The sequence below is a fragment of the Schistocerca serialis genome, chromosome 7 (assembly GCF_023864345.2).
Source record: "Schistocerca serialis cubense isolate TAMUIC-IGC-003099 chromosome 7, iqSchSeri2.2, whole genome shotgun sequence".
In the NCBI taxonomy this organism is placed as follows: domain Eukaryota; kingdom Metazoa; phylum Arthropoda; class Insecta; order Orthoptera; family Acrididae; genus Schistocerca; species Schistocerca serialis.
Window position 1 is genome coordinate 448,119,755 of NC_064644.1, and position 144,179 is coordinate 448,263,933.

The following is a 144,179-nucleotide window of genomic DNA, read 5'->3' on the forward strand; positions in this document are numbered from 1 at the left end:
CGGCCAATGACGCCAAACGCTCATTTCCACCATACTAAAGACTGCCAGATAAACTTACAGACACGCACGATGTATATGAGTTGAAGCTAAGAAACACCTACGAAATTTAATGCAGGGAGATTCTTATGAGAAGCTGCATCATCTCACGCGACTCTGATGTTCTGCCGCTGATATGAGACATATCATGGAACTGGGGGATCTAACTACTACAAGAGGCTCTTGAAACAGAGAAACAAATACTTGGCACGACACCAAGAGCGGCTTACGCACTACACCGTCAACTCGGAACTGTTATTGATTTCACAACTATACATACACTATTCTTATTTGACATCACGTCAGTGTACACCCACATGTCAACTAAAGAAACTATGAAAACGACTGAAAGTCAACAAAGACAAACAAACATTATCCCACAACCGCAGACACAAGAAGTCTCAACTATTTTGTAATTAAGTGCAGGATAAAATTATTTCAGATTTAACGATGAACTCTATATCCAACTGGAAGGGCTCCACATGGGGACATTCATAAACGACCTTCTCATCAACGTCTTCTTTAATCATCTTGACAACAAAATCGTTGAAGAAATCTTAAAACCGAAACAGTAACAAAGGAATGTATGGTTACAGCTGTGTTAATGACGTGACTTGCTTCATAGATAAAACACATGACTGGATACTACAGATAGACAGAGAAGTGAATACTGTCGACCCAAAATACACTTCACCCTTGAAACTGAAAGAGACAAAGTAAATGAATTTTGTAGACATCACAGTTACTCACAACAGGGTAAACCTCCAGAAAGCCACAAACAGGAGAGCTTCAGATAGCTCCTACACATAATAAACAGCATTGCAGTGGACGAAGAAAGCTACACTAAAGAACGAAACAATATCCGACAGATTCCCACTGAAAATAGCATTAAAGTAAATACTGTTGCAAAATAAACCTTGAAATAAAAGCACAACTGACATGGAACGCACACGACAGCATCATAACACAACACACCAACAATAACCGTACAACAGAGTACACACAAGGCGCAAAGGATGAAGAAAAAACAAGCAACAAGAAAAACCTGGCACATCCTGACATTTGACAACAAAATAACACACAGAATTGGAAAAATCATGAGAAAACAAGGTAATCATCTGGCATACATTCTTCAGAGAAGATTAAAAATACCCAGTAACATCATGGGTAAATTAAAATACGCAGGAATATACTGTCTAAACAGGAAAGACGGTGATTCATTATACATTCGACAAACATGTAGAAACTTCAGGATGAGTGACGCAGAATATTTAAGAGCAGAGAAAAGCGGTAGCATCCACTCCACGTCTGGAGACCACCTCATCAAACCAATTAGCACCTCACAGGAGTAGAAACAGACCTCCAAATCCTAAAACACAGTAACCATCTGTAGCAATTTATATGAACAGAAGGGAAATGCTATATTCTAAAAGTTATCGCACAGGGCAAAGAAGTTATCAAAGACCCAACAGTATATGCAACTAAACACCATTCAACACCCCGAACAAATTATCGGGCAACACGAAATAAAACACGTAAAACACACAAACGCAGGAAGCAATCTGAGGTATTAAATTCAAAATTCATTGACACACACTAACTGAATGAAATCAAACGAAATAAATTCAAAGATCACCGAAGTCAAACTAAACCGAATCACTAAACAAACGACTGTCAGTCGCAAATTTGTACAGTGAGACGAGTGTCCAAATCACGGCAGCATAACAAGACGCAATACTCACAAAAGAGCAGCAGAAAACGTGAGTAAATACAGTCAAGTTACGAAACATAATCCAAGAATAACGAACTGCACGAAATTGTTCTCATACCTAAACTTCACGAAAGTTTCACCGATGTCCAGATGTAAGTCCCACTACATATCATCACGTTGGGCACACAAAAACGAATTTGTCACTGCTCAGGAATAGCCGGATACTACGATGGTGAGGTCAAAGCCACGCATACGTCATGATTTTTCAATGAGCATACTTTTTAAAGATAGGATTATAAATAAAATTCAATGCAGACAATGTCCTTGCATCACTCATATTTTCAGATGGCATGGTCTACTAATATAGACCTGTGTTTAATTTCCGTTGGCAGCCACACGACACACACAGAGTAAAATAAAAGATATAGTGCTTATCTAAATAAGTAACAACACAATCCGATGTCACATGTTTCCTAATCTAAACATAAACTTTATGTATATATATAAAGAAGGTAAAGTAAATACCCACTGTAGATATCAAAACTTGGATTAAACGTGTTCGGTTGTTAAAACAAAACAATAATTTTCTGTACTGCAAAAGGCGGAACCGTCCTTAATGCATTACTGTTAAAGCAGCGCGGATACGCCTAGACACGATCCCCAGGGTTATTCCCCAAATATACATCAAAGACCTCCTCTTCACTGATGTCTGTACTACAAAATTTATTACACGTAGATCATAATACGCTCTAACTACTAACAAATGTATGCTGACACTAGTAACGTTAAAATAACCAGGTCATTGACATGATATACAAAATGATACTTCCATGGCAACAGTCGTAATAAGAATAGCTTTCTGATGGTATCCAACCAGCACCTGGCCGGAGTAAACTGACTGAATCTGCAGCCTGGTGTGCCCGTCTTTGGAGGACAGAGTATTTCCGTGGTGGCACTGCCTGGCCCACAGTATGTAATACAGGTGGAGAGCTGGGCCGCTATCCACGATCGCAGCTGCACGGCTAATGAAGACTCGTGACTGCATCGGCATCGAAACTGATCAAATCAGAGGCGACCACACAACTTTATTTCATTTCCTAAGATGACGTTTAGAGACTGACTGCAGTAGGTGGTGGTTCCACACCATACTGAATTCAGACAAGAGTATCCAAATCACAGCAATATAACAAGACGCAATGTTCACAAATTAGCAGGAGAGAACGTGAGTTAACATTGTCAAAATACGTAACATGTGGCGTTCGTTTTTCTAAGGTAAGAATTTTGGCTTCAAATAATCTATTGAGCTAAAGCGATGTGTGCGCGATACACTACATAAATTCCTTTTGCGTAGAACCTTCAAGCACCAGGTGGATTTAATGACACAATTTTGTAAAAAATTAAAGCTAAATTAATCTATTTTAAGGTTCTAACCTTAGAGTAGAGTAAGAACTGAATACGTAGATGCCACTGTCAATCTAAGTGTACACGTAAAATTTATGAACATTCGGAAAAATTTTCTTACTTCCAGTTTTACAGCCACTAACTTTAATGACCTACGTGTGACCTATCGCATCGTTTCAGCATAGGGACGCTCTAATAGCCATGTGCGAAAGCCAGCGCAGTCTCTACTCTCATCTCTACTAACGGCAGGACGCACTCCTCCCTCCAGCTTCTTCTCTACTTTTGAACTTTTGTCTACATTTGGTCGACCACAATGGCCCCTCCTATAGACTGGTGGCTAATACACCACCTCTAGGTCGCGCACATTGCATCTCGTATGAAAAAATATGAGTTTACCTATTGAAGCATATGTTTCAGTTTCACTGGGATCCAACTCTCAGATACCTGCGTATTGTATTTATCATCACAGGGCCCATTCGACACCGCTGATGAATCAAAGAACTGATTTTAGAGAACTATAGCTTGAATTGTTTGAGTCTTGAATCTGAATGTGAATCTCGTGTCAATGACGTAACTGAGAGACTGCTAAATTTACTATAATAGAGGGTATTATAGAAGTATAAAGTACAAACATAAGAAACGGTAACGTACATCAAGAAAAGTCACTAAAAATAGTGAAGGGTGTAAGAATATCATTAGAAACAAAACTATATTTGTCCTTTGATTCACAACAGGAATTGCTCATATCATTGGATTCCTGGTCTTTTGTTTAGTTTTCTGCTTATACACATTTGCTTATTTCAGTTAAAATATAGGAAAAGTGAACTCACTTGCGAGACTGGGAAGATCGGAAACAGTAAAAGATTTCCTCAGCGTTATAAAAATTATAGTGTGGACAAAGTGCGTGTTTGGGCAAGGACTTGATGCGACAGTAACAACCATTCCGCCACTATGATTAAAAGCTTTTCCATGAGATTATATTTACAACACTGTATGTTTTCATATTTTATATTATGGTAGTGATCAGAAAACACCCGGTTTAAATGTTAATGGTTCATGTTAACGTAAACATTAACTGTAACTTTCTTTCACGGAATTAGCGAAATGCAAAAGATGGTTCTAGAATGAGATTTTCACTCTACAGTGGAGTGTGCCCTGATATGAAACTTCCTGGCAGATTAAAACTGTGTGCCAGACCAAGACTCGAACTCTGGACCTTTGCCTTTCGCAGGCAAGTGCTAAATCTGCAAGGTCCGCAGGAGAGCTTCTGTAAAGTTTGGAGCCCGCATCTCGTGGTCGTGCGGTAGCGTTCTCGCTTCCCACGTCCGGGTTCCCGGGTTCCATTCCCGGCGGGGTCGGGGATTTTCTCTGCCTCGTGATGGCTGGGTGTTTTGTGATGTCCTTAGGTTAGTTAGGTTTAAGTAGTTCTAAGTTCAAGGGGACTGATGACCTAAGATGTTAAGTCCCATAGTGCTCAGAGCCATTTGAACTATTTTTTTTTTTTTTTATTTTAAGTTTGGAAGGTAGGAGACGAGATATTGGAAGAAGTAAAGCTTTGAGGACGCGGAGTGAGTCGTGCTTGGGTTGCTCAGATGGAGAGCACTTGCCCGCGAAAGGCAAAGGTCCCAAGTTCTAGTCTTGGTCTGGCACACAGTTTTCATCTGCCAAGATGTTTCAAAATATGGTTGTTTCTTTGTCATACATCTACTGAGCGTTCAGTGTCCCGGTTTTAGCGATACTAATGTGCTTATAAATCGACTTTATTAGCACATGAAAGGCTCATGCAATGCAGTCTCACTCATGCCATGTCTAAAATTAAACGGCTTTCCCTGTTCAGTTTTTTGTTTGGTTGTTCTCTTACACTTTGGGAAGAGTGGCTGAAAGCTAGCGAAGGAAGTATACGTCTGTGGCGAGGAATAGAACAAAACAGCATCCAAATACACTGTCTGACAAAAATGTGAAGCGCGAAATAGGAGACAAGGAAATGAAATAAAGCGTCAACGGGTGAGATTGTGTATAATGTTATTTCAGAAATAACCAAATCTAGTCAAATTGGGAAAGAACTGTGGAGTGTGAACCACGTGATCAGTATGAGGCACACCGACTCTCCTGCCTGGATGCAAGCACTGGTTTAGTTAGCAAGGCTTTTATAAATCGTTCCATCCTATGCTGGCGCGAAATGGCCGACAACTGTTGTAACTAGCCTTTGGTATGCTAGACGTTGCCAAAGGGATGGAGATGGCGTCAAAGCTGATTCCCTGTATGTTCTGTCTGGGGAGAGATCTCTCTGAATATTACTGGCGACACGAGAATCTCAGCATCACAAAGACAGTTCTGAAAGATACGTGACATGTTCGACTGAGCATTATCCTGTTGAAAAATGACAGCATGATGCTATCTTACGGAAGGATGCACGACCTTTTTGGCATATTTCTGTGACGACTGAGTTCCCTGAACCACCACGAGCTATGACCTGAAATGATACCCAATTGCTCCCCACGCCGTGGAGCTAGAAGTATCAACGCTATGCTATTCCAAAGCATCTGATGTGGGATCTCTGCCAAGTCCTGATCGTATTCGGCGATGATGGTCATCAGGGGTGGAACAGGATAGTGACAAGATAGTGACTGATTGCTGAACACCGTGCGACAGCTATTCATAAGCAGCGCATACATCCCGGTCAGTGTACCACTCCAGACACAGCCGTTTGTTTCGCGATGCTAGTGAACAGCAGCCTACGCCAGGGACAGCAATTTCCTGGTCCTGCTGCAGCTTTTCACCGACAAATGGTGTGAGACGACACAGTGAGGTGGTTACAATAAGCTTCGTTCGCAGTACATCTGTCTTTCCTAGTGACGGTTGGACATAGTTGACCAAAACGTTGACAACGAGTATACGTACTCTCACGTTTCCATGCATCGCAACATCGGGCTACTACATCTAAAAGCAACACAAATTTGCATATTGCACGATTCGACCAGCATGCCAAACGATGGGGATGTTAGTTCTGAAGCGGCACTCATTAACTGAACGTACTGGATTAGATCAGAGATTTGCAGCATTGTAAGTAGGCTATTTAGGTTTTCTTATTGGTAAAGCCACAAAATAATAACACAGGGCATTTCGGAAATTATGAAAGAAATTGGCAAGGTGCATCGAATTTTGAGATGGAACCACCGACACGACGTAACAATGACCGATATGCTACTCGCCGACACGATGATTTTGACTATAAGCTGTTCATTACTACACGTAAATTCAAAACATTTAAGAATTCTGGCAACGACATTAATCCATAAGCGTGGCTCCATCAATTCTCTCATTGTTTTCCTCCTAACTGGTCATTACAGCACAGATTAGAATTTATGTGTTGCTACTTAGAGAATGAACCAGCTGAAAGAATGCGATCGGTCATTCACGATTGTCACAGTGAACGAGAATTTTATCATGCCTTCTTCTCAGCATATTGGTCTCAAGCTACACAAGACCGAGTAAAACGTAGCATCATAATGATGAAGCATTTCGAACAATCTGAATTTTCCAGTCTTGTGAAATATTTAGAAATCATGTTGCACAAGAATCCGTACCTGTCAAACCTATACAGCCCCTCAGAACTCATCCGCATTTGCTTAATCAAATTACCTGAACATTGACGACATATTATTTTGGCAGGACTTTTCAAAGACGACACTGAAGCTTTTCAGGGACTCTTACAAGAATTAGAAATTGACACTGACAATCGCGGAACGCGAAAACAGGAACACAACAATTACAGGTCACATCCGTCACAATTTCGCGATGACAGAAATAATAAATGGACACGACAAGGCTACTCTTACAACGTAAATCGTGACCAAAACAGACACCACCCATATGACAACCGTTGGCAAAGTAGTAATAATTACAGGTAAAGAGGACCTCTCCGCAGTAGTGACTATCACAGAGACAATCAGAGAAACAGACAATATGGGAACCAAAATAATTATTGTCAAGGGAGACAGAGTAACTTCAGACGCCACGGTCCAGCGCGCAGTTACGACTCCGGGAGAAATTCTCCACCACGTGACCGACAAGAAAGAAACTATTGAATCTACCGACATGACGACAGACGATATGATAGTAACGACAGACCTGAACTGCATCAGAACTGGCGGGATTTAAACAGGGCAGGGCCCTCTCGACAAGGTGAATTTGTAGAAGTTAGGTCTCCAAATCCCAATAAGGATGCGTCCCAACAAAGAGACAATAGACATTGACTCATACCGCTGGCAGCCACAAAACGTACTTATGAAACTGACGACGCAGCTGCGCAGCTGCCGTAGCTAGTAATTACGTAAAAATGGAAGACATTAGGGACATCTTACTCCAGGAACATGATGTAAAACATAACAACATTGCATATCCTGTGATTCACATTACAGTAAATGACGTAAAATTTACGGCAGTACTTGACTCTGGCAGTCCCATTCCAGTAATTAGTGAAACAGCCTTTAGCAAATGCAACAAATGGAACGATTGCCCTACACTTCCGTTACGTAAGATTAAATTACAAGGTGCAATCTTTGGAAAAAGTGTAGATGTACGCCAACAAACCAACTTAGAATTTTTTTGTCAAAGCCACAGCTTCTCTATGAACTCTCCTATTCTTCCATTATTGTCGACGGAAATTATATTTGGAGTAGACTTTTTGAATGATAACAAAGCAATCTGAAATAAGTTTAGAGAAAGAAGGTAAGCCAATAGCTTTGAAATTTGGAGATTGGTTCTCAAACCATGAAGAAGAAATTAATCGACTTTACCTCCTGTTAGACAACAGTTCGGAATTTTCGACGAAACTTGACACTAACAATCACTCTGCAAGTACTGACAGGGATGATATCGACGGCGCATTTGATACTAATGAGTTAATTCAGAATAAAATTCAAACAATTGAGAATTGTAATGATACTGATAGGCAAGACCTTTTTGAGATTTTACAAGCACATTCCACAGTTTTTTCTCACAAAACAGGAACAATCAAGGGATTTCAATACCAATTTCGTGTTCGTGAGCATACTAAATTTTGTGTTAGACCATACGTAATTCTGGCGCATTGTAGGGACCTTGTTAGAACAGAAATATAATCTATGCTTGACGAGGGCATTATTGATCCTGCAGTAAGCTCATACAACAATCCATTACATGTTGTTGAGAAGAAAAATGGATCGATCAGGCTTGTGTTAGATTCGAGACAAATCAGTACTATCATCTTTCCTGAAACAGACAGGCCGCAAACGTTGAAAGAACTTCTTCAAAATTTTAATGGTGTAAAAGTGTTGTCTTCTATTGATCTCAGATCCAGCTTTTGTCAGATCGAACTTCATCCAGAATGTAGAAAATACACAGCTTTCCTTTGTTTCGGCGTTTGTTATCGGTTTCGGAAACTTCCTTTTGGTTTGAACATTTCTTCGGCAGCATTCATTTGCGGGCTAAATTCGATATTACCTGAGTTCTTAAAACGTCACATCACCTTATATGTGCACGATATTCTGATAGCAGAAGCCTCATGGGAACAACACAATCGCATCCTCAATAGCGTGTTACATATTTTTGCAGAATCTGGAATTACAGTTAACTTGGAAAAGTCTGAATTCGGTAGGACAAAGGTGAAGTTTTGAGACATATTATTTCTTCTGAAGGCATTCAGCCGGGTCCTGAAAAGTTAGAAGCAATCAGAGCCATTCCAGTTCCATCCACAAAAAAACAAGTCCGCAGTTTTCTAGATCTCGTAAATTTTTACCGTCGTTTTCTGAATATGCAAATTCTAGTTCCACAAAACTATGTTCTCTCACTGGAAAAAATACTACTTGGAACTGGGACGAACAAGCACAGTTGGAATTCAATTCTTTGAAAAAAGCGTTACTTAACGCGCGAATACTAGCTCATCCAGATCTGTCACAGGATTTCTGCCTTAGTACGGATTCTTCTAAATTCGATCTTGGAGCTCATTTATTTCAAGAAGCCATAGAAAATGACAGAACTGTTCAGAAAACCATTGCTTTTGCTAGCCGAGTGCTAACATAATCTGAAAAAAATTATTCCGTTACTGAATTAGAAGCTTTAGCTATCGTTTGGGCATTTAACAAATTCCGTTTCTTTCTTTCTTTCTGGTAAGCACGTGAAAGTATACAGTGGTCATCGTGCATTACAATTTCTTATGTCTTCAAAATTAAATCATGACAAGTTAAAACGTTGGGCATTGTTTCTGCAAGAATTTCACTTCACAATAGTCTACATTCTCGGCAAGGAGATCATTTTTGCGGACGCACTGTCACGCGCACCGGCTGGGCTTGAGAAAGGTAACGCAGATGGCAACCTTGAGAAAAATTTCAGTATTCTTTATATTCAGAAAGTCGCCATTGAAAACGTCATCAGCACATCTGTAAAAGACATTGCTCATGAACAAGATAAAGATACGATTTGGAAAGACATCAAAAGTAAATGGCATGAAACGACACACACACAGATTCGGCATTATTATCTGGTTATTTTATTTATTTATCTTATCCAAGACATCACCATTTTACAAAAAAATTATATTACAATGCTAGAGAAGCAGTTATAATACAATAATACATGGTTATAAGGTAAATTAACTGCAATAATGTAGAAAAGTATGTAACATATAATGATAAGCGCTAAGGATGCGAAACAGAGCGATTTTCATATCCCGCGTGGAGCCCAATACACTGCAGCTTGAATAGCCTTGTCATTTGCTTCAAATAGGTCTTGAGTCGAACACGGGTTGTTTGGTTTCCTGCAGACCAGTAGGTGTTGTGGGTCTTGCTGTTCTCCACATTCGCAGGACTCGTCTGCACTGATGTAGCCCCATTTTTCCAAGTTTGCTCTGCATCTTGATACGCCTGTTCGTAGTCTATTCAGGGCTTTCCAGGTCGTATATGGGAGTTCAGAGCCAACAGTGGGTTCTTCCCTGGGGCTATTCCCTGGTCTTCCTGGGTCCACATTGTACCACAGCTCTTCTCGTCGTGCTCTAGGCGATAAAAGAGTTGCTTCAGTTGTTTGTAGGAAACTCTTCCTTGATTTAAGTCGGCGAGGTTGAAGATTGTATCCGAACATCGGATGCCTGGGATCTGTCTCCTGTTTATGTTTCTCGATTTCTGCGGCAGTCCTTCTTCTGATGTCTGGCGGGGCTATGCCCATGAGGTGGTACAGCTGCTTTGTGGGAGTTGGGCGGAGGCATCCTGTCACGATGCGACCAGTCTCATTCAGTGCTATATTTACTTGTTCAGCGTGGGTGGAATTTTGCCAAACGGGTGCCGAGTACACCGCAGCGAAGAAACATAAAGCTAAAGCTGACGTGCGGAGAACTGTAGGTTGCGCTCCCCATCTGCTATTTGTTAGCTTGCAGACGATGTTGTTCCTGGCACTCACTTTCATCTTTTGGCCAAACAGTGCTCCTTGTCGGTGAGAGCACGGTCAACTTTAATCCCAAGATATTTTAGTGTGTCGCAGTGAGATAGATGTTGTCCCTTCCCGCTTATGTTGAGTTTCCTTCTTGCTTCCTTATTACGAAGGTGAACAGCACAGACCAGGATTTTCGCTGGGTTTGGCTTCAGGTGGTTATTATCATAATAGTCACCCAGCTTTTCAATCGCTAAAGTTAGTTTACTTTCTACCTCTTCAAAGGTTTTTCCCTGGGTGCCAACGACTGTATCGTCTGCATAGATGAAGGAGCGAGCGTCCAGCGTCTGGTTAGAAACAATATACTGTTCAAACGCTGCACTGTTGATAACAAGCTATGGGTACTTTGCATTCCTGACGATTTTGTTAATTAGCTCATTTGGTACATTCATTTCAGCTATGCATATTTTGGCCCACGAAAATGTTATCATATTCTTCGGACGACTTGTTATTTTAACAATATGGAAAAGAGAATTCGAACAGTCTTGTCTATTTGTAAACTTTGTCAAAAGGGTATACCATCTACCGTCTCACATCGTGCTCCATTGTTTCCTATCATTCCTTCTAAATAAAACAATTTGCTGCTGTTGATCTCTTGGGACCCCTTGTCAGAACATCTAATGGATTTTCGTACATTCTAGTCGCTGTTGAACTTGCATCAAAGTTTGTTTCTTTCACTCCGTTACGTAAAGGCACTGAACTGTCCTTATCCAACGCCTTTGTTAAAAATTTCTTACGTGAAGTTGGACACGTTAGTAAAGTCATTTCAGATAACGGACCACAATTCAGATCTGCTGTTTGATCACGCGTGGTTCGGAACCATAAATTCAAACCGGTTTTTATTTCATTGTACTCACCACATTGTAACCCATCTGAACGGATTATGAAAGAAATCAATAACCTTTGCAGACTTTATTGTCACAGAAGGCAACAGTATCGGGACAGATATTTACACTTATTTCAAAACGTGCTGAATGAAATACCTCATGACTACACTGCTTTACCACCTATTCTTGTACTGAAGAATGAAGAACCACCGAACAGAATCAGAGAGCTTGTACCTTTTTCCGAATACACGTAAACTTCGACACAAAGACATAATTCATTTTGCTATTTAAAATGTAAAATCTGCAGCAGGCAAAAGGAGAAAACTACACGTTAAAGCAAATGCAAAGAAATTATATATTGGTCAAATAGTTCTCATTAAAGCTCATTCATTGTTACATATGAAGAAACACTTGAGTCACAAATTCTTTCTAGTTTACAATGGTCCTTACAAAATCCGACATATACCACATGATAATTGTGTTGAAGTTGAAACTCTGCGTACTAGGAAGAGCAAAGGTTTACACCACATTTCACATGTAAAACCGTTTATTGAAAGATAATCTGTTTTTTAACTTAGTCTTTGCCATAAAACTTTTCACTTCACGCAACTAGTACAATTTGTCACATTGACATACTATTAACATGCAACAATGTTTAGAAGTTAACTATCCAGCCTAGAACCTAGGGAACAATTTTAAACAGAAATTACGAATGCATTGTTATAGTGAACAGACGACACAGTGTTGTTATTTGTACATTCTTGCTTGTTAGTTGCACAATTACGTAACGACTATAAGGCTTACATATTTAGAACATACGATGGCGGTTCAGAAAGTAACCTCCGATTGGTCACAGTGTGGGTTGTGGGGGGAGTAGCGACGCCATCTGTGCGTTCACGCACTCAACAGGTCAGTCGGCATCAAGCCGTGGTCGGGTGAACGTCGTACCTGAGCTAGTTTAGTTTTTGTGGCAGTTAGAAATGTGTGCTGCAATAGAAAACCCCGCCAAATGTGAAGTGCGTGCTGTCATAAGGTTTTTTACAGCCAAAGGATATTCTGCAGCAGCTATTCATCGTGAGCTTTGTGCCGTGTACGGACCAAGAGTTATGAGTGAAGGAGTTGTCCGTGAATGGGTACGTTTATTTAAAAGTGGACGAGAAAACGTTCATGATGAAGAGAGGAGTGGTAGACCATCATTGGTGACTGACGAACTCGTTCAGACAGTTGATGCAAAAGTTCGTGAAAATCGACGTTTCTCAATGTTGGAGTTGTCTACTGGTTTTCCACAGATTTCTAAGACTCTCTTGTACGAGATAGTGACAGCAAGATTGGGTTACCGTAAGTTCTGTGCACGACCACCACAAAACTCAAAGATTGGCCTCTGCATTAGACTTTCTGTCACGTTATGAGGACGAAGGAGAACCATTGTTAAACAGAATCGTGACCGGTGACGAAAACTGGATTAAGTACGTGAACCCTGAGACAAAAGAACAATCAAAGATGTGGGCACATTCAAATTCGCCTACCAAACCAAGAAAAGCCTCGCAAGATTTTTCTGCCAGAAAACTGATGGCAACAGTGTTTTGGGATGCCAAAGGGGTGTTGTTGGTTGAATTCATGGAACGTGGTACGACCATTAATCAAGACGTGTACTGTGAAACAATAAAAAAGTTACGACGGGCTATACAGAACAAACGCCGTGGTATGCTGACTTCCGGTATCGTTTTTTTTGCACGATAACGCCCATCCTCACTCTGCTCGCAGAACAACGGCCCTTCTTGAGTCCTTCAAGTGGGACCTTATCAACCATCCACCTTACAGCCCAGACCTGGCGCCAAGTGATTATCACCTCTTCACGCATTTGAAGAAATGGCTCGGGTCACAGCGGTTTGATGACGACGAAGAGCTCAAAGATGCGGTCACAGGCTGGCTCCAGGCACAAGCGGGTGATTTTTATGCAGAAGGAATTTCAAAGCTTGTGAAGAGATACGATATGTGCCTCAATCGCTATGGAGACTATGTAGAAAAATAGTGCAAAGATGTAGTTGTAAGATGTATATATTAAAATATTTTTATTTAACTTGGTATATTTTTTTAAATCAACCGGAGGTTACTTTCTGAACGGCCCTCGTATATTGGCACTGCTAATGAGATTTTAATGGAACATTTTGGTTTACTGGAAAAAAAAATTCTGGATTTAAAGTACTTTCTGTGAGATACCAGATGACACAATGGTTAGTTTATGTGACAGCTACACGATTTTATCGCGACGCTACTAATGAGTGACCATTTACAATGTTGCTTTTGCGGTGGTTCTGTTTAATATCTGCACAGTTTTTCTGAATTCTTCTGGAAAGTAAAGCATGTAATAGTATTAACTTTTGATGGTATAACTACAATGAGACAACCTTTTTCGTAGCACAACAATACGTCACATTATAGTACTTTCTTCATCACGGTAAGGTGCGTAATAACTACGATATCTATACGCAAAGCATTTCACTTTCGTTTATGATGAGGTAAGTACTTTGATTTCAGCAGAACTTTGCTTACAGAGGGCGATAACTACGACATTTACACAGAGATTATCTTACAACAAGACGCACAGCTTAGCGCTACAGTACACGTATTTGAGTGATTAATTTTCTACTTAAAACATTTATTTTTAAAGATTTTTGAATTACAAAGGTACAAAGGTTTTCTGTGATACATTTCATTCCTTTGCTGTAATCTGTAACACCTGAGGGTATAGTTACATTAATCCTCAGGGGGGGTACACGCTTACTTTGTGTACCATCTATTTGGCAAGCATAAGGAGCCCTAGCTAATATGGTATTTGCTTATACAACTTTGCACATCGGTACCATATTTCTCTTACACATAAATTACACAGCTATTTCATCATTTAACTGAGAGAGATAAACTTTTTTTACTACATCAGTGAAAGATGTTTATGTAATTACACACATGGATAACTTCACACTTATGAAATTGCATATTGTCTGTACTTTGTGAACATTTCATAATTTTTTCAGAACCATTGTGATACTATGTGAGCTCTGAATGATGTATTTGATATGGGATAATTAACTTTGAAGAACGTTTGAAGTAGATGACACTATTTAAATGAGCAGAGAATTTTCTTTAGGTTTTCATATTACTGGAGGAAGCTACAACGATTTTGAGATTTGACTGAGGTGTTATGATATTGTTATTACGACGACCATGTGTATTTTGCTGTTGAGGAATGTTTATGATCATTAAGCTGATGCTATATGAGGAATCCCCCCATGAACCATGAACCACCGTAGGTGCAACCACAACGGAGGGGTATCTGTTGAGAGGCCAGACAAACATGTACTTCCTGAAGAGGGGCAGCAGCCTTTTCAGTACTTGCAGGGGCAACAGTCTGGATGATTGACTGATCTGGCCTTGTAACATTAACCAAAACGGCCTTGCTGTGCTGCTACTGTGAACGGCTGAAAGCAAGGGGAAACTACAGCCGTAATTTCTCCCGAGGACATGCAGCTTTACTGTATGATTAAATGATGATGGCGTCCTCTTGGGTAAAATATTCCGGAGGTAAAATAGTCCCCCATTCGGATCTCTGGGTGGGGACTACTCAAGAGGACATCGTTATCAGGAGAAAGAAAACTGGCATTCTACGGATCGGAGCGTGGAATGTCAGATCCCTTAATCGGGCAGGAAGGTTAGAAAATTTAAAAAGGGGTATGGATAGGTTAAAGTTAGATATAGTGGGAATTAGTGAAGTTCGGTGGCAGGAGGAACAAGACTTTTGGTCAGGTGATTACAGGGTTATAAATACAAAATCAAATAGGGGTAATGCAGGAGTCGGTTTAATAATGAATAAAAAAATAGGAGTACGGGTTAGCTACTACAAACAGCACAGTGAACGCATTATTGTGGCCAAGATAGACACAAAGCCCATGCCTACTACAGTAGTACAAGTTTATATGCCAACTAGGTCTGCAGATGATGAAGAAATTGATGAAATGTATGACGAGATAAAAGAAATTATTCAGGTAGTGAAGGGAGACGAAAATTTAATAGTCATGGGTGACTGGAATTCGTCAGTAGGAAAAGGGAGAGAAGGAAACATAGTAGGTGAATATGGATTGGGAGGAAGAAATGTAAGAGGAAGCCGCCTTGTAGAATTTTGCACAGAGCATAACTTAATCATAGCTAACACTTGGTTCAAGAATCATGAAAGGAGGTTGTATACCTGGAAGAATCCGGGAGATACTAAAAGGTATCAGACAGATTACATAATGGTAAGACAGAGATTTAGGAACCAGGTTTTATATTGTAAGACATTTCCAGGGCAGATGTGAATTCTGACCACAATCTATTGGTTATGAACTGCAGATTTAAACTGAAGAAACTGCAAAAAGGTGGGAATTTAAGGAGATGGGACCTGGATAAACTGAAAGAACCAGAGGTTGTACAGAGTTTCAGGGAGAGCATAAGAGAACAATTGACAGGAATGGGGGAAAGAAGTACAGTAGAAGAAGAATGGGTAGATCTGAGGGATGAAGTAGTGAAGGCAGCAGAGGATCAAGTAGGTAAAAAGATGAGGGCTAATAGAAATCCTTGGGTAACAGAAGAAATATTGCATTTAATTGATGAAAGGAGAAAATATAAAAATGCAGTAAATGAAGCAGGCAAAAAGGAATACAAACGTCTCAAAAATGATATCGACAGGAAGTGCAAAATTGCTAAGCAGGGATGGCTAGAGGACAAATGTAAGGATGTAGAGGCTTGTCTCACTAGGGGTAAGATAGATACTGCCTACAGGAAAATTAAAGAGACCTTTGGAGAGAAGAGGACCACTTGTATGAATATAAAGAGCTCAGATGGCAACCCAGTTCTAAGCAAAGAAGGGAAGGCAGAAAGGTGGAAGGAGTATATAGAGGGTTTATACAAGGGCGATGTACTTGAGGACAATATTATGGAAATGTAAGAGAATGTAGATGAAGATGAAATGGGAGATACGATACTGCCTGAAGAGTTTGACAGAGCACTGAAAGACCCGAGTCGAAACAAAGCCCTGGGAGTAGACAACATTCCATTAGAACTACTGATGGCCTTGGGATAGCCAGTCATGACAAAATTCTACCATCTGGTAAGCAAGATGTATGAGACAGGCGAAATACCTACAGACTTCAAGAAGAATATAATAATTCCAATCACAAAGAAAGCAGGCGTTGACAGATGTGAAAATTATCGAACTATCAGTTTAATAAGTCACAGCCACAAAATACTAACGCGAATTCTTTACGGATGAATGGAAAAACTGGTAGAAGCGGACCTCGGTGAAGATCAGTTTGGATTCCGTAGAAATGTTGGAACACGTGAGGCAATACTAACCTTACGACTTATCTTAGAAGAAAGATTAAGAAAAGGCAAACCTACGTTTCTAGCATTTGTAGACTTAGAGAAAGCTTTTGACAACGTTAACTGGAATACTCTCTTTCAAATTCTGAAGGTGGCAGGGGTAAAATACAGGGAGCGAAAGGCTATTTACAATTTGTACAGAAACCAGATGGCAGTTATAAGAGTCGAGGGGCATGAAAGGGAAGCAGTGGTTGGGAAAGGAGTAAGACAGGGTTGTAGCCTCTCCCCGATGTTGTTCAATCTGTATATTGAGCAAGCAGTAAAGGAAACAAAAGAAAAATTCCGAGTAGGTATTAAAATTCATGGAGAAGAAGTAAAAACTTTGAGGTTCGCCGATGACATTGTAATTCTGTCAGAGACAGCAAAGGACTTGGAAGAGCAGTTGAACGGAATGGACAGTGTCTTGAAAGGAGGATATAAGATGAACATCAACAAAAGCAAAACGAGGATAATGGAAAGTAGTCAAATTAAATCGGGTGATGCTGAGGGGATTAGATTAGGAAATGAGACACTTAAAGTAGTAAAGGAGTTTTGCTATTTAGGGAGTAAAATAACTGATGATGGTCGAAGTAGAGAGGATATAAAATGTACACTGGCAATGGCAACGAAAGCGTTTCTCAAGAAGAGAAATTAGTTAACTTCTAGTATAGATTTAAGTGTCAGGAAGTCGCTTCTGAAGGTACTTGTATGGAGCGTAGCCATGTATGGAAGTGAAACATGGACGATAACCAGTTTGGACAAGAAGAGAATAGAAGCTTTCGAAATGTGGTGCTACAGAAGAATGCTGAAGATAAGGTGGGTAGATCACGTAAGTAATGTGGAGGTATTGAATAGGATTGCGGAGAAGAGAAGTTTGTGGCACAACTTGACTAGAAGAAGGGATCAGTGGGTAGGACATGTTTTGAGGCATCAAGGGATCACAAATTTAGCATTGGAGGGCAGCGTGGAGGGTAAAAATCGTAGGGGGAGACCAAGAGATCAATACACTAAGCAGATTCAGAAGGATGTAGTTTGCAGTAGGTACTGGGAGATGAAGAAGCTTGCACAGGATAGAGTAGCATGGAGAGCTGCATCAAACCAGTCTCAGGACTGAAGACCACAACAACAACAACACATGAGGAATTTGATTATGCTATGTATTTATTATGATGAAATATTGAACAAGTGTCTACGAATATGTATATGTGTTACAAGGTAAGGAATAATGAGTAGTGATTAGGGACTCTGACTTGTGAAAAAGGATGTTGGAAACCATGAATCGTACTTTAAGATTTATGAAATGTGTGTAAATGCGTGAATGTATCACAATGCCGGCGATAATTTTTTAGACTCTGTTATATTTATAGGATTTTGTTTCTACAGATTTGTAACGCAAATATTACGACCGGAGAAAATTTATTTGTATCAAACTGTCACTGTAGCAGAAACTGATGTCGTAAATATTTCGGTAAGGAAGGTAGTTCACTGTAAGCACACAGCTGCGCAACAGTCGCCTGGAAAAAAAAAGGCCATTAGTGTGTGCCTTTTAGAGCCACAGGTGGAAAAAAAGAGCCATTATCCCCGCTATTGACATTCCTTTGTAGAAAGCATCGCAAATACGACACGCTCATTACTTGGAAACATATGATTACTCGTACTTTGTGCTACTTACTGAAATGCTTATGAATTGATGGTAAAAATTCGTACATCTGCACACCTGATTAGGACAAGTGTCTTTCTACGATAATTGAGAGAATTTCTACTAACATATGAAATGCCTCATGACTACTGAATGATATTTTTATGCTTCGCTTTAGATAGTTGATTATTTCATTTGATATCTGGTCTCCAGCTGTGTTACAGCATTGGTTTTACAAAATAAATTGAAATGCATTTGCTAATGTGAAAACATTCTGACAACAAATTTGTTAAATTATAATTTTATGATCCACATTCTTCAAAAAGGGAGCACTTGGAAAGGAAAGATTAATATGAAGGGACTAATAACAGTAACTGCACACATAAATTTCTTTTCAACTGCTTGGTAAATTTCTTGGTAGAGTAACTTGTTGTGGTGCACGACTTTAGTGACATAGATATTAAGCTGTGAATAGACATTTCCCTTATCTGCATTGTTGTCGTTAGTATACTATCGTTTCTCATTGAGCTTTGTCATGTTTAGATATAAGTTATTGCATCTGCTCCTGCTGTTTGCCAGGCATAGTGCTACTGAATTTCAGTTTGTATTACTCTATTAAGCCAGATTTACTACTGATTTATTTTTCTTGTTGCTGCAGATTGGCTCATATTAGTGATAATGTTGCATTTGCTATGCTAACTTATATATATAAATATAAATATAAATATATATATATATATATATATATATATATATATATATATATATATATATCTGCTTGCTTTGCCAATTTGCATTTTATGTCATTGCTGTTTGTGTTAATTGTTTTGTGCTGCTGCATTGCCTCGTCCTTTAGTTTAGCATCTGAGCTCAGTAGATTTAAGTTAGCTTAAGTTGGTGTAGGCTATATAAGAGAACGAGTTGTGATGAATTGGAAGAATTGCATTGAGAAGCTATAAGAAAATGGTTTGGCCAAAAAGTATTTTGAAAGAGGATATGAACAAAAAAAGTAGGGTTTAGGGACAACAGGTTTAGGTAGGATTTTCTTGGAAATAAATGATGAGGTAAGACAATGGAAAATAAATAATGAGGTAAGAAATATGTGAACATATAAATACAGAAAGCAAATTTGGATTGATTTTTTTTTTTTTGTGAAAAGAAATGTTGAAATAAGACAAAAGATCTATGGAATAAAGTTTTGGGTTGGACTGCAGTATCAAATGTTACCCTAAAAAGGAACCCTGTCTTTCCTTTTGTATTATTCCACTATGTGTTTATGTATCCTTGTGTATTTGTCTTTTTCCTGTCTTTATGTGTTTACCTAATAAGATTTATGTTGTAGAATTTTTCAAATACTATGTTATTTTCTTTGTAAAGATGTTTAGACATTATTTATTTTGTTCTGTTTTAATGCTCATGTGTGAAATTAATGTTTCGAAAACTATTCTCATTAATTTATGTATTCATTTATGTCATAATTCCTGTAACACTGATGTATCTGTTTATTTCTATTCTTTTCTAAAGGCTGTACTACTACAAATTTATCTGTATTGTTATGTTCTTTAATAATGTATTTTATATCTTTGTTATTGTATTCTCATGTTATAAAATTGTAATTCACACCAGTGCATTAAATTTATGATGGTCATAGTATATGCAAAATATGTGAGAGGTTGGGACTGTTAGTGTTTGGACGTGTGTTAATAATTCAGCAAGGGACTGATTAATAGCACTCCTGGTTGTAAGGAGAATTCCAAAAACTTTGTGAGTGCACAAGTGGTGGTTTATTGGCTTGCTATATTGTCCGCAAGACTCTTCGATGGTGATTGTGCACATGCACAGTCGCAGCAGATGGCTGCTGGCCATATCTACAAGGACTACAGTGGGTGTACACCTTTGATGACTCACCAATACCACTATTTCTACAAGGACTGCAGTGGGTATGCACCTCTGGTGGCCCACCAATACCATAACCTCTACCAGGACTACTGTGGGTCTGCTCTGTGATGACATACCTACCAATATTCTTCAAAACTTCGGCTGACTCCGCTGTGGGTTGCTCTGTTGTGGTCCGTTACCTGTCTGCATGTCGAGAGTCAGCACTGTCTTTCCGTCGGAAAGACAACACTACTTCTCCAAGACTGCATGGAAATCCACTACTTCCGTGTGCATTCTCTTTTACTGCTCAGACTTTGAGAAAAACACTGCTGTTTTACTGTGATGAACGATCAGGACTGTCTTTATGGACTGTGAGAAAATTTTAGCTTTTGACCAACATTTTATCAATAAGTGTGTGCATTTGATTTCTTTGTTATCTTAATTGTGAAAAAATTTTAACAAATATGTATTGGCCAGTGCCCAAAACAGTTTGTAATTTTTTTTGTGGGGAGCATTGGGGGTATGTAAGTGGGCTATTTAGGTTTTCTTATTGGTAACGCCACGTAGCGCTCTGTATGAAAATCACTGGCTGTGCTGTGTGCAGTCTGTGGCTAGTTTGCATTGTTGTCTGCCACTGTAGTGTTGGGCAGCTGGATAATCTGGAGGTGTGTCCATCAGAAATAGTACATTTGTAAGAATGGATGTCATGAACTGCTATATATATATATTGACTATTAAGGTAAATACATTGTTTGTTCTCTATTTAAATCTTTCATTTGCTAACTATGCCTATCAGTAGCTAGTGCCTTCCGTAGTTTGAATCTTTTATTTAGCTGGCAGTAGTTGCGCTCGCTGTATTGCAGTAATTCGAGTAACGAAGATTTTTGTGAGGTAAGTGATTTGTGAAACGTATAGGTTAATTTAGTCAGGGCCATCCTCTTGTAGGGATTACTGAAAGTCAGGTTGCGTTGCGCGAAAAAAGTATTGTGTGTCAGTTTAAGCACAGTCATGTACAATTTTTCTAAGGGGACTTTTGAGCATCAATCTGGTTACATTTTTACTAGGCGTCGCACACGATATTTTCCTATGGTACGCATGAACTTGTCTCTTGCGAACGACTTGTCTTCCGCCAATGAGTTAATAGAATTTAATGAAATGTGATAAACTGGAAGGAATGGTGAGAATGCCCAGCGCCAATACGCCACAGTACAGTTTCAAGTATGGCAAGATTTCTGGAGATGCAATATAGCCTAAACGGTACAAATATTTCACGTATTTTAAGAGTTGAGTAACTGTGATTGTTGTTGTTCCGCTTTCCTGTTTTCGACAAGAATATTCAAAATGGTGCACTCCTTGTTTCTCAGAGAAAAATTAGTTTCGTGCTCAAATTTCCCGTTATTTGCTTCGAAACGCATCAATTAGCGTACATGTGTTTAACACACTCCTTGTTTCTCAGAGAAAAATTAGGTTCGTGCTCAAATTTCCCGTTATTTGGTTCGAAACGCATCAATTAGCGTACATGTGTTTAACACTCAGATATCTTTGTGAGATAACTAATCATTTGTTACTGGATATACATTGCTCCGTATGTTGTAGTAATGATATACAGTTTTGTTCTACACCTACATCTACATTTATACTCCGCAAGCCACCCAACGGTGTGTGGCGGAGGGCACTTTACTTGCCACTGTCATTACCTCCCTTTCCTGTTCCAGTCGCGTATGGTTCGCGGGAAGAACGACTGTCTGAAAGCCTCCGTGCGCGCTCTAATCTCTCTAATTTTACATTCGTGATCTCCTCGGGAGGTATAAGTAGGGGGAAGCAATATATTCGATACCTCATCCAGAAACGCACCCTCTCGAAACCTGGCGAGCAATCTAACCGCGATGCAGAGCGCCTCTCTTGCAGAGTCGGCCACTTGAGTTTATTAAACATCTCCGTAACGCTATCACGGTTACCAAATATTCCTGTGACGAAACGCGCCGCTCTTCTTTGGATCTTCTCTATCTCCTCCGTCAAACCGATCTGGTACGGATCCCACACTGATGAGCAATACTCAAGTATAGGTCGAACGAGAGTTTTGTAAGCCACCTCCTTTGTTGATGGACTACATTTTCTAAGCACTCTCCCAATGAATCTCAACCTGGTACCCGCCTTACCAACAATTAATTTTAATTTTAACTTTAATTTCATGTAGTTAGTGTATCACTTCCTGATTATCATTTACTTCTCCCTGGCTATTGATATTCTATAGACCAGTTTCTCCAAGAAGAATCTAAGTGCTCACTTCGAGACGGGATGGCATGACATGATAGTAACGATGTGTGTTATTAAAGGCATTACGTCGCTTATTTGTACACAAAGTAATTCAGCTAAGTTGTTCGTGTCAAATACACTATTTCGCTGGCTATCGGGGCTATGTTAAAACCTTGGCTAATTACCGAATACAACATGTCTCCTGCCACTGAAATTCCAGGCCGGAGACGTATCTGGAGACGCCTTGGACACTGGTGGAATGCCAGCCTGACTATGGCCTGCCGTACCACCCTATAACCAAGGTACCATTTATTTTCGTAGCAGGGTTCCCCTGGTTGTCATCCGCGGCAGCTTTACAATAACACAGCAGTATGTCGACGATGTCCTACGCCCATTTCGTTGCCTTTCACGGAAAGACACCCTGGCCTCACATATCAAGAAAATAATGCCCCTTACTCACGGCGAAAGTTTCTCCTCGTTGCCTTCGTGCTTACCAAACACTACCTTGGCTTGCAAGGTCGTCGGATCTCTCTCCAATTGAGACCATTTGGAGAATTATAGACAGGACTCTCCAACCAACTTGGGATTTTGACGATCTAATCCTCCAATTTAACTCAATTTGGCTTGATATCCCTCACGATGATCTCCAACAGATCTGCCAACCAATGACGAGCCTATTAAATGGTTGTGTAGGGAGCACAGGTGGTTTAACACTTCATTTACTTGTAAGCCTGCTACATCTGCTACATCGGCTGCAATACTCAGTATTGACTTCAGAAGAGTGCTAGCTACACATCCCCGAAGGTATTCTTTATTTCACAAAGATGTTCATAATGTGTATTCATATTGCCTTGAGCATCTTGGGAGATTGTACATCTCGAACTTCGAGCATTATTTTGCATTGTGCATGACTATCGTAAAAGAAGAGTAACTCCTCTCCGTTACGGTCTACCACACAAAACAGTTCTGTAGGTTTCAAGTCCATAAATGAGGCGCCAAGCGGGTAACCGCGCGGTGAGGGGTGCCTTGTCACGGACCCCGTGGCTTCTCCTCCCCCCCCCCCCTCCCCCCTCACCTAAGGCATGGGTGGCATGGGTGTGTGTGTTGTCCTTACCGTAACTTAGTTGAAGTTAGTTTAATTAGTGTCTAAGCCTAGGGACCCATGACCTCTACAGTTTGGTCCCATATTTCTAATTTCATATATGAGGCCTCACGGCCAACAAACAAAGTGTGGACGCATAGACCCTTTAAAGCATCAGGAATTAATTTCACAGGACCTATGTTATCCAAACCAGGAAGCGTTCCTAACAAATGCTACATTGTTCCATTTACCTGTGCAGTAACCAGAGTCAGCCAACCCGTGCTCATTACCTCCGACACAGAAGATACATTCTTGAAAGCCAGGTTGTTGAAAGACAAGGGGCCCGCATATTATTTACACTCACAACGCTAAGACCGTTCACAGATACCGCCAAGGAATATCGGAACTTACGACAATCCTTAGATCTCACTGAACCCACCAATATGTGGCCAAATGGGGTCTTACTTGGAGTTCATTGTTTCACGTGCTGCTTGGAGAGATGGTTAGTGGGGAAGAATAGTTGGTACAGTCGGACGATGCTTTCGTGGGCCAAAGGTTCATGACGTTACTTGTAAGCAACGAAGCTGCACCCAGTTTCGACACCAATCTTCAATAAGTGAGCACAGCAGCGGATTTCTTCGCAGTGGGAAGCTTACTGCATAACGTAACGGAATCGAGCCTTCAGAGCCACGTAAATTAAAGCTCCAGCAAAGTCTGCTTACTGCTACTCACAAACATACATAAATTTTAGGAGATCAGATTCGGTGACGTAGTCCTATTGCAAAATGTCTTGACTAGACGTATGTGGAAAAAGTAGAAGGTATTGCTAGTCGGTTTCTATTAATTCTCAAAGTTATAAAACCTTTATATGGTCCCGGTACTACAAGGCCCACAGAAGGAAAATAATAAATTGATTCTTAGAAACACAACAATGAAATTTCTTAAATAAATAACGTTAGCTAAATTAACATCTTATCTTTCTGAGGCAGTATAATCAGAACTGCTTAAATTTTAAAGACGGCTTCTGCTGTAAGAGCTAATCAGTGGTTGGCACGATTTCTCTTATCGAATACCTAAAGCGAATTCTTCACCTGATTGGGAGAAAAGGAGCTCTCTACGTACCTAATATGTTAGACGTTCATTAGTAGGATGGAGGGCCTCCTCACGTAATTCTTCAGTGACACAATAAATCCCAAAGTATTAGAGAAACCTAAGCGTCGCAATCACTGGAGTTTTTCTTGTACGTTCCTAATGCTTTGATTTATATGGCTCTCACGCTGATACAGTTAACACAAACCCCTATATGTGAGTCTCATCCGGATCACACAAACCATACTTAACTTCACGACAGTGTGTCTATCGGCTCCAACTTAATATCGTCTTCGCTTTGCAGATCGCTACATCATATTATTGTAAAGTTGACGCATCGGCTCACAGTTATTGTTCTTTTCCTTGTACTGAATTATGTACCCTTGTTTCTATTGATGTACAGCATTTTAAATGGCGTGACCTTCGCTAATGGGATATCAGTTACTGTATTCGAGGATGTGTGCCGCAACAGCTCAGATCGAATAGTTTTGAGTACTTACTCACCTTATAAATCTGTGCTGGTACTATAGATGCAGCATATATTTTCAATCTATAATTCTTCTAAGAAGTCCTGTAAGCATAATTTATCTGTAAGTACACAGTTACTAATCGTTGTATTGCAATTAAAATTTGAGACGAATTCCAAACTATCACATTTCATTTCGCATTTTGTATACAGCTTAACACGTACGCTGCGGTCATCAGTGCTCGCCACTAACGCTCTAGGCGTACGTTTGTAAGTGCACGTGATCTGAGAGCTGCGAAACCTGTGACCTCATGCTGTGCACGTACGTAATATTGACAGCGAATATAACGTCCGCTCAAGAGATGATGCTAGATATGGAAACACAAGTACACTTTAGCTGAATGCCGATCATGTGATAAATGCTGCATGCTGTCTCACGCTTATAAGGGTCATACGCATTTATTGCTAACAATTCTAACAACGCCTCTCATCTATTGGTTTTATTGCAAACTGAAACGAAAATTAAATTCAAACAAGCGATAAATCCGCTCCATTGAGAAAGAATAACACTCTGAAAACACCACAAGATTTATCAAAAGGAGAAAAAGAAACAGGACTTATCTGCTATGTGGTGCTATGGAAACCCAGTCCCATATAACAAATAAGTTTGCAAGGTGTAGAGTTGATGTTTTTATAGCAAACCACAAATAAGTCCACATACAGTACAGAAACCTTATGTCATGAGCAATCAATGTAGCACCATTTTACTTGGATATAAAATAAAAAAAATACAAACACTTTAAAAATCAAGTTCTTCCTCTGAAGAAACGACACCCTATTTCATTACGGATGTGTAATTGTGCAGTAGTTCAAACAGAATCCAGGTTTGTTTGGACACGTTACGCACACGTAATGTGTATCCGTACGCTTGCCCCGTTCCACGCACGTTGTACATCGATTTCTCATAACTTGCTTCTTCCTTACAGTTGCGTCCAGCTTTTGCACAACGTATCTGTCTTTACGGTGTCTGTTACGCATTTTTGTAACGTTCTTGGTAGAAGTACTCCCTTTATTATTTGTATTCTGCTATCATAAAACGTCATTTTATGCCCCGAGCATTTATTACACACGTAATGTGAATTGTACATTATCATGTTAGCTATATGGAAGAGCAGTTAAGAGCAGTTTCTTTGGTCAGAGGAAAGTCTTTCGTTCACATAAATAATACGACAACTTACACACTGGTCCCGCCTATTGGTCCCAGACATATATGATAATTGGCAGTGGTTTCGAGACAATTTGCTAACGTGCATTGGGCTCACGTCCCACTGTATTACCATATTCTGTGGAACTATAGGACACCTCTCGCCTATCCTTCATTTTGCCGATCATGACGCCGTCCGAATATCGCGCAATAGTGTCTCCTTTCCCCAGTTTTGCGCATACCACGTCTTTATGGGTAATTCTCCTATTTACATTTATTGTCCTGGTGCAATGTGTTTTTGCAATGAATGGGGATTTAGCTAAAGCAAAGCTGTTGTAAAAATTGACAATGTAAACGTGTGGGCCAACATGCAGCTTCTCTTGCAACAAATGTAATACTATGTTTTCAGCATGCTTTTTCTCTCCATATCACCACGCTTACCCGTGTACACAGCACATTTATTTACGAAACCGTCTGGATTATTTATCATGCACAATTTGATGCCTTATTTATTCCTTTTGTTCTTTATGTCTACATCTACATCTACGTGCTTACTCTGCTATTCACAATAAACTGCCAGGCAGAGGGTTCAATGAACCACCGTCAAGCTGTCTCTCTACTGTTCCACTCTCGCGGGAGAAACGAGAGTATACATTTTTCTCTTTGAGCCCTGATTTCTCTTATTTTACCGTGATGATAATTTCTCCCGATGTAGGCGGGTGGAAACAGAATGTTTTTGCTATCGGAGGAGAAAACTGGTGATTGAAATTTCATGTGAAGATCCCGTCCTGACGAAACGCCTTTGTTTTAATGATTGCCACTCCAATTCACGTATAATGTCTGTGACACTATCTCCCCTACTTCGCGATAACACAAAACCAGCTGCAATTTCTTGCACTTTTTCGTTTTCACCCGTCAGTCCCACCTAATGCGTATCGCACACCGCACTGCAATACTCCAGAATATGGCGGACAAGCGTGGTGTAAGCAGTCTGTTTAGTAGACCTGTTGCACCTTCTAAGAGTTCTGCCAAAGAATCGCAGTCTTTGATCTACCCACAATATGAACTAAATGATCATTCCAATTTAGGTTATTTGTTATTGTAATCCCTAAGTATTTAGCTAAATGTACAGCATTCAGATTTGTGTGAATTATCGCGTAATCAAAATTTAGCTTATTTCTTTTAGTACTAATTTGAATAACTTTACACTATTCCATATTCATGGTCAATTGACACTCTTCGCACCATACAGATACCTTATGTAAGTTATTTTTCAAGTCCTTTCGATCATCTGATGACTTTACAACACGGTAAATGATAGCATCATCTGCAAACAATCTAAGACGGCTACTGAGATTGTCTCCTATTTCTTTCATATAGATCAGGAACAATAGAGGGCCCATAACACTCACTTGGGGTACGCCAGATATTACTTCTGTTTTACTCCTTGACTTTCCGTCTATTGCTACTAACTGTGACCTTTCTGGCAGGAAATCACGAATCCAATCGCACAACTGTGGCGACCCTCCGTAGACACGCAGTTTGGTTAGAAGACGCTTGTGAGGAACGGTGTCGAAAGCCTTCTGCAAATCTAAGAATATGGAATCAATTTGACATCCCCTGTCGATAGCACTCATTACTTCATGAGTATTAAGAGCTAGTTGTGTTTCACAAGAACGATATTTTGTGAAACTGTGCTATGTGTCAATAAATCGTTTTCTTCGAGGTACTTCATAATGTTCGAATATAGTATATGTTCTAAAACCGTACTGCAAATCGACGTTAGTGATATAGGCCTGTAATTCAGCGGATTACTCCTACTTCCCTTTTTGGGTATTGGTGTCTTTAGGTACGGATCTTTCTGTTAGCGACTGGTTGTATATAACTGCTAAATATGGAGCCATTTTATCAGCATACTCTGGGAGGAATCTGACTGCTATACAATCTGGACCGTAGGCCTTGCCTTTATTGATTTAGGCTGCTTTGTTTCACCGAGGATATCTACTTCTACGAGTCTCATCTTGGCAGTTGTTCTCGATTGGAATTCAGGAATATTTACTTGGTGTTCTTTGGTGAAGGAGTTTCGGAAAACCGTGTTTAATAACTCTAATTTTGTGGCAATGTCATCAGTGCCTTCACCGTTGTTATCGCGCAGTCAAGATATTGATTGCGTCTTGCCACTGGTGTGCTTTATGTATGACCAGAATCTCTTTGGGTTTTCTGCCAGAGCCGGCCGCGGTGGCCAAGCGGCTCTAGGCGCTTCAGTCCGGAACCGCGCGACTGCTACGGTAACAGGTTCGAATCCTGCCTCGGGCATTGATGTGTGTGATGTCCTTAGGTTAGTTAGGTTTAAGTAGTTCTATGTTCTAGGGGACTGATGACCACAGATATTAAGTCACATAGTGCTCAGAGCCATTTGAACCATTTTTGAACCCATAGTGCTCAGAGCCATGTGAACCATTTTTTCTGCCAGATTTCGAGACGGAATTTCGATGTGGAAATTATTAAAAGCACCACTCATTGAAGTATGCATTATATTTCGAAGTTCTGTAAAACTTTGCCAATCTTGGGGATTTTGCGTTCTTTCAAATTTGGCATGCTTTTTCGTTGCTTCTGGAACAACAATCTGACCAGTTTTGCGTACCATAGGGTATCAGTACCAACACCTATCAATTTATGTGGTACGTATCTTTCAATTGCTGTCGATACTATCTCTTTGAAAACATTAGACAACATTTCTACACTTATGATCAGATCTGAAGGAGTGAGGACTGTCTCTTAAAAAGTCGTTAAGAGCATTATCAGCTTTTTTAAATAGATATGCTTTGCGTTTCTTTTTGGTGGTTGTAGGTGTTACGGTATTCAGCGCAGCAGAAACTGCCCTGTGGTCACTAATCCCTGTATTCGTCACATTACTCACTACTTGTCCAGGGTTATTTGTTGCTAAAAGGTCAAGTATGCTTTCGCAACCATCTACGCTTCGAGTGGGCTCATGAACTAATTGTTCAAAATAATTTTCTGAGAAAGCATTAAGTACAATTTCGGATGACATTTTATGACTGCTTCCGGCTTTAAACGTATCATTTTTCCAGCATGTCGAGCGTAGACTGAAGTCGCCACCGACTATATGTGTGAGTGGGGTACTTACTTGAAATAAGACTCAAGTTTTTTTTGAACTGTTCAGCAACTATATTTTATGAGCCGGGGGTCGGTAAAACGATCCAATTAGTAGTTTAGCCCGATTATCAGGTATAACCTGTACCCATACAATTTCACACGAAATATTTACTTCAATTAAGCTACAAGACAAACTGCCTCTGACAGCAATAAATACTCCACCACCAACTATATTTAATCTATCCTTTCTCAACACTGTTAGATCGTTTGAAAAAATTTCTGCTCAACTTACTTCCGGCTTTAGCCAGCTCTCTGTACCTACAACCATTTGAGTTTCAGTGCTTTCTATTAGCGCTTGGAGCTCTGGTTCTTTCCCAAAACAGCTACAACAATTTACGACTACAATACCAATCGTTTCTACAAGTACCTTACTGTGTTTTACCTGCCCACCTTTAGACGGACGCCCCTTCTGTGGTTCCCTGAGACCCTCTAACCTAAAAAACCGCCCATTCCCTTCCACACAGCCCCAGATACCCGTGTAGCCGTCTCCTATATGTAGTCGACTCCTGACCTATTAAGCGGAACATGAAACCCACCACCCGATGGCGGAAGTCAAGGAATCCGCGGCCTACACTGTCACAGAACCGCATGAGCCTCTGATTCAGACCCTGACGAAGCTGCAGATGGTGATCTCCGCCTTAATATCGGAAGCAAGACTAGCAGTCTTTACCATTTCCGCTAGCCGCCAAAGCCAGACAGAATCTGCTCCAATCCAAAGCGACACACGTCACTGGTACCGACATGAGCCACCACCGGCAGTTGGGTGCACCCTGTACTCTTCATGGAATCCGGAAGCACCATTTCCACATCCGGAATGACTCCCTCTCGGAATGCACACAGAGTGCACACTGGCTTCCTTCCCCCTCTAGGCAGCCATGTTCCTAAGGGGTGCCATGACACGCCTAACGTTGGAGCTCCCAATTACCAGCAAACCCAACCTCAATGAATGCCCAGACCTCGAGGGTCGAGAAGGTTCCTCTGGAACTGGGTGGACGATTGCATCCGGCTCAGAGACATTGTCAGCCATAGGTAGCTCCTGAAACCTGTTTGTTAAACGAACTGGGGAGGCCCTACGATCGGCCCCTCTTAAAGTTTTTCGCTGCCTGCCAGACTGGAATGATCTCCCATTTCACCACGGGTGAGGGGTCAATCTCAGTGCACGTAGTACCCAGGACAATCACAGCAGTGGACCTATCAGAGGAAACGTGGGATGTGCTCGACGTCCCTCGAATCTCCGCATCCGACCCCCACAGTGACGTCCCTTGGCAGCAGCCTCAAGCTGTGTGACCGAAGCCGATGCACACTTCAGCTGTGAGCGAAGGGTCGCCAACTCATCTCCCATCTGTACAAAACAATCACACTTCATATCCATTATGCAGCCACTCCTGTTTTAAGCTCTTAAAAATATGCAACAAACGAACGGTGTACTCACCTTATTAGCAGTGTGAAATCGAAGTGCTCTCTCACTGACAGTCTAACTGACACTGAGCTGTTCTAAACAAACAAACAAAAGCCTGTATGATACGAGAGTCGGTAGAAAGGTCGACAGCAACGGCGGTACTGTACACTACACTGTTATTGGAATAAATGTTTGGGCCTAGTAAGCACTCAAATATGCAAGAAATTACAAAAATTAACTAGTAACTAAACAGGTAACTGAAAATAAATATGTAACAAGCGACCAGTGTACTCGCCTTATTAGTAGCAGGAACCAGCAGTGCGCTCTCGCTGACCGTCTAACCGACACCTTATATATTGTCTAAATGACAATCGCCACCTCCAAAGAATCATTGATTCATCTAAAGATACATTCCTACCTGAATAATACACCTGAGACATTCTGTTGTTAAAATAATTCAGTATAAGGCGTATCTTATATAGTCGACCATCTCGTTTAGGAGCTCCTGACTCAGGATTATTAGCAAAACACAGTCAGCGTAAGATGACGAAGTATCTCTCTCTGGCCATCCACATCGCTATTCCTCTATTTTCGAACAGCGGTTCATTCCTCCAGTAGTCTTGTGATAGGGCATATTTGACATAACATATATGTAATGAAATATCCAGGAAGACTAGTATTTCTCCTATACTTCAGGTTTCCAATTACTCGTCCTAGAGCCTTCTTTCCTATTTTCAATCGCAAATTTTCTAAGTGTTCTGCCACATATCACCGTCTCTGGTTTGCTTTCCCCACAACATTATCTATGTTAGGTTTCCAATTTAGGTTTTTCGTAATTGTAATCGCTAAGTACTAAGGAGAGTCTAAATTTAGCACATTCCACATTCCATTTATTACTCATGTGGATGACTTCACACTTTTGGAGTCAACAGCCACTTTTTACATTATAGAGATATCGTGTCTAAATGATTTAGCAATTTCTTTTGATTACCTAATGACTTTACAAGACAGTGGATGATGGTGTCATCTGCTAATAATGTAAGGAATCTGCTTATTTGGTCACATAAAACATTTATATGGATCAGGAACAAAAGAGAGCCTATAACTCTTCCTCAGGGAATGCCAGATATTTCTCCTGTTTTACTCGAAGTCTTTCTTTCGAGTATTACAAACTGTAACGTTTCTGACAGGTAATAACGAATCCTGTCTCTCATGAAGTTTAATTTAGATGTGGTTTGAGAGGGACGGTGTCAAAATCCTGGAAATCTGAAAATATGTAACCAGTTTGACATCTCCTGCTAACCGCACCCACTACTTTGTGACAATAAAGCGGTAGTAATGTCATGTTAACAGAATCTTCCATCGGTTCTTGATAGAGAAACATTATAATAAATGAAAACACCACTTTGCTTTTGTTCTACAATATTACTTTTATTGTGTGAACCGGTTTTCGGCTTTCAAGACCATCATCAGACATTTACTGAGTACTGTCACCAAAGAAGTTACAATGTTAGCCAACAACATTGGAAGAGAATTAACATGTCAAGACTGAAGCAGAAACATACAGTACGTAATATCTTTGATATTGTGGTGGTCGCGCAATGAAAAAGGAAAAACTAAACTGCAAATAAATAAAAATGGGGTATACAGGAAAAACTTTAGCACAAAATATAAACAGCATGCCTATATAACAGGTTCTATTAATAAACACAACTAATAAAAAAAAAGTTTGTACTTGACCAGCCTACATCAGGAGGCATAAAACATGGAGAGTGATACATAAACCAATTTAAAGAAGAAACAATTATCAATATAACTAAAGAATACGTTTGGAATTCAAGCAATATCAAAAAGATAAGCAGATATAAATAAATGAAGGAAAATGGAGGAGTTTGAGGGCACATACAATAAATGCAATTTTTGGGAGTGTGATGGTACTGCATTTTAACATTAACATTATTTTCAAAACTGTGGCTATGTAGCAGTTTGCATTAAATAAATCAACCAAGCAGAATACAAATAATATCTGATGAAACAACTACAAGATGTGTTAAACATAGACATCAATACAAGTACCAGTCAAAAGAAAGCCTTAAAAATTGAAAGTACAGTCTATATGGAATACACAGACAACTTCAATAAACCAAATGAACTTAATGAATACAAGAATATGGATATATGAAGGAACAGACAGTGTGGGAAATTATTAACTATAGACATGGTTGTATGAAGTTTAGAAGAGGGGAAGTTTTGAGCTGTGTTTGATTGTTTAGGATTGTATCTGGATGGTTAACAAGATGTATGTTAATTTTCAGGGCTTCATACGGGTTGAATATATGGACATCGTTTGCTAAGTGAGTTACACAGGACACTGGCTGGTAGTTGTGGCCCTCACTCAGTACATTCCCAGCAGATGCAAAGTCAGAATTCTGCTACTTCCAACGGTGTTTATGTTCAGCTTATTTTAGTTGCTATGTCTCTGCCTGACTGACCGACGAAAAATTTGCCACCATCAGAGCAGGTGTATTTTTATACCCCACTGCTGCCTAATAACTGGAACTTATCTTTGTTATTAAAGATACTCTGGGCTGTCATGTTCTTAAGATAGTAGGAAAGCCTATACTTACGGGCTTTCAGTGCTTTGGCTACAATCTGTGATACCTCACCTAGATATGGTAGTGTACACCACTTCTTGCAGACAGTGGATAGGGAAGTGGGTGGGTCATAGAGGAGGAGTATTATTTTCCGTTTTTGTTTCCTGTCCAAGATGTGGTCAATAAGAACTGAACTGTAGCCATTGGCTGTCGCAATAAATATTATTGTATTTAACTCTGGTTTAAAATCATCTCTGGACATGGGGATGGGTAAGACATGGTGTACCATTGAGTGGAAAGCCGCATGTTTGTGTGCTGTGGGGTGTTGTGAAGTACTACTGTGTCTATAGTAGTAGTTTTTCTTTTATAATTTGAAGTAATGTGTTAGTGTACTGATATCAATGGTGAGATCTGTGGAGTTTATGGATTTGTTGCCAATCTCCATTGTGAAATGTATATTTTTGTCTTGACTCTTTAGGTTTTTCTAAAATGTGTTGAGTTGTCTTGAAGTACCAGTCCACATACACAGGACATCATCTACATAGCTTTACCAGTATTTGATATTTGCACTCAAAGATTATGTTTTTAGAAAATTTTGTTCAATATAGTCCATAAGTATTTCAGCCAACAGTGGACTAAGAGGGGAACACATAGCTAAGCCATCTAATTGTTTGTAAAGGGTCCCTTGGAACTGAAAATATTTCTGTTTCAAGCATGTCTGAGTGGCCAGTCTCAAGTCACTTAATTCCACAGGATTGGCACTAGACTTGTGCATCTGCTCTGTCAGAATATCAATGCTTTCCACCATTACACACATTTCTGGTAAGCCTAAACAGTCAGAAAAAAATACATATCACAGTGGAGATCAACAAATCCGTAATCTTCTTAGATCTCACGACTGACATCAGTACACTCACACATTATTTCAAAATTTATAGAAAAATTTCTACTACAGACACAGTAATACCTTCTTGCTCACTACACCCTATAGCTCACAAACATGCAGCATTCCACTCATTGGTACACCATGTCATATCCATCACCACGTCCAGAGATGATTTCAAAGCAGAGTTAAATACAATAAAATTTATTGCCACAGCCAATGGCTATAGTTCAGTTCTTACTGACCATTTCTTGGATGGAAACAAAATCGTAAAATTATACCCCTCCTCTATGTCCTACCTGCTTCCACATCCACTGTCTGCAAGAAGTAGTGTACACTACCATATCTTGGTGAGGTATTACAAATTGCAGCCAAAGCACTGAAAGCCCTTAAGTATAGGCTTTCCTACTAACTTAAGAACACGACAGCCCAGAGTATCTTTAATAGCAGAGATTAGATCCAGTTATTAGACAACAGTGGGGTATACAAATACACCTGTTCTGATTGTGACAAAATTTTCATCGGTCAGTCAGGCAGAGACATAGCAACTACAATAGGCTGAACATTCACACAGTTGGAAATAGCAGAATTCTGACTCAGCATTTGCTGAGCATGTACTGAGTGAGGGTCACAACTACCAGCCAGTTTCTCGTGTACCTCACTCAGAAAACGAAGTTCATCAACTCAACCTGCTGGAAGCCCTGGAAATTAACAAACATGTTGCTCACAGTCCAGATCCAATCCTAAATGACAAGCCACAGCTCAACACCTCCCCCTCTCCTAAACTTTCAATAATCATCCCTGTTGTTCATTACTTCTCACACAGTCTGTTCTTACATATTCCCATTTTCCTGTACTCATTAAGTTCTTTTGTTTTATTGAAGTTGTCTGTGCAATCCATATAGATTGTAGTTTCAATTTTTAAGGCATTGTTTTGACTGGTAATTGTAGTACTGTCCATCTGTCCATGTTTAACACCTCTTACCAAATATTGTTTACATTTTACTTGGTTGGTGTATTTAATGCAAACTGTTACACAGCCACAATTTTGAATATAGTTTTAATGTTAAAACACAGTACCATTACACTCTCAAACATTGAATTTTCTGTATGTTCCCTCAAAATCCTCCATTTTCCTTCAATTATTTATTTATGCTTATCTTGCTGATATTTTTTTAATTCCTTACGTATTCAGAAGTTACACTGATAATTATTTCTTTTTTAAATTGGTTGATATATCACTTTCCATGTTTTATACCTCCTGATGTAGGCTGGTCAAGTACTAACTTTATTTTATTTTATTTGTAGTGTTTATTAATAGAAACTGTTATGTAGGCATGCAGTTTATATTTTGTGCTAAGGTTTTTCCTGTATACACCATTTTTATTTGTTTACTGTTCAATTTTCCTTTTTCATTGCATTGACACCGCACTGATAGAGATATTACTTAATGAATGATTCTGCTTCAGTCTTGACATGTTAATTCTCTTCCAATGTTGCTGGCAAACATTGTGACTTAATTGGTAACAATACTCAGTAAATATCTGATGATGGCCTTGTAAGTCGAAAACGGTACACACAATAAATGTAATATTGTAGAACAAAAGCAAGCTGGTGCTTTTCTTGTATTAGGTAGTGATGTTTCATATGAAGACTATTCTCCGAATACGTTTGGCTATCTGTCAATAAATCGTTTTCTTCGTGATAAATCATAATGTTGTAGCACAGTATATATTCCATAATGCCCGCAAGGTTCGCGGTGCGGTCTAACGCACAGCTTTCCGGATTGGGAAGGAACACCTGGTCCCCGGTACTAATCCGTCCGGCGGACTTGTGTCGATATCTGGTGAGCCAGCCAGTTTGTGGATGGTTTTTAAGCCGTTTTCCATCTGCCTCGGCGAATGCAGGCTGGTTTCCCTTATTGCGCCTAAGCGACAGATTTCGGCGATTGCTGTGCAAACAAGTTCTACATGTACGCGTACACCACCATTACCACACATACATAGGTGTTACTCTCGTCTAGTGTGAGATGTTACCTGGGGTGGGGAGGGGGGGGGGATCCACCAGGGGCCGAACCGCACAACAATCCTGAAAGAGTGGTTCAATGTGGGGCGACGGATTGGTGAAGTGGACTATAGTAGTCGTAGTGGGGTTGTGGACCACTGCAGCTGCGGTGAGGATGGAACTTCTCGGCTGTTTTCTACGCCCACGGTTAACATACAATACAATACAATAAATTCCATAATTCTAATGGAAGTCGACGTTAATTATATGGGTCTGTAATTCGCTTGATTCCTCGTATTTACTTTCTTCCGTGTGACATGTGCAATTTTCTAGCTGCAGATCTTTCAACGAGGGACCGGTTGTATATGACTGCTAAGTACGGATATAATGTATCAGTAGACTCTAAAAGGAAGCTGACTGGTACACCATCTATGTCGGAGGTCTTGCCTTCCTCAAGTGTTTTAAGCTGCTTCACAACGTCGAGGATATAAGTTACTCATGTTGGTATCTATTCTTGATTCGAATTGTGGAATACTTACTTCATCTTTTTTGAGAAGGAATTTTGGAAAACCGAGTTTAGTAACTCTCCTAGTTATCGTGCAGTGAAGGTATTTAATGCTTCTGGCCACTGGTGTACTTTATGTACGACCAAAATCTCGTTGGGTTTTCCGCCGGATTTCGAGACGGGGTTTAGTTGCCGCAACTATTAAAAGCATCTCGCATTGAAGTTCGCACTAAATTCCAAGCTTTAGTACAACTTTGGCAATCTTGGAGTTATAAATTTCGTATGCTTTCTTTTTTGCTTCTGCAACAGCGCTCTGACTTATTTTTTGTACCATGGTGGATCAGTACCATCCCTTATTAATGTAATTGCTGTATTTCTCTGAAATGCCGCCGATACTCCTCTGAATATAAACCACATCTTTTCTACTATTACACAGATTCGATTGAGTGGAAAGTATCTCTTAGGAAGTTATCAAGCGAATTTTAATCTTCTTTTTCAAGCAGATATATTTGTCATTTATTTTGGTGTTACGGTATTCAGGCTAGCTACAACAACATTGTCGCTACTAATCCCTTGTATCTGCCATTAAGCTCCCTATTTCGTCAGGCTTATTTGTTACTGAAGTGTCCAGTATATTTTCTCTGTCATTTACACTGCGAGTGGGCTCCTGAAGTAATTCTCTAATATAATTTTCTCAGAAGGCATTCAGTACGAATTCGGACGATGATTTATGTCTACAGTGGAATTTAAACATGTATTTTCACCAACATACCGCGGGCAGACTGAATGGACCACCAACTATAATTATACGAACGGGGTACTTTTTCAAACGGAACTTGTGTTTTCGTTGAACTACTTAGCAGCTGTATCATGTGAGCCGGGGAATCGATGAAAGGAACCAATTATTGATTAAACAGGTGGTCGAGTACAACTTCCAACTATACTAACGCAAAGGAACAATCTACTTCCATTTCACTACATGGTACTCTACTTTTCGCAGCAATGAACACTGTATCATCTACTGAATTTGATTTATGCTTTCTGAATGTGTTTTGGTTCATTGTAAAAATTTCTGTTGAACTTATTTCAGGCTTTAGTCAGCTTCTGTACGTAAAATGATTTGAGATTCAGTGCTTTTTACTAGCGCTAGGAGCTCTGGTTCTTTTCCAACACAGATACGAGTGTTTCCAACTACCTCATCTCGCGAACTCAAGACTGGCAATCTTAATTATTTCAGCTCTCCGCTCGAAACCAGAGAGAGTCTCTCCCGATCAAAAGCAACACACATCGTTAGTACAAAAATGAACCACCACCTGCAGTTCACTGACAATCTTAATTATTTCAGCTCTCCGCTCGAAACCAGAGAGAGTCTCTCCCGATCCAAAGCAACACACATCGTTAGTACCAAAATGAACCACCACCGGCAGTTGGTTGCAGCCTGTCCTCTTCATGGTATCTGGAAGCACCCGTTCCACATCTGAAATAACTCTTCCAGAGTGCACAGTAGATGCTTTTCCCTCCTTTATCGGAACGGTTCCTCTGAAAGGGCACGGCCGACTTCCTCTCCCGGTTTTCGTCCTGTAACTGAAGCACTTTCTGCACGTTCCCGAGACCCTGTAACGTAAAACACGGCCCAGTCTCCTCCACACAGCCCCGCTGCCCGTGTAGCCGCTTTCTGTGTGAACTGGACTCCGCACACATTTAGAGGAACCCAGGCGCAAGTCGAAAAATCTGCAACCTAAACAGTCGCAGAACGGTATGAGATATTGATTGAGACACTCCGCTAGGCTCTGTTCCAAAGGGCCACAGTCGGCTCTGTCGACGATGCCACAGATGGAGAACTCTGTCTTCATCTCGCTAACTCAAGACTGGCAATCTTTACTATTTCAGCTCTCCGCTCGCAACCAGAGAGAGTCTCTCCCGATCCAAAGCAACACACATCGTTAGTACCAAAATGACCCACCACCTGCAGTTGGTTGCAGCCTGTCCTCTTCATGGTATCTCGAAGCACCCGTTCCACATCTGAAATAACTCCTCCAGAGTGCACAGTAGATGCTTTTCCCTCCTTTATCGGAATGGTTCCTCTGAAAGGGCACGGCCGACTTCCCTCTCCGCCCTCCCCTAATCCAATGAGACCGACGGCCTTGCTATCTCGTCTCCTCCCTCAGAACAACAACCTTTCATTTGTATGCACATCCCCAACGGGCCCCATTATGCACCTAGCACTGGTGCTCCAAACTACCAGTAATCCCACTCTTTGTGAATGCCCAGACCTCGCTGGCCGAGAGGCTTTCTCAGGAACGGAGTTACCAACTTCATGTGGCGCAGGAACATCGTCAGGCACAGACAGCACCGGAAATTTGTTCTTCAGACGAACCGAGGAGGCTATCGAATCAGCCCCTGAAAGTCACCTTGGTACCACCTCACACTCGACTACTAGTGAGCGGTCAGTGTAGGCAGCACATGGGGCGACTATGTTAGTAGACCGATCGCGTGACACGTGAGTCGTGCTGGACGTCTCTCAGTTCGACCAGTCCCGACGCCCATAATGATTCCCATTGGCAACAGCCTCAAGCTGCGTAACCGAAGCCCATACTGCCTGAAGTAGTAAGCGAAGGGTTACCAACTGGGCTCGCATCTCAACACAGCAATCACATTTCTTAACCATACTAAAGACTGCCAGATAAACTTACAGACACGCACGATGTATATGAGTTGAAGCTAAGAAACACCGACGAAATTTAATGCAGGGAGATTCTTATGAGAAGCTGCATCATCTCACGCGACTCTGATGTTCTGCCGCCGATATGAGACATATCATGGAACTGGGGGATCTAACTACTACAAGAGGCTCTTGAAACACAGAAACAAATACTTGGCACGACACCAAGAGCGGCTTACGCACTACACCGTCAACTCGGAACTGTTATTGATTTCACAACTATACATACACCATTCTTATTTGACATCACGTCAGTGTACACCCACATGTCAACTAAAGAAACTATGAAAACGACTGAAAGTCAACAAAGACAAACAAACATTATCCCACAACCGCAGACACAAGAAGTCTCAACTATTTTGTAATTAAGTGCAGGATAAAATTATTTCAGATTTAACGATGAACTCTATATCCAACTGGAAGGGCTCCACATGGGGACATTCATAAACGACCTTCTCATCAACGTCTTCTTTAATCATCTTGACAACAAAATCGTTGAAGAAATCTTAAAACCGAAACAGTAACAAAGGAATGTATGGTTACAGCTGTGTTAATGACGTGACTTGCTTCATAGATAAAACACATGACTGGATACTACAGATAGACAGAGAAGTGAATACTGTCGACCCAAAATACACTTCACCCTTGAAACTGAAAGAGACAAAGTAAATGAATTTTGTAGACATCACAGTTACTCACAACAGGGTAAACCTCCAGAAAGCCACAAACAGGAGAGCTTCAGATAGCTCCTACACATAATAAACAGCATTGCAGTGGACGAAGAAAGCTACACTAAAGAACGAAACAATATCCGACAGATTCCCACTGAAAATAGCATTAAAGTAAATACTGTTGCAAAATAAACCTTGAAATAAAAGCACAACTGACATGGAACGCACACGACAGCATCATAACACAACACACCAACAATAACCGTACAACAGAGTACACACAAGGCGCAAAGGATGAAGAAAAAACAAGCAACAAGAAAAACCTGGCACATCCTGACATTTGACAACAAAATAACACACAGAATTGGAAAAATCATGAGAAAACAAGGTAATCATCTGGCATACATTCTTCAGAGAAGATTAAAAATACCCAGTAACATCATGGGTAAATTAAAATACGCAGGAATATACTGTCTAAACAGGAAAGACGGTGATTCATTATACATTCGACAAACATGTAGAAACTTCAGGATGAGTGACGCAGAATATTTAAGAGCACAGAAAAGCGGTAGCATCCACTCCACGTCTGGAGACCACCTCATCAAACCAATTAGCACCTCACAGGAGTAGAAACAGACCTCCAAATCCTAAAACACAGTAACCATCTGTAGCAATTTATATGAACAGAAGGGAAATGCTATATTCTAAAAGTTATCGCACAGGGCAAAGAAGTTATCAAAGACCCAACAGTATATGCAACTAAACACCATTCAACACTCCGAACAAATTATCGGGCAACACGAAATAAAACACGTAAAACACACAAACGCAGGAAGCAATCTGAGGTATTAAATTCAAAATTCATTGACACACACTAACTGAATGAAATCAAACGAAATAAATTCAAAGATCACCGAAGTCAAACTAAACCGAAGCACTAAACAAACGACTGTCAGTCGCAAATTTGTACAGTGAGACGAGTGTCCAAATCACGGCAGCATAACAAGACGCAATACTCACAAAAGAGCAGCAGAAAACGTGAGTAAATACAGTCAAGTTACGAAACATAATCCAAGAATAACGAACTACACGAAATTGTTCTCATACCTAAACTTCAGGAAAGTTTCACCGATGTCCAGATGTAAGTCCCACTACATATCATCACGTTGGGCACACAAAAACGAATTTGTCACTGCTCAGGAATAGCCGGATACTACGATGGTGAGGTCAAAGCCACGCATACGTCATGATTTTTCAATGAGCATACTTTTTAAAGATAGGATTATAAATAAAATTCAATGCAGACAATGTCCTTGCATCACTCATATTTTCAGATGGCATGGTCTACTAATTTAGACCTGTGTTTAATTTCCGTTGGCAGCCACACGACACACACAGAGTAAAATAAAAGATATAGTGCTTATCTAAATAAGTAACAACACAATCCGATGTCACATGTTTCCTAATCTAAACATAAACTTTATGTATATATATAAAGAAGGTAAAGTAAATACCCACTGTAGATATCAAAACTTGGATTAAACGTGTTCGGTTGTTAAAACAAAACAATAATTTTCTGTACTGCAAAAGGCGGAACCGTCCTTAATGCATTACTGTTAAAGCAGCGCGGATACGCCTAGAAACGATCCCCAGGGTTATTCCCCAAATAAACATCAAAGACCTCCTCTTCACTGATGTCTGTACTACAAAATTTATTACACGTAGATCATAATACGCTCTAACTACTAACAAATGTATGCTGACACTAGTAACATTAGAATAACCAGGTCATTGACATGATATACAAAATGATACTTCCATGGCAACAGTCGTAATAAGAATAGCTTTCTGATGGTATCCAACCAGCACCTGGCCGGAGTAAACTGACTGAATCTGCAGCCTGGTGTGCCCGTCTTTGGAGGACAGAGTATTTCCGTGGTGGCACTGCCTGGCCCACAGTATGTAATACAGGTGGAGAGCTGGGCCGCTATCCACGATCGCAGCTGCACGGCTAATGAAGACTCGTGACTGCATCGGCATCGAAACTGATCAAATCAGAGGCGACCACACAACTTTATTTCATTTCCTAAGATGACGTTTAGAGACTGACTGCAGTAGGTGGTGGTTCCACACCATACTGAATTCAGACAAGAGTATCCAAATCACAGCAATATAACAAGACGCAATGTTCACAAATTAGCAGGAGAGAACGTGAGTTAACATTGTCAAAATACGTAACATGTGGCGTTCGTTTTTCTAAGGTAAGAATTTTGGCTTCAAATAATCTATTGGGCTACAGCGATGTGTGCGCGATACACTACATAAATTCCTTTTGCGTAGAACCTTCAAGCACCAGGTGGATTTAATGACACAATTTTGTAAAAAATTAAAGCTAAATTAATCTATTTTAAGGTTCTAACCTTAGAGTAGAGTAAGAACTGAATACGTAGATGCCACTGTCAATCTAAGTGTACACGTAAAATTTATGAACATTCGGAAAAATTTTCTTACTTCCAGTTTTACAGCCACTAACTTTAATGACCTACGTGTGACCTATCGCATCGTTTCAGCATAGGGACGCTCTAATAGCCATGTGCGAAAGCCAGCGCAGTCTCTACTCTCATCTCTACTAACGGCAGGACGCACTCCTCCCTCCAGCTTCTTCTCTACTTTTGAACTTTTGTCTACATTTGGTCGACCACAATGGCCCCTCCTATAGACTGGTGGCTAATACACCACCTCTAGGTCGCGCACATTGCATCTCGTATGAAAAAATATGAGTTTACCTATTGAAGCATATGTTTCAGTTTCACTGGGATCCGACTCTCAGATACCTGCGTATTGTATTTATCATCACAGGGCCCATTCGACACCGCTGATGAATCAAAGAACTGATTTTAGAGAACTATAGCTTGAATTGTTTGAGTCTTGAATCTGAATGTGAATCTCGTGTCAATGACATAACTGAGAGACTGCTAAATTTACTATAATAGAGGGTATCATAGAAGTATAAAGTACAAACATAAGAAACAGTAACGTACATCAAGAAAAGTCACTAAAAATAGTGAAGGGTGTAAGAATATCATTAGAAACAAAACTATATTTGTCCTTTGATTCACAACAGGAATTGCTCATATCATTGGATTCCTGGTCTTTTGTTTAGTTTTCTGCTTATACACATCTGCTTATTTCAGTTAAAATATAGGAAAAGTGAACTCACTTGCGAGACTGGGAAGATCGGAAACAGTAAAAGATTTCCTCAGCGTTATAAAAATTATAGTGTGGACAAAGTGCGTGTTTGGGCAAGGACTTGATGCGACAGTAACAACCATTCCGCCACTATGATTAAAAGCTTTTCCATGAGATTATATTTACAACACTGTATGTTTTCATATTTTATATTATGGTAGTGATCAGAAAACACCCGGTTTAAATGTTAATGGTTCATGTTAACGTAAACATTAACTGTAAATTTCTTTCACGGAATTAGCGAAATGCAAAAGATGGTTCTAGAATGAGATTTTCACTCTACAGTGGAGTGTGCCCTGATATGAAACTTCCTGGCAGATTAAAACTGTGTGCCAGACCAAGACTCGAACTCTGGACCTTTGCCTTTCGCAGGCAAGTGCTAAATCTGCAAGGTCCGCAGGAGAGCTTCTGTAAAGTTTGGAGCCCGCATCTCGTGGTCGTGCGGTAGCGTTCTCGCTTCCCACGTCCGGGTTCCCGGGTTCGATTCCCGGCGGGGTCAGGGATTTTCTCTGCCTCGTGATGGCTGGGTGTTTTGTGATGTCCTTAGGTTAGTTAGGTTTAAGTAGTTCTAAGTTCAAGGGGACTGATGACCTAAGATGTTAAGTCCCATAGTGCTCAGAGCCATTTGAACAATTTTTTTTTTTTTTTTTTTTTTTTTAAGTTTGGAAGGTAGGAGACGAGATATTGGAAGAAGTAAAGCTTTGAGGACGCGGAGTGAGTCGTGCTTGGGTTGCTCAGATGGAGAGCACTTGCCCGCGAAAGGCAAAGGTCCCAAGTTCTAGTCTTGGTCTGGCACACAGTTTTCATCTGCCAAGATGTTTCAAAATATGGTTGTTTCTTTGTCATAGATCTACTGAGCGTTCAGTGTCCCGGTTTTAGCGATACTAATGTGCTTATAAATCGACTTTATTAGCACATGAAAGGCTCATGCAATGCAGTCTCACTCATGCCATGTCTAAAATTAAACGGCTTTCCCTGTTCAGTTTTTTGTTTGGTTGTTCTCTTACACTTTGGGAAGAGTGGCTGAAAGCTAGCGAAGGAAGTATACGTCTGTGGCGAGGAATAGAACAAAACAGCATCCAAATACACTGTCTGACAAAAATGTGAAGCGCGAAATAGGAGACAAGGAAATGAAATAAAGCGTCAACGGGTGAGATTGTGTATAATGTTATTTCAGAAATAACCAAATCTAGTCAAATTGGGAAAGAACTGTGGAGTATGAACCACGTGATCAGTATGAGGCACACCGACTCTCCTGCTTGGATGCAAGCACTGGTTTAGTTAGCAAGGCTTTTATAAATCGTTCCATCCTATGCTGGCGCGAAATGGCCGACAACTGTTGTAACTAGCCTTTGGTATGCTAGACGTTGCCAAAGGGATGGAGATGGCGTCAAAGCTGATTCCCTGTATGTTCTGTCTGGGGAGAGATCTCTCTGAATATTACTGGCGACACGAGAATCTCAGCATCACAAAGACAGTTCTGAAAGATACGTGACATGTTCGACTGAGCATTATCCTGTTGAAAAATGACAGCATGGTGCTATCTTACGGAAGGATGCACGACCTTTTTGGCATATTTCTGTGACGACTGAGTTCCCTGAACCACCACGAGCTATGACCTGAAATGATACCCAATTGCTCCCCACGCCGTGGAGCTAGAAGTATCAACGCTATGCTATTCCAAAGCATCTGATGTGGGATCTCTGCCAAGTCCTGATCGTATTCGGCGATGATGGTCATCAGGGGTGGAACAGGATAGTGACAAGATAGTGACTGATTGCTGAACACCGTGCGACAGCTATTCATAAGCAGCGCATACATCCCGGTCAGTGTACCACTCCAGACACAGCCGTTTGTTTCGCGATGCTAGTGAACAGCAGCCTACGCCAGGGACAGCAATTTCCTGGTCCTGCTGCAGCTTTTCACCGACAAATGGTGTGAGACGACACAGTGAGGTGGTTACAATAAGCTTCGTTCGCAGTACATCTGTCTTTCCTAGTGACGGTTGGACATAGTTGACCAAAACCTTGACAACGAGTATACGTACTCTCACGTTTCCATGCATCGCTACATCGGGCTACTACATCTAAAAGCAACACAAATTTGCATATTGCACGATTCGACCAGCATGCCAAACGATGGGGATGTTAGTTCTGAAGCGGCACTCATTAACTGAACGTACTGGATTAGATCAGAGATTTGCAGCATTGTAAGTAGGCTATTTAGGTTTTCTTATTGGTAAAGCCACAAAATAATAACACAGGGCATTTCGGAAATTATGAAAGAAATTGGCAAGGTGCATCGAATTTTGAGATGGAACCACCGACACGATGTAACAATGACCGATATGCTACTCGCCGACACGATGATTTTGACTATAAGCTGTTCATTACTACACGTAAATTCAAAACATTTAAGAATTCTGGCAACGACATTCATCCACAAGCGTGGCTCCATCAATTCTCTCATTGTTTTCCTCCTAACTGGTCATTACAGCACAGATTAGAATTTATGTGTGGCTACTTAGAGAATGAACCAGCTGAAAGAATGCGATCGGTCATTCACGATTGTCTCAGTGAACGAGAATTTTATCATGCCTTCGTCTCAGCATATTGGTCTCAAGCTACACAAGACCGAGTAAAACATAGCATCATAATGATGAAACATTTCGAACAATCTGAATTTTCCAGTCTTGTGAAATATTTAGAAGTCATGTTGCACAAGAATCCGTACCTGTCAAACCTATACAGCCCCTCAGAACTCATCCGCATTTGCTTAATCAAATTACCTGAACATTGACGACATATTATTTTGGCAGGACTTTTCAAAGACGACACTGAAGCTTTTCAGGGACTCTTACAAGAATTAGAAATTGACACTGACAATCGCGGAACGCGAAAACAGGAACACAACAATTACAGGTCACATCCGTCACAATTTCGCGATGACAGAAATAATAAATGGACACGACAAGGCTACTCTTACAACGTAAATCGTGACCAAAACAGACACCACCCATATGACAACCGTTGGCAAAGTAGTAATAATTACAGGTAAAGAGGACCTCTCCGCAGTAGTGACTATCACAGAGACAATCAGAGAAACAGACAATATGGGAACCAAAATAATTATTGTCAAGGGAGACAGAGTAACTTCAGACGCCACGGTCCAGCGCGCAGTTACGACTCCGGGAGAAATTCTCCACCACGTGACTGACAAGAAAGAAACTATTGAATCTACCGACATGACGACAGACGATATGATAGTAACGACAGACCTGAACTGCATCAGAACTGGCGGGATTTAAACAGGGCAGGGCCCTCTCGACAAGGTGAATTTGTAGAAGTTAGGTCTCCAAATCCCAATAAGGATGCGTCCCAACAAAGAGACAATAGACATTGACTCATACCGCTGGCAGCCACAAAACGTACTTATGAAACTGACGACGCAGCTGCGCAGCTGCCGTAGCTAGTAATTACGTAAAAATGGAAGACATTAGGGACATCTTACTCCAGGAACATGATGTAAAACATAACAACATTGCATATCCTGTGATTCACATTACAGTAAATGACGTAAAATTTACGGCAGTACTTGACTCTGGCAGTCCCATTCCAGTAATTAGTGAAACAGCCTTTAGCAAATGCAACAAATGGAACGATTGCCCTACACTTCCGTTACGTAAGATTAAATTACAAGGTGCAATCTTTGGAAAAAGTGTAGATGTACGCCAACAAACCAACTTAGAATTTTTTTGTCAAAGCCACAGCTTCTCTATGAACTCTCCTATTCTTCCATTATTGTCGACGGAAATTATATTTGGAGTAGACTTTTTGAACGATAACAAAGCAATCTGAAATAAGTTTAGAGAAAGAAGGTAAGCCAATAGCTTTGAAATTTGGAGATTGGTTCTCAAACCATGAAGAAGAAATTAATCGACTTTACCTCCTGTTAGACAACAGTTCGGAATTTTCGACGAAACTTGACACTAACAATCACTCTGCAAGTACTGACAGGGATGATATCGACGGCGCATTTGATACTAATGAGTTAATTCAGAATAAAATTCAAACAATTGAGAATTGTAATGATACTGATAGGCAAGACCTTTTTGAGATTTTACAAGCACATTCCACAGTTTTTTCTCACAAAACAGGAACAATCAAGGGATTTCAATACCAATTTCGTGTTCGTGAGCATACTAAATTTTGTGTTAGACCATACGTAATTCTGGCGCATTGTAGGGACCTTGTTAGAACAGAAATATAATCTATGCTTGACGAGGGCATTATTGATCCTGCAGTAAGCTCATACAACAATCCATTACATGTTGTTGAGAAGAAAAATGGATCGATCAGGCTTGTGTTAGATTCGAGACAAATCAGTACTATCATCTTTCCTGAAACAGACAGGCCGCAAACGTTGAAAGAACTTCTTCAAAATTTTAATGGTGTAAAAGTGTTGTCTTCTATTGATCTCAGATCCAGCTTTTGTCAGATCGAACTTCCTCCAGAATGTAGAAAATACACAGCTTTCCTTTGTTTCGGCGTTTGTTATCGGTTTCGGAAACTTCCTTTTGGTTTGAACATTTCTTCGGCAGCATTCATTTGCGGGCTGAATTCGATATTACTTGAGTTCTTAAAACGTCACATCACCTTATATGTGCACGATATTCTGATAGCAGAAGCCTCATGGGAACAACACAATCGCATCCTCAATAGCGTGTTACATATTTTTGCAGAATCTGGAATTACAGTTAACTTGGAAAAGTCTGAATTCGGTAGGACAAAGGTGAAGTTTTGAGACATATTATTTCTTCTGAAGGCATTCAGCCGGGTCCTGAAAAGTTAGAAGCAATCAGAGCCATTCCAGTTCCATCCACAAAAAAACAAGTCCGCAGTTTTCTAGATCTCGTAAATTTTTACCGTCGTTTTCTGAATATGCAAATTCTAGTTCCACAAAACTATGTTCTCTCACTGGAAAAAATACTACTTGGAACTGGGACGAACAAGCACAGTTGGAATTCAATTCTTTGAAAAAAGCGTTACTTAACGCGCGAATACTAGCTCATCCAGATCTGTCACAGGATTTCTGCCTTAGTACGGATTCTTCTAAATTCGATCTTGGAGCTCATTTATTTCAAGAAGCCATAGAAAATGACAGAACTGTTCAGAAAACCATTGCTTTTGCTAGCCGAGTGCTAACATAATCTGAAAAAAATTATTCCGTTACTGAATTAGAAGCTTTAGCTATCGTTTGGGCATTTAACAAATTCCGTTTCTTTCTTTCTTTCTGGTAAGCACGTGAAAGTATACAGTGGTCATCGTGCATTACAATTTCTTATGTCTTCAAAATTAAATCATGACAAGTTAAAACGTTGGGCATTGTTTCTGCAAGAATTTCACTTCACAATAGTCTACATTCTCGGCAAGGAGATCATTTTTGCGGACGCACTGTCACGCGCACCGGCTGGGCTTGAGAAAGGTAACGCAGATGGCAACCTTGAGAAAAATTTCAGTATTCTTTATATTCAGAAAGTCGCCATTGAAAACGTCATCAACACATCTGTAAAAGACATTGCTCATGAACAAGATAAAGATACGATTTGGAAAGACATCAAAAGTAAATGGCATGAAACGACACACACACAGATTCGGCATTATTATCTGGTTATTTTATTTATTTATCTTATCCAAGACATCACCATTTTACAAAAAAATTATATTACAATGCTAGAGAAGCAGTTATAATACAATAATACATGGTTATAAGGTAAATTAACTGCAATAATGTAGAAAAGTATGTAACATATAATGATAAGCGCTAAGGATGCGAAACAGAGCGATTTTCATATCCCGCGTGGAGCCCAATACACTGCAGCTTGAATAGCCTTGTCATTTGCTTCAAATAGGTCTTGAGTCGAACACGGGTTGTTTGGTTTCCTGCAGACCAGTAGGTGTTGTGGGTCTTGCTGTTCTCCACATTCGCAGGACTCGTCTGCACTGATGTAGCCCCATTTTTCCAAGTTTGCTCTGCATCTTGATACGCCTGTTCGTAGTCTATTCAGGGCTTTCCAGGTCGTATATGGGAGTTCAGAGCCAACAGTGGGTTCTTCCCTGGGGCTATTCCCTGGTCTTCCTGGGTCCACATTGTACCACAGCTCTTCTCGTCGTGCTCTAGGCGATAAAAGAGTTGCTTCAGTTGTTTGTAGGAAACTCTTCCTTGATTTAAGTCGGCGAGGTTGAAGATTGTATCCGAACATCGGATGCCTGGGATCTGTCTCCTGTTTATGTTTCTCGATTTCTGCGGCAGTCCTTCTTCTGATGTCTGGCGGGGCTATGCCCATGAGGTGGTACAGCTGCTTTGTGGGAGTTGGGCGGAGGCATCCTGTCACGATGCGACCAGTCTCATTCAGTGCTATATTTACTTGTTCAGCGTGGGTGGAATTTTGCCAAACGGGTGCCGAGTACACCGCAGCGAAGAAACATAAAGCTAAAGCTGACGTGCGGAGAACTGTAGGTTGCGCTCCCCATCTGCTATTTGTTAGCTTGCAGACGATGTTGTTCCTGGCACTCACTTTCATCTTTTGGCCAAACAGTGCTCCTTGTCGGTGAGAGCACGGTCAACTTTAATCCCAAGATATTTTAGTGTGTCGCAGTGAGATAGATGTTGTCCCTTCCCGCTTATGTTGAGTTTCCTTCTTGCTTCCTTATTACGAAGGTGAACAGCACAGACCAGGATTTTCGCTGGGTTTGGCTTCAGGTGGTTATTATCATAATAGTCACCCAGCTTTTCAATCGCTAAAGTTAGTTTACTTTCTACCTCTTCAAAGGTTTTTCCCTGGGTGCCAACGACTGTATCGTCTGCATAGATGAAGGAGCGAGCGTCCAGCGTCTGGTTAGAAACAATATACTGTTCAAACGCTGCACTGTTGATAACAAGCTATGGGTACTTTGCATTCCTGACGATTTTGTTAATTAGCTCATTTGGTACATTCATTTCAGCTATGCATATTTTGGCCCACGAAAATGTTATCATATTCTTCGGACGACTTGTTATTTTAACAATATGGAAAAGAGAATTCGAACAGTCTTGTCTATTTGTAAACTTTGTCAAAAGGGTATACCATCTACCGTCTCACATCGTGCTCCGTTGTTTCCTATCATTCCTTCTAAATAAAACAATTTGCTGCTGTTGATCTCTTGGGACCCCTTGTCAGAACATCTAATGGATTTTCGTACATTCTAGTCGCTGTTGAACTTGCATCAAAGTTTGTTTCTTTCACTCCGTTACGTAAAGGCACTGAACGGTCCGTATCCAACGCCTTTGTTAAAAATTTCTTACGTGAAGTTGGACACGTTAGTAAAGTCATTTCAGATAACGGACCACAATTCAGATCTGCTGTTTGATCACGCGTGGTTCGGAACCATAAATTCAAACCGGTTTTTATTTCATTGTACTCACCACATTGTAACCCATCTGAACGGATTATGAAAGAAATCAATAACCTTTGCAGACTTTATTGTCACAGAAGGCAACAGTATCGGGACAGATATTTACACTTATTTCAAAACGTGCTGAATGAAATACCTCATGACTACACTGCTTTACCACCTATTCTTGTACTGAAGAATGAAGAACCACCGAACAGAATCAGAGAGCTTGTACCTTTTTCCGAATACACGTAAACTTCGACACAAAGACATAATTCATTTGGCTATTTAAAATGTAAAATCTGCAGCAGGCAAAAGGAGAAAACTACACGTTAAAGCAAATGCAAAGAAATTATATATTGGTCAAATAGTTCTCATTAAAGCTCATTCATTGTTACATATGAAGAAACACTTGAGTCACAAATTCTTTCTAGTTTACAATGGTCCTTACAAAATCCGACATATACCACATGATAATTGTGTTGAAGTTGAAACTCTGCGTACTAGGAAGAGCAAAGGTTTACACCACATTTCACATGTAAAACCGTTTATTGAAAGATAATCTGTTTTTTAACTTAGTCTTTGCCATAAAACTTTTCACTTCACGCAACTAGTACAATTTGTCACATTGACATACTATTAACATGCAACAATGTTTAGAAGTTAACTATCCAGCCTAGAACCTAGGGAACAATTTTAAACAGAAATTACGAATGCATTGTTATAGTGAACAGACGACACAGTGTTGTTATTTGTACATTCTTGCTTGTTAGTTGCACAATTACGTAACGACTATAAGGCTTACATATTTAGAACATACGATGGCGGTTCAGAAAGTAACCTCCGATTGGTCACAGTGTGGGTTGTGGGGGGAGTAGCGACGCCATCTGTGCGTTCACGCACTCAACAGGTCAGTCGGCATCAAGCCGTGGTCGGGTGAACGTCGTACCTGAGCTAGTTTAGTTTTTGTGGCAGTTAGAAATGTGTGCTGCAATAGAAAACCCCGCCAAATGTGAAGTGCGTGCTGTCATAAGGTTTTTTACAGCCAAAGGATATTCTGCAGCAGCTATTCATCGTGAGCTTTGTGCCGTGTACGGACCAAGAGTTATGAGTGAAGGAGTTGTCCGTGAATGGGTACGTTTATTTAAAAGTGGACGAGAAAACGTTCATGATGAAGAGAGGAGTGGTAGACCATCATTGGTGACTGACGAACTCGTTCAGACAGTTGATGCAAAAGTTCGTGAAAATCGACGTTTCTCAATGTTGGAGTTGTCTACTGGTTTTCCACAGATTTCTAAGACTCTCTTGTACGAGATAGTGACAGCAAGATTGGGTTACCGTAAGTTCTGTGCACGACCACCACAAAACTCAAAGATTGGCCTCTGCATTAGACTTTCTGTCACGTTATGAGGACGAAGGAGAACCATTGTTAAACAGAATCGTGACCGGTGACGAAACCTGGATTAAGTACGTGAACCCTGAGACAAAAGAACAATCAAAGATGTGGGCACATTCAAATTCGCCTACCAAACCAAGAAAAGCCTCGCAAGATTTTTCTGCCAGAAAACTGATGGCAACAGTGTTTTGGGATGCCAAAGGGGTGTTGTTGGTTGAATTCATGGAACGTGGTACGACCATTAATCAAGACGTGTACTGTGAAACAATAAAAAAGTTACGACGGGCTATACAGAACAAACGCCGTGGTATGCTGACTTCCGGTATCGTTTTTTTTGCACGATAACGCCCATCCTCACTCTGCTCGCAGAACAACGGCCCTTCTTGAGTCCTTCAAGTGGGACCTTATCAACCATCCACCTTACAGCCCAGACCTGGCGCCAAGTGATTATCACCTCTTCACGCATTTGAAGAAATGGCTCGGGTCACAGCGGTTTGATGACGACGAAGAGCTCAAAGATGCGGTCACAGGCTGGCTCCAGGCACAAGCGGGTGATTTTTATGCAGAAGGAATTTCAAAGCTTGTGAAGAGATACGATATGTGCCTCAATCGCTATGGAGACTATGTAGAAAAATAGTGCAAAGATGTAGTTGTAAGATGTATATATTAAAATATTTTTATTTAACTTGGTATATTTTTTTAAATCAACCGGAGGTTACTTTCTGAACGGCCCTCGTATATTGGCACTGCTAATGAGATTTTAATGGAACATTTTGGTTTACTGGAAAAAAAAATTCTGGATTTAAAGTACTTTCTGTGAGATACCAGATGACACAATGGTTAGTTTATGTGACAGCTACACGATTTTATCGCGACGCTATTAATGAGTGACCATTTACAATGTTGCTTTTGCGGTGGTTCTGTTTAATATCTGCACAGTTTTTCTGAATTCTTCTGGAAAGTAAAGCATGTAATAGTATTAACTTTTGATGGTATAACTACAATGAGACAACCTTTTTCGTAGCACAACAATACGTCACATTATAGTACTTTCTTCATCACGGTAAGGTGCGTAATAACTACGATATCTATACGCAAAGCATTTCACTTTCGTTTATGATGAGGTAAGTACTTTGATTTCAGCAGAACTTTGCTTACAGAGGGCGATAACTACGACATTTACACAGAGATTATCTTACAACAAGACGCACAGCTTAGCGCTACAGTACACGTATTTGAGTGATTAACTTTCTACTTAAAACATTTATTTTTAAAGATGTTTGAATTACAAAGGTACAAAGGTTTTCTGTGATACATTTCATTCCTTTGCTGTAATCTGTAACACCTGAGGGTATAGTTACATTAATCCTCAGGGGGGGTACATGCTTACTTTGTGTACCATCTATTTGGCAAGCATAAGGAGCCCTAGCTAATATGGTATTTGCTTATACAACTTTGCACATCGGTACCATATTTCTCTTACACATAAATTACACAGCTATTTCATCATTTAACTGAGAGAGACAAACTTTTTTTACTACATCAGTGAAAGATGTTTATGTAATTACACACATGGATAACTTCACACTTATGAAATTGCATATTGTCTGTACTTTGTGAACATTTCATAATTTTTTCAGAACCATTGTGATACTATGTGAGCTCTGAATGATGTATTTGATATGGGATAATTAACTTTGAAGTACGTTTGAAGTAGATGACACTATTTAAATGAGCAGAGAATTTTCTTTAGGTTTTCATATTACTGGAGGAAGCTACAACGATTTTGAGATTTGACTGAGGTGTTATGATATTGTTATTACGACGACCATGTGTATTTTGCTGTTGAGGAATGTTTATGATCATTAAGCTGATGCTATATGAGGAATCCCCCCATCAACCATGAACCACCGTAGGTGCAACCACAACGGAGGGGTATCTGTTGAGAGGCCAGACAAACATGTACTTCCTGAAGAGGGGCAGCAGCCTTTTCAGTACTTGCAGGGGCAACAGTCTGGATGATTGACTGATCTGGCCTTGTAACATTAACCAAAACGGCCTTGCTGTGCTGCTACTGTGAACGGCTGAAAGCAAGGGGAAACTACAGCCGTAATTTCTCCCGAGGACATGCAGCTTTACTGTATGATTAAATGATGATGGCGTCCTCTTGGGTAAAATATTACGGAGGTAAAATAGTCCCCCATTCGGATCTCCGGGTGGGGACTACTCAAGAGGACATCGTTATCAGGAGAAAGAAAACTGGCATTCTACGGATCGGAGCGTGGAATGTCAGATCCCTTAATTGGGCAGGAAGGTTAGAAAATTTAAAAAGGGGTATGGATAGGTTAAAGTTAGATATAGTGGGAATTAGTGAAGTTCGGTGGCAGGAGAAACAAGACTTTTGGTCAGGTGATTACAGGGTTATAAATACAAAATCAAATAGGGGTAATGCAGGAGTCGGTTTAATAATGAATAAAAAAATAGGAGTACGGGTTAGCTACTACAAACAGCACAGTGAACGCATTATTGTGGCCAAGATAGACACAAAGCCCATGCCTACTACAGTAGTACAAGTTTATATGCCAACTAGGTCTGCAGATGATGAAGAAATTGATGAAATGTATGACGAGATAAAAGAAATTATTCAGGTAGTGAAGGGAGACGAAAATTTAATAGTCATGGGTGACTGGAATTCGTCAGTAGGAAAAGGGAGAGAAGGAAACATAGTAGGTGAACATGGATTGGGAGGAAGAAATGTAAGAGGAAGCCGCCTTGTAGAATTTTGCACAGAGCATAACTTAATCATAGCTAACCCTTGGTTCAAGAATCATGAAAGGAGGTTGTATACCTGGAAGAATCCTGGAGATACTAAAAGGTATCAGACAGATTACATAATGGTAAGACAGAGATTTAGGAACAAGGTTTTATATTGTAAGACATTTCCAGGGCAGATGTGAATTCTGACCACAATCTATTGGTTATGAACTGCAGATTGAAACTGAAGAAACTGCAAAAAGGTGGGAATTTAAGGAGATGGGACCTGGATAAACTGAAAGAACCAGAGGTTGTACAGAGTTTCAGGGAGAGCATAAGAGAACAATTGACAGGAATGGGGGAAAGAAGTACAGTAGAAGAAGAATGGGTAGATCTGAGGGATGAAGTAGTGAAGGCAGCAGAGGATCAAGTAGGTAAAAAGATGAGGGCTAATAGAAATCCTTGGGTAACAGAAGAAATATTGCATTTAATTGATGAAAGGAGAAAATATAAAAATGCAGTAAATGAAGCAGGCAAAAAGGAATACAAACGTCTCAAAAATGATATCGACAGGAAGTGCAAAATTGCTAAGCAGGGATGGCTAGAGGACAAATGTAAGGATGTAGAGGCTTGTCTCACTAGGGGTAAGATAGATACTGCCTACAGGAAAATTAAAGAGACCTTTGGAGAGAAGAGGACCACTTGTATGAATATAAAGAGCTCAGATGGCAACCCAGTTCTAAGCAAAGAAGGGAAGGCAGAAAGGTGGAAGGAGTATATAGAGGGTTTATACAAGGGCGATGTACTTGAGGACAATATTATGGAAATGTAAGAGAATGTAGATGAAGATGAAATGGGAGATACGATACTGCCTGAAGAGTTTGACAGAGCACTGAAAGACCTGAGTCGAAACAAAGCCCTGGGAGTAGACAACATTCCATTAGAACTACTGATGGCCTTGGGATAGCCAGTCATGACAAAATTCTACCATCTGGTGAGCAAGATGTATGAGACAGGCGAAATACCTACAGACTTCAAGAAGAATATAATAATTCCAATCACAAAGAAAGCAGGCGTTGACAGATGTGAAAATTATCGAACTATCAGTTTAATAAGTCACAGCCGCAAAATACTAACGCGAATTCTTTACAGATGAATGGAAAAACTGGTAGAAGCGGACCTCGGGGAAGATCAGTTCGGATTCCGTAGAAATGTTGGAACACGTGAGGCAATACTAACCTTACGACTTATCTTAGAAGAAAGATTAAGAAAAGGCAAACCTACGTTTCTAGCATTTGTAGACTTAGAGAAAGCTTTTGACAACGTTAACTGGAATACTCTCTTTCAAATTCTGAAGGTGGCAGGGGTAAAATACAGGGAGCGAAAGGCTATTTACAATTTGTACAGAAACCAGATGGTAGTTATAAGAGTCGAGGGGCATGAAAGGGAAGCAGTGGTTGGGAAAGGAGTAAGACAGGGTTGTAGCCTCTCCCCGATGTTGTTCAATCTGTATATTGAGCAAGCAGTAAAGGAAACAAAAGAAAAATTCCGAGTAGGTATTAAAATTCATGGAGAAGAAGTAAAAACTTTGAGGTTCGCCGATGACATTGTAATTCTGTCAGAGACAGCAAAGGACTTGGAAGAGCAGTTGAACGGAATGGACAGTGTCTTGAAAGGAGGATATAAGATGAACATCAACAAAAGCAAAACGAGGATAATGGAATGTAGTCAAATTAAATCGGATGATGCTGAGGGGATTAGATTAGGAAATGAGACACTTAAAGTAGTAAAGGAGTTTTGCTATTTAGGGAGTAAAATAACTGATGATGGTCGAAGTAGAGAGGATATAAAATGTAGACTGGCAATGGCAACGAAAGCGTTTCTCAAGAAGAGAAATTAGTTAACATCTAGTATAGATTTAAGTGTCAGGAAGTCGCTTCTGAAGGTATTTGTATGGAGCGTAGCCATGTATGGAAGTGAAACATGGACGATAACCAGTTTGGACAAGAAGAGAATAGAAGCTTTCGAAATGTGGTGCTACAGAAGAATGCTGAAGATAAGGTGGGTAGATCACGTAACTAATGTGGAGGTATTGAATAGGATTGCGGAGAAGAGAAGTTTGTGGCACAACTTGACTAGAAGAAGGGATCAGTGGGTAGGACATGTTTTGAGGCATCAAGGGATCACAAATTTAGCATTGGAGGGCAGCGTGGAGGGTAAAAATCGTAGGGGGAGACCAAGAGATCAATACACTAAGCAGATTCAGAAGGATGTAGTTTGCAGTAGGTACTGGGAGATGAAGAAGCTTGCACAGGATAGAGTAGCATGGAGAGCTGCATCAAACCAGTCTCAGGACTGAAGACCACAACAACAACAACACATGAGGAATTTGATTATGCTATGTATTTATTATGATGAAATATTGAACAAGTGTCTACGAATATGTATATGTGTTACAAGGTAAGGAATAATGAGTAGTGATTAGGGACTCTGACTTGTGAAAAAGGATGTTGGAAACCATGAATCGTACTTTAAGATTTATAAAATGTGTGTAAATGCGTGGATGTATCACAATGCCAGCGATAATTTTTTAGACTCTGTTATATTTATAGGATTTTGTTTCTACAGATTTGTAACGCAAATATTACGACCGGAGAAAATTTATTTGTATCAAACTGTCACTGTAGCAGAAACTGATGTCGTAAATATTTCGGTAAGGAAGGTAGTTCACTGTAAGCACCCAGCTGCGCGACAGTCGCCTGGAAAAAAAAGGCCATTAGTGTGTGCCTTTTAGAGCCACAGGTGGAAAAAAAGAGCCATTATCCCCGTTATTGACATTCCTTTGTAGAAAGCATCGCAAATACGACACGCTCATTACTTGGAAACATATGATTACTCGTACTTTGTGCTACTTACTGAAATGCTTATGAATTGATGGTAAATATTCGTACATCTGCACACCTGATTAGGACAAGTGTCTTTCTACGATAATTGAGAGAATTTCTACTAACATATGAAATGCCTCATGACTACTGAATGATATTTTTATGCTTCGCTTTAGATAGTTGATTATTTCATTTGATATCTGGTCTCCAGCTGTGTTACAGCATTGGTATTACAAAATAAATTGAAATGCATTTGCTAATGTGAAAACATTCTGACAACAAATTTGTTAAATTATAATTTTATGATCCACATTCTTCAAAAAGGGAGCACTTGGAAAGGAAAGATTAATATGAAGGGACTAATAACAGTAACTGCACACATAAATTTCTTTTCAACTGCTTGGTAAATTTCTTGGTAGAATAACTTGTTGTGGTGCACGACTTTAGTGACATAGATATTAAGCTGTGAATAGACATTTCCCTTATCTGCATTGTTGTCGTTAGTATACTATCGTTTCTCATTGAGCTTTGTCATATTTAGATATAAGTTATTGCACCTGCTCCTGCTGTTTGCCAGGCATAGTGCTACTGAATTTCAGTTTGTATTACTCTATTAAGCCAGATTTACTACTGATTTATTTTTCTTGTTGCTGCAGATTGGCTCATATTAGTGATAATGTTGCATTTGCTATGCTAACTTATATATATATATATATATATATATATATATATATATATATATATCTGCTTGCTTTGCCAATTTGCATTTTATGTCATTGCTGTTTGTGTTAATTGTTTTGTGCTGCTGCATTGCCTCGTCCTTTAGTTTAGCATCTGAGCTCAGTAGATTTAAGTTAGCTTAAGTTGGTGTAGGCTATATAAGAGAACGAGTTGTGTTGAATTGGAAGAATTGCATTGAGAAGCTATAAGAAAATGGTTTGGCCAAAAAGTATTTTGAAAGAGGATATGAACAAAAAAAGTAGGGTTTAGGGACAACAGGTTTAGGTAGGATTTTCTTGGAAATAAATGATGAGGTAAGACAATGGAAAATAAATAATGAGGTAAGAAATATGTGAACATATAAATACAGAAAGCAAATTTGGATTGATTTTTTTTTTTTTTGTGAAAAGAAATGTTGAAATAAGACAAAAGATCTATGGAATAAAGTTTTGGGTTGGACTGCAGTATCAAATGTTACCCTAAAAAGGAACCCTGTCTTTCCTTTTGTATTATTCCACTATGTGTTTATGTATCCTTGTGTATTTGTCTTTTTCCTGTCTTTATGTGTTTACCTAATAAGATTTATGTTGTAGAATTTTTCAAATACTATGTTATTTTCTTTGTAAAGATGTTTAGACATTATTTATTTTGTTCTGTTTTAATGCTCATGTGTGAAATTAATGTTTCGAAAACTATTCTCATTAATTTATGTATTCATTTATGTCATAATTCCTGTAACACTGATGTATCTGTTTATTTCTATTCTTTTCTAAAGGCTGTACTACTACAAATTTATCTGTATTGTTATGTTCTTTAATAATGTATTTTATATCTTTGTTATTGTATTCTCATGTTATAAAATTGTAATTCACACCAGTGCATTAAATTTATGATGGTCATAGTATATGCAAAATATGTGAGAGGTTGGGACTGTTAGTGTTTGGACGTGTGTTAATAATTCAGCAAAGGACTGATTAATAGCACTCCTGGTTCTAAGGAGAATTCCAAAAACTTTGTGAGTGCACAAGTGGTGGTTTATTGGCTTGCTATATTGTCCGCAAGACTCTTCGATGGTGATTGTGCACATGCACAGTCGCAGCAGATGGCTGCTGGCCATATCTACAAGGACTACAGTGGGTCTACACCTTTGATGACTCACCAATACCACTATTTCTACAAGGACTGCAGTGGGTCTGCACCTCTGGTGGCCCACCAATACCATAACCTCTACCAGGACTACTGTGGGTCTGCTCTGTGATGACATACCTACCAATATTCTTCAAAACTTCGGCTGACTCCGCTGTGGGTTGCTCTGTTGTGGTCCGTTACCTGTCTGCATGTCGAGAGTCAGCACTGTCTTTCCGTCGGAAAGACAACACTACTTCTCCAAGACTGCATGGAAATCCACTACTTCCGTGTGCATTCTCTTTTACTGCTCAGACTTTGAGAAAAACACTGCTGTTTTACTGTGATGAACGATCAGGACTGTCTATATGGACTGTGAGAAAATTTTAGCTTTTGACCAACATTTTATCAATAAGTGTGTGCATTTGATTTCTTTGTTATCTTAATTGTGAAAAAATTTTAACAAATATGTATTGGCCAGTGCCCAATACAGTTTGTAATTTTTTTTGTGGGGAGCATTGGGGGTATGTAAGTGGGCTATTTAGGTTTTCTTATTGGTAACGCCACGTAGCGCTCTGTATGAAAATCACTGGCTGTGCTGTGTGCAGTCTGTGGCTAGTTTGCATTGTTGCCTGCCACTGTAGTGTTGGGCAGCTGGATAATCTGGAGGTGTGTCCATCAGAAATAGTACATTTGTAAGAATGGATGTCATGAACTGCTATATATATATATTGACTATTAAGGTAAATACATTGTTTGTTCTCTATTTAAATCTTTCATTTGCTAACTATGCCTATCAGTAGCTAGTGCCTTCCGTAGTTTGAATCTTTTATTTAGCTGGCAGTAGTTGCGCTCGCTGTATTGCAGTAATTCGAGTAACGAAGATTTTTGTGAGGTAAGTGATTTGTGAAACGTATAGGTTAATTTAGTCAGGGCCATCCTCTTGTAGGGATTACTGAAAGTCAGGTTGCGTTGCGCGAAAAAAGTATTGTGTGTCAGTTTAAGCACAGTCATGTACAATTTTTCTAAGGGGACGTTTGAGCATCAATCTGGTTACATTTTTACTAGGCGTCGCACACGATATTTTCCTACGGTACGCATGAACTTGTCTCTTGCGAACGACTTGTCTTCCGCCAATGAGTTAATAGAATTTAATGAAATGTGATAAACTGGAAGGAATGGTGAGAATGCCCAGCGCCAATACGCCACAGTACAGTTTCAAGTATGGCAAGATTTCTGGAGATGCAATATAGCCTAAGCGGTACAAATATTTCACATATTTTAAGAGTTGAGTAACTGTGATTGTTGTTTTACCGCTTTCGTGTTTTCGACAAGAATATTCAAAATGGTGCACTCCTTGTTTCTCAGAGAAAAATTAGTTTCGTGCTCAAATTTCCCGTTATTTGGTTCGAAACGCATCAATTAGCGTACATGTGTTTAACACACTCCTTGTTTCTCAGAGAAAAATTAGGTTCGTGCTCAAATTTCCCGTTATTTGGTTCGAAACGCATCAATTAGCGTACATGTGCTTAACACTCAGATATCTTTGTGAGATAACTAATCATTTGTTACTGGATATACATTGCTCCGTATGTTGTAGTAATGATATACAGTTTTGTTCTACACCTACATCTACATTTATACTCCGCAAGCCACCCAACGGTGTGTGGCGGAGGGCACTTTACTTGCCACTGTCATTACCTCCCTTTCCTGTTCCAGTCGCGTATGGTTCGCGGGTAGAACGACTGTCTGAAAGCCTCCGTGCGCGCTCTAATCTCTCTAATTTTACATTCGTGATCTCCTCGGGAGGTATAAGTAGGGGGAAGCAATATATTCGATACCTCATCCAGAAACGCACCCTCTCGAAACCTGGCGAGCAATCTAACCGCGATGCAGAGCGCCTCTCTTGCAGAGTCGGCCACTTGAGTTCATTAAACATCTCCGTAACGCTATCACGGTTACCAAATATTCCTGTGACGAAACGCGCCGCTCTTCTTTGGATCTTCTCTATCTCCTCCGTCAAACCGATCTGGTATGGATCCCACACTGATGAGCAATACTCAAGTATAGGTCGAACGAGAGTTTTGTAAGCCACCTCCTTTGTTGATGGACTACATTTTCTAAGCACTCTCCCAATGAATCTCAACCTGGTACCCGCCTTACCAACAATTAATTTTAATTTTAACTTTAATTTCATGTAGTTAGTGTATCACTTCCTGATTATCATTTACTTCTCCCTGGCTATTGATATTCTATAGACCAGTTTCACCAAGAAGAATCTAAGTGCTCACTTCGAGACGGGATGGCATGATATGATAGTAACGATGTGTGTTATTAAAGGCATTACGTCGCTTATTTGTACACAAAGTAATTCAGCTAAGTTGTTCGTGTCAAATACACTATTTCGCTGGCTATCGGGGCTACGTTCAAACCTTGGCTAATTACCGAATACAACATGTCTCCTGCCACTGAAATTCCAGGCCGGAGACGTATCTGGAGACGCCTTGGACACTGGTGGAATGCCAGCCTGACTATGGCCTGCCGTACCACCCTATAACCAAGGTACCATTTCTTTTCGTAGCAGGGTTCCCCTGGTTGCCATCCGCGGCAGCTTTACAATAACACAGCAGTATGTCGACGATGTTCTACGCCCATTTCGTTGCCTTTCACGGAAAGACACCCTGGCCTCACATATCAAGAAGATAATGCCCCTTACTCACGGCGAAAGTTTCTCCTCGTTGCCTTCGTGCTTACCAAACACTACCTTGGCTTGCAAGGTCGTCGGATCTCTCTCCAATTGAGACCATTTGGAGAATTATAGACAGGACCCTCCAACCAACTTGGGATTTTGACGATCTAATCCTCCAATTTAACTCAATTTGGCTTGATATCCCTCACGATGATCTCCAACAGATCTGCCAACCAATGACGAGCCTATTAAATGGTTGTGTAGGGAGCACAGGTGGTTTAACACTTCATTAAATTGCTCAATTTGTGATGCTTTCCTTCTTGAATAAATACTCCAATTTTTCTGAAATTGTGATTGTTTCTTTCTCTGTACATTTACATCACATATACCCATATCCGTCCCATTCGGATAATTCCTTTGCGGTGGATCCTTTTTTTGCCGTAGTGTACTACAATTTGAGGGATCGTTTAGGATATCTTAACTCTGTTTCCAGTCAAATTAATGGTGAGAACGTCCTCATTCAATGACGTATGGTATCTTTTTATAGCTATACTAATTACACAAGTTTGACCGTCCCTTTCTCAAACAGAACAATACTAATGTCTACTGTTCATATCGTAGTTCCAAAGAAAACCGATGCAGGGTCGTTTCCCATTGCTAGTTACGCATTAAATGGAAGCGTTCGAGCCTAGGTTTTACATGTTACGAACATTAAACCGGTTGGTGTCTTAGGCGAATATTTGTAATATCATGCCCAAATAACGAAAGATATCATGGTGGATAAGGAGGAAATAATGTGTTGCATCGTTGCTCTACCGTCATATAGCTTTCATTATGTCTCTGTCTTTCACGCATACCGAGTGTGTGTCAGTCCAGAAAAATTAAATATATGTGTATCACAACAAAAGAGACACCGTATATGCTGCTATTCAATGTGTAAACAGCATTTGAGTTGTACGTACAAGGGTATCCTGACAGGTGGTGTCCAACATGAATGATAATTCAGCGAATGTGCTGGTTAATATAAGGACATTGGAATGCTACACGGAAGGTAAGGAGCAAAACTGCAACGAGCGGAGCGAAAGAAATATAATGTACCGACAGCTGTTACTGATGGTCCACATGGAGGTTACAGACAAATTTCGTGAACTTGTGGAGTAAGACAGCCCATGATTGTTCGAATTTTACTCATAAATAGCTTCTATCCGTTTCACACGTAACTTCACCAGCAAAATAACCTGCAGGATTACAGGAAACGCACAGAATACTGTCGATCCGTGTTGATGTGACTTCAGTAATAAGTTATTTCATTAAAGATTTGTAATTACTGATAAAACTATCTTTACCATTAACATATAGCGTAATATAAGAAATAATGGATTATTGCTGCTGAGAATCCGCACTGGATGACTCTAGTCTCACATTACAGGTCGTGTATAGCTAATGATTGGTACGGGATTATTGGTGACTACATGACTACTCCTTATTTCGTTGAAGAAATCTTAACGTTAAAGATACGTATAGTTTATTAATGAAGTGCTACCGACTCTCCTGGAGAAAACACCACTTGAAATACGCAGACGTGCGTGGTACCTGGACGACGGGTGCCCGCCTCAATACCACTATTCGTTTGTGGCTAGAAATGTCCTCACCCGGCTCTTTCCTGACCACTGGACACCACGTGAAGGCGCTGTCAGTTGGCAGGCACATTCCCCCCGATTTGGCGTCACTGGAACTTGCTCTCCGGTGTAAACTCTAAGATGAAGTCTATACACAACTTCCGATGACCCGAGAGAATTTAAGACTAATATATGAGAGCGTGGCGCCTGTCCTTCGCACATGTGCGAAAGAACAGACACTACACAGAATACACAAATGTACATAGTGTTTATTACGTATTATACCGGTCCGGGTTGAAATGGGACTTAACTTCTGAGGTCATCAGTCCCTTTGAACTTAGAACTACTTAAACCTAACTAATCTAAGGACTTCACACACACATCCATGCCCGAGGCAGGATTCGAACCTGCGACTGTAACGGTCGCGCGGTTCCAGGCTAAAGCACCTAGAACCGCTCGGCTACCCCGGCCGGCTATGTCAGTCCGGCAGGCATTTTCACTAGTGCAATGGTATCGAAGGAATCACTTCAGTCCTTCCAGAAGTTTGTCCACCAGAGTCTGCAAACACGTATTGCAGTGTACGGCAGGTATTTGGACGGAAATTAAATTTTAATGAAGTGTTCATCATGACGTTTCTTCTGATTTCCTTTTTGTTGCTGTTGCTGATGTAATATTGCATTGTAAGTGTGTATCTTGACATGAAACTCATGACACGAAGATACTGTTTAACAGTCTACCAGTTCCTGCTTTGTATATATCAGATTCTTAAGGCCATCATCACGTTTGATACAAGTGCCTTGTACGAAGAACTTTTACCGCTTTCATTACACCAAACGTTATCCAGGGTGCACTATCTTTTAAAAGTTGCCATTGAAGAGAATACAACTAAATCCTATACCATAAAGAACGGCATCCCACAGGGCTCTTTTATGGACCTGCTTTTACGTAACACCAGCGACATAGTGACCACTGATTTTGTAATGTTTAGTTACACCGACGAGATAGCGACTACAGCTCAGAGCAACACATTCGGAGAACGTGAACAGACACTAACTTTCTAGCAAAGCTCTACCGTTATTACAAAAAGTGGAGACTTTGCGAAACAGTAATAAAACAGAAGTGACCTCATTGTATCTAACTAACATAATTAGAAACAGAAATTTGAATGGAACTTTTCGTGACGAAAATTTCTACATTGTTGACACCCAAAATATTTGAGCATGACTCTCGACAGATATCTGACATTTATAAAACACATAAAACTAACAGAACAGAAGCTAAAATCGAGAAAAAAGCATGTTAAGGATACTGGCTGTTGCTAGCAGTGGATCTAATGCAAACGCCTAATAACTACAGCACAAGCACTTTTGTACCCTGTCGCCGAATAATCTTCTCCTTTTTGGAGTAGAGGTGCCCACATCAACCAAACAGGCATCCACTTGAGCGATGCGATGAGGATCTTCTCAGAGACTCATAAATCAACACCAACACTATGGCTGTAAGGTGGTCAGTAATAACGAATATTTGCACTCTAACTCTCGACGACAACAAGCAATAACACATGAATAGATGAACCTCACAAGATCCGGAGACTTACCTAAACACGTAACATTGAACAACTTACCAGGCAGTAGATTAAATTTTAGTGATTCAGTCGGAGTAAACACGGGCCAGCTAACCCCAGAAAACTATACTCTAAGAGAAAAATAGTGAAATCAGTGGACGTCCTTCCATGTTTAGAAGAAATTAGGCAACAAAGATCGGACCATCCTACTCGCGCGTGCGAACCAAGCAAGAAAAATATGGAGCTCACTCAACAGTACCAGATTTGGCCACTCTGTGACAAAACGAGGGCCACATAAGTGGGGAATAACCGATGTTGACCAACGGTATTGCAGAATGTATGAAGACCTTCTAGTCACAAAATACCTAATCCCTGCAGCAGTTAACTTGTTGGAGCCTTTACATATGCATCTACTGTGGAAGATTGATCCCTCAACTTCTTTTACCTACTGCCTGCACTTTAGATTTCTATACATATGTAGACGTGAATGGTGAGGTACTGATGTGAATCAGTACAAGCGCGTATATATATATATATATATATATATATATATATATATATATATATATATATTAGGAAATTTGATATAATTTTGTGCATGGCGTGTGGAATTACATTTTAAGAGTACATGTAATTGAGTTTATATATATATATATATATATATATATATATATATATATAGGGAAAGAGAGAGAGAGAGAGAGAGAGACAGAGAGAGAGAGAGACTGCAATTAAGTTTTTATATATATATATATATATATATATATATATTAACTTAATAGCATTTACTCTGAAAATGTAATTAAAATTAATCTTAAAATGTAATTAAAATGTAACTAAAATTACATTTTAAGATGACATGCAATTATATATATATATATAAACTTAATTGCATTTAATCTTAAAATGTGATTCTGTACGCCATGCGCAGAATAATGTCAAATTTCCTAATATAAAAAACCGCTACATTTTTGATTTTCACAATTAATTCAGTACTCTGCAGACAAAAGGCCAGAACTCACTGCAGTAAACTGCAGAGTCATCCTTACAGCTTCCTATGCACCTATTATACTAGCAGCAGAATTCTTTACACTACTATTCGAACAACTGAAGCTGATTCCAATATCTCTCTTATTAATGTAACTTTAAAAATAGAGTATGCAAAATTTGGTGACCAAATTCTCATAATCAGTTTAGGTGAGAATATATTTACGGTATCTGAAACGGTTCAGGAAATATGAAAAGTGAATAGCCTTAGTTAATCATCTTGCATAAATTACAACATTGTGTGTTCTCTATTTTAGGGAAAAATACTTTTTACATTTTCATTTAGCCTTCGTTGCTGATGCAGCACAAAGCCAGAAACATATTTTGGACAGATACACATTTCAGCACAACGCAGAGTTGTTTCTAAAACGCAGTCCAGCCCAAGTCTTATGGTCAGATGAGAGACACAGCCCTCGATAACTGACGATAGAGTGCCGATCTGATGATCAGATTTTTAATTCCTTAGTTAAAATTCCTGACATCAGATTAAATGATTTTAATGTAGTAAAAATGTAATTATAACACACACAACAGCTTTGAGTGACCGATCGAGCGGAACCAAGCAGGTATGTATTAATATTTCGTCTGGTGCAAAGAAAATTGTTAATAATCATTTTTCCATGAATGACGTCATTGTGGAAATTTGCACACCGTTCTAACCAGTTCTGGGAAAATTAAATATCTCTGTTATATGACAGAAACATTTTAGAATAGTGTGCTATAAAGTGACCAACGTGTTTTAATTATTTGTGAACATAAAAGAGGCTTGGAATTGGTTTCTGCGGCAAATACTCTGCTTTTTATATCCTCATAACTTTTTGAAGGAAGAGAAACACCATAAAACCGTAAAAGTCAAACAAGACTAAGAGAATGATACTCATTTCACCTGACAATGGGCAAAATATAGATGACGGTCTTTCTTCACTTATATTAAGTACAATTTAGTTCCAAATTGCGTATGAAATTATTTTCATACATGTTTTAGTTCAGCTGTCCTATGAAAGATTCCTTTAAAACCAATATAATGGCTTTTTAATGAGTACGAAGCAATTTCCGCTTTCACACCGCTCCACGCAGCAAAACCAATTACAGTTCTTTAAGGTATACAAATGAAACGTGTGTTACCAGTTTTCTCTCTTCTTTAGAACGGGCACCTAAATTATTGTTTCACGTGGAACTTTATTTTGCCGTCATAATCAGGTTATTTTTGTAACAGGCGTGTGAGGTGAGAAGCACGTGGACACATTCGCTAAATGATCAATTGTGGAGCGGGCATCGAGCGTCAAGGATTCTTTTTTACTACAACATATAAACTGCTATCAAATCTCTGCTTTCCTTCGCGCTTCCATTTCGTTAAAGCACAGTTGCGTTACTCGAAGCGTCTCTGCCCAAGCGAGAGATGTTACTGTTGGGAATAAATGCACTCGACAATCCTTTAAATTTCATGATTAATTGCACGTACGCTATTTGAACCATATTTCGAAGCTGAATTTACTTTCATCACTCGACACTAAAACAGTTGACTCTCTTCACCGAAGAGTGGTTATCACGCACAGAAATTGCATGCCTCTGAGTCGCACAACGTTAGATACTGTCCCAGTTATTGGTCCCAGACCGTCGTAACATCACATGCCCAAAAACTGGGATTATCACTATTGACCCCGTCAGGAAAACACCGTGATCACAACGAGAAAAAGAAATAAAACTGTCGCAGTCAAGATAAACTTCTGTGATCAAAAATACATGCACGAGATATTTTAGCAACATCTGCCTACGAAAATAGAAGCTCGGAGACAGGTTACAGTCTAACAAGTCTACCATTCGTTCAGTGTTGTATCAACCATAATTCAGTGCCGTATCAACCATAGTTAAGGTCTCACATTTGCCATGGAAGCCAAATCACTTGTAAAGCCTCGACCGTGCTTGTATCGCATGCAAAGGTACCGTATATTAAAAATAACTTTGCAGCTACATATGTTAAAATTGTTTGCTTTGTCAGAATAAATATTCTCATTCCATTCATAAATCATTTGGTTTCTGAGACCAGTCATATTACACCGTGATTTAACCAATGTCTTGAAGTCATCTGAAGTAGTCTGACCAGTCAGGTGCTCTTACCCTCATCCCCTGCCCTAATCATAATCATCATCTGAGTCTTCTGGTTGGCATTTCCCAGTTGGTGTCTCCAATAGGAGCCTATAATACAGTTAGTCATCTAATTAAAATCCCTTAGTTCAGTCACTCCATGCCAGGAGCGGCAGCAAGCGATATTGTTAAGGATTATTAAAGGTCTAATGCGTTTTTGGGTTTCTGCCACTGGAGACTTTGGGTTTCATCAGTGGTACGTAACAGGGTATTACAGAGATCGAAACAATCAACTCTTCTGCAGTGACTGGGATTACAGGCTCATAAGCGACCTCGAACCGTATGTCAATGAGAAAGAGAGACAGTGACTCACCTGTTGAAGTACTCTAGTTGACCGAATTGGCTATCTAATTCTTCTTCTACTGGCAGTAGGTGTTGCTGTCTAGATGATAAGTGGTACTAATTGATAGTTGATAGGGGAAAGCTACAGTAATGGAGACGCCGTTTTAGACGTTAATTCGAAAATATAGTGCTACCAAAGTACACATTTTGAGGTAGCCCTGTTAGAGAAGTTAAGGAAGAATCATCGCAAGTATTGGCATTAATGAAGAGCATCCATCCTACTCTTGGCGGGGGAATGTGTAAGACCAACTGTTACCCTGGCTACGCTCCCATATCCGTAGCGTTCCAATGATGAGTCATCGCTAGAACGTACGCTATTATACGTGCAGTGGTGTCGTGCCTGTCTGTTCGAGTGAGTATACCTTTTAATATAAATCCTCCCCTGTCACTTAGTCTGCCCCACCACACGACAACCCGGCAATCGGAGAGTCGTTTACGAACAATGTGTATCGAAGGTTGTGGACGTTAAACATTATACAACGTGTACATTATGCAACATATTTAATATATTTTAACACGATTTGTGTTCACTGATATTAAAACATGTTCAATTCCCCACTTTCCCTCTTAATAGTCGCTCTTTATTTTTTTTCTTTCGAAAACAGATCATATTCTTCCTTAGGATTGCCGCTATCACGGAAGTCTGTTGAGCGGCATAGCCTTGAAAGCGTTACCGACAGTGTTGCTTTCGCAGTAGTAGTAGCAGAATGGAAGTATAAGTTAAACACGTTGAGCGCTGCACACTTAAGAACCAAAGAAACTGGTACACCTAATATCATGCGGGGTCCCTCGCGAGTAAGCAGAAATGTCTCAACACGCAGTGGCATAGACTAGATTATAGTCTGAAGTGGTGCTGGGGGGAAATGACACCGTGAATCCTACAGGGCTGTTCATAAATGCGTAGGACTTCCCGGGGGTGGAGATCTCTACTGAACAGCAAGTTGCAAGGCATTGCCGATATGCTCAATAATGTTCATGTTCGGAGAGTTTGGACGACAGCGGAAGTGATTCAACTCACAAGAGTGTTCCTGGAGCCACTCTGTAGAAATTCTGGACTTATGGGGTGTCGCATTGTCCTGTTGGAATTGCCCACGTCCGTCGGAATGCACAATGGACATGAATGGTTGGGGGTGATTAGACAGGATGCTAATGTACGCGTCACCTGTCAAATTCGTATCTACATATTTCAGGGTCACATATCACTCCAATGTACACGCCTCTCGCATTACGAGCCCTCCACCAGCTTCAAAAGATCCCTGCTGACATGCAGGTACCTTGGATTCATGAGGTTTTCTCCGTACTTGTAAACGTCCATCCGCTCAAAACAATTTGAAACGAGTCTCGTCCGGCCAGGCAACATGTTTCCACTCATCAACAATCCAATGTCGGCGATGACGGCCCCGGGCGAGGTGTAAAGCTTTGTGACGTGCAGTCGTCCTGAGCACACAAGTGGGCCTTCGGCTCCGAAAGCCCATATCGATGATGTATCGTTAAATGGTTCGCTCTCTTGTTGGCCGTGAGACTGAATTGGGGTATTCGGCTGGCTGGCTCAAGTCTTTTATGTGATGCTACTTTGGTGACTTGATCGTCATGATGATTAAATGATGATGAGAGGTAAAGTTATTGAAAAGGCTGTGCATGTAAGGATAATTGATCATTTTATATCACACGATTTGCTATCAAATGTACAGTTCGTCTTTAGAAGTCGTTCAACAATTGGAGGTGCTATATTCTATTTTCTCTGTGAAGTACTGGATAGTTTAAACAAAATGTTTCCAACGCCAGGCATATTTTTTGAGTTAACTAAGGCGTTTGATTGTGATGATCACCAAATATTGCTCCAGAAGTTGGACCATTACGGAAGACGGGGAGTAGTTCACAATTGGTTCACTTCTAACTTTAGAACAGACAGCAAAAGGTCATTATTTACAGTGCTGAGAATGGCTGTGATGTTGGGTCTCAGTGGGGTATGCTCAAGTGGGGTGTGCGCCAGGAATCAGTGCTGGGGTCACTCCTGTTCCTTATTTATATAAGTGACATGCACTCTAGTATTATGGGTAACTTTAAAATATTTCTGTTTGCCGATGACACTAGCTCGGTAGTAAACGATGTCCTGTACTACATTGGCTCGGTTTCAGAGAGTGCAGTTCATGACATAAGTTCATGGCTTGTAGAAATTAAACTAACGCTAAATCACAGTAAGACACACTTTCTAACACGCTATTCAACGAAACCTGACGTGTCAATTTCACAGAATGGGCACATGATTAGTGAAACTGAACAGTTTAAATTTCTAGGTGTTCAGATAGATAGTAAACTGTCGTGGAAAGCCCACGTTCAGGATCTTGTTCAAAGACCTAAGGTTGCCATTTTTACTATTCAAACGGTATCTGAAGTGACTGATGGTTCGACATGGAAATTGGTCAACTTCGCTTGATGTTATATTTTGGGGCAAGGTTATTTTTTGCTCAGAAACAGGTGGTTCGGGCAATAAGTAGTGCAAGTTCGTGAACCTCATGTCGACCCCTGTTCATGAGTCTGGGTATTTTGACATTGGCCTCTCAATATATATATCCCTTACTGTCATTTCTTGTTAACAATATTAGCTTATTCCCAAGAATAAGCAGCATTCTCTCAGTTAACACTTTGCAGAAATCTAACCTGCATTTGGATCAGACTTCCTTAACTCTTGTGCAGAAAGGTGTGCAGTGCACTGCTGCATCCATTTTCAATAAGCTACCACTCGTTTTCAAAAGTATTTGCAGTTTCAATTCTAAACTGAAGAGTTTCCTCATGGGTCACTCCTTTTATTATTTCGAGCAGTTTCTTGAAAAATTAAGCTGATTCTTGTTGTGTTGTTGTTTGCGTTTACTTAAATTTATGGACAATTTTTTCGGGTTCATAAACATTTTATTTATATCTGTTATTAGTTTCATGTTGTAATTTCATGTACTGACACGTCTAATGACCTTGGAGATTTGCTCCTCAATTTGGTCCTACGGGACTTGGTGTGTAAATAAAAATAAATAAACTCATACCCAGTCCCTAGCTGATAAAATCAGACCCGCCCGTGAATCGAACCGGAACCCCGTTACTGAATTCAGTGACACTAATACAGGACTACAAGGTGCTTGCACATACTAGTAATTTTTATATAGTGGGTTGATGGTAATGGTACTAAAAATATGTGTACTTCCTAGTTATGAAATCTCTTGAAACTGAGGAAGAACGGAAACAAAGAATTTATAATTCGGTACGGCGCAAATTTTATACTATTTGTGCGTCCGAAAACGTCAGCTGCCCTCACGTGTCTGGTCTTTACAGGCGGCTGCGCTAGTCTGTAATAACCAAATGCAGCCTCACTAAAAGCTTCCCACGTTCCATGTGTAGGGTCACAGTGCCTCTTTATTTGTCGCACAGCATTTCAATAAGGCCATCTTCGCGACTCGTCAAGCATCTCAGAAGCTGTAAGAGGCACATGACGCACACCAGGTAAAATGCAAACGGCCAGTGAGTGATTTAGTTTGAAAGGACGAGTTATGGACATAGAGGACTACGTAAGCATTATATTCATTACTTTGTATCGCAACCTGTGGAGCATATCAAACTATAAAAGCATTTTCACAGGTGTGTAACTGTTCAAAAGGCAAAGAGTAAATATATCTTTCATAGAGGAATTGCGGTTCCATATTTCAAGTTGTATTCCTTAAATCGATAAATATCTTGCACTACACACTGTGTAAAGTAGCCTATGCTCCTCCTCAGGATAAAAGGTATCTCTCTACCAAATATCATCAATATGTGTTCAGCGGTAATCGACCGAGTTACTTCCACATTTTTCCTGTGAGGTGACAAAACTCATGGGTTAGCCATATGAACAAATAAAGATGGTGGTAGTGTCGCATATACAAGATAAAATGACAATGCACTGGAGGAGCTGTCATTTGTGCTTAGGTGATTCATATGAAAAGGACCATATCTGACGCTGTTTGGCCACATGAATAGGGTGAATGAAGACAGTTACGACAGAGACCAACCCATTAGAAGCAAAGAGAGCCCCCACGACCCAACTCGCAAAGTGATGTCGTCCAATCAATGGAAGAAAGTAGTACGATCGTTGAGGAATGTCAAGGCGGATGAAGATGACGATTAGGGCAGAAAAGTGGCGCCAACCGTAAAAACCCACAAGAAGATAGAAGCGTGAGTGTGAAGAGTCTCCTAGTCTCAAAGCTATAGCAAATTGATATTACCTATTTATTATCAATATTGGTACACTTACTCCCCAGCTACAAGCTACGTGCTATTCCTAGGACGGTATAAACTTAATTTTAATCTACTTTGAGTCTTCAGCCTCGAATTGTTGCGGATTTTCAGAAACACATCAGAAGAAGTATGGGAGTTCTCCTTCATAGAAAGGAATATGACACAGGATGGACGTAACAAATAATGTGTCAAAGGCAGCAAGTTTGAAGAAAAGAAAGCCTTAATCATCAAATAAAGGATATTGGTGCCACGTAATTTCATACAGAATTGTCGAAGGTTGTGTAATTTAGCATCTGATGCCTGGTACTGCAGGGAAGCGAAATAGTGACAACCGGAACTTCAGAGGTGAAGAAACTTGTAGCAGCTAATACGTGTTGCTACAATAGGATGTTAATCACTTAGGAGACTAATAAGACACGAATCAAACAGGAATTCAAACCAGTAACCGACGAAAGAATACTCCTACCAGAAGATAGCTAATATAGTGTGACTTACAGAAATATTGAACTGTGTGTAACAAAGAGTAGTCGAGAAGATGAAACGAAAGGGAAAGAGAGAAACGAAAGAGGTTGTGTGGGTGTGGCGCTTACCAAGCGGTTAAAGTATTAGCACAAGACATGAGTACATAAAGATCAGAATCAAACCAACTTCAAGACTGTGGGATTGCGTAACCACAAGCGTCGGAACGAAGACGAAGAATGGAAAACAGAAGAAGGCCGTGAGGAAACCTCCGCCAATGGTGCGCAGAATTGGACCGCGCCACGCCAGAAGCGCCCCCTGCAAGAAGTGAATATAAGAGCCGCTCCTGCCAGCCTCGGCCGCTCAGATCGGCTCACTATATGGTCCGTTATCAGTGAAGTGTGTCAACTTGCCTGAACATTTCATCACATATCACAGAACTCTGAACTACACTTCATGTCGACCCTCGTTTCGACAACATTTTGTATATACCCGTTAAGTAATGTCAATATGCTTTACAGAAATAAAACTGCTAATGTTATTTGTTTGAAAATTATAACATTCCGAGAACTCAGTATCCTTTAGGCACCCCACAAGCGACGAGTGGGCAAGATCCAACAACTGTGTGATGAGTTTTCAAACAAAGAAACAAACCCCGTTCCTGACGGCCACGGACATGTTTTTTCAGGCGCCTTAATTCTCTCGTCTTTAATTTGCAGGGCCGTTCACTTAGCTGCAACAGTTTTAACAGTTTCTGGTCGTTTTTGCTACTCAGTGTTTGCAGGTGGGCGTTGCAGATAATCTCTTTGTATTTATTTTGTCCTTTATCTTGCATTTGTGACTTTCAACAATCCTCCCCTCCTCCACACCTGTCCCGCCCCCTGCTCAGGCTCCGCAGCCACAAGCATTAGATGGCACACAGCTAATGCAGATGTTTCGGTTCCAGACTCAACAAATCTCCACGTTACTCAACACGATGCAGAAACTACTGGCCAACGCTGCATGCCCGCCGGAACAAGCACCGCCAACTACAGCTGCTATACCACCTTTTCAACAGTTTAGCGAACAAGAAGACAAATGGCTCGAGTGGTTAGCCCAGTTCGAATCGCATCTCATCGCCCACAACGTCCCAGGTACAGTGAAACTTTCTCATCTATTATTCACAGTACGAAGTGCAGTGTTAAGATTAATTAAAAAATCCTGCCCTAACACCACTCCGAGTGAACTTGCGTATGACAGTGTTATCGCGTCACTAACAAACTATTATGACCAACAAGTCAATGTGGTAGCAGCTATCATTTCTTCAATTGCAAAAAATGCTCATAATAAACTTAAAGGAAGTGGGTAACAGATTTGCAGGGTATGGCAAGGAAATGCAAATTCAGATGGATTTGCGGTCCTTTAGATTCAGATGTATTGTTGCGTGATGCGATGGTGTACAATGTGCCTGACGTCACACTCAGAGAACAAATTCTGAAACAGTCCGACCATCTTTTCAGCAAGTAGTGCAAGTACTGGGTAGGTACGCTTCCGGTGCCTTGTCGGCTCATACATTTGAGCAGCCAACTGTTTGCCAGCGTGAATCCCTTAGTTGTGATCTCCCCATTCCGCACTAGGCGGCTTGCACCAGCCAAGCCGTGTAAACAACGCCTCTCTGTGCCGCATAGGCATTTCACTACACAGGCGGCTACACAAGTGAACAGAGTTAACCTATTTTGTTTCTTTATTGTTACTTTGAAACCTGTTTACAGGCAGGCCAGCAGCAGCATACCACGCCGCTCTTTGGCCTCAGAGAAACACAAAAGAGACAAATGAAGACAATGTGAGATAAAAATATGGTGGACAGATAAACGGAGACAAACATTGTTTAATATACATGGAGCCGTTCACGGGCGTAGAGTCCAAGATCAAATTTGTTCAGACACTTCGACAAATACATAGACGAAAATTGTCACACGTGAACGTAGGTGTACAAAACGAATAACACTGAATCACTTAAGCACAAAACGACGGCACACACAGAGACACGAGGTGTTGATCTCTGGCGCGCGAAAGTTCACTAACCGTGTACGAGTCCGGGGACCTGCCAAGAGAGGAGGAGGAGGGTGGGAGAGGGAGAGCAGATGCCATGGGCAGGGGAGACAGGGGGAAGGGGGGAAGGGGGAGGGGAAGCCCGGGGGAAGAGGGGTGGAAGGAAAGAGAAGGGAGGGAGGGTGCCGAAAGGAAAGGACACAGGAAAGGGGGGGGAGGATCAAAGTAGATAGGAGGGGTAGATGAAGGGGAGGAGGACATCATCAGGGACGGGGAGCTGGCGGAAGCCACCTTAGGAGAGGATAAGGAGGGTGGAGAGATGGAGACCGGGTGGGATGTGGGAATACAGGCGCGGCAGCGGGCGGGGGTGGGAGAGGATGGGCGAGAAGCGGGTGAGGAGGATCGAGTTTGCGGGAGGTGTACAGGATGCGTATCCTTTCAAGGAAAAGGAGGAGGTGAGGGAACGGAATGAGGTCGTACAGGATGCGCGTGGGGGATTAAGAGAGATTATGTCCGAGTCGTTCACTTAAGGTGGCCGATAAAACTGACCGCCCCTGACAACTCTAAGTTCGGCCATCTGCACAATCTGGCAACACTGTAAGATGGGGAAGTGTTAGGAGGAAGTGTTCTCTACATCAGAGATATTCTCGGACGGTGTGAGACCGTGGTCTAGCGGTAACAGTCGTGAACACTAAACTTATAGCCGCCTGTTCGCGTCCAACTGATTTTTTTTTTTTTTTTTACCACATTGCGGTCTAAAGTTATGAGTCTGATTGAACATCTAAGATAATTCACTTAACATTCTATCCACCAGCAATAACAAGTATTCCAGAAACAATTCCGCAGGACAGCTCGTGGCTGCCTCGCGATCATAACAGCTTACGCTCGAGCGTTTCCTCGCGCTGCAGAGGCTACCGGCCACCGGCCAGACGCCACCCGCCGCCTGAAATACGGCGCCGCCCATGTGAACGCGGCGCCACGCTGTCAGTGTTTGTATCAACTGTCATTTTTGAATTTGCAGTTCTAGTTATCATCTTGCAGCTAAGCATTGTATTTTGCGTACTTGAAAATCCTGAACTACAGTTAAGCATTGTAAAATTGAGTCGCAAGTGGAAAAAGGCGTAACATCTGCAACACAACGTTTACTTTTGGTATAACAGAGGGGTGAATGCAGAGAAGGAAGCTACAAAGATTTGAACTATGTGTGGAGCGAATGCTATTGGGAAGAATACGCCAGAAAAAGATTATCATTTTACCACCATGCGACATTTGCATTCAACAGGCAAAGCTCAGACGTCTGGTGTAGGAGTACTGCATGCTCTAATTCGAAACAACAAAAATCAACGGAGTTACTATTATTGAACGCCATCAGGTCGCTCATTGAACATTCCTATCCAGTACTGTTACTGGTGTCGTGTTATGATGCCTTTATCGTTAACTTCCTAAGAAGAAATGAAAGGCTGAGCCCCATCAAAAGACGTAGACTCGAGCACAGAGTAGTGTGAACCTTATACTTTACATCTGATAGCTCCAAAAGTATGTTTTGGGCTACGAATTCTGCCCCAAGGGGTGTGTGCAACACAGCTCGAATTTGTTGCCAACAACTGACACACCATTCGGTCGCAGTGTAAGAAAATCTAGCAACGAAACTACATCACCTGTGCTACTGCATGATAACTCACTCTGTTGATTTGAGAAACAATACTACCCAGGAGATTGATAGGAAAGTCGTCTCTCAAGCTCTTGTATTGATAGGGAAGTCCTCTCTCAAGCATTTGTTCCTCTCGTCCTATATTTGTAAAATTTTACATTTCCCGCTCTTGATCGATCAATCGTCAAGGCGATTCATATCTAGACGAAAATACTCTTAAAACTACACTGGTTTAATGACATCGTTTGAACCAGTTGGTTTTCACGGGCGTAGAATTTGTAAACAACTTTAGCATTGTGAGATTGTTTTAGATACCGTGAAAGAAAATTCTGCTGCTGATCAATTTCTCTTTGATGATTACTGTTGCGGTTAGGAAACTAATGGAAAATGCGATTAAATTATTCACTGTACAAATACAAATTAAATTCAGCTTACTACAGAAACATCACGACGGCTGTCTATCTTAATAAAGCATTAAGTGTCTGTAAGGCGATTGAGCCTATTTTAACACGAATTAGTAGGATATTACCGACTTTTGACTTCGAAAGGATCTGTATTTACTTCATTTCCTGTATCATTCGCAAGTATTATGAAACTGTGGCATTTCATAGATAAAATTATGTATTCACAACAACAAAAAATATATCGGCAGAAAACAAAAGTTGCATTATGAATTTGGCAGTACCGTAAGGTTTTCGCTCTGACTCTAAGGGTTACTGAAACTAGGAAGACGAATTTTGCTCGAGCGTTGTCTTACGATTCCCTTATTGAGATTGTATCTGCCTGCTCCCCCCTGCCCCCCCCCCCCCCCCCCTTGAACCATGGCCGTTGCCGTTGGTGGGGAGGTTTGCGTGCCTCAACGATAGAGATAGCCGTACCATAGGAGCAACCACAACGGCGGGGTATCTGTTGAGTGGCCAGACAAACGTGTGGTTCCTGAAGAGGGGCAGCAGCCTTTTCAGTAGTTGCAGGGGCAACACTGTGGGTGATTGACTGATCTGGCCCTGTAACACTAACCAAAACGGCCTTGCTGTTTTGGTATTGCGAACGGCTCAAAGCAAGGGGAAACTACAGCTGTAATTTTTCCCGAGGGCATGCAGCTTTACTGTATGATTAAATAATGATGGCGTCCTCTTGGGTAAAATATTCCTGAGGTAAAATAGTCCCCCATTCGGATAGAGGGACAGCAGCCTTTTCGGTAGTTGCAGCGGCAACAGTCAGGATGATTGACTGATCTGGCCCTGTAACACTAATCAAAACGGCCTTGCTGTTTTGGTACTGCGAACGGCTGAAAGCAAGGGGAAACTACAGTCGTAATTTTTCCCGAGGGCATGCAGCTTTACTGTATGATTAAATGATGAGGTGTCCTCTTGGGTAAAATATTTCTGAGGTAAAATAGTCCCCCATTCGGACCTCCGGGCGGGGACTACTCAAGAGGACATCGTTATCAGGAGAAAGAAAACTGGCGTTCTACGGATCGGAGCGTGGAATGTCAGATCCCTTAATCGGGCAGGTAGGTTAGAAAATATAAAAAGGGAGATGGATAGGTTAAAGTTAGATATAGTGGGAATTAGTGAAGTTCGGTGACAGGAGGAATAAGTATTTTGCTCAGGTGAATACAGGGTTATAAATACAAAATCAAATAGGAGTAATGGAGGAGTAGGTTTAATAATGAATAAAAAAATAGGAGTGCGGGTAAGCTACTACAAACAGCATAGTGAACACATTATTGTGGCCAAGACAGACACGAAACCCACACCTACTACAGTAGTACAAGTTTATATGCCAACTAGCTCAGCAGATGATGAAGAAATTGATGAAATGTATGATGAGATAAAAGAAATTATTCAGGTAGTGAAGGGAGATGAAAATGTAATAGTGATGTGTGACTGGAATTCGACAGTAGGAAAAGCAAGAGAAGGAAACGTAGTAGGTGAATATGGATTAGGGCTAAGAAATGAAAGAGGAAGCCGCCTGGTAGAATTTTGCACAGAGCATAACTTAATCATAGCTAACACTTGGTTCAAGAGTCATGAAAGAAGGATGTATACATGGAAGAACCCGGGAGATACTAAAAGGTTTCAGATAGATTATGTAATGGTAAGACAGAGATTTAGGAACCAGATTTTAAATTGTATGACTTTTCCACGGGCTGATGTGGGCTCTGACCACAATCTATTGGTTATGAACTGTAGGTTAAAACTGAAGAAACTGCAAAAAAGTGGGAATTTAACGAGATGGGACTGGATAAACAGAAAGAACCAGAGGTTGTACAGAGTTTCAGGGAGAGCATAAGGGAACAATTGACAGGAATGGGGGAAAGAAATACGGTAGAAGATGAATGGGTAGCTTTGAGAGATGAAATAGTGAAGGCAGCAAAGGATCAAGTAGGTAAAAAGATGAGGGCTAGTAGAAATCCTTGGGTAACAGAAGATATAATTTAAATGATGAAAGGAGAAAATACAAAAATGCAGCAAGTGAAGCAGGCAAAAAGGAATACAAACGTCTCAAAAATGTGATCGACAGGAAGTGCAGAATGGTTCAAATGGCTCTGAGCACTATGGGACTCAACTGCTGAGGTCATTAGTCCCCTAGAACTTAGAACTAGTTAAACCTAACTAACCTAAGGACATCACAAACATCCATGCCCGAGGCAGGATTCGAACCTGCGACCATAGCGGCATGTGGTTCCAGACTGCAGCGCCTTTACCCGCATGGCCACTTTGGCCGGCAGTGCACAATAGCTTATCAGGGATGGCTAGAGGACAAATGTAAGGACGTAGAGATTTATCTCATGAGGGGTAGGACAGATACTGCCTACAGGAAAATTAAAGAGACCTTTGGAGAAAAGAGAACCCCTTGCGTGAATATCAAGAGCTCAGATGGAAACCCAGTTCTAAGCAAAGAAGGGAAAGCAGAAAGGTGGAAGGAGTATATAGAGGCTCTATACAAGGGCGATGGTCTTGAGGAGTATATTATGGAAGAGGAGGTTGATGAAGATGAAATGGGAGATATGATACTGCGCGAAGAGGTTGACAGAGCACTGAAAGACCTGAGTCGAAACAAGGCCCCGGGAGTAGACAACGTTCCATTAGAGCTACTGACAGCCTTGGGAGAGCCAGTCCTGACAAAACTCTACCATCTGGTGACCAAGATGTATGAGACAGGCGAATTTCCCTCAGACCTCAAGAAGAAAATAGTAATTCCAATCCCAAAGAAAGCAGGTGTTGACAGATGTGAAAATTGCCGAACTATCAGTTTAATAAGTCATAGCTGCTAAATACTAACGTGAATTCTTTACAGACGACTGAAAAAAGAAGCCGGCATCGGGGAAGATCAGTTTGGATTCCGTAGAAATGTTGTAACACGTGAGGCAATACTGGCCCTACGACTTATCTTAGAAGAAAGATTAAGGAAAGGCAAACCTACGTTTCTAGCATTTGTAGACTTAGAGAAAGCTTTGACAATGTTGATTGAAATACTCTCTTTCAAATTCTGAAGGTGGCAGGGGTAAAATACAGGGACCGAAAGGCTATTCACAATTTGTACTGAAACCAGATGGCAGTTATAAGAGTCGAGGGGCATGAAAGGGAAGCAGTGGTTGGGAAGGGAGTGATACACGCTTGTAGCATCTCCCCGATGTTATTCAATCTGTATATTGAGCAAGCAGTAAAGGAAACAAAAGAAAAGTTCGGAGTAGGTATTAAAAGGCGTGGAAAAGAAATAAAAACTTTGAGGTTCGCCGATGACATTGTAATTCTGTCAGAGACAGCAGAGCACTTGGAAGAACAGTTGAACGGAATGGACAGTGTCTTGAAAGGAGGGTATAAGATGAACATCAACAAAAGCAAAACGAGGGAATGCAATGTAGTCGAATTAAGTCGGGTGATGCTGAGGGAATTAGATTAGGAAATGAGACACTTAAAGTAATGAAGGAGTTTTTCTATTTGGGGAGCAAAATAACTGATGATGGTTGAAGTAGAGATGATATAAAATTTAGACTGGCAATGGCAAGGAAAGTGTTTCTGAAGAAAAGAAACTAGTTAACGTCGAGTATTGATTTAAGCGTCAGGAAGTCGTTTCTGAAAGTATTTGTATGGAGTGTAGCCATGTATGGAGGTAAAACATGGGCGATAAATAGGTTAGACAAGAAGAGAATGGAAGCTTTCGAAATGTGATGCTACAGAAGAATGTTGAAGATTAGATGGGTACATCACATAACTAATGAGGAGGTATTGAATACAATTGGGGAAAAGAGGAGTTTGTGGCACAACTTGACTAGAAGAAGGGATCGGTTGGTGGGACATGGTCTGAGACATGAAAGGATCACAAATTTTAGCATTGGAGGGCAGCATGGAGGGTAAAAATCGTAGAGGGGGACCAAGAGATGAATACACTAAGCAGAATCAGAAAGATGTGGGCTGCAGTAGGTACTGGGAAATGAAGTGGCTTGCACAGGATAGAGTAGCGTGCAGAGCTGCATAAAACCAGTCTCAGGACTGAAGACCACAACAACAACAACAACATCTGCCTGCTTGTAGCTCTGCACCGAAGAATTAAAAATCTGGCTTTCAGCGAGTCTCGAAAGGCGAACGAAAGCATTTTGCACCTGGCAGCCAAACATGTTACCTGGGAACTGGTTTTTTCCTAAAGTGGGAAGACATCCTTTTGAGGTTGAATTGTTGCCCAATGTGAGTCAGACGTGTGACGTTGGTCTAAGCGTTTCGGTGTGTTGAATTTCTAGCAGTGATTTTTCTACAGGTTTTTTATGTCCCAAATAGAGAGTTGAAGCCTCCCATTAGTTTTTTCACGTCTTCTTCGTGTATTTTGCTCAAAATATTTTCGATTGTGTTCCAGAGTTTTTCAATTTTTCGGTGTTTTTCTTATTTTCGATATTGGTGGGGGCATGTGCATTGATGAGTGTATATATTTTACTGGGGCTCTGAATGAGCATAGTCAAAAGTAGATTGTTGAAGGGCCGGCCACAGAGGCCGGGCGGTTCTAGAAGCTTCAGTCCGGAACCGCGCGACTGCTACGGTCGCAGGTTCGAATCCTGCCTCGGGCATGGATGTGTTTGATGTCTTTAGGTTAGTTAGGTTTAAGTAGTTCTAAGTTCTAGGGGACTGATGACCTCCGCTGTCAAGTCGCATAGTGCTCAGCGCCATTTGAACCATTTCATTGTTGATGGGTGTGATTTCTTTGACAGAGTTGATGATAGATCTGTGTTCGAGAAACACAATGCCGAAGATTGGTACGTCCTCGCTATCTTTTGTTGTATTTTGCTCTTTAAGATGCAATGGTTCCGTAATGCAAGGGTTCATTGTCAGATAATCGTGGTTTTTGAAGAGCAAGGCTGAGAATTTTTTGTCGGCCGATTGCTTTTGTTCAAAAAATGGTTCAAATGGCTCTGAGCACTATGTGACTTAACATCTATGGTCATCAGTCCCCTAGAACTTAGAACTACTTAAACCTAACTAACCTAAGGACAGCACACAACACCCAGTCACCACGAGGCAGAGAAAATCCCCGACCACGCCGGTAATCGAGCCCGGGAACTCGGGCGTGGGAAGCGAGAACGCTACCGCACGACCACGAGATGCGGGCGATTTCTTCTCTGAGCTTATTTAGATATCGTGTACGCATCAATGTATCGATGTTTAATTTTCAAATACATTTTTTCTGCTTGTAGGGAAATTTACCAGAGATCTTCGATATTTTCTGCCGTTCTAACCCGGACTCCCCAGAATCCGAAAATCCAACGGCCGCCTGCCGACAGCCGGGTTGTGTACCACCTGGGCTAAAGTTGACTTTGCTTGCATAGTTTATGTTTGTTTGTGTTTCATTGATTTGGCCTGGGTGATTCCAGGACCGGACAGGACCAGAGGGTGTTGAAGTCTTTGGAAACAAATATTTTCACCCGAGCTCATTGAGCTAACAGACGGTGACCAGAGTAGCGGTGATTTTCACTCAGACGTGTCTGGATTTTGGGTTCAACGGATTGAGTAGCCGTTCAGGATTGTGTTAGTATTTGATTTCCGCGGTACAACCCATATGGCGGAGGGTTTCTCCTATCCGCTACACGGGATTATTATTTTTATTATTGTCATTATGTCATCAGCAAATGCGATATGCTGTATCTTCCCACCACTGAAATAGATGTGATAGATATGTATTGTTCGATTTAGTATTTCCATCAGATAAATATGGGTTATAATTACATTACATTGCTGCTAGTAGACATATTTCTCACTTTTTCTTAGACAGTTACTACCTGTTACTCCATCATGGGAATCATGTGCGCAGCATTGTTTCAATTCAGACGTTTAAACTATCCGACTTCTGTAATTTCATTTCGATACCAGATCGTTCTAGTCGGATTCAGCTAGTCAGTCTTAATGTAGATATCCATCTACGACTCTCATCATATCATAGGCTGGGTAAACCACATTCTTAATCGGTCTGTTGAATCTGGATCACTTGTCTATGACAGGGCCTGAATTCTTAAACACCGTGGAAAATAAAAATCCAATGTGCTTATTACAAACACGTTATTTAAATATAGATATATGAACAAACGAGATACAGTTTATTTACAGAAGCAGAGCCCCATCCTTCATATCAGAGCAGTGCGAGATTGGTTTCGGGGCCAAGAGACTATAAAGCTGTAGCCGTTTGTTACGATCACCGAACATCAACTCGATAGAGAATACGTGGGCAGAGGTAACAAGGTCATTGCCATGTGGACCTACAAATGCAAGCTACTTTTGGACGAATATAGGAAACGTATGGTGGAAAGTAAACCTTCACGCTACACTGTCGACGACTTAATGAAATCTATGACCCTACGCCTTAGAGAAATCTTAGGTAATGATCGTCGGCGGGTTGGTTACTAAAAGTATACTCGTCAACACAACCAATGTGGACAATCATCTGATAATCGGTCAAGCCTTGTTTTGTCGCAGCTCTTTAGCATACAAGTCCATTTACTTTCAGTCTCCTCCTTACAATTCTTGCAATGCAAGATAATTGAAAAGCTCATCCACTCGATAGTTCAAATGGCTCTGAGCACTATGGGACTCACTGCTGAGGTCATTAGTCCCCTAGAACTAGTTAAACCTAAGTAACCTAAGGACATCACAAACATCCATGCCCGAGGCAGGATTCGAAGCTGCGACCGTAGCGGTCTTGCGGTTCCAGACTGCAGCGCCTTTAACCGCACGGGCACTTCGGCCGGTCATCCACTCGATGCCAGCTGAGAAATTGACAAGTGCATGTGTATCTCAACACATAGTAGTTGTCACCCTCACTGGAATCAATGACTGTGTGTGTGTGTGTGTGTGTTTTCGTGTTCACGCACAATTTGAATCATTACTGTTAACATTAGGATGACAACCAACAATAAATATTGCATCAGGTATGATTGTAAAGTATTTTAATGCGATGGGAAGTTACAAACTGAATTTTTACCCAACCCACGTTCTGCATATTACGTTAAGTAAGATGTATTAACTCCATAGTATCGTTAGCAGAGATAGAGCGCTCTTGTTGTCGATGCTCGCGACAAGTGCAGCGGTTTGCTGTGCCTAATGCCGCCGCGATTTCTTTATGTTGACCGAGCGTGAACACTGCAGCAGACGCTTCGCCATAAACAGAAAGACATCACCTTGGCTCTGGCTGCAGTGAGCAGATATCACTGCATGCGTGTTCTTATAGTAACCAACGTGAGACTCTACTCACAGGTGGCACGGAGCAATTGCAACGGGTATTATGTCATTAGTCATCAGAATATTAACCAGTGGTGAAATGTCCACTCTATTTGAATCCCACGAAAATAGGAAACTTCTCACAAAGGAATGTGAGGTGGTATCAAAATTTATCCAACATGCAAAAATTAACTGCAGGGCCTTCATGTATGCAGTAGGAGCACACAAGGAAATATTATGTCTTGGAAGCGTATATTTCAGTTCCTCTTCTCATATTAACGCCCTCGTTTTAGCATGAAGTGAGAAAATGAACACGATAAACTGAAGTTCCAGGAAGCAAATAAGTCATTTCCTCTTCACATATCATTACTTTTGTTTCAGCATGAAGTAAAAAAAAAAAAAAAAAAAAAAAAAAAACAGTTTAGGGTTGTGAAGCATAATATGACACCAGATTGTTATCGTAGGCGCTATCTGAAACGCAAAATGCAGGGAGCTGTCCATTCTTTTGCCAACTGTCTGATTCCTCTCATGCATTACTCCGGCTCGGAGATTCTTACTTAAGGACTTGTGGGCGTCAGTTTCTTCAGCAGAACAGGCCTTATGTTATTGTGCTAATTACGGTATGGGAAAAATGCCACAAAGACAAGTTCCCTTAGAGCAGTGAGGATATTTGCACATGTCTGTATTCAGCAATGAATGCCAGCTGCCACAACACTTTACAGAATCCATGCGGCAGGCAACACAGCTGAGCGTGCACTTCAGACTTCAATCAGTAAGAAGTCAGGAGATGGATGGAAACGTCAAATTAACGTCGCTTTCCGAGCCGTATTCAATCCAGAATGAGGTGTTATTAAGGTAGTAGGCCGTTCTAGCTATTACACTATTATAATTCCCATATGAATATTCCGATAGCCTAAAGAACCCGTTAGTGTGAAACCATCGGGAACTGCATTAATATCAAACTGCAAGAACTTGAGACAATACGTGGACTCTTCTCTTCCCTGGGTGACCTATTACTGTTATTTAGGATATTTAGGATTCTCTCCGTCCTATTTGTAATGCAAATGGAACTTCAGAAGCGCTTTCCGCTATTCTTGACAAACATCAGCCACTTGTAATCACTGTGACTCACAACTGCGTGATGGTAATGGTTCAGGTTGTCAGTAGTTGTGGTGGTGTTATGCTGTCAAACTCCTTACAATAACGTCAATGGTGGTGCACATAATTTAGCGCCGACTACCTACTTAAGTAAAGATAGTGTTGTGGCGTCGTCGCTTCTCTTTATTTGGCCTCAGCTTGAGTAATCCAAGTTAACGAACATAGTACTTCATACGAGGGCTACTAATGATACAGTGTGACTACAGAGATCATCGTGCAGGTATTACATTAATTCTGCAATGAATTGCTTAACAAATAATACCCTCAGCTATGCAGCTGGAATGACTCATTACACAGGTACTCTATGTTGCACTTGGTTAAGTGATCAGATCGCTGTAGTCGTGCTTCTACTCTTCGTAAATACTTGTATATTACAGAAATGGTTCAAATGGCTTTGAGCACTATGGGACTTAACTTCTGAGGTCATCAGTCCGCTAGAACTTAGAACTACTTAAACCTAACTAACCTAAGGACATGAGACACATCCATGCCCGAGAAAGTTCGAACCTGCGATCGTAGCGGTCGGGCGGTTTCTGACTGTAGCGCCTAGAGCCGCTCGGCCACCCCGGCCAGCATACTTTTATACTGACCATTCGTTATTTGGCTAAATATGAAGTACAATCTGATTCGAATATACACTCCTGGAAATGGAAAAAAGAACACATTGACACCGGTGTGTCAGACCCACCATACTTGCTCCGGACACTGCGAGAGGGTTGTACAAGCAATGATCACACGCACGGCACAGCGGACACACCAGGAACCGCGGTGTTGGCCGTCGAATGGCGCTAGCTGCGCAGCATTTGTGCACCGCCGCCGTCAGTGTCAGCCAGTTTGCCGTGGCATACGGACCTCCATGGCAGTCTTTAACAGTGGTAGCATGCCGCGACAGCGTGGACGTGAACCGTATGTGCAGTTGACGGACTTTGAGCGAGGGCGTATAGTGGGCATGCGAGAGGCCGGGTGAACGTACCGCCGAATTGCTCAACACGTGGGGCGTGAGGTCTCCACAGTACATCGATGTTGTCGCCAGTGGTCGGCGGAAGGTGCACGTGCCCGTCGACCTGGGACCGGACCGCAGCGACGCACGGATGCACGCCAAGACCGTAGGATCCTACGCAGTGCCGTAGGGGACCGCACCGCCACTTCCCAGCAAATTAGGGACACTGTTGTTCCTGGGGTATCGGCGAGGACCATTCGCAACCGTCTCCATGAAGCTGGGCTACGGTCCCGCACACCGTTAGGCCGTCTTCCGCTCACGCCCCAACATCGTGTAGCCCGCCTCCAGTGGTGTCGCGACAGGCGTGAATGGAGGGACGAATGGAGACGTGTCGTCTTCAGCGATGAGAGTCACTTCTGCCTTGGTGCCAATGATGGTCGTATGCGTGTTTGGCGCCGTGCAGGTGAGCGCCACAATCAGGACTGCATACGACCGAGGCACACAGGGCCAACACCCGGCATCATGGTGTGGGAAGCGATGTCCTACACTGGCCGTACACCACCGGTGATCATGGGGGCAATGAATAGTGCACGGTACATCCAAACCGTCATCGAACCAATCGTTCTACCATTCCGAGACCGGCAAGGGAACTTGCTGTTCCAACAGGACAATGCACGTCCGCATGTATCCCGTGCCACCCAACGTGCTCTAGAAGGTGTAAGTCAACTACCCTGGCCAGCAAGATCTCCGGATCTGTCCCCCATTGAGCATGTTTGGGACTGGATGAAGCGTCGTCTCACGCGGTCTGCACGTCCAGCACGAACGCTGGTCCAACTGAGGCGCCAGGTGGAAATGGCATGGCAAGCCGTTCCACAGCACTACATCCAGCATCTCTACGATCGTCTCCATGGGAGAATAGCAGCCTGCATTGCTGCGAAAGGTGGATATACACTGTACTAGTGCCGACATTGTGCATGCTCTGTTGCCTGTGTCTATGTGCCTGTGGTTCTGTCAGTGTGATCATGTGATGTATCTGACCCCAGGAATGTGTCAATAAAGTTTCCCCTTCCTGGGACAATGAATTCACGGTGTTCTTATTTCAATTTCCAGGAGTGTATATGACATGGGTTAGTACTGGCACAAAGCAATGACTAAGGGTTGGATGCTGCTGAAGTCCCGTTACATTTATGGCAAGACAAATGTTCGCAAATCACCTATATTGCCTTAAAAAACAATTGCATCTTAAATATCGAAGGACCGACGTCCACACTGTCACAGCGCGTTGAAATACGGCAACGACGGCAGATGAAAATTTGTGACTGACTGGGTTTCGAACCTGGACCTCCTGCTTACTGGACAGCACTATTATTTTTTTAAAAAATTTGAGAAGACTTTCGATACCAGGTAGGCGGAGGCAATGAGGGCAGGGGTCGAAGACCCAAGGCCAGGCCACAATGCCTCTCCCATACCTGTCACTGAGCAGCTGAATTATTCCCATGTAATCAATAAAACTGTCCACCTCTTTGTAGCCCACATAAAGCAATAGATAAAAAAATTTGAAACCATTCCTTATATTTGTTATTATTCTTCAGCTTAATATGTTCTTCTGCAATATAAAACTTGTACTCTTCTAAGTTCTAAGTATTGTTTGTTATGATGTAAAACACAAACTGTCCCAGAAGCCAAGAATAGGTCTTATTCTTTGCAGACGGGTAACATTTCCATTCAGGTTGTAAAGCTTCAGTTATCGGTCTATGACTTTCTGCGGTTCTGTTGATAGTACTAATTTTTTGCTAGTCCAATTCCAAACTCTAATTCTAACATATGGTCAGTTTTACTGGCCACCTTAAGTGAACGACTCGGACTTCATCTCTAAGGCAGCCGGCCGGCGGTCAGTTTTTATGTATAAGACTGTACATTGCCTGCCATCTATCGCTCGCATACGGGAACTGTGGCTTTTATAGTGCTACAATCAGGCTACTTTGAGAACATGTTTGGCCTTGATTCTTTTGATTAGTTTGGTTTTAACATTCAGGCCACTGTGTTGTCAGTGTCTGCTTTCAATGCAAAAGAAAGAGTAGCTAGCTTGTTAAAAGAATTCCCAGAACTGTTTTCTGAAGGTTTAGGAAAAGCTAATGATTTTGTTCCACATATTACTCTGAAAGACAACGTTCAACCGAAATTTTGCCGGGCCAGACCCGTTACCATTGCATTACGGGACAAATTCGATGTTCAACTGAAAGAACTGCAAGACAACGGAGTTATTGCACCCATATCAGCTAGTTAATGGGCAAGTCCACTGGTTTTGCTCCCCAAACCTTGAGGGCGCATTTACTTCTGTGTTACTTTTAAGTCTACAGTGAACCCACAAAGTGTAATTGCTACTTATCCACTGCCACGCCAAGAGGATCTCATGAACAAACGAGGCGCTGGGCGCTACTTTTCAAAAACTGATTTGCGCAACTCGTATCTTAAAATATTGGTCAATGAAGAATCTCAAAAAGTGTCTGTAGTAAATACGCACATGGGCTTCTTTGAATATTTGCTTTTGCCTTTTAGCAGTCCTTCAGCACCCGTAATAATCCATCGATGTTTGGAGAATCTGACTGCGCAAGTGTCAAACTGTTGAAACCATTTGGACGACACTGTCGTAGGATGTAGTACACCTCAAGAACATGTTGCAGATTTGTGTGCTTTATTTCGTGTGTTATCTGAGGCAGAACTAAAGTGTCGACTAGACAAGTGTGATTTTTTAAAAACTGAGTTGCAGTATCTTGATCATGTCATAAACAGTCAGGGGCACATCCTCTTCAGTCGCATTAGTTAGCCATACGAAACTTGCCAGTTCCTCGCAGTATCACAGAATTGTAGTCAGTCTAAGGTAAAATGAACTGTTATATTCAGTTCATACCGAATGCTGCACAAATCGCAGCTCCATAGCATCGTTGCGTCGCAAGTTTGTCCCCTTTGCTTGGACAGAGGAGTGCCAAAATGCTTTTCAAAAACTTAATGGTAGATTGCTCAGTGACCGATTCTTAGTTCAGTTTGATTCTGACAAACCCATTGTATTGCAAGTTAACGCATCGGTGCAGTGCTTTTGCACAGAATTGGTGGTACAGGCACATATATTGCTTTCGCATGAAAAGTGTTGTCCAAACCTCAGTGTAACTATTCACAAATTTAAAAAGAGGCATAGGCTATTGTGTATGGTGTCACCAAATTCCACCACTATTTGTATGGCAGAAAATTCTCCTTAGTAGCGAATCACAATTATTTGCAGTCCTTGTTTCATACTACGAAACTGGTTCCTCTACGAACTGCCCAAAAATTGCAACGATGGGCTTTGTTGACTCAGTATCAGGACAATCAGTACAAGATTGTGTACAGCGCGACGGCTCTACAAAATTGTATGTAGAGCGACGGCTCAGCATGGTAATGCGGACGCACTTTCACGTCTTCCGATTAACCCTTATACAGGCTTTGATGCTTCTGCTGCGTCTTGTTGTCACACCGATGTTCAGGATTCTGACTTACTTCACTCTTTCCCCTGAGCTATAAGGAAATTGCGCAGGTCACGGAAGCTGTTTCAGATTTGAAAGTTTTGCTTACATACATTCCTACATCTTGGCCTCGTTCCATGAATAGCATAAAGAACACTCTAGTGCGTCGTTACTTTGCACGTCAGCGTAGCGCCGCTGTACAGAAAGGTGTGATTCTAATCCAAAATGACAGTGGACAGTCACGTACGTTGATCGCCAAAAAAAAAAAAAAATGGTTCAAATGGCTCTGAGCACTATGGAACTCAACTGCTGAGGTCATTAGTCCCCTAGAACCAGTTAAACCTAACTAACCCAAGGACATTACAAACATCCATGCCCGAGGCAGGATTCGAACCTGCGACCGCCGCCACAAGACTTCCCTGTTTGGTCACCAAGGCAACGTGTGCACATAGACTTCGCAGGACCCTTTTAGAACACTCGTTGGTTGATTGTGTCTGACTCATATAGTAAGTTTCCTTTTGCTGTGCCAATAAACTCGAAAACGTCACATAACAGAGTTCCGGTGTTGTCCACGATTTTTCGCCTCGAATATTTACCTGAAGTAATAGTGCCCGACAACGGCCCTCAGTTCACATCAAATGAATGTGAAACATTTTGTGAACACAATGGCATACAGCATCTAACTAGTGCACCGTTCCATCCATAGTCAAACAGCGGAGCGGAACATTTTGTCAGAACATTCAAGTAGATTTTTTTTATTTTCATCATGGTAGCGACAACAACAACCTTTACGAAATTGTCTGGAATGAAAAACAGCCCACAGTTGCACTAAATTATGTTTAGTTTAAATCTTGACCTTGGTTTCTGCTATAATAATATAGCCTTCTTCAGAAGTCATACACACTAATAAATAAAAAAATGTCCTCTGCCACTACCACTGAGTATAACAGTGGTAGTGGCAGAGGATATGCGGTGCCATATGTAATTTTACTTATGTTCGAAACACGTTTATGTCTGTTGAAGTGATTTTACTGGTCTTGACGCAGCCGCTGTGCTAAGACATTTTTCATTTGTTAATGTGTATGACATCTAAAAAGGGGTATATTATTATAGCAGAAACCAGGGTCAAGGTTTAAAATAAACATAATTTAGTGCAACTGTGGGCTGTTTTTCATTGCAGACATTCAAGCATCAGATGGCCGAACTTCGCTCCGCACACACCAGGGATCAAGCATAGCCACCGTTTCTCCCCTCGTATCGTTGGCACATACGAGATGGACCATCGCCGGCGGAATTGTATCACTGCCGCGACCATCGGACACTGCTCCAATTGCTCGAACCTCCTCAGCATCCGCCGCCGAAGGAAGGCCCCAATTATGACTTTGCACTGCTTGAAATTGTCTTTTAAAGGGCTTTTAGCGGCAGCAGACGGTGGGCGCTAGGCAATCTAGTGGACCAGTCGCTTGTATGTACCTTGTTTCAGGTCCAGATGGCTTCCAGCGCTACCATCCAAATCAGCTTCACCTTTGTCATGTACACGATGACCTTTCAGTCTCCCTTCCCCAGATTCATGGGTCCAGCGGACAGCGCGGCCGCTGCAGCCGCCAGTGCATGTCATCACGACACCGTGGGACGACCCCATGGAGACGTCGCCTCCTCCGCCTCCTCTCGTCCAGCCGATGGAGCCGAACCCGCCCACACCACAACAGCAGTCGCCACCTTCTTTATCTGGTCTATGGCAGCAGGAGGTGTTCGTGTAGCCATCTGGTCGTTTTCCAGGCGACGTTTCCGCCAGTGCGCACGCTGGATGGCGGGTTACGACCGTAAGTTTGACGTCCCCTGCAGCAACAGCTTCCGGCCCGTTGAGACGCGCACAGTCCTGCATCCCCTCCGTGGTCGCTCTGGGGGCGAGGAATGTTCGTTCTGACGCAACCAGAAGGGCCGGAAAAAACACGAAGAATGGAAAACCAGATAAGGCAGTTAGGAAACCTCCGCCAATGGTGCCAATGGGCCAGGAGCGCCCCCTGCAACAAGTGATTAATCCGCCGCTCCTGCCAGCCTCGGCCGCTCAGATTGGCTCATTACACGAACCATCATCAGTGACGTGCGTCAACTTGCCTGAACATTTCACGGATCACGGGACTCTGAATTATATTTCATTTTGTTGATACAAGTTAAGTAATGCCAATATGCTTTACAGAACTAAAACTGCTGATGATATTTGCTTAAATTGTTGTATAGCATTCCGAGGACGCAACATCCTTTAGGCAGCCCATAAGCGAAGCGATAAGTGGGAAAGATGCACAGTATGTTGGCATTACTGGAGTGTACCTCCTAACGACAGAAAGCGGCGTTGTCTCCGAATAGCTCGGTTCTAAGCCCTTCTTTGTATATTTCGATCTTTTTCAGACATATCACAAAAGATTTCCGCTCGTTGTGGGCATAGCGCCATAAATTAACAGACAGAATAAGCCTGACCTACGTTCAACTCTTCTCATTGGGTAGTACAGCACAAATGAAACGAGGGACACAAATTTCGTAACTAGACGTCAGTGAAGCGTAAAAGTACACTGACACCGATCGTAATCAGTAGATTCTCACTCTGCCTCTCGCTTTCCTAGTCCCTCTCTACTTCCATGTATGTGTATGAGGAGGGGGGAGGGGAGAGGAAAGAAATGCCACTCATGCGATTTCATGTCTTGACACTGGTTCGCTCAAAGCATAAAGCTCCATCTCACAGCAGCCATCCTTGGCTTATCTGCATCATTAACAGTACATTGCTAAACACAGGCTGTCAGGAGACACAATACATTACACTTCATCATTACTCCAGAAATGTAATTTTGTTCAGCCCACTCTACATGTTCAGCCCACTGTACATGTGCAGATATGGATAAGAAAATAAATAATTCTTCGTTCAGAATACTTCTGCACAAGATATTCCTTTGCAAAAGATCAACAAAGTACTACTGAAACTAGAGAAACAGTCAGTGGGTGGTCAAAAACAAGAAATTAATCATACTGAAGTTAAAAATTACTATCGAAATGTTTAAAATTCTGCGACAATATTCGAAGCTGTTATGAGACACAACCTCGTCTATGAAACTGACCTCTCAGTTTACTTCCATCGGTAAAGTTTAATGGTGGACGACGATGTGAAGGTTTATGAACATTTTTGGGCCCCAGTGTAATTGTAGTGACTGACTAGAGTATGTAATTGAGCAACATGATAGCCTACTAGTGACCTAAATTAACCCCTATTTTATGAACGCTTATAAATACTGTGATTCGTAGCATTTAATTCCTGCGTGAAATATGCTGTAGAAGATTCAGTGCATAAAAAGCGCCATTGCTGGAATTTCTGCCAGTCTAAACGGAGTCTAAATTCAGTTACCAATATCTCAACTGTTGTAAATAAAGGTGGAGATGTTCTTTTCAGCCCTCAAGAGCTTAGGAAGAACGTCGATTAGCGATCTGCGGTCCAAGAGTAAGTACCTTAAGTCAATTAGTACTATGTTTCATTGTCTACAATCAAACATTCACAATACAGCTAGTACAAAATACGTATGAATAAAATTATTCGCCACCCAAGGTGACACTTCACTTACGTTAATGCAGAGCATACACCATTGGAACCAAATCTGACTGAAATCATTACCATCTGTGGGTATTAGTGTGTTTCTGTTGCCCCACGTACTCACTAGATATGTTTCTGAAAAGTTATAATGACAGTTCCAATTAGTTTGGACCATGACATCAGTTACACGGATTTATTCTGTGATGTAAATTTAACGAACCACAACTGCGGAGGAAGTTGAAACACATTTCTAATAGCAAAAATGGTTCAAATGGCTCTGAGCACTATGGGACTTAACATCTGTGGTCATCAGTCCCCTAGAACTTAGAACTACTTAAACCTAACTAACCTAAGGACATCACACACATCCATGCCCGAGGCAGGATTCGAACCTGCGACCGTAGCAGTCGCGCGGTTCCGGACTGCGCGCCTAGAACCGCTAGACCACCGCGGCCAGCTTCTAATAGCAGGCACCAGTTTTAATGTGCATGGATATTCCAGGTCTACGACTTTTTGATATGACGTACTGTTGCTATTAAAAGTCTGCCTATCAAAGAGAAATTAAAATGACGGATGTCCAATAACTCTGACGTCGGAGTATGTCTACTACTGGCAGGCGTGCTGATCGCAGGTACAGTAGTTCAACACTTAAGAAAAATACGTGTGCTGCATCTCTGATGCACGTAAAGTGTTTCACGCGGTCTGTAAGCCATGGTGCATGCTTTCTCCGTGCTCTTACTGTATTTAGTGGAGCGTGTTTATTGTAGTAATTACTGAGTCTGTTAGTTAAGTTGGATACTTCATTATCTATGTCACTGTCTCCCAAGAAACATCCTCAACGTCAGGTGTAAGCTCAGACATGTTTACGGTCTTAAAATCAGCAGACAGCTAATCGTGAGCAGAAAAGCCATGTATCGAAGTCTGATCAGCTCATATTACTCTGTTTGAAGATTTAGTTGTGAATATAGGCCGTTGTGGGACTTGTTTTGAATAGGAACCCATAACCGGAAAGATACGTTTGCCTTCTACGATGGTTTCATTTCAGATGTCTAACGCGTCCACGTCTGTTGAGGGAAATTCGGAAGTCTCAGAGTTTCTACAAAACGTACTAGACCCGTTTTTGGAAGCTGCGCCACTGCATGTCCGTCCGGAAATATGATTTCAGTATTATGGTGCATTACCTCACTTCTCACATGCAGTTCCGAGACATCTCAACAGACGTCATGCTGAAGGATGGAGAGGCCGAGGTGGTCCAAAGGCGTGGCCGCCGTGATCGCTAGATTTAACTCTTGTCCGCAATAACTGAAATTTACGAGACTCCTGTAGAGACAGAGGAAGATATGCTAGCACGATTTATGGCCGCTGCACTAGAAATTGAAGAGACATCACTTGAGATGGGAAGTGTGTACCAGATCATGCTTCGTAGGTACTATGTCTGTAACAACGTTCGTGGTCGCCAGATCGAGCAGCTGTCGTAATGCATCAGTACTTGTCTGTACGTATAGTTGCTAGGTTCTTCTTTGTTATGGAATAACGTAAACACATACTGTTTAAGTATTGATAAAAACAAATGGATGTTTCGTTATGGTTCCTTTCCAATTATTACTTAATATGGGGACAACGACTTTTCGCCACCATAGCATACCTAAGACACAGGTGTCCCATGGGTGGTGTTAGAGAACAGTCACTTTGAGGCAGCCAAACAATGCTCGATCTTGATCGTTAATCTCTGACTAATTTACATCGACTATCACTGATTCGAGACACACCAACATGCCTCACTGTAGAAAAGCCTCTTCTCGGAGCCCACGAATGATGACCTATCATCAAGATCCACCAGCTTAATATAGAACGAATAAGTTGGGCTAAATGTCAAGTACTGAGTACGGACTTATATGATGACAACATCGATCTGGTTGCAGTGCAGGAAACTCACACTTAAGATGAAGATCAACTTAAATAGAGAGGAAAAATCCCAGGTTACAGTCTAGTAGGTCCAACGTTATCATCATGTCTATGGCGTGGCCACGTATGTTTGATCTGTGATTGGAGAGTCTCACGTGTGCTGGGCAGCAGTGCATATCGACATACATGAACTTCTTGTCAAGACCGGGGAACTGCCATTGAGTAATGTGTACAAACCACCAATCACTACCTGGCTTCAAGAAGTACTATCCTGCCTACCACACCTAGCCGTATATGTGGGGATTTTAACAGCCACCACGCCCTGTGGAAATACAAAACGGCTGACGGGAATGATGAGACTCTTATCAACTTGGAATTAGTTATCGACCCAAACGACCGAGGAACATACAGGTCAGAACCTTGGAGAAAGGAATACAGCTCAAACTTCTGATTTGTGACGACTGACTAAAATTAAACGACACTACAGGTCGTGTATTAACAGACTTCCCTCACAGCCGATACCGTCCAGCCCTGATCGAAAATGTAATCAGAATACAACTACTAACAACCATACAAAGCCCAAGAAAGAATTTGGGAAAAGCGAAGTGGAATATCTACGCAGAGAAATTGGATAAATGCTTGGGATGGATCCACCCAATGGTAGTAACTATGACAGATTCATAAGTGTCGTTAGAAGTGCAACAAAGGCCGCTGGTCCAAGGGGTTTTCGTAAACAATAAGTAGCAGGCTGCGAAATAAGGTATAAAATCAACTATCAAAGGTTCCTTGAGAGTGAAGACCCTGAGATTGCAGACGATCTGCTGCACAGCCTAGACAATGCTCGGCGAGAGAAATGGGTCGAAACCGTAGAGTCACTTGATTTCAAAGCATCTAGTACAAAGGTCTCGTCTCTAATCCAAAAATGGGGTGGAGCTAACAAATTACATCCTAACTCTACAGATATATTGGCAAATGGGATGGCAGCTCACATACAGGCTCCATCCAGAGTTCAAAGGGGCAAATACCATACAAGGACTTCGTGCCCTTAAGAGTGCGCTCAAGACAAAAAGCACTTCTTTAGATCAGTACCTTCCTAATTTACCACTACTGAAATCTACATCTACATCTACATGTACATACGTACTCCGCAATCCACTATACGGTGCATAGTGGAGGGTACATCGTAACACAACTAGCATCTTCTCTCCCTGTTCCATTCCCAAACAGAAAGAGGGAAAGATGACTGCCTATATACCTCAGCACGAGCCCTAATCTCTCTTATCTTATCTTTGTAGTCTTCCCGCGAAATGTAAGTTGGCAGCCGTAAAATTGTACTGCAGTCAGCCTGAAATGCTGAAATCAGAGACAAGCTGAAAAACATCAAGGCAGGAAAGGCATCCGGACCAGATGGAATACACCCAGAATTCCATCTTCAGTGAGGAAAGTATGCCGAAAATGACTTGCAGAATTTTATACAAATTTAATGACAACAGGGAACATACCACAGAAATTGATGAACTCAAAGGTCATCACATTGTTTAAACCAGGAAATCCAAGCGACCAGCCAATGAACTGTACAACAATCGCACTGCTCATTGTCATATATATGCTGCTCGAGAGACTCCTACATAACAGACTGACCAAGTGCTTTCCTTGACAACCTATGTAGAGGCTGGTTGTCAAAAAATGCAAAAAAAAAAAAGACCTATTCCATTCACATATCTAAGCGGAGCGTCTGGAGACAAGAGCTGTTGTACAAACTTGGTCAAATAATTTCATGCAGCAGTACTATCAGACTGATTGATAATATCCTTGCTGGGGGAGCTTTTAAAATATTAACTAGAGAAAGAAAGAGATTCGTCAAATTACTCCATGATGGGCTACTACAGGGCTCAGTCCTAGCCCCACCGCTCCTCAGTCTTTACATTTCCAACATTCCAAATACACAATCTAGGAAGTTTAGCTACGTTGAAAACTTGGCCCTAGCTCCACAACACGGATCATCTGTGGCCACTGAAGACGTCCTGTGCTCCGATCTGAAGTCGCCTTCGCAAATGGAGACAGCAGCCAAACGCAAACAAGACCGAAGTATCATGCTTCCACCTTTGCAGCCAGTCAGCAAGAAGAGAGCTCAATGCTGTCTTTAACCATAATAGCTATTCCAAGTGTCTAGGAGTTACACTGGACAGGACTCTCTCTTACAAGGAGCATTTGACCAACACTGCAGACAAAATGATGGCCTGAAACAATATCATCCATAAATTGTGGAGCACCACTTGTGGCTCCACAGCAAATACACTCTGCACATTAGCAGTTGGGCTTCTCAACTCAGTGACAGAATAGTGCGCTCCAGGAGGGATTAATAGCCCGCATACAAATAGTATTGATGTGGTATTATGTGACACCATGTGCATCATCAGCGGCACAATAAAAACTACTCCTACCGTGTGGCTGCCAACCCTAAGTCATATATCACCACCAGAGGCACGGCCAATAAATGGTCTCCTCAGAGAATACAAAAAGATAATTAATAACCCTCAGCTGCCCATACATAATGATACAGTGACCCGGAGCGCGGAAGACTTTAACCGAGAATATCACCACTACTCACTGCTAAAGAGATGACGACCTCAAACTTCGACAACCACAATCTCTGGAAACAACACTGGGGAGAACACAGCTCACCAAAAGTCCAAAGCCGGCCGAAATGGACGAGCGGATCTAGGCGCTACAGTCTGGAGCCGCGCAACCGCTACGGTCGCAGGTTCGAATCCTGCCTCGGGCATGGATGTGTGTGATGTCCTTAGGTTAGTTAGGTTTAAGTAGTTCTAAGTTCTAGGGGACTGATGACCTCAGCAGTTAAGTACGATAGTGCTCAGAGCCATTTGAACCTAAAGTCCAAAGCTTCACCATAAATGAGAATGAATAACTTCTTTTCGAGACACCACCAGTTCTGGTCAAATAATCTTCCAAGGCTTTTACCATCTCTGTAAATATTACTGCGCTAAAGGCAAATGCTTTTTCGTCGTTCCTGAAACTGAATACCCTTTTATCTTAAATTCCCTGTTGTGCTTTCTCAGTTCACAGGATGAATGAACCCAACTCACTCCTTTTGTTATTACAACATTCCTTTAAAGTCTTAACGCTCTTGCAACTTCGGAATGGTTCCTATATGAGTTGTAGATACCCTCTAGTATCCTGTACTTTTGCTATGCCTACGTAAACATCATCTTATTCTTAGAAATTTTCGTTTTATGTATGACGATATTCGTACCTTTAAATGTAATGGCAACTTTCAAAGCACGATCAGTGTAGGGCAGTGTATTTTACATTTATCTCTACGTAATTCACTCTTGAGGCAAATGTGACATGAAGAGCTAGTAATGCTAGCCATTTTTTAAGTTTTAGATCTTGGTTATCCACGTGATGTTGAGTGTTGTAATGCACCTTCCAATTTTTCACTTTATGTCGTTGAAGACACATAGAGCCGTGCTCACTCGAAGTGGAGAGTAGTGTATATGGAGACTAACCACAAATAATAACAACAGTCGAAGTAACTTATACTATTAGGTTTCCCTGTTTGACTTCACCAACGCCTACGGCACCGGCAGAAATTAATAAACTTTGGAACCCTTCTCTACTGAACAGAAACAGGAGCACCAATCTTGGGTTGATGGCGTGACATTTGTGGAACACTACTCGCTTTGAGGAAATAAAACGTACGATCTTCAAAAAATTTAAGAGTAATGCAGTATGAATTTTGTAATGCATCTCAAATGGTACAACGTTTTTTAACGAACTTGTTATCTCCAGAGGTTTTACAGATGGATGGGCTGCATAATCAACACATCTGAATCATGCGACTTTTAAGTGTCTTGATATCTGAAAGAATTCGTTTATCATGGACATGATCGGTTACTACTTGACCTGAAAGGTAGTATATACACTCCTGGAAATGGAAGAAAGAACACATTGACACCGGTGTGTCAGACCCACCATACTTGCTCCGGACACTGCGAGAGGGCTTTACAAGCAATGATCACACGCACGGCACAGCGGACACACCAGGAACCGCGGTGTTGGCCGTCGAATGGCGCTAGCTGCGCAGCATTTGTGCACCGCCGCCGTCAGTGTCGGCCAGTTTGCCGTGGCATACGGAGCTCCATCGCAGTCTTTAACACTGGTAGCATGCCGCGACAGCGTGGACGTGAACCGTATGTGCAGTTGACGGACTTTGAGCGAGGGCGTATAGTGGGCATGCGGGAGGCCGGGTGGACGTACCGCCGAATTGCTCAACACGTGGGGCGTGAGGTCTCGACAGTACATCGATGTTGTCGCCAGTGGTCGGCGGAAGGTGCACGTGCCCGTCGACCTGGGACCGGACCGCAGCGACGCACAGATGCACGCCAAGACCGTAGGATCCTACGCAGTGCCGTAGGGGACCGCACCGCCACTTCCCAGCAAATTAGGGACACTGTTGCTCCTGGGGTATCGGCGAGGACCATTCGCAACCGTCTCCATGAAGCTGGGCTACGGTCCCGCACACCGTTAGGCCGTCTTCCGCTCACGCCCCAACATCGTGCAGCCCGCCTCCAGTGGTGTCGCGACAGGCGTGAATGGAGGGACGAATGGAGACGTGTCGTCTTCAGCGATGAGAGTCGCTTCTGCCTTGGTGCCAATGATGGTCGTATGCGTGTTTGGCGTCGTGCAGGTGAGCGCCACAATCAGGACTGCATACGACCGAGGCACACAGGGCCAACACCCGGCATCATGGTGTGGGGAGCGATCTCATACACTGGCCGTACACCACTGGTGATCGTCGAGGGGACACTGAATAGTGCACGGTACATCCAAACCGTCATCGAACGCATCGTTCTACCATTCCTAGACCGGCAAGGGAACTTGCTGTTCCAACAGAACAATGCACGTCCGGATGTATCCCGTGCCACCCAACGTGCTCTAGAAGGTGTAAGTCAACTACCCTGGCCAGCAAGATCTCCGGATCTGTCCCCCATTGAGCATGTTTGGGACTGGATGAAGCGTCGTCTCACGCGGTCTGCACGTCCAGCACGAACGCTGGTCCAACTGAGGCGCCAGGTGGAAATGGCATGGCAAGCCGTTCCACAGGACTACATCGAGCATCTCTACGATCGTCTCCATGGGAGAATAGCAGCCTGCATTGCTGCGAAAGGTGGATATACACTGTACTAGTGCCGACATTGTGCATGCTCTGTTGCCTGTGTCTATGTGCCTGTGGTTCTGTCAGTGTGATCATGTGATGTATCTGACCCCAGGAATGTGTCAATAAAGTTTCCCCTTCCTGGGACAATGAATTCACGGTGTTCTTATTTCAATTTCCAGGAGTGTATAAACACGTTGCTCAGATTCCACTGGAACTGTTGCGAGCAACTGTTGATCACGGGGTTGATCACGGCGTTTTACGCCTGTCGCACGTCGTCAACATCTTCAGTACTCATATAGAATAAATTGTGTATGCGGCGCTTAATAATAGAAATAACATTAAGCCTTTTCACTTGTTTGACCTTTTCTACCCGTTCCCAATACATTATATATGGAAACATTTCTCTAAGTCTTTCTTGCACTCACAGCGCCAGATTTGCACCTGGTGGCCAAAACTGGAACTAACATTTTTCCAATGTAAGTCGGTTCTGTATATCTACCATGTTTGGCTGCTGTGCAATAATTACAGCCTTCATTGGACCCCTTTGAGTAGCTGCTCTTTAATTACAACCACCCAATACATGTCTGTACAGTCCCCAGAAAAGAAAACCATTCTTCACTCAAAAATATTTTTTCTGACTGTCGCACTACGTAACTTTCTTCCCTGTGACGTGCAACAGGTGGTCCTTAAAATGGGTAACACTTGCTGATACCTGTTCAATTCACCACAATGCAGTATATTTATAGAAAGAAGAATAAGCAGGCTAGAAAGAGAAATGTTCTCAGAATAAATAATATAAACTATAAGTTCAGCACGTTACCTGGTTTTAATACGTATCGCCAGCAATTTATGATATACTTTCAACCCTCCGCCATTTTCTTCCTGTACCCAGTTTGCCCCGCATGCCGTATTACGTCGAACTTGACGGCCCAGAAAACCGAAATACAGAGGAGCCTTTTGTCAACGACGGAAGTATATGCCAGCACGAGAAGACCACCTGCTGCGATCAGGAGATTACTTCCTGCCTGCCCTCTGTCTCTGGCCATAACACTGTGTTGTTGACACGAGAGCACCTTCTATTATAGTCCTTCTGCTCTCTAGAAAGGGCAAGAAACCTCGTCACACACCCGAGGAACCTTCCCTGAAGGTCAATGCACTCGGAAGTGTAGTGGAATGGAGATCTGCCGCTGGCGTGTCCCCGACAAGACACTCACAACTTCTCGGAAAACGATGAGTGAAATACTGCTCCCGCTAGCAGTATAGCCCAGTTGTTACAGTAAAAGTAGCACCACATGTGGTAGTTTTATTCAAGCGATTAGGGTGATGTGGTCACTCGTTTTCTACTCATAAGTATCACGTGCTCCAACGGACGCTGAGAAAGTGGAAGAAATGATATGTATTCATCTTGATGAAGGAACTGAAAGTAATGGCCTTCAAAAGAATTGGGTGACAGTGAGTGCGATTTTGTCTCAGATTTGTTTTTATCTGTTTTCTCGTTTTTATCCATTTTAGCCAAATTCGCTTCTACTAATTTTGTAATGGTGCTAATAACCTCATAGTTGATAGTCGTTCGCTCCTAACCTGCACTCAAACACACACACAGACACACACACATGCACACACACACACACACACACACACACACACACACACACACACACACACAGGGTGAGTCAGGAGGAAAGGTACATGCTTTGTATTAGTGATTCGCATATTCCCTATTGCGAATGGTGTCCGAGATAGAACACGTATAATATCACTTTTTTAAGTTTTTCTTTAATAACTCGAAACCGGACACTCAAACGAAAACTCAGTACACAATTGAACTAAATTAAATTTGCTACAAAAAAGGTCATGTTTATTTTTGGTCTAGGACTAACAGTCTGCGCGAACAGATAGCGGGAATATTGAAAATCTCGTGCTGTAGTTTGGGTACTTTTTGTAGGCCAATTTGAGGTAGTTTTCCAACCTGATAGACCACAAGCGTCCTGTATCAAGAAGTTCGTCTCAACTTCCTCTATACTTATGCAGCTCGTTGTAAACAGTGGCAATGATTAATACAGAAAATAAATAGAAATGTACATTAAAAGTGTTCTATCTCGGAAACCATTCGGAATATGGCATACGTACACATCAAGATTTTGTTCAGAATCAGTAATCCTATCTCCCGTCAAAAGAAGTACCTTTCCTCGAGACTCATACTGCAAAAAATGCCTCATTTTCTAGAAATCTACAGTGTAATCATTATCATTTTCAAGGTTCTCAATCGTCGAAGGACAGGAATTCTGACAATATGATATATTTATTGAACAGCAGCTTTGCAACAGAAAAAGAAAACTTTTAATAAAGAGCGTGTGCTTCGCGATAATTCGTTATGGTAATATTTCAATTTATGTATTTTGGATCCAGTGAGCCCCTGTCCCTTTGACGCAAGGTTTTAGAAATATTACAGAATTGTTTTAAAATAAAACATTACCCTACTCCGCTGACGAGAATACCCAAGTGCGACTACAGCAAAGAACGAACGACAGATCATTAATAAGAGACCCACTCTTACTGCTTACTATATACACTGAGTCTCTTTATCAGGTTACACACAAACTTACAGCTAATAGACTCTCTCCGTTCTCTTTTCACTCTAAATGTAAATAGCATGTTGTAACTGAAATACGCCTGTAACATATTTATACAAAGTTCTCTAGCTCGTTAACGGATTGTTTTTAGTTTGCCTGTCGACTTGTGCTATTCAATGAATCTTAAAGTATTTGCATTCTGTCGGAAGTATCCTTATCATACATAAAACTTTTGGTAGAGAAAGATCCATATTTGCAGTATATACAAATTTCCAATATTATAAGAGCCGTGGGAATACGGGAGGACATTGAACTCTAGATTCCGCCATAACTGATAATGGTGTTGCAATGAGTAACTCATACAACAGGACGATCGTTATTTCGCCAGAAATCACATACTTTACGCATCTGATAAACCTTCCCCATTTGCGTTAAATGAAAGAATTTTCCAAGTGTATGAATCTTTATATTAAGATGAATTTACGAGAGGAAATGACCATTCAGTAAGCATTGTGTATTCTTTACTCCTGAAAAATATGTCGTAATTGGAGTGGTGTCTCCATGGACATGGATAGGGCGTTATTAAAACGGGAGACTTAAAATATAGTGATTTGCATTATTTTTTTATTTATTGTGAGGACGTCGAACTCTGATTGCCCAGATGCTTTGAGACACGTATGATGCAGTTTTCACTGTGTTGTTTTTCCTCGCAGTACACAAGTCACACTATAACTGAAATGATGAAATTTAAAATAAAATCTATTTCCTTCAGTTTCTGACCGCCGTCTCTCATGACCCAACAGTTAGTTGAGGCTTCGTTGGAGACGAGGGAGCTACAAACGCACCGCATTAGTGATGGAAAAGTCAGCTGTATTAAACCACCTATTGGCTCGGCAAAAGCTTTTTGTTGGGACTGTATTATCCAGCCGCAAGAAGCAACCGAAAGAAACACGTCTCGTTGGCCATGTCAGCTACACGAATGTTGTCAGTCATTCTGCATGTTCCAGTGGTTCCACATAATATGAAATACTCTATTGGAACAAGTCTATACCTATTACGGAAGTTAAATTAGTATCTTCGCCCAGTCTCTGGATTAGGGTGATTTCATTAACACACAATTTCAGCCTTTTCCACGATACACCAACCATTAGCAACTATACTAACTTTCTAGAGACGAGTAGCACATCTTGTTTCAATGAGCAGTGAACAAAAAGTATATCTCTATAAATTAAGTAATTTCAAAATTCATGTACTTATTCACTTAAATACGAATTATTCGTACTTCTGGCATTGAATATGAGAGCTTTTGATTGATTTTGAAAGACTAAACACTTACCCCCACATTACTGATTTGTGTTAAAACTACCTTAGCACTCGCTTATACGCTCGCATTTGTGTAGTAATTACAACGAAAATAAATTTGTAAACATTATTTAGGCTTACTGAAAAATTAATGTAGTAAAGAGTCATTTCTTTTTCTGTGCAGCTCTGACGAAGCCGAACTGTCGTGGTGACTGTTAAACAGTTTTCTTTCATTTTTATGAATGGTGGGCTCCTTGTGGTCCCCAAGTCGTGTGACCACTCAGGGCACATATTGGTTGAAAGCACCGATGATGGATGATAATCAGTTGAAATCGATTTGCAAAAGTGAATAAATAAAATATGATTTTGCGACTGGTTGCTGCATATTTGGTAATTCTTTGATTTTGTTCACAAACCGCAACACCTAAACGTTTCACGATAATTACGGCCATAGAATCCAGGTCTTTCCGAAGTACTTCGGACCAAAAAGCGGTTGTGGTATATGAAATCGGAGGTGTATGTTAGTCCTGCCTTTTCAGTTACACAGAAAATTTCATCCCCTGGCACATATTTATTCATTTCTAACAAAGAAGTCAAGTAGCAACTCTCGTAAGTTACACTTTAAAAATCTTTTCATGTGACGAAATAGTTTCATAAAGAAATTTTCATCCCGTATTACAACCCCTGAGAAATTGAACTTCCAAAAACACTGAAATAATTTCTTTTTCACTTCCAAACTATAAGCCTAATGTAATTCTCATAGATTTACCTTTAAAGATGATTCCATAATGAGATACGTTTATAAAATTTTCCAACTCTTTTTCTCGCACTTTGGGATTGAATTTCCGAAAAGAATGAAAAAGAGAAATGTTTGTCATCATTCGTTAATTTTCTCTGAATTTCCTTAATTTAGTTTCAGAGCATGAGTCATAGTTGCCTATACTGTATATCACAATGAGTTTATCTTCATGATCACATTTTGTCCCCTCGTACGGTTTGTTCCATTCCCAGCGTCTCGGCATAATGATCCAGACATTGAAATTCACTATATAATAAACCCTTTTCGTACACAATGAGAAACAACTTAGCTAACAGCTACTTACAGGAAATCAACAAAAAGCAGAAATCGGGACAGCAATAACAGTGACAACAGGCGACAACAGAGTGCAATTAACAATAATAATGTAAGGTAGGAGGAAGAGCTGCATGGTAAATTTTTGATTCGTTAACTGCCGTACGATTTCAGCCTCATTACTGTGTAGCTACCTTCTTTGCAGTTACATCCAAGTCATGACGACTCATAGTGCCAGACGGTGTGGCTGAGAGGTTCTAGGCGCTACAGTCTGGAAGCGCGCGACCACTACGGTCACAGGTTCGAATCCTGCCTCTGGCATGGATGTGTGTGATGTCCTTCGGTTAGTTAGGTTTAAGTAGTTCTAGGGGACTGATGACCTCAGAAGTTAAGTCCCATAGTGCTCAGTGCCATTTTAACCATTTTTTGAACGACTCATAGTAAACAAATTCGTAAGATAACAAACAGTTATAATGCCTTTCCACCTATCTTGTATCTCATTAATTCCGTCTTGGAGCACGCTGTTCCAGGTGGACAAAAACCCGAATAATGATTTCACAATGGTAAAACTATCGATTTTTTTCGCTCGGTATTGCGGTATTGGGTCGACTGTTTTCATCCGAAAGGTGCCTCAGTTTGGTTTCATTCAAAAGAGTTGAATGCGCAGTCGAACTGCTAAGTAAAGCTACAACCGACTACATTCTTTGCGTTTATTCGGTGGTGCTATCGCTACACTGCCTTTGCCAAATGCTGTCTCACATGGTAACATCGTCATTCCTAAGATTCTGTAGTTCCTGATGACGCTCCAAGTCTCGAACCATAATTACCGAAACAAGCCAGTTTGAATTGGAGATTGGAAATTTGCGAAGCATTCCTACACCGACAGAGCAGAATGGGTTTTCAGTCACTATTCTGCTGTTTGCGATGCGTGCACACTGCTGTTATCGTACGTGGAATCGATGGTAGGCACGACAGAGCCATCGTACGTGTGGCAGCACTAACTCTGTTAAAACATGAGTTGATTTCTTCAAGTTTATCCTGGATGTACTACTACCACCTGTCAGACTACTAAGGAAAACATCAAAGTCCAGTGAAGTGTCTCTTTCCATTTCGTTCAATGGAATGATGTGTTTTGGAGCGTGACAAACGTTACTGGGTCTCTATAAGAATGATTCACCATCCTCCACCCTCCTCCCCCCCCCCCCCCAAAAAAAATATGTTTCGTCGGACCTGACCACCAAGTCGCAGAAGTTAATGTGTGACGGAAAGAACTGAAGAGAGGACACTGACCTTTCTTGCAGTGATGGAAACCAGTAGCCTCAAACCTTGGAAGTAGGCTGTTTAGGTTTTCTTATTGGTAACGCCACGTAGCGCTCTGTGTGAGAATCACTGGCGGTGCTGTGTGCAGTCTGTGGCTAGTTTGCATTGTTGTCTGCCATTGTAGTGTTGGGCAGCGGCAGCTGGATGTGAACAGCGCGTATCGTTGCGCAGTTGGAGGTGAGCCGCCAGCAGTGGTGGATGTGGGGAGAGAGATGGCGGAGTTTTGTAATTTGTCATGAACTGATATATATATTATGACTAGTAAGGTAAATACATTGTTTGTTCTCTATTTAAATCTTTCATTTGCTAACTATGCCTATCAGTAGTTAGTGCCTTCCGTAGTTTGAATCTTTTATTTAGCTGGCAGTAGTGGCGCTCGCTGTATTGCAGCAGTTCGAGTAATGAAGATTTTTGTGAGGTAAGTGATTTGTGAAAGGTATAGTTTAATGTTACTCAGGGCCATTCTTTTGCAGGGATCTTTGATAGTCAGATTGCGTTGCGCTAAAAAATATTGTGTGTCAGGTTAAGCACAGTCTTGTATAATTGTTCAAAAGAGGACGTTTCATATGGCGACCCTTAGCCGAGGATACCTCACTGGAATTTTCTGATTTTTTTCTTGTAGTTTGTGTAATTAGTGGAGCTATTGTTTATTGCTAGCACGTAATTATAGAGAGAATTTCCTTTGTAGTTGTAGCTTTTCATTGTTGTACAGTAAAACAGTTGTGGCATGCATGTAGATTTGCACGAAGTATTGCGCAGCTGCACTTGCAACTAACGAGATATTATTTTCAGTGCTATGTTAATGTGTTCTCTTACTTTTGCTCTTCAAATTGTCTTTTTCTGTGTTGTCGTGTGAAATATTGTGACAATAATATTTGTGAAAGGTATAGTTTAATGTTACTCAGGGCCATTCTTTTGCAGGGATCTTTGATAGTCAGATTGCGTTGCGCTAAAAAATATTGTGTGTCAGGTTAAGCACAGTCTTGTATAATTGTTCAAAAGGGGACGTTTCATAACCTTAGATGGACTGTTACCAGATGGTGTCTGTAGATTTCATACACGGGCACGATATATAACAGAAGAAGTAATGACAGAAATCGTATCCTTTTATGATATAAATCTTATAGGGAGTGCATAGCAAAAATAAGGATCGCAACTACACAAGTTGCAGATGTAAATAATGATTAACACCTGATATAAATCAATTCTTTATTCCTTTCTTACAAAATATCTTTTCAAATAGACTCATATAAACAATTTATTTGTTTGATGGTATCTGTTTGGTAAAGCCTCACAGAAAGCCACAAAAATTGCTTAGACATTAAAGTTCATATTTCCTTGGTATGGCGGTATCTTTTAATGGTAAATAATGAACGACTGGCAGAGGAAAGCCCATACTGAAAACATCTACCATCTCTTTTCGTTTCGCTTTCAAGAAAGTGCATCTTGTCTAACACATCTTGTGATTCAATTCGGGCGGCAATCTTTGACAAGAGCAGCCCATCGCAACAGGCATATGAGCCAATCATTCCTCCTTACAAGACACAGAATTGTTGTATGAAGCATATCTACCAACGATAGTGTACGTAATAACCTAACCGGTTCAGCAGCGTATACTCTCTCATCTGACGAAAGAACTTCTGTGGGCTGACTGAACTACCATATCTGGGAAATATTTCATTGAAACTGTGCACTGATATCTTTAGCTTCTGGAAATAAATATCGTTATGGAGATTGGCTAACGGGTTTTCTTTAAGACTCCAGAACTTCATAATAATACTGAACGAGTTCTGCTGCTTCTGAATAGCAGCCGCACCCTTTGTTGGGAGCGACTACCACTAAAGTTAATGTTCATCAAACAGAGCTGCAGTTAAAGACCCGACCGTTAAACAAATGTAAAGAGTAAATGGAATAGCAGATCTCCATCTCTATCAGAGTAAAGCAGGGCCAATTAATACAATGATGGAAAGAAATCGCAATACCAAAAAGTAGATAATGTAGAGCAATGAAATTTAAGGAATACATTTGTTCGAATCGCCAGAGTGACGCACAGTTTTGCAGATAGTGTGTGTGGGATAATCATGAGAGTGCTCATGCTGTTGTACGAAATCACACTCCTGACCACAACTTCGAGTGTACCTAGCATGAAGACAGGTTGGTTGCAGGCCCTCAAGTAGCCTCCTTCTAACGAATATAGGGCCATCATCGTCACCGACGCTGAACCAGCTTTCATGAGAAAACACAACATACCTCCAAACTGCCCTCCAATAAGCTCTTGCTAGACTCCACTAAGGTCACAAATGGTGGGGGTTTGGGTTCTGTGAAATACACGCTACAGGGCATCTGGATAGGAGCTCTCCTTTAAGTATTCAATTTGTAACAGTCCATTGTCACTGTCTCCGCCCCCGGTAGCTGAATGGTCAGCGTGACGGAGTGTCAGTCCTCTGGCAGCGGGTTCGATTCCCAGCTGGGTCGGAAAATTTTCTCCGCCCAGGGACTGGGTGTTGTGCTGTCATCATCATCCTATCATCCTCATCGACTGCAGGTCGTCAAAGCGGCGTCAAATTGAAAGACCAGCACCCAGCAAATGGCCTGCCAGACGGGGGGCCCTAGCCATACGATTAAATAAAATAAATAAATAAACTGTCACTCTGATGCCAGGTGTTCTACAATTACTGCTTCAGATACAGTACGATGCGCCAGATCCCTGCGCTGTACACGACAGTCTTGCCTCTCTCTAGTTCCATGTGGCCTTCCAGAGGCCGTCTTCTTGATACTGTTCTTTCTTGTGATCACTGCTGCCAGCAATCTCGTACACTGGCTACATTTCTGCCAAGTCTTTTGCAGTGTCGTAAAAGGAACACCCAGCTTCGGGTAGCATATTACATGACCATGTTCAAATTCAGTGAGATGTTCTTAATGACGTCTTTGTCATCTTAAAAGCATTCTTGAGTAATATGAACACACCAAGTCCAATCTCAAAGGTAACTAACGCTCTCGAACATTACACCGTGTATTTAAAACAAAACTGATTTGCATTCTCATAGTACTGCAATCAGAGTAGCTCTTATGCGCCTATCGCGAAATTTGGACAGAGATCATCTTTCAGATATAGAAACACGCCTACCAACTTTCGTTTATGTCGCACAACTCCTTCTATACGTTGCGATTTTTCTCCATTAGTGTATTTCCATATGGCCTTAATGTATGGAAATCACGAACTATATTTTGAAGCCTAGCCGGCCAAGGAGGTAAATGTGTGAAACTCTCCTTAGATACCACCTGAGCTACAAAGCAAACGTGGGAGTATCAAACATTGCAACACTACTCCAGTTGACTGTTGGTAATGGATTTGAAGTGGAAATGCTAAGGAACAACCACAGGTAAGCCAGGACCAGGCGGACTTCATGTATTGAGGAAAACTACCGTCGAGCTTTGAGGAGGACAGTTGTAAGTAATGGCATGAGTTCCACAGTGCAGCCTTAAGTCCAGACAATGCATAGGGATTTAATAAGAGTGGGGTACAATAGTCTATGGGAAGATCATAAGCCACAAATTTCTCAAATCGGTTCTGAGCAATGCTTCAGTAAGTGTGAAGAGCGATAGCGGATAAATGATAAAGGGTGATTTGGAATGACGAACCGCACTGTCCCCTGTAACATTCTGATGGACGGGTTCAGGTTTGGCGAAAGCCTGCATCATGCTACCTGCCATAATGCTTAGAGCTAACGGTGAAGTATAAGAAAGAGGTGGTACAGTACTTGGATTTTTTCCTGGTTCAGGAGTCGTCCCCCTACTGAGCATAAGAAAACTGTAAATATGGCAATATATGAAGAAATTTTACAACATTGTGTACTGCGAGCAGTAGAGGAACATTTTGGAGATGATGACTGTTTGTATGAGCATGTCAAATGTCCTTAGTCATAGAACAGCATCTGTGAGGCAATGGTTTATGCACAACAACATTCCTGAAATAGACTGGGCTGCCAAGAATCGTGATCTGAACGGAATGAAACGTCTTTGAGATGACTCAGAACGTCGACTCCGTTCCAGACTCAAGTGTCCAACAGCGCTCTCTTCTCTGGTTTCATCTGTTAAGGAGAAATAGGCAGCCATCCTCCACAGATATAAAGACACCTCATTGAAAGTGGCCGCAGCAGAGCTCCAGCTGTCATAAAGGAGGAAGATGAGCTCACCCCATGTTAATGTCCAGCTGCTGTATATTTCCATAATGGCACTTTTTAATAAATTTATGACAACGGTTCTAACAAACTGACCTGATGCCCAGTTAGATCTCTGAAACGTTCACAAAAATAATCATGTAATTCTCACTCTGTCTCTCAGCATCTCTGTCTAATTTCAGAAATCTCTGTTATAAAGTCAAAGCCATTACCGATACAGGCAATCGGCCCAAACGTTTGGCAATGGAAGTAGCGTTCACAGCCCTAGCGTGTGCACACACACACACACACACACACACACACACACACACACGCAGGCTGAGAGAGAGAGAGAGAGAGAGAATCTTTTCAATTTTAGTTTGGTGCAATTGTCAGTTTTGTCACAGGAATAGGTTCAAAATTATTGCAATCCTTAAATTTCGACATTAGATTTCAAGGACATTTCTGTTGGTTGTAAGGTACACTCGACAGCAAAAAAAGTGGGTCACCCCTGAATTTCTACGTGTAGGCTGCACCTGAATGTATGCAACCAACATAGCATATCCGTGTTGCCCATAGTCGCAACCCTCCACAGTACAGTCGTTGTAAGATACACAATGGGTACCGCTAGAGACTACAAGAGAACACCAGTCTATATGACAGTCCATCCAGATGTAAAGTAACACCACGATAGTACAGATGAGATCAGACAGTCCTTAACGTTTGTAAACTAAACTTACTTACAATAAGTGACATTTCAAATGTTATGGGACAACTCGTTTTGTCACATAAATCGTTCAGTAATCCTTAGGCACAATTAAATATTTGAGACAGTATATGGATTTATAAAGTTGTATGACAATTGGAGACAAGTTCTTTGCTATCTAAAAGGTTTACCCAACACATTCTGAACGTCGTTCAACGTTCAACGGGGGGTGGTTTCGTATCAACTTATATGTAATACTAAGCAGTTAAAAGAAAACGTGATTGACGGCGGCAACCACTCTACGGAAACCCCAACATTAACAGCGAATCACAAGTTATATCATTGTTCACATTACTCATCAACAGTTACTTGTACACGTAGTCGTACTTTAAATGACATGACCAACGTCTTCGTTCTGGATCCGGATGCAAACCCAGAACGTAAAGCCATTGTTAACCAAGCAAAGCTTTGTACCTTATCGAGAGTCGATCACTAGGCAGAAAGAGACGTCAAATACTGACGTTTGCACCAGTATCAGTTATCAACTCTCAACTTGAACGTAAATGACGATAATGTTTGTACGAAAGCAGGAACCCAAACATGACAATTACCTTCTTGGTAATTAACCTGGAAAGACGTTGTATAGTGTTGGATTGTCAAGGAATAAAGGATACACACGTTTAAAATTTAAATGCCATCATGTAATACTGGGGACAAGGATGCGAACCCAGCACCTAATCGGATTGTTGAATAAGTACGTAAAATCAGAATGTAAATACCACAGTTTGTCACCAGTAGTGGGGTTGGAACCTTACATGATGACTGAAGTTGTATTGCCTGACTGCGATTCGAACCCGGCGCCTACCGCCGTCGTTGTCTAACCAGGTACAGACGAGAAATGGCCAATTTTGGTCCACCATCAGCGAGATGTCCACACGTTTAACTAGAAATAATGTGACGAAAACGTCTATGCTGACTGAGTGTCGAGCGCGGCACACATGGTTATGAAGACATGTTAACTTCACATGTTAACTTCACATTCAGTAGTAGCTAGGAGTAGCATGTTTAGTTGCAAACCTTAAGGCCTTACTCATCCCTAGTAAAGTGTTGCCTAATATCTGCGATATCATGATGTTAATTTACAAGTGGATTGACTGCGTAAAGTGCAATGTTCTCTATTAATCGTGTATCATTGAGATGTAAATTAAGTGCCTCAGCAGAAAGTAATTTCCGTCGTGCAGCACGTATTGTTTCAGAGACACCGAGTACATGTTATAAGTGCACAAAACGTGTATTATATACTGAGTATATACTATTATTTTGAGAAGCTGCCGCCCAACCTGTTTACTTTTACATTCCGCTTAGTTGTCGTGGGTGAATACAGGTTTTCTTAAGGCTACATCTAATGCACAGCGCTTACAAGAAAGTATAGTTTCCTGCGTCATGCTATTGCTAGGTAGGTGAAATATTTTGTGGTTGCTATGTTTAAGATGAATGTATTTTGATGTGTTGGTAAATGTGCCAACACCTTGTAGATAGAGGCGCCCTAAATGCACGCTATCTAACGCAGACGAGCGTGAATTCTGGAACAGGATAAGTAGTGAATTCTAATAAGAAAAGTATGCAGCTCCTCGAATACTTAACTTTATTCTATCCTTGTGGTACATCGCTCTTGATAATACAAATAAGACTATCTTCAGATATGGTTAATGGCGCCTTGCTAGGTCGTAGCCATGGACTTAGCTGAAGGCTATTCTAACTGTCTCTCGGCAAATGAGAGAAAGGCTTCGTCAGTGTAGTCGCTAGCAAAGTCGTCGTACAACTGGGGCGAGTCCTATTCCGTATCTCGAGACCTGCCTTGTGGTGGCGCTCGGTCTGCGATCACACAGTGGCGACACGCGGGTCCGACATGTACTAAATGGACCGCGGCCGATTTAAGCTACCACCTAGCAAGTGTGGTGTCTGGCGGTGACACCACATATTTTTGAAAGTATTGTTCGTCAAATATTTGAATAAACCGTCAACTGTAGGTGTGCCTGCACATGTTATAGCATAATAGCTGTAGCTGCGTTAGTTTGTACTACAGACTTGGGTAGACTAGGTGTAACTTTTGATCCTTCAATGGGTGAACGCGACCATGCGGCCCGGGTCTGTACTAGCCGCGGCTCGCGAGCTACGGGCCAGCCAGGCTGGCCGAGGCGAGACGGAAGTGAGCGAGCTGGCGGTGGCGTTGGTGGGCCAACAGGCCGGGACGAGCCAGCACGGCTGCCCCGCATGACTCTGCCTCTGCCGCTCCGTTTGTCGTAAATATGTTTACCTCCTCTCCTGGAATCAGTATAAGAGTGGCAAGCAGAAATTCACATCAGGCTGTCTGCCGTAATGGCTCACTGGGAGAGGTCTATTCGAGGTAGAGTCAAAAAATAAAATGGGTTCAAATGGCTCTGAGCACTATGGGACTTAACATCTGAGGTCATCAGTCCCCTAGAACTTAGAACTACTTAAACTTAACTAACCTAAGGACATCACACACATCGATGCCCGAGGCAGGATTTGAACCTGCGACCGTAGCGGTCGCTCGATTCCAGACTGAAGCTCCTAGAACCGCTCGGTCACTCTGGCCGGCCGAGGTAGAATCGTCGCTTTCATTGAGGACGTAGGGTGTTCCATCAGGAAAGCTGGCAGACGGTATGGCGTAACACATACCACTGCAACGAGATGGTGAAGGATCTGCCTTGAAAGAGGCACCACCAACAGGGCACCTGGCTCAGGCAGGCAGAGAGTGATTTCACAGCAGGAAGACAGGGACCTAGTGTCTAGGAGCAGAGAAAATCCCTTTCTGAACACGAAGCAGTTGCGGCGGGAGACGAACTTCCACGGCTCCAGTGACACGATTCGCCGAAGGCTGAGGGACGCTGGACTGCGTGCACGACGATCCGCTGTGAAACAAGAGCTCAGCGAAGACAACGTTTAATACCGGCTAGCATTTTCGGAGTTCCATCTGAGGGCGTCGTGGGACATCGTCATTTTCACTGATGAGAAGGTGCTTTCCACCAATAACGACGGTCCACGAATCGTTTACAGGCCTCAAGGGACTCGCCATCGACGCGAATATGTAACCACGACGAGAAGAAGTGGCCGGCTATCTGTTACCTGCTGGGGTTGGAATTCTGCGAGAGGGGCGGGAAATCTTCCTAGGATAGAAGGAACTCTGGACAGCGCGTAGTATGCCTACATATTGGAAATTGTGATGCTTCTGTCAGTGCGAATGCTGTACGCAGAAGGGGACGTCATATTGGAAGACGACCATTCTCCCATTCACAAGTTTGCATTTGTCCAGCAGCGGATCTCCACGATTGGCGTCAACGTCATGGACTGACTGCCACGGGCGGCTGATATGAACTCCATGGAAAACATGTGGGCTGAGGTCGCCAGAACATTAACAGAGAACTGGCCACGAAACCAACCAACTACTGCGGACGCTCTTTGGGACTGCGCCCTGGAAGCCTGAAGAAGCTGTTACTTCCGACGGCTTATACATTCTATGACAAGACGCGTGATAGAAGTACAAAATAATGAAGGATTCTGGATAAAATATTAGAGTTCTTAAAATGTTTCGTTATGTCTTCTTTTTCGTCATTTTTCCTCATTGGGAGCTAGTGGAAGATCGCGTGGCAACAGAAAAGATGGATTAGATTTCTTTTGAGTTGCCTTTTAATTCAAGTGGGTTTCTTTTGAATGTACTGTTTGTTAAGTATTCTATTTTGATTTCATTTATACCCTGTCTAGATACTTACAAACTTATCAGCGTAGATGGACACTGTCACAGTAGTTTTTGTTATTTCAAATACATCTCTCTCTTCCACTCCATCCATGAATACACCCTCCGTCCTTCACACAATACGCAAACGATTTCATATTATGTTTACTCCTTGTTAATATCTCCTCTATTCTCTCTCACCCTCACTCTCTCTGACACTATCGCCGCAAGTGTCCTTTGTTCCATTCCCCCAAAACTTTATAAACAAATCTAGCGGTATCCATTGGCACTACATTTTCTCTTTTAATTCCTGCTGCCTTTACTCTCTATCATTCCTCTCACCACCTATGAAACCGTATTCTTTGATCTCCCCTTCCCTATAACTCATTCTTCTTTCCGAGAACAGTCCTTCCTTATCTCTCGGTCCTAAGATAAAACGAACTGTGGCACACATCTAAGTAAGCAATACTTTGCAAGAATTTCACGCTTATATTTTGCACTTCTGCACTTCCATCCATTCCCGGATCCCGCCCTCCTTTCTGTTACGCGGCCCTTGACATCTGCATCTACATCTAAATAAATACTCTGCAGTTCATAATTATGTGCTTGGCAGTGGGTTCTGTGGTCTGGTGGGTTAATCTTGTATTGATGTGTAAAACGTGTAGGTTCACATCTCACGTCAGGCGTAGATTTTTAACACACACAAGTAGCTCTCCTTCACCCCTAGTAACGCCAAGTGCAGAACGCCAGTAAGCTCCGCAGTTCAATATCCGCAGTAAAGATAACATCCCTTCGCTGCCGACTGGGCATTCGTTTAAGCTGTGACAAATGGAGAAACCCCGTAAGGCAGAGACTCTGTCACCAGCAAGCCGTCGTAAACTAAAAAACGTATTTCATTTAATGAACCAATGACCATGTAAGTTCACAAGGCTCTTACTTTATTTGTAACTGAGACGTTGAAAACTGTGGTGCTGGACTGCGATTAGAATTCGATTTCACTGTGTTCTCGAAGATTGCAAACTCTTATAGGCGTCCTCGAAAGGCACCTATCTGGTTTCGAATCCTGATCAGCACAAAATATTCATTATTTCATTTCAAGCCCTAGCATGTGCACGCCGAACTACTGGTGAAAAAAGTTGCATTTTCAACGTCTCTTCGTGCGTTGTCAACTGCAACGTGTTCGTTTCAATTCACAGCCACATGATGAGTTTTTTATCACAACATTACAAGTTCAAACTTTTCCTTACATCTTTTCAAATTCAAACATTCCTCTCCATCCTACTGGTGAAAACGAATTTGGGTTTGACGTTGTGTTCGTTGCGATCACCAACGACTTCATGTTGTGGATTCAACTTCTAGCCGACAGAGTATTTTCCACCACATCATTGAAAGTACAAACATGCCATTCCTAGCTATTATTGGAAAAGAATTTGGTAGTTAATGTTTCCTCATGACCACGTGTGCGGGGTTTGAATTCCATTCAGCACAGAACTTTTCGTCGTCTGATGTCTAGCTAAACATGCGCCCATCAGGCTACTGGTGATAGCTATTTATCGTCTGTTCCTGGCTAGAATACGACGGTGCTAGATGCTGGGTTCGAATCCCAGTCAGACAAAATCAATTCTACCGTCAGTTAAGGTTCCAGCATTTCGCTATTGGTGAAAACATTTTATATTTAACTTCTGATTTTATGTACAGTCGTGCTCAAAAATATCCGAACGACCTGAATTGCTTTTCGCCTGATTCCCATGCGACCTACATAACGCAGCTGTCTAGCAAGTCCTCTAATCGCTCCTTGGTACATTCGTTCCAGGAAATCACCACTAGAAAACACTACTCTGTGTCGCAATAACTCAAGATGTAAAGTAAAACCACGATACTACCAATATCAGGGAACACCTCATCACAGATAAGACTGTCCTTAAGGCTTGTAGGCTCATATTTATTGCAATAAATGACATACCTGATATGTTAGCACTCTCGTTATTACGTCAGATAGGTAATGCACGTAGTAAGTTCGCCGTATTCATGATTTCCTCTTCAAAGTAACATACCATACTTGTTATTTAACACAAAATATCATAAAAACTTCAGGTTATTCGCGAGCAGCTAGTTGAGAATATGTATGAACTTCCAATGACACGACGAACCGCCTCGTTCTGCATATGGATTCAAACCCAGGTCATGCAGGCTAGGCCGTGGTGGCCGTGCGGTTCTAGGCACTTCAGTCCGGAAACACGAGACTGCTACGGTCGCAGATTAGAATCCTGCCTCGGGTTTGGATGTGTGTGATGTCCTTAGGTTAGTTAGGTTTAAGTAGTTCTAGGTTCTACGGGACTGATGACCTCAGATGTTGAGTCCCATATCGCTCAGAACCATTTGAACCATTTGAACCATTTGCTAAGGCTAAGATTTCGTAGTTGGCGTAAATCGACAGTCATTGCTGACTAGGCGTAAAGAGAGTGACATACCTCATTTATGGACAATATCAGTTAGCAAATATCAACTTTAAATCACATAATGTAACATTTATAACGGACGCGAACTCCTACCCAGCATCTATTGATCCTGTTAACGAATTATTGCTACATCACAAGTAATTTACTTGAAATGCAGTGAGGTAAAGCTTTGTGTTGGACAGGGATTCAAACCTGGAACCTAATCGGATTGTAATCGAAGCACAATGAACTTTAACATATCGGATTTTCTCGGCAGTAGCTAAATGTAATAAATGAAATGGCTAGACGAAACATTAATTTTTCCTTCCCAGTACTCCAACCCGGCACATATCGCTGTTATATTCTAGAGAAAAGGAACGTTAAGTATGTGTCTGTTACACCAGCAGCGACATGTGAGCATGTTTGAAGTAGAAATAGTATGACGAAGTGTTCAGTGCTGACTGAGAATCGAACCCCAAACATATCGTTGTTGACTACATACAAAGAGACAACAATTAAGGAATTTTTCTCCACCAGCAGCTCGGAATAACAGCCTTGAACTTAGAGTGATGTCGCAAATAGTTCTGTCTCACTGGGAGTCAAAAACGTCAGATGTCGTTAGTGTTGACAACGAATGAAAATGCATTAAAAATAAAAGTTATTATCCACCAGCAGATAGGTGTTCTCATCCTACAGCTTGATAATACATAGTTAAAAGTTTAGTGCTGGGCCATTCATGCGCAATATGTGGAGATGTTGAGGAATCGGCAGTTTTGTACAAACAACAAGTTGTAGTCGAGCTGTATTGTCACGAAGGGATCAAATTCCGCGTAAAGGGCGGTCTGAGTTGCATTCCCAGTTCAGAACCAATTTTATCGACATACAGAAGCTCAAATAAAAGGTGGAATAAGTGTCCTGTGACCATACACAGGGTTTCTTTCGTCACTAGAAATAAATAACTAGTATAATAAAGGTTACTGGTGATAGAGTTTCTACATGTCGCCACTCCTTACTTTATTTTGGTTCTCCCTAACGTCAACTTGCTAGAGAAGGAATATCATGTTTAATGTGATTTTCAGACAGTAATGCCGTTGTACCTTCTTCACTTGGCGTAGCCAGAACGGAATAAAATCTGCGTCTCCCTATCAAAAAACATCAGCAACAGTTGGAATCGAACCGAGACCACCATCATACGAAACTATCAGCAGTCCACCAGACCACCAAACCCTCTTCCCTACAACTCACTTGACTATCATGACACCGTAGCGGCGCACAAGATGAGAATTCTGACACACAGGCTCCCTGCAGTGTTTGCAGGATGTTCAATACATTCATTTACTTGGTTGACCGAATCGCCATGAACTACCTTCTTGGCTACCCAGTGCATACATTCGACTCTATTTTGTAATCACCGAAATAAAATAACGTAACTGCCACCTACACAGAACTGCCAACAGTGTAGGATGCAGATGTTCCTTTCCATTTGAGCTACTCTATTGCGCTATCTGTTTGTTGAAACCATCGTGCAGTGCAAGAGAAATGCTTTAACTGTCTAAACATTCTGCGTGGTGTCTGTTTGTTCTACATCGTGTGTCCCTACCACTTTCGCGCAACGACGCTCTGAGCGCATTTTTTAGTGAATTGACTGGTTTGAACCTGGGACCTGTTGCTGGTAAGGAGACGCCAGACCACACATGATATGTAGAATTCAGAAGAGTTCAGTGAGACTAGCGATGATACAACCAAATACTTAATGATTTCAGCGTCAGCTCCACTGCACTCCCTGTAAAAGAATCTTAATACTAACTAAATTTAGTGGAAGGGGTTCAAGGCTTTCCAATCTTTAGTTAGCTGGTAAAATAACATCGAAAAAGCAGTTAAGTTTACCACTTGAAATTCTATTCTACTCACAAAACATCGTTTATAAATTGGACTATTGGTAAAAGGAAATGTTTTAATACAGGATACTAAAAACCAATTGCGTTCAACAAAAATGTGAAGGAATATTCCCTGAATGGGTTTCCAAGTTCTACAATGGATCGAAGGATGACCTATGCCATGTCACATCTATAATCTAGGTTTAAATTAAGTTTCACAAAAGAAAAAACTATCACAATGGTCTACCGTGACCCTCAATTAGCTTTGATTACTTATCTAACTTGTCGTAAATTACAGTGGCTGATGTGGCTTCTCAATAACTATGTAACAGAAAAATCATCGCGTTTCAGATTTTTACTTCAAGTGGCAAATGTGAACACCATGAGCTTTAATTGACGATCGACACTAGTATTACGCAAAAAGGGGGTGTAACAGATGAGGCCTCTGCAGTTCTGAGTGAAGCCTTATGCGCTCAAAAATGCAGCATCGCGTGCGATCATTACCTTGTCGGTGTTCGTCAGGGGGCGGCTGGTAGCACAGCTCCATTCACCTCGCCGTCTCCGAAGCAACTCGGTCCTAACATCTCCTTACTACAATTTACCGAAGTTGGTTTAAAAAAAACTATCTCGCTGGGTTTTCATCTGACCAATCAGGGTCTCAATGATAACCTTAAGCTCCGCCTGCAAAAGTTCTGTCTATCCAATGAGAAACGTTATACCTTTCTTGGTGGGGCAATGTTTTTTAAGTTTGCAACGCAACAGAGAAGCGAAAAAGTCTCACGCTAAAACTTGCAGCTGGTGTGGTCCTTTTAGCGTTATCGTAAGATCTATACTGTTCTTCTGGAGGGCTCTAGCTTTTAACATGGGCTGGGGGGTGGTCCTAACGTAACAGAGACGCGAAAAAGTCCCAAGCTAAAAACTTGCGGGTGGTGTGGTCCTAGCAGTTAGCTGACGACGTGGGTGTCCGTCCGTCCCTTATCGTAAGGCCTTCCAGCTTGACACGGTTCTGCTCTCGGCTTCTGTTCTCGTTTCTCCCCTCGGAACTGCGTCTGTCCCACGGTGGGAAGGTATGACATGCGTTTAGGCATTCTTATGTTAGTCTGTGGTATTCCATTTGCTCACTCGTTACTCGTGTTACTTTGGTTAATTTAATGTCACGACTTATTCGGAGCTATGTGACATACTACTGGATTAGCTTATCATGTCAGGGTTTTCATGGAAGGTGTTGGATTTGCCTGACACCTTACAACGGTCTGTCTCTCAGAAGTCTATATCCGGCCATATGCATTATCTCACAGCACTGTGGAATGCCGAAATTCTGGAGGAACTGTTGTTCACTTACAGCGATACCGCAGTTACTTCACAGCTAGTAGCGTAACGGTAAGCGTCCCGCACTGTTGATAAAGCGTCGCAAGTTTTATTACATTCGCTACTACATTTTTTAAAAACGCAATTCTGCTGTCTGCTGAAGATATCAATTTAATGGAACTTTGAACATAATTTTCTTCACTTCTCAACCCAAAATAGACGCATGTGAAACAAAGGATAGCTTCTGCGTCATTTTGTTCTTTTCAGGTTTAATAGACGGCCAGGCAGCAGATACGCTCGAAGCTTTTGTATTATGTATGGGGAGAGCGCATCGTACCAAAATAGTCAGAAAGGTATTCTCTGCATTAGCTGTCGTCTGGTAGTGGTAATTTATACTTCTTCAAACCTTGTTTGACAGCGTTAACTCAGAACAAGTCTTTATATGCATGTAATCAATAAACTGCATGTGCATTATGAGACTGTTATAGATAACATCAGGGAATTCGCATACATCGTTGATGATTAATTTCTCTCTCATGTTTAGTATTGTATTAACAACACTAAAAGAAACCTTATGAAACCGTGCACTGTATTGTGAGAAATGAAATAAAACTACCCACGATAATCTTACTACGAAACTGATTATCTGTACACAAGCGTGCCTCTATCTGCACGGATTAGTAAAACACTATTCACTTAGGTTTCGATTGGGTCTGTGTTTAAATGGTATGCTGTGTCATACTCAACAGGTATGCAAATGTGGCATTTCCTAGATAAAGTTAGGTATTCCTAGAAACCCAAAATTTGCTTGTCAGCAGCGGAAAGAGGCGTTACCTGTTGTGCAGCATTGTAAGTTTTTCACCATTGCACTTTGAGCTGAATCTATTTTCTTGCGATTTGCTAATCAATTTATTTCTTTCATACTTATCACCCTGGCATGGGAGTCTTAAGTGAATAACATTATTCAATTTCGATTCGTTGACGGCCGATTCGAATTTCTTCAGAGACGCTTGTATTGTATAGCAGCTTGGCAGTCACAAAGCCGAGATCTTCGACCATTTACACAACTTAACGAGTCGAGCTGCCTAGAGGATTTGATGTATAAATGTTTTCTTCTGTTTTTGTTACATAATTTTTTCTGGGAATTCGCAGTTCCATGAAATAATACAGAAAAAAAGCTCGCACGCGCTGCCCCTACCACGGTTAGAACTGACGATTTTCTTAAGCGTTGGAACACGAGACACGGGCGGTACCACGGGGCTAGGGACACACTGCTGCCAGCACGTCTTGGTATTGGTCGCTCAGCCTCATAACGCATCGTGAAATATATTAAAAGTTGTCACTTATGTGAATAATAGCATTTCTTTAGCCAAAAAATTGAAATTTCTGTCTCAGTGTCTTAGTTTACGTGAGGATTATATACCACGTATCATTCAAATGGAAAGTGATTATTAAGTGAATTTAGCGAGTCAGTTCAGTACCATACGCAGAAGTGATTGCGCTGTCACCGTGTTGCCAAATGTTTGTGACGATGTTGCCAATTCTCAGCTGTGCTAGGAACAGCTCTGTAGCGTTATTGGAGGAGAATCCTGTGCTCGTGTCATAGGAGGATACGGAGAGGAGGCGCGGGGTTTGGTTAATATGCAGCGTTTTCTCCTACCAGCTGTGTCAAACATTCATGTTACAGTTTCCCACAAAATATATACGAATAAAACACTTACCTTCTTACTTTGTTACAAAACATTATTTCAGTACAATAAAAAGTCTTTGGAAATCAACTGTGCCAACCTGTCACGAAAAGTAAGATAACAAACACTTTGCACCTCGAAATCGATTGCATCTATGTGCAGTCTTGTGATCATACAAGTAGAATTTCATGAATTGCACGAGAATGTAGAAAAATGTTGGTGCGAATTAAAGCTGTAAGAAACACAGTTACTTAATTATTCTGTACCACATATTAATCAATTCATTTGATAATTCAGAAGAGAAGAAACTAAAAATTATGCCCATTAAGACAGAAATTAAAGTGCAGATTCGAGCACTGTGCAGATCTGCGCTGTTTCATCTTCAGATCTATACAAATATTGTAATGTTTCCCTCTTGTTTAGTCTTCTTATGATGAACTGGATCCACACCCATGAGTCTGATTTTTTCTTTGTATCCTTCCATCTACTATTTTTGTGTGTTATTGTTCGGTGTTCGAAAAGCAAAATATTATGCCTGCTCCCACGAGGTATTAAAATGAGGTCGAAAAAGCTAACGAATCATAATCAAAATACAGTGAGACGCCAATTTGTCTCTCGTCATGGTGTTAAGTGGACGGAAATAGTTGGGTGTTATTGCCGTCTTTTCTTATTGAGATTTTCATATTACCCTGACACAAGACGCCGAGATAAATGTGTATATTCTCCGTGACGAAACATCCCACATTCCATTCATCCTGATCCATTCGTTACGTGCATCGGCGGCAATGAGTGATAGGAAAGCTGTTGTGGGGTGATGAATAACAATAACAATGGTAGTAATTACAAATCAATAATCAAGGATGTTTACTGCATTACAGTCGATTAACACAATAGCCAAGAATGGCTGAGTGTTTAATTGGCGCACTGAGTAGGTGTTCTTACCACTTTGTTACTGAATTCTGTTCTGGTTGTTTGTAGAGAGAAAAGAAAGAAGCCTGTAGCCATACATTACGCTAGTACAACGAGATAGTACCTATCAACTATCCTTGATTTACATCACGAGGCGAACATGGCGTCACTGAGCTGATATTTGAAATACATTTCTGTTTTCTCTCTCTGTCACTCTCTCTCATTTTATTTCTATTTTAAGTTTTTGAGGAAAGAATCGAGAAGCGCGGTAATAAGCAAGTAGGCATATAACCTGTTTACAGTTATTTTCATCGGGATACATAATGCAAAAAATACAACTTTTAAGTGTGTTATTGCGTAATTCCAGTTATTGACACTCTATTCGTGAGCTTGCTCGCATTCAGTGGGGTGAAGCCTATCACAGAAGCAAGCAAAACACTAATATTTCTTGCACCATGCGCAACGCATAAACGAAATCTCGCTGCACTGACGTGTTGTCCGATATATTGCACGGAAAACATATCTGATTCATGTTGCTAAATACAGCTCTATCATATATAAATTTGGAAGCGTACCAAGTGTGTAAAAGTATATCTTAAAATACGCAGAAAGGCCCATAGAGGTATTCGACTGAAACATATCCATGACCAAAATTGTAACTGGGGTCGACAGCATCGTCGTGTTCCACCTTGACAACTCGAACGGTGACCGTCCTCGGACGGTAACTTACTTTTACTGGTATCAAAGCTACAGCATGAAAACACGACAATGTTAATAACCCGAAGATCATTAGTTTTCGAACCCATAGTAAGTAATGCAGTCATCAGTCACAAGAGTGGTTTGAACACCACAGTGCTTTAATAGACACGGACTTGTTGGAGGTGGTATGCTGTTGCTTTCATCCGACCTTCGAGTTGGCTTACCTAGCCAGTTAATAGGGGAACCTACAGTTTTACGTGGCTTTCGGACCACAGTGCAACTCGGCATTTTTCACATCAACAAACACTGTCCCAGGGGAAATATGTGTAAAACGGCACATAAAAATCGTGGGTCTGGTGAGGGATCGAACCTGAGACCTTCGTATTCATAGTCTTGCTCTTTATCACCTTGCCACCATGCAACCAACACTATGGTTTCTGCTTGCCATTAAAATTAACAATCTCTCGTTTGTGCCTGCGTTGGCACTTGCGTGTCCCTTAGGCGACCTTACCTTTGGGATTACCCTCGTATACGTGTGTGTAAACACCTTCCAATGCCCACTCAAAGAAGACAAGGATACCTAGTCCAGCTTCAATATTACAAATACACCTCTGTTTGTGGATGAACGTAGACTTAGGTTGATAATCATTTTGAATATTTATCAGTACTGTACCCATTGGTGTGAAACTCGTTTTCTACCAATGATTCCCACAGCTACAGGAACACTACTTTAATACCTCTTACACAAAATACTTAGTGCTATCAGACGAAAAGATCAACCTGACACAAACTGTGGGAAGTTTGTTTTACAACCTTCGTACCTGGATAAAGAGCTTTTCCTATTTGAGATATCTGTGAACGTTGCTGCATAAGACGATATAAGAAGAAACTAAATTCCTTCAGCTATGTCAGTGTTTAAAGAAATAGTGTTAACGGCACTAAATCGTGGTTTGTAAATCGTTTACCAGCCGTACTCTGCCGCATTTCGCTGGTTCGAAGGCAAAAAGCTTACTGACAAATTTCACAGAAGGGAAAGTGGGACGAAATGTCTCCCACTCGAAGGTCATGTTGTTTTACTTAAATGATTACAAAATCGGGTAAAACGAACAATTAGGTTGTCAGTATAAGCACATTACTGTTGTTAATATGATGTTGCACCACCCAGGGCCTGTAATGATAAAGGGCCCGTTTAGGTCGGGCATATTGTACACAGGAGTGGAAGAGAGAGCACCACTAAATTCTACAACCCGTATGCATTGCATACACACAGAAATTACTGTTACAGTGTATTTATGGAGCCTAATGAGTGAATTGCATATTTTCCGGTGAGAAAGAGAACTGGCAAACAGTCTTCGATATATTAGGTTACTTAAACTGGCGTCACTTTGAGATCGAATTTATGGCCAGCGACTAAGTGTAAGGACAGTGAGTCGGATGCGGGTTTTACAACTGTGAAATACTTTCCTTACATTATGGAAGCGAATATTAAATTTGAGCTAATATTGCGAAAATTTTGGACTTGGATAGCTTAGAATGAATATCTTTCTGTTTACTGCAAAGGAAAACAATTGATTTTCTAAAACATTCTGTGTCATACACAACTTGAAACAGGTCACGTCGACCAAATCATATGGAAGAACAGACAGCGACGTATATTGGAAGGCAGTAAGATCCCATGGATTTTGGTTTGGCAGTATTCGACAGCCATTTCTAGGCGCAAGTAAATCAAGAAAGGCAGCACGTTTTCGTTATCAAGTAACGTCTTCATCAATTACTTTAGTTTTAATGTGATCTACGAGTAGTTGCTGATGACTGATATTAACATGGAAAGGATTCCGTAGACAGGGAAAGAACCTGTTCTTGGGCAACTACTTCTATAATGACCAAAAGGACTCAAATGATCTACAAGCACATGTGTTCCAGCAGCGGTATGAAGAAAATGATAGTAATAATGAAGGTGATAATCGAATTATCCGGTAACTTCACACTACACAGTGGATTTTCTGGAACTAAGAAATTTCCTGAATTAGTGAAAATTTCAAAATGGCTTCAAAACGAGGCTATGACGCCTAGAAGAGTCTTTACACGCTGCTGACATGAGAATAGCATAATCTCCACGTCAGAAGCTTGCTTCCACTTAACCATTTAATAGACTCGCGTTTTTTTCCACCGTGACTATTTTAGTAAGCTAAGCACATCATCCATTACAGCACCCTCCTGGGGCTGGGAAATGTGGCCACAATGGTCTGGTGGAACGAACAATCACAAACGCAATGCGTGGGTTCAGGCATTTACTTTTAAGAGGCTCAAACAGATTTACGTTAGCTCTGGTAACCTCAAGAGAAAGCTGTTATAATCCAGAATCCGCATTAAACATCACGTTCCTTCATTCCAAACTGGGCAGAGCCGGTTTAGGTGGAGGTCAAGGTAAACAGAAATACTGTCACCAGTAAACTTACTTACATTAGAAAATTTTATTTTATTTGATGAACTGATAGCCGTCTAAAGGAACAGGGCTCTTATTTTACTTGTACTTCATTGAACTAGAGACGTTGAAAAATTTGGTGCTGGACTGTGATTCGAATTCGTATCTCCTCTTTCGAGATCTGAATCTCTCGGAACAGTATAGTTCAATCATTTCATTCCTTTTCCCAAGACTGCAGTCTTCTCTAGGTCTCCTCCAGAGGTAAATATGTGGGTCCGAATCCTGATCCAGTACAAAAATATTCATAATTTCATTTCAAGCCCTATCACGTGCACACCGACCTGCTAGTGAAAATTAACGTGCATTTTTAATGTCTGTTCATGTTGCCAACAATTTCTGGACAAGCACGCACACATCTTACTGTTGGTGAGTAAGCAATTGATGCTTAAGCATTATTCGTGGACAATAAAGAAGAACGATAGGAGTGCGGTTCGATTGTAGTTCAGGCACAAAAATTTGTGTCCTTATTTTAGATTGAACCCCTAGCAGCTGGCAAGAAAAACCGATACGTAACATTTGATTTTACTTAGTTGACAATCCGATTACATCTTGGGTTTGTATCTCCGTCGCAGAACTTCACATCATGCGCTTCATCTTTAAATTCATACAGACTTCGTTACTTCTGAATTGAGGTATATCAGACATCTCTCATGGTTAGTTAACAGGGATGAAAGGAGTCCCAGTTTATTACAAAAACTGTCGTCTTTTATTTTAAAGTTTAGATTTGGTTACTGATATAGGCGAAAATTCCGGTACTTCAAGACTCTTCATGGATAGTCATCAATATGATTAGATTAGATTATATTAGATTAATACTTGTTCCATAGATCATGAATACGACATTTCGTAATGATGTGGAATGAGTCATTTTAATGAAAGATTTCTTTACATACCAGTATTCAATTTCTTTACAACAATTTTTTACCCCCCTCTCTCTCTCTCTCCCTCTCTCTCTCTCTCTCTCTCTCTCTCTCACACACACAAACACACACACACACACACACACACACACACACACCTACATTCTCTTTTTATTTTTATTTGTTTGTTGCGCTCGACTATCGGCGAGGCACGAAAACGTCCGTCAATGAATTTCTTAGTTTTGAGTACAGTTACGAAAGAAATGTAAAAACATCTATGAGAGTTACTGATTTATGATGCTTAGTAGCATTCAGTTCTGAGTATTATTAGCAACTAAGTTCCAGTCCCTAATCATAGTTACAGAAATGCGAATCAGACGCATTACGTATTCCAGGCCGTAGCAGCCGCGTCTTTGAGGCGCCAGCTATGGTCACTTCCCAGCCCGATGTAGGATCACATCGGTTCCTCTTCTTCCTGCTGGTAATGTAACTGAGATTTGGCAACAACGCAAGGTATATTTGGCAACTCTGTGATCGACGAGTTACTTCCTTGTGTGCACGGAATTATGCCTCAAAGTTCAGTTGATTTCTCGTGTCATTTCCATTGAATAACCTGAGCTGTTATCGCTTGAGGTGTAACAGAAGATTGTAAATTTACGGTTTTCAGCCCAGAAAAGTCATTCAACGTGGCAATCGCAACTAATCTCATCCTATAAATAGTGGTTTACGAGTTCTGGCCACCATTGGCCTCGTATGAGGAAGGCGCATACCATATGTATCCGCTAGCTTTGTGTTGACGTGCTGACTTCTGGAAACGCGGCTGTTATGGTTAGCGGTTCCAGCCTCGCGGAATGTGTCGTTTTTATCCCTTCTGTGTAAGAGCTGCAAGCAGTCATAACAAACATCGATAAGCAAATCGTAAGAAAATACTTTCAGCTCATAGTCCAATGGTGAAATGCTTACAATGCTGCACAACAGGTAACGCCTCTTTCCGCTGCTGACAAGCAAATTTTGGGTTTCTAGCTTTATTTATCAAATGCCACGTTTGCTTACCTGTTGAGTATGAAACAGCATACCATTTCAACACAGACCCAATCGAAACCTAAGTGAATAGTGTTTTACTAATCAACGAAAGGATAACGTTCTACGAGTCGGGGCGTGGAATGGCAGAAGCTTGAATGTGGTAGGGAAACTAGAAAATCTGAAAAGGAAATGAAAAGGCTCAATCTAGATATAGTAGGGGTCAGTGAAGTGAAGTGGAGGGAAGACTAGGATTTCTGGTCAGATGAGCATCGGGTAATATCAAAAGCAGCAGAAAATGTTATAACAGGTGTAGGATTCGTTATGAATAGGAAGGTAGGGCAGAGGGTGTGTTACTGTGAACAGTTCAGTGACCGGCTTGATCTAATCAGAATCGACAGCAGACCAACACCGACAACGATAGTTCAGGTATACATGCCAACGTCGCAAGCTGAAGATGAACAGATTGAGAAAGAGTATGAGGATATTGAAAGGGTAATGCAGTATGTAAAGGGGGACCAAAATCTAATAGTCATGGGCGACTGGAATGTAGTTGTAGGGGAAGGAGTAGAAGAAAAGTTTACAGGAGAATATGGGCTTAGGACAAGGAATGAAAGAGGAGAAAGACTAATTGAGTTGTGTAACAAGTTCCAGCTAGAAATAGCGAATACCCTGTTCAAGAATCACAAGAGGAGGCGGTATACTTGGAAAAGGCCGGAAGATACGGAAAGATTTCAATTACATTACATCATAGTCAGACAGAGATTCCGAAATCAGATACTGGTTGTAAGGCGTACCCAGGAGCAGATATGGACTCAGATCACAATATAGTAGTGATGAAGAGTAGGCTGAAGTTCAAGACATTGGTCAGGAAGAATCAATACGCAAAGAAGTGGGATACGGAAGTACTAAGGAATGACGAGATACGTTTGAAGTTCTCTAATGCTATAGATGCAACTATAAGGAATAGCGCAGTAGGCAGTACAGTTGAGGAGGAATGGACATCTCTGAAAAGGACCATCGGAGCAGTTGGGAAGGAAAACATAGGTACAAAGAAGGTAGCTGCGAAGAAACCATGGGTAACAGAAGAAATACTTCAGTCGATTGTTGAAAGGAGGAAGCACACACAAGTTCCTGGAAAATCAGGAATACAGAAATACAAGTCGCTGAAGAATGAAATAAATAGGAAGTGCAGGGAAGCTAAGACGAAATGGCTGCAGGAAAAATGTGAAGACATCGAAAAAGATATGATGGTCGGAAGGACAGACTCAGCATACAGGAAAGTCAAAACAACCTTTGGTGACATTAAAAGCAACGGTGGTAACAATAAGAGTGCAACGGGAATTCCAATATTAAATGCTGAGGAGAGATCAGATAGGTGGAAAGAATACATTGAAAGCCTCTATGAGGGTGAAGATTTGTCTGATGTGATAGAAGAAGAAACAGGAGTCGATTTAGAAGACGTAGGGGATCCAAATAAGGCAGAAGGGATAGATAACATTCCATCACAATTTCTAAAATCATTGGGGGAAATGGCAACAAAACCACTATTCACGTTGGTGTGTAGAATATATGAGTCTGGCGATATACCATTTGACTTTCGGAAAAGTATCATCCACACAATTCCGAAGACGGCAGGAGCTGACAAGTGCAAGAATTATCGCACAATCAGCTTAACAGCTCATGCATCGAAGCTGCTTACAAGAATAATATACAGTAGTATGGAAAAGAAAATTGAGAATGCGCTAGGTGACGATCAGTTTGGCTTTAGCAAAAGTAGAGGAACGAGAGAGGCAATTCTGACGTTACGGCTAATAATGGAAGCAACGCTAAAGAAAAATCAAGTCACTTTCATAGGATTTGTCGACCTGGAAAAAGCGTTCGACAATATAAAATGGTGCAAGCTGTTCGAGATTCTGAAAACAGTAGGGGTAACCTATAGGGAGAGACGGGTCATATACAATGTGTACAACAACCAAGAGGGAATAATAAGAGTGGACGATCAAGAACGAAGAGCTCGTATTAAGAAGGGTGTAACACAAGGCTGTAGCCTTTCGCCCCTACTCTTCAATCTGTACATCGAGGAAGCGATGATAGAAATAAAAGAAAGGATCAGGAGTGGAATTAAAATACAAGGTGAAAGGATATCAATGATACGATTCGCTGATGACATTGCTACCCTGAGTGAAAGTGAAGAAGAATTAAATGATCTGCCGAATGGAATGAACAGTCTAATGAGTACACAGTATGGTTTGAGAGTATGTCGGAGAAAGACGAAGGTAATGAGAAGTAGTAGAAATGAGTACAGCGAGAGACTTAACAACAGGATTTATGATCACGAAGATAATGAAGTTAAGGAATTCTGCTACCTAGGCAGTAAAATAACCAATGACGGACGGAGCAAGGAGGACATCAAAAGCAGACTCGCTATGGCAAAAAAGGCATTTCTGGCTAAGACAAATCTACTAATATCAAATACCGGCCTTAATTTGAGGAGGAAATTTCTGAGGATGTACGTCTGGACTGTGGGAAAACCGGAGCTGAAGAGAATCGAAGCATTTCAGATGTGGTGCTATTAGACGAATGTTTAAAATTAGGTGGACTGATAAGGTAAGGAATGAGGAAGTTCGACGCAGAATCGGAGAGGAAAGGAATATGTGGAAAACACTGATAAGGAGAAGGGACAGGATGATAGGACATCTGCTAAGACATGAGGGAATGACTTCCATGGTACTAAAGGGAGCTGTAGAGGGCAAAAACTGTAGAGGAAGACAGAGATTGGAATACGTCAAGCAAATAATTGAGGACGTAGGTTGCAAGTGCTACTCTGCGATGAAGAGGTTAGCACAGGAAAGGAATTCGTTGCGGGCCGCATCAAACCAGTCAGTAGACTGATGACCAAAAAACATCCGTGCAGATAGAGGCACGTTTGTGCACAGATAATCAGTTTCGACGTAAGATTATCGTGGGTAGTTTTATTTCCTTTCTTACAATATAGTGCACGGTTTCATAAGGTTTTGTGTAGTTTTGTTAAAACAATACTAAACATAAGAGAAAAATTAATCATCAACGATACATGCGAATTCTCTGATGTTATCTATAACAGTCTCACAATGCAGATGCAGTTTATTGATTACATGCATATAAAACCTTGTTCTGAGTTAAAGCTATCACATAAGGTTTGAAGAAGAATGAAATACCACTACCAGACGACAGCTAATTTAGAGAATACTTTTCTGACTATTCTGGCACGATTCGCACTCCCCATACATAATACAAAAGCTTCGAGCGCATCTGCTGTCTGGCCGTCTATTAAACCTGAAAAGAACAAAATGACGCAGAAGTTAGCCTTTGTTCCACATGCGACTATTTTGGGTTGAGAAGTGAAGAGAATTATGTTCAAAGTTCCATTAAATTGATAACTTCAGCAGACAGCGGAATTGCGTTTTTAAAAAATGTAGTAGCGAATGTATTAGAACACACGACGTCTTAGCAACAGTGCGGGACGCTTACCGTTACGCTACTAGCTGTGACGTAGCTACAGCACCTCTGGAAGTGAACAACAGTGCCCCCAGAACTTATGCGTTCCACAGTGCTGTCAGATAATGCATATGGCCGGATATAGACCTCTGAGAGACAGACAGTTACAGCATTTCTTTTGCACTGCACGATGGTTTCAGCAAACAGATAGCGCAACAGAGTAACTCAAATGGAAAGGAACACTTCCTATTTAAATTTCTGCATCCTACACTGTTGGCAGTTCTGTGTAGGTGGCAGTTACGTTATTTTATTTCGGTGATTACAAAATAGAGTCTAATGTATGCGCTGGGTAGCCAATGCAGGTAGTTCATGGCGATTCGGTCAACCTAGTAAATGAATGTACTGAACATCCTGCGAACCACCACAGGGAGCTTGTGTGTCAGAATTATCGTCTTGTGTGCCGCAACGGTATCATGATAGACAAGTGAGTTGTAGTGAAGAGGTTTTGGTGGTCTGGTGGACTGATGATAGTTTCGTATGATGATAGCCTCGGTTCGATTCCAACTTCTGCCGATGTTTTTTGATAGGGTGAGGCAGATTCTATTCTCTTCTGGCTACGCCAAGTGAAGAAGGTATAATGGCACTGTGGTCTGAAAGTCACATTAAACATGATATTCCTTCTCTACTAAGTTGACGTTAGGTAGAACCACAATAAAGTAAGAAGTGGCGACATGTAGAAACTCTATCACCGGTAACCTTTCTTATTCTAGTTATTTATTTCTAGTGACGAAAGAAACCCTGTGTATGGTCACAGGACCCTTATTCCGTCTTTTACTCGAGCTTCAGTATGTCGATAAAATTGGTTCTCAACTGCAACTCAGACCGCCCTTTACGCGGAATTTGATCACTTCGTGACAATACAGCTCGACTACAACTTGTTGTTTGTTGAAAACTGCGGATTCCTCAACATCTCCACATATTGCGCTTGAATGGGTTGTAATCCTGGCCCAGCACTAAACTTTTCACTATGTACTATCTAGCTCTAGCATGAGAACACCTATCTGCTGGTGGATGATAATTTTTATTTTTAATGCATTTTCATTCGTTGTCAACACTAACGATACCTGACGTTTTTGACTCCCAGTGAGACACACAATTATTTGCGAGATCTCTCTAAGTTCAAGAATGTTATTCCGAGCTGCTGGTGGAGAAAAATTCGCAAGTGTCTGTCTTTGTGTGTAGTCAACAACGATATGGGTGAGGTTCGATTCCTAGTCAGCACTGAACTCTTTATCATATTATTTTTAAGTTCAAACATGCTAACATGTCGCTGCTTGTGTAACAAACTCATACTTAACGTTCCTTTTCTCTAGAATATAACAGCGATACGTGCCGGGTTGGAGTCCTGGAAAGGAAAAAATTAATGTTTCGTCTCGTCATTTCAGTTAATACATCTAGCTACTGCCGAGAAAATCCGATATGTCAAAGTTGATTGTGCTTCGATAACAATCCGACTAGGTTCTGGGTTCGAATCCCTGTCCAACACAAAGCTTTACCTCACCGCATTTCAAGTAAGTTACTAGTGAAGAAGCAGTATTTAACATCCCTCGTAGTTCGTTAACAGGGACAATAAATGCTGGGTAGGAATTCGCGACCGTTAAAAATGTTTACGTAATGTTATTTACAGTTGATATTTGTTAACTGATACTGTCTAAAATATAGGTATATCACTCTCTTTATGCCTAGTCAGGAATGACTGTCAATTTCCGTCAGTCTCTAAATCTTAGTTTGCATGGCTTGGGTTTGAATCCATTTGCAGTACGAGTAGGTTCGTTGTGTCATTTGAAGTTCATGCATATTCTCAACTAGCTGCTAGTGAATAACGTATATTCTAAAGACATTTTGTATTATATAACAAGTATGGTATGTTACTTTGAAGAGGAAATCGTGAATACGAAGAACTTACTACGTGCATTACCTATCTGACGTAATATTGAGAGTGCTAACATTTCAGGTATGTAAGTTACTGCAATAAAGGCGAGCTTAAGCCTTAAGAACAGTCTCTTCTATGATGATATTTCCTGATATTTTTAATATCGTGGTATTACTTTACATTATGAGTTATTGAGATAGAGAGCAGTGTTTTCTAGTGGTGACTTGTTAGAACCATTTTCAATAGTCAAACGACTGTATCAAGGAGCTATTAGAAGACCTGCTAGACAGCTGCGTTATGTGGGTTGCATGGGAATCAGGCGAAATGCAATCCAGGTCGTTCGGATACTTTTGAGCATGACTGTACTTTGTTAACAATCCGATTAGGTGCTGGGTTCGCATCCCTGTCACAAGCTTTCTATGATGGCATTTCAATTTTAAACATAAGCACACCTTGTTCCTTGTGAATGACACCATATTAAACGTCGTTGGGGGTAGTTCCCAGGATGGTAACTGTTATGACAGGATTCCCAGTTCAGTACAAACATTTTCGTCATTTATTTTCAGGATCTGAATTGATAACTGATACTGGTGCAAAAGTCTTTACTTCACGTCTCTTTATGCCTAGTGATTCGGTCTCAATAAGGTACAAACAAAGCTTAGCTTAGTTAGCAATGGCTATAGATGCTGGGTTTGAATCCAGGTCCAGGAAGACGACGTTGGTCATGTCATTTAAAGTTCAAATTTGTGTACACGTAGCCTTTGATGTGTTACGAGAACAATGTTATTACTGGTGATTCGCTGTTAATGTTGAGATTTCCTTAGAGTGCTTGTAGCCGTTAATCGCGTTTTTCTGCTGATTCGTCCAATATCCAGTTTCCAGAGCCACTCGCTGTTGAGCGACCTTCAGCACGTGGATGGAAAACCTTTTAAAGAGAGAAAAAGATTTTTCCAATTGCCGTACAGCTTTGTAACTCCATATATTGTTTCAAGTATTTAATGTTGACTAAGGATTACTGTACGATATATGTAAAATAATCCGTTTTCTCAGAACTTTTGGAATGTCACTTGTTGTAATAATGGTTAGTTTATGAGTTCTCATAGCTAAGGACGTGTTTTCTAATATGTTTTGTATGGCGATATTAGTTGACGCTTAGACTGACTGCCATAAAGACCTTTGGTCTCTTAGTAGTCTATTGCGGTACCCATTGTGTGTAGTCAAAGGAATGTACCCCACAAGGTTTTGGTGTTTAGAGGACCTGCAACACAGCTACATTATGTTGGTTGTATTCAGCAGTGACCCACTTTTTTTGCTGTCAAGTGTACATACAGGGACCAGTAATGCCCTACAATTTATTCCCAATAGGAAACCCCTGTGCCCCACTACGAGCCCATCTGTTATTTAGTTAAAAAGAAACTATTCTCCAAAATGGGTCGGTTCCGAAATAGCATGCTCTACCCTTTCTGTAGAACACAGAGAAAGAAATGCTATTCGCCTACGTCTAAGAGGAAAAAATGCAAAATATGATAAATTGGGCGGTGTCGCTTGTCACGCTACAGGTTTTTTTCATCCCATCCGATATCCCCTAGCACACGACAAAGAATTGGATGGGAGCTTCAAATTTCTGATGTTTTTGAGACAGGGTAATGATGCTTTGCAAAACAGTTCTAGAGCTTAGGGTAAAGATGCTCTGATATAAGGTAACCAACGAGAAAAGTACACCATATGGTTCACCGCAAATAAACTCTCATAAGAAGTGAAGCACCAAGAAGACGTGGTCGAATGTCAATGTAACTTTGTCCACGTGCACTACGGATCTGACTGTGAGTCCTCATTTAGGCGGCTAGTCGAATCCTGCAATATTCAGGTATGTAGCGCGTTCATATATGAGAAAGGCTTAGGACAAGCATACCCCTCGTCAGTGTTTCAGTCGACCACACGTGACCACCACTTTGAGCGACGTATTTTGTACCAAGCGCGTCATACACCATTAACGTGTACGTCTTCCATCCGACAACAAGTAACGGACTACGTGGAACATCTATGTTACCAAGTACCAATGATCGGAGACCATCAGTGGTCCCATACTTAAACTGCAGTTAACACCACAACGCAAAAGGATGCGTCTGGAGTGGTTTAATGACCGGGAACCATGGATTGCTGATAAATGGTGCCACATCGCAATGAATCGCGGTTCTGCACAACCCCAGATGCTCGTTGTCACTGAAAATGTCAACCGGCTGGTTAGGGGACGCTTTATTCCACTGTTATGGAGAGGCGCAACAGCGTAACGTCCGACGTAATGGTTTGGGGAATCGTCAGGTATGACCTCATGTCACAGCTTGTAACGTTTGAAGGAAATCGGACGGCACAACGGTACGTCACTGCCATCCTGTATCTATATATGTTGCGTCTCGCACTAGTATATCGTAGTGCCGTTTTTCAACGCGACAATGCTAGTCCGAAGATGGCACCTGTGCCTATGTGATGCTGAGGTAGCCCATGGCTGAGAAATTCTCGTGTTCTCTCCAAAATAGAACAAAATTGAGCCAAGCTCACACCTCAGCTGCGTTAAACCAGTAACAATGATATCAAAATACCATTTCCAACAATTGTGAACTTGCATTCCTCAGAAGACGATACAACGCGCATATGACAACCCTCCCAAGCTCTGCAATTATTGCAACCAGGCCAGAAGAGATGTAACCTCATAGTGATAAGTAGGCCCTTATTGCCCAGTCATTTGCAACGTTTATTTGATTTTGTAATCTGTGAAGTATTATCACATACCCGTTAAAACCGTGAATTTCGTTTCGTTTCTTCCTCCTCTTCCGGGTGGTACACTATTTTGTCAGGCAGTATATTTATTTTTGAAAGGTAGCGTCAATTACCTGTAGCGTCACAGTGTCCTAATAATTTTAGTGCATCCCTTTCAAACAGTTGCTCCCTCTCCACCTGCATTACACAGTAAATGTGTGCGTGGAAGGTGCGCAGCGTTTTCGGTGGCAGAACACTGCCGTACATGCTTAGACGCTTGCCCCAACGACAGTAAAAGTTGAATCCGTCTCCTGCATTCGACCTCGAACCAATCTCCTCACCTATAAGAAATGTATCTGAGCCAGTATTATATGGTTGCGCCTCGTCTCTTGCGTGAAGAATTCGATTAGTGTTCTAGAGAGTTCGGGTAACTCCTACAATGAAGAGCGGTTAGGTGTAGGGCAGCGTAGGGGTGAAGTGGTCTGCGGTAATCGTCGTGGGGTTGTCGACCACTGCGGCTGCGGCGGGAACAGATCCTCTCTGTCGTTTCTAGGCCCCCGGTTAACATACAATACGACTACTACAATGTCACTGACCAGATGTTTGGGCTAACTTTCAACAAAGACGAATAATTACTTGTTTAGTAATAGCGGACACGAATAAATTACTGCCAGTAGAGCTTCCATACTATTCACAGTGTCTCTAGGGAAAGGTGCAAGCTTATTGGATGACAGCTTTAATCCAGTTGGAATAGGAATCAGAAACGACATTGGGTTATACAAAGGCTGAGGAGGAGCTAGACAGTTTTTTATGAATACCGTATCGTGCGGTAGGCCTGTGAGTAGGCTCATGAGGATCTGTCAGAAGGTAGAGCACTATTTATTGGGGCCCCTTGCTATATTACTGTTCACTGGGATGTTTCATTAAAGAATTCCTCGCTCCACAGTGCTAGCCGCTAAATATTGATTTCCTGACGAGAACATTCTTGGTGAGACATATTTGCTATCAGTAATTAAATAACACGCTATGTACTGTGAAATATTCCTCCGCGTCGAATAAACAACGTGTATCTGCATGGGGCAACACATGGGAACAAACAGTACGTGATGCTACCCAGAGGCACAAAAGAGGTATTCTCGGCTTTTCTATTGTTTGGTGTTGTTGGTAACGGTTCGTGTGATGAATGATGGGAACAGAATGCAACGAATCATGAGCCGAATATGAGCAGCCAAACACAATGCTTGTCCATAACTATCCATGTTTCGTAAATGTAGTTATTTGGTACTTCGTTTCACTCCCAGAAATTTAAGATGAGATATTACGTCGGACACTAAGCACCAACTGAAAACAACGACATTATCCGAGGAAACAGGCAAATATTTGTGACAATGGGGATCATAAATGTCATTTTTCTTAGTTTCATTCAGATTACGTATTAATTTAAGATCTTCTATTATGTACCAGCCTAAACACAACGTCGACATTCTTGAAAAAACTAGTAAAAATCAGTCAAACACGTGAGACGACTAAGACCATAAAATTGATGGAATCTTAATGGGTACCATTCTAGAAATCGATTTTCACCCTACGTTCGTTGTCAGCACAGCGAGATGCAGGAATTTAAAAAAGTGACGTAAACCTGTACTGTTGGATGGTGGCGGTGTGTTTGGGCTTATGGGCGCTCAACATCAGCGCCCTGACACACATTAAAAGGAACGAATGTGGACAGACCTAATAAAACTAAGGCACACACTCAAAGAAAGCAGGAATAGATGGAAAATGCTACATAAGAGAGTAAAACCTAAGGAAAGGGGAAACATAGCAACAAGAATGTCACAGGAAATTGTTATTGGCTGGCCATTTAGATAAAATATGGACGAGCTTGTCACACAGTGAGTAAATTAAAATCCTCTCCCTAAAATCTTTGCAAAAACATTTGTCATGGCACAGAACTTTAAAACTTTAGCCACATTCGTCCGAGTGTTGTTTAAAAGAGATGGCAGGTCCGCTGGCAAGTCTGCCGCGGCCAGCTGGTCAGAAAATAAAACGCAATCCAATAAAACGTGGCGCACAGTGAACTGGACGCCGCAAGCACCACACATTGGAGGGTCCTCTCGCCGGAGCAGGAAGCCATGCGTCATAGGGCTGTGGCCTATTCGAAGCCGAGGTTCTCGTCCCGTCGATGGTGCTGAAAGGAAGTACACCACACACGCGTTGTGGGCTTGACTATACGGAGCTTATTGTCAGTCACTTCCAACCACTCACGCTCCCACCGACGCATGACCCGTGAGCTCAACAGCGAGGTGAGTGCGTGCAAGGGGATAGAACACTGAGATACTTGTGGGGCGAGACACGCCTCCATGGCTGCGAGATCTGCCCCTTCATTCCCAGCAATGCCGACAGGCCCCAGAACCCAGCAGAGAGCTACAACCTTCCCCAGTCGCTGTAGTCGGAGGAGGGCATCCTGGATGGTCTGGACAATTTTGTCTGCCGGATACAAACGTTGCAATGAGTGAAGGGCACTGAGTGAATCGGAACAGATAAGAAATTTAGGAGAGGAAGAATGTCTCATTTGCTCCAGTACCCGCAAGATCGCAGAAATTCTGCATCAAAGACAGTAAAAGTCTGAGGCAGTCGGACCTTGAGGACCCGATCCGGAAAAACAACTGAGCAACCAACGGAATCCCCTTGTTTCGACCCATCCCAAACGGCAACGTAGCCTGGGGACGGCGGGAAAAAAGGCGGTCCATAGGTGGATGGGCAACAAGATGGTGAGCAGGCGAGCTGGGAGCTGCAAGAAACTTACAAGCCTGGGCACCAGCAGAAGCTGCCGCCGGATGGTAAGTGGCGGTTCGCCAGCCTCAGCACAGAGGCTGGGTACGGGACTGGTCCGATAAGCACCCGTGGCCAGTCGGATCCCAGCATGGTGAACAGCGTCAAGGATCTGCAAATAAGACGGCCTCGCTGACCCATATACCGTGCACCCATAGTCTAACCGTGAACGCACAAAAGCTCGGTAAAACTGAAGGAGACGCGCCCTGTCCGCTCCCCAAGACCGGTGGCAGAGGCACTTGAGGATGTTGAGTGCCTTCAGGGTTCTTGCTTTCACGTCACGTAAGTGTGGCAGCCATGACAACCTGGAGTCAAAAATTAGGCCCAGAAACCGCACTGTGTCTCTAAAATGTAGAACAGTATCCCCCATATCCAAGGCAGGCAAAGTAAAACGACGACGAAAACGATTAAAATGAACACAAACACACTTATCGGGAGAAAACGGAAAACCCGTCTTTGCAGCCCACTCCTCTAACCGCCGCACTGTTAGCTGCAACTGACGGCTCACGGTTGCAACACTGGAGGAGGAACAGAAAACAGCAAAGTCGTCCACAAATAAGCAGAACTGTACTGGACTCCGCACTGTAGACGTTATGCTGTTGATGGCTATGGCAAAGAGGGTAACGCTTAAAACACTGTCCTGTGGGACACCGTTCTCTTGCTCAAAGCGATCAGACAGTGTGTTACCAACGCGGGTCCGAAAAAAACGCTGAGACAGGAAAGACCGAATGAAAATGGGGAGGCGGCCACGAAAGCCCTATTGATGTAGTTGTGCTAGAATACAGTGTCTCCAAGTAGTATCATATGCCTTACTGATATCAAAGAAGATACCGATACAGTGATGCTGAGGGAGAAAAGCCTGCTGAATAGCCGCCTCTAGGAGGGCCATGTTGTCGACCGTGGACCTAAATTTTCGGAATCCACACTGAAAGTGGCTAAGGAGCTGTCTGGTCTCTAACAGCCAGACCAGACGCCGTTTAACCATCCGTTCCAGGGTCTTTCCGACACAGCTTGTCGAGGCGATACTACGATAACTACTGGGACATGTGCGGGCCTTTCCTGGTTTGAGGAGAGGGATGAGGATTGCCTCCCTCCACGAGGTGGGGAACACTCCTGTATGACATATGAGATTAAAACATTCGAGGAGGTTTTCCTTTGACGCCGCTGGCAGATGTCGAAGCATGGAGTACTGGATGCGGTCGTAACCTGGTTCAGTAAGTCTCAGTAAGTGCCGATTCAAGTTCCCACATGGAGAAAGGAGAGTTGTAGGCCTCAGAACTGTTAGAGCGAAAGTCCAAGTTCGCTCTTTCGACAGTCACACAGTAGCGACGAAACGCTGGCTCCTGATTTGCAGTGGCAGTACTTTGTGCAAAATGCTCTGCCAGCGTCTGTGCAATGGCTCTGGGTGTCGTTTGGAGGCATCCCTGGTTCAGGACTGCAACTATTCGTAAACGGCTATGTTTACCGGAAATCCTCCGGATGGCTTCCCATACTTTTGTGGAACAAGTGGAACGGTTGATGGAGTCCAGGAACTCCGGCCATGACTTTTTCTTGCTCTCTTTAATGACACGGCGTGCCCTGGCTCTCGCGATTCGAAAGGCGGTAAGACTGACCACTGTTGGGCGGCGTTTAAATCGGCGAAGAGCCGCACGCCTGTCACGGATGGCTGAATGGCACTCTGCTGTCCACCAAGGCACAAGGCGCCGCTTAAGAGAGCCAGAAGACTGTGGGATGGAGAGGTCAGCAACATGATGGATCACGTGTGATGTGATCCACCCATTCCTGTACACTGTTGTGGCGTTCAAAGACAGCCAACCGAGTGAACAGTGGCCAGTTAGCTCTGCCAATTATTCATGATGGCGGCCTCTGCTCCAGCAATACACCATCCAGGAGATGAATGCGGATGGGGAACTGATCGCTGGAATCAAGGTCGTCAATGACCTCCCAGTGAACAGAGTCAGTGAGGGTTGGGGAGCAGAAAGATAGGTCAAAGGCTGAGAATGACCCAGTAGCAGTAGAAAAATGAGTCGGAGTACCTGTGTTGAGGATGCACAACACTTCAGATGTTAGGAGGCTCTCAAAAATTCCACCTCAAGTGCAAAGAGAAGTGGAGCCCCACAGGACATGATGGGCATTGAAGTCTCCCAGGAGAAGAAATGGGCGGGGGAGTTGGCCGAAAAGTTCTGTGAGAGCGTCTGAGGTCATTGCATCCAGAGGGGGTAAATAAAGGGAGCAAACGGTAAGCCTCCTACGGGAATTAATTTCAACTGCAACTGCTAGCAGGTCAGTATCCAGGGGGAGAGCAGAGGAGTGGTGGTCATTACTGACAAACACGGCGACTCCGCCTCTGGCCCTTTCTCCAGTCAGGTCATCTTTGCGTTATGACGTACAGCCCCTTAGTACAGGAGCATCAGATGGTTTTAAATGCGTTTCCTGTAAACACAAGCACAGTGGGCGTTGCCGTGCCAGGAGGTTCAGTTCCTCCACGTGTGCCCGGAGTCCATTCATGTTCCACTGTATAATGGGAGCCATCTATCAGGGTGGGAGTACCTTCATTCTCACTTTCTGTCGGGGAGGAGAGCCCACAACAGTGGAGGCTCCGTTTTGGGGCGAGATGATTGCCCCAGTCTGACATCAAACTCCATCGCCTCTGAAGAGGAGTCGAGAGAGACGTCAGAGAGAATGACATCAACATCAGCAGACTGTATAACTTCAGTCTCCTTTAGTGGATGAGTCTTTACCTTTGGCTTGGGCTTCGATTTTCTGGCCTGAGGTGGCATTGGAGCCAAAACTTCAGAAGCAGTAGGGTGTGTAGCAGCGCTGGGCAGTGCACAAGACTGGACCCGGGAAGGGGCAGGAAGTTCCATGATGTCAGCTACCACGGCCTCGTCAGAAGGCCGAGGGGGGGGTGGGGGGGGGGAGCAGCAGGCTTCACAGGAACGGCAGCAGCACACGTACATTGACAAACGCAGGTGCTAGTGCTTACAGTAGCAACCTCCATTTGTGTAGCGGCATCGGTTTTCAACACTGGCTGTTTGAGAACGGAAGAAAAGGAAGCAGCGAACGTGGGTGGCTGCATGGACTTGTAAATTTTCTTCGCCTCACCATACGGGATGCGTTTCGTGGTCTTAAGTTCCTGGATATTCCGTTCCTCAAGGAAAACTCTACATTCCCTACTCCACACAGGGTGATCCCCAGAGCAGTTGACACACTTGGGAGGAGAGGAGCAACCAACTCCCTCATGGGCGGCTACCACAATTCCCGCAAG